A 129,499-nucleotide genomic window follows, 5' to 3' on the forward strand; every position below is an offset into this window, starting at 1 on the left:
TGCTATGATAACCTATGTCCATGAGGACCATGTGAATCAGATTTTTTAGATAGATTCAATTTAAAATATTCCATCCCCTTGTCCCCATAAACTTCAAACTATGCCAAAAATTAAACAGCATTTGGGCAAATACAACAAAATTACTTCATACATGCATTTAACTAAATATACTACAAAAAAAAAAAAAGACAAGAAAAATAACAATATAACAGATTTATCATTCTATGCTGTACATAGTGTGAGACGACAGGCACAAATCTGCCTTTCTCTTAAAGGGTTTTAGTTCCCATGGGCCTCCTAGGTGTGAGTGTACAAGCACACAGTAGGGATTCCAGCATATGGATGTACACTTGTTAACACTGTTACCGCAATGTCGTGAGTTAGAGCCGCCTGCCACAAATAGCCAATTCTTGAGACAGGGGTGAGGTGGGTAGCAAGAGCTTTATTAGATATACTGGTATATGGAGACAGAGGGGAATGATCTCCTCCTAAAGTCCTCTGTCTCAGCAGACTACCAATCAGTTCGGGTTTTTAAGGGAAAAGGGGCCATAAGTTTTAGGGACTTGTGGAATGTGCGCTCTCTTTCTTCCGTTTGGTTTCAGTGGTCGTATCTCAAACATGTTGATCTTTTCCTGCCTTTATCCCATCAGCTCAGGGGGTAGCTGGCGCCATCCTTCGTCTTATTTGACAGGCTTAGATCAATATCACTTGTTTTCTACAGTCTTAGAGGAAACGTTGGTTAACACTTAACCATTTGGGGAGTTAACATCAGGATCTTACTTGGAGGCTGGGATGGGCTAGAGGAGGGAAAGGAGAGAAAGAAGAAGCAAAAAAAAATTGGCTCAGGTACTGTTCAAGATATGGCTGAGCAGCCTGTTTCAACATGATGTTTTATGTTCTTTTAAAACACTATTGTTATTTTTTTTAACAGCTGTATAATATCCACCACTCAGATCATGTGGACAAAGAGGTCTGGGCAACGTTGTTCACTACCTCTTTATTTATAATAGCAAAAGACTAGGCTATCAGAAATGGATCAGTCATACCAATCAGGGTTTAATTGACATTAAGCATACATTTCAATGATTTTTTAAATAAATGTACTCACCCACATAAATACCATTCCAATCAAGATAGAGAACTTTTCCAACACCCCAGAATGTTCCCTGGTTGTCCCCTTCCAATCAATCCTCCCATAGACAACCAATGCTCAGATTTCTATCACCATAAGTTAGCTTTGCCATTCTTGAACTTCATGTAAATGGAATTATATAGTAAGTACTCTTTTTTTTTTTTTTTTTTACTCTTTAGTTTCAGACTTTTTTTTCCCCCTCAGTATAATGTTTTTGAGATTCATTCATGTTGTTGCATATTCCTTTTGGTTGTTGAGTAGGATTCCATTACATAAATACGTAACAACACATATATTCATTCTTTTGTCATGGACATTAGGATTATCTCCAGAATAAAGCTACTATGACCATTCAACAAGTATTTTTTGGGCAAAAAACTCTTGGGTAGCGGAAGGCCAAATACAAATTGAAAATAATAGGTTTTGATTCTTCCAGTTGAAAATAAGGGAAGAGGCTCCCCTCTTCCCCTGTTCTTTGAGAGCTCACTTTAGATAGCATGGTATTGCAAAGTCTTTCTCTGTCTCTTTGAAAAGTATGTAAAACAAGGACGTTTCCTCAAGGACCTGAGAGCCACATTTTTCCAAATGTAAGGAAGATCACACCCAACCCTCCCTGTTTCTTGAAATATTAGCATAACTTCAGATATCCTGCCATAAAAGTGAAAAAGAAAATTTTTTTTTTTTTTAAATCAGGGATTTTATCTTGAACATAGAAATGTAATGGATTGTATCTACTCAGCTATACAAAGGGTCAGATTCCTTCCTGTCTTTGCAATCTCTTTAGTGGATTGCCTGTGATGAGCCACATTATGGTGTACTGCTTATTCAATAATAAAACTTGTCTTTCTCTTCTACATTTGTAGAGAGGTTTTCTGGGTTAGAAGCAGATTTTGTTTTTAGTAATGTTTCCCTAACAGTAGACACCTAGAAGTGGAATTGCTGAGCGACATGTTTAATTTTATAAAAAGTGCCGAACTGTTTTCCGAAGTGGTTGCAGAGGCATAGGAAGGCTAGTTAGTGCCCGGGGGGCAATCTCTAAATTGCACCCCTTCCCCATTTCAAAATGAATAGATGTTGATTGTAGTGACAAATGCGTTTCCCGTCTTGTCTGGCTGCCTCAGTCAGGCACCTTTCATATTTGTGGCATCTTGGAATGTCATTCCATACCTGGTCTGGAGCCCCCCTGGACTTGCACGCAGGGGCAAGTGTTCCCCTCCTTGCTACGCCTCTGAGTGGTTGAGCCATTTTATGGTCCCACCAGCAGAGTGTAAGAACCAGTTGCTGCACAGACTCATGAAAACTTGGTATTAATCACTTTTTTTAATTTTTGCCATTCTAGAGGGTGTGTAAGGGGCCTTGGTGGTGCAATGGTTAAGCCCTTGGCTGCTAACCAAAAGGTTGGTGGATTGCATCCATCCAGTGGCTGCACAAGAGAAATAGCTGGTGACCTGCTTACAGCCTAGAGAACCTTATGGGGCAGTTCTACTCTATCACATGAGGTCCCTATGTGTCGAAAATTGATTTGATGGCACACAACAACAACAACAACAGAGGGTGTGCAGCGGAATCTTTCAGTGATTTTATTTGGCGTTTCCCTGATGGCTAACTATGTTAAGGCCTTTTTTCATGCTCTTATAGGCCATTCCTAGGCCATTCCTGCAGCTCTGGTGGCACAGGATTAAAAGCTCAGCTGCTAACCAAAAGGTCAGCAGTTTGAATCCACCAGGTGCTTCTTGGAAACCCTATGGTGCAGTTCTATTCCATTCTATAGGGTCACTGTGAGTTGGAATTGACTCCACGCCAAAGGGCTTCTTTGGCCATTCCCAGGTGAAGTGGAATAAATTAAGTTCAATAAAAAGGCAAAAAGGAAAAGTTTCCAACTTGTGCCCCAACACTTCTAACCAACTGGTTTAAAGGCCACATGCCTCCGGCAGATAGTTTTCCCACATCCTAAAGTTGAAAGGTATGGTAAACTTCCTGTTTCTCTCTTTCCTAATTTTTAGAAATGATTATGTAACTTCTACTGTTCAGAGTAACAACAGATACAGCTACAGTGTTGCCTAACAAAATAGAACCAGATTAGAGCAACCATTCACTCTTCCATGCCTTGCTGCCCACCACCGTATCAACGGGCACTTGAGAACAACTTCTAGGGTTTGTCCCATTATATAAGTTGCTGGGTGGGAACCCCAGGTTCTGCTCATTGCGACTCATCTCGGTCAAGAAACGTGAGACCAAGGTGGGAGAGTGGAAAAGCACCTTTATTTCATTGTGCAAGGAAAGGAAACAGTCAGAGCTGTTGCTGCCAAGACTACTCATCGAGAGTGAGGGGGAAGGTTACTTTTAAGGAGTTTACGAGGAGCAAGTCCATGTAAGTTACATCAGTGACATTCTTAATCACACTACCCAGGCGCAATGGGGTTTACATATAACTCCAAGCATCGCATGTTCAGAAAATGGCAGTTAAACTCCACCCAAAGGGGAGGAAGTTACTATGTATGGGGTCTAAAAGATCATCCTGAATGTCAACACGGTGCCTAAACTGGTTTCTGCCAATTTCCTCCAGTTTTGGGCAGCAGCTAATGAGAAGGGAACAAGGATTTTAATGTAAAGCTATTGGGTGTGCCAAGCAAGCTGCTTGAGACAGTGGAATTTTCCGCAGACTGGGGACCTTTGTCTTACGTGGACATTGTGAAAAGATTCTATTTAACAATATTTATAGAGCACAAGTAAAAGCTTTGTGTGATCCAAATATTGCCATATTCCAGATGTATTTCAGAGGCTGCCATCTTTTTTCGTAAGAACTTTAAGTCTGAGATTTTTTTCATGCATTTCTTGCATTTAATCAGCTGAAGATCCTCTGAATTCTTAAGAAAAATTTCAAATTTCTTCAAGGATACGGGCTTTGACTCAACTGACAGAAGGGAGGAAACTTTTCTCATAGAGAGGTTACAAAAATAGGAATGACTCTTAAACAGCTAATTCCAACGCATAGTGGCCCTATAGGACAGAATAGTACTGCCCCATAGAGTTTCCAAGAAGCACCTGGTGGATTCGAACTGCCAACCTTTTGTTTGGCAGTGGTAGCACTTAACCACTACACCACCAGGGTTTCTAATCTCTGGCTGAAAGGTAGACTTTTAATAGGAATCCCATGACTACGAAGTGACGAGGTTTTGAACAAACAAGAGCCTGAAAGCAGGACCCTGTGAGTCAGAGTGGGTTGTGGCATGTGATCAAACTTGTCACACAATCAAATTTGACACATGCCTCATCCAAATGGATGTTTTAAGAGCTATTGTTGGTCCTGGCCTGATTTAGGAAATAATATTGGAGTTACTATCCCCCGTTCTTGAGCATAGAGAATATGACCCAGCTGGACTCACAAGGACACATCGACTGGGCCCTGGGGTATAAAGGCAATAGCTAGGATAATCTTGGAATATATCTTTTAGGGAAACTTTCACATAAGCCAATCAAACAGAACACAAAAGATTCTGCAGTCTTATCTTTTTCTATTAGTGTTTAGTGAATGGAAAATTTGTTGGACCAGTGAAGACCGTCCTGACTGTCAGCTACTGAAACCTGCACCAATGATTATCAAGAAAGTCAATTCAAAATTGCCTTCACAGTCTCTAGGCAATCTGTGAAAAAGTGAAGCTTTCAAAGGTTTTGCCCTTTTGTAACGTTAATATATAATAATGGTTCTGTAATGTTCCTTAGACTTCGACAGACATGGCTGTGGCAGCATGCTTGTCCATTTTCCCATTCTTGCCTATTCTGTAATATTTCCCTGGACTCAGACAGACATGGTTGTGGCAGCTTGATTGTCCGTTTTCCCACTCTTGTCTATTCTATGCTATTTCCTTAGATTTGGGCAGACATTAGCTCTGGCAGCTTGCTTGTCCACTTCCCACTTTTGCCTTTTTGAATATATCCTGAATAAAACTTTACCTTTGCTTTACTAGCCTGAGTGATGTTTTTTCCCTACCATAGGCCACAAGAATGGTGTATGCTAAGTAAGGGCTGCATGTTCAGTTTGAATACAGGAATAAAAGGATATGTCTGACAGGAGCCAGAGTCACCACTAATCTGCAGCCAACGCCAAACAGGAGGGAGTGAGGTACTAACTTTTGCTGTTGGATGACATGGAGATGCTGATGTCACTTTTTTTTAAATAACTTTTTCCCAAAACTTTTAGAAGTTAATATGTGCATTACAGTAAACTGAAAAACCCAAAATGCAAAGAACACAAACATCATCCATAATCACAAAACCAAAATAACCCCACACCTACTACCATGGAGTCAATTCAGACTCATAGCGACCCAACAGGACAGAGTAGAACTGCCCCATAGGGCTTCGAAGTAGTACCTGGCAGATTCAAACTGCCGACCTTTTGGTTAGCAGCCGTTATCTCTCAACCACTGCACCACCAGGGCTCTAAGTAATTTATAATTTAAATGTATCCTTGTAGGTCCTATGGAGCCTTGGTGGCATGGTGGTTAAAAGCTTGACTGCTAACCAAAAGCTCCACGGTTCGAATCCGCCAGCTGCTCCTTAGAAACCCTACTCTGTCCTATAGGATCACTGTGAGTCAGAATCAACTCGACCGCAACAGGTTTGGGTTTTTGGTTTTTCTAGGTCCTCTGTATGTATTGTATGTATTTTTTGTTTTTTTGTGTATGTATTGTAAGGGTAATTAAACACCAATTGCTTGCTCACGGTGACCCTATGTTTGTCAGAGTAGACTGCATTCCATAGGGTTTTTAATAGCTGATTTTTCAGAAGTATACATCTAGGCCTTTTTTTTTTGAGGTACCTTTGTGTGCATTCAAACCTCCAGTGTTTTGGTTAACAGCCAGGTGCGTTAACCATTTCCACCACCCAGGGACTCATGTAAGGGTACATACAAATCAAAAAAGAGGAAAAATTAATTTTCCCTGGTGCAGAAAGGGAACCAGACAGCCCCTTCCTTTACTTACAGCATTTACTTTAGACAATTTGTAATTTTCTCTGCCTTTTTGAAATATATATAAATTTACTTAAAAAGCTAAATAAGCCTCTTGTCAGTTTTACAACTCAGGAATGTTTCCTCAAGGACCTGGGAGCCATGCCTTTGAAATGTAATCCTTAAGAAAGATAGCACTGCTGACTCCCAGTTTTTGTGGGAGGGTAGGAGGCTATATTTGGCCAGGCGCCTTGCTCAGACTTGCAAAACTACCTCTTGTCATAAAGATATGAGAAGTTTATTTTTCCTTTGGATAAAGCCAATTAGCTAACACAGATGGTCACCAAAATTACCAGGTAACACAGATGGTCACTCCAATTACCAGGTAAATTTAGGATGAACTATTTTGACAAATGGTGCTGTCAAGTGTTTTTACTTGAGGACTAGTTATTGTCTGGAGTCCTTCTGCTCAGCTGCTAACTGAAAGGTTGGTTGTCTGAGTCCACCCACAGATGCCTCTTGAAAACCCTATGGAGCACAGTTCTAGTCTGACACACATGGGGTTGCCATGAGTCGGGATTGACTCAATAGCAACTAGTGGTTTTAGTTATTGTGTATCTTGAAAACAATGGGTTGTACCTGTTTGGCTATATAAAAAATGTAAGCTTTCCTTCTCTCTTTTCAATCTCTTTAGAGTATTACCTGAGATACACATCACATTCTGGTTTAATGCTTGTTCAACAAAGAACTTTTCTTACTCTTGTACTTCTGTGTATAGGTTTTCTGGGTTGACAGGAAATTTTGTTTTAAATTATATTTCCCCAACAACATACATGCAACAAGGCATACATCTTATGTGATTGAGATCATATGGTACACATGTTTTTTCACACACCATGAATATTTACCAATTCAATGTCCCAAAACCATGAGCACTTTGGTAACAACAGGCCTCTAAACAAAGATACTGGGAGAGTTACAATTAAATATTGCAATCTCTTAACGCTCAACTTAAAATGCAACACAGAGCAATAGGGTACAATGAGTATAATGCTTCTATGAGCTACACCATTAAAATATTAGCGAGAAGTTATATTTTCATTGAATTATTTAACAATGTATTCCTACAATAGAGTCAGCAGAGATGCATAACACTTCGATGGTCATCATCAAAATGTAAACATGAATACACCTGCATACCTCCCTCCCCTTGCACTTCCTTCTGTCCCTCCACTGCCAACCTCATGAACAAGTCCTGATGTATACTACTCGGAGGTGGTTTAACAATTCCATGTCCAAGATGTTCCTTTTCTATTAATTATGACAAAACAAAATTTACAAATTAGTTAGTACACCAGCTCTACTTTTTATCATACATTGTCACCTCAAGACATGTAAAAGGTTTAAATGTTGTGAATATATAAAGAATGAACTTTGTCCAAATAGCACAGGTACGTCTCAAAAAGTGCATTCGGAGAATTATGGTTATAATCCAAAGCTGTCTTCTAGATCTGGAGTCACTAGCAAAGAGCCCTGTCCTTCATCCTTCTTCTCCTCCCACTTCCACCATTTCAATGCTGAGTACAGAAATACATCTATCTTGGCTGGATGAACACCTGAAACTATTTTCCTGAGATAATCTTTACACCTTAAACCAAAAATATCCCCTGAAGTCTTCTTAAAACCAAACAAGAGTTTAGCTTAACTAGTAAAAAACGTCTGCCTTGAGCATTATGGTCTCTTAAGAACTATCTATGTGGGATCAAATTGACAACAACAACTCAAAAGATTAGATAGGAAACCTAAAGGGCAGTGAGTTCATGTTAATGGAGGAGGAACAACTCAGAAAAGGAGGGTGAGAATGGCTGCACAATTTGAAGAATGTAATCAATGTCACTGAATTATATATCATGTAGAAACCGTTCAATTGGTATATGTTTTGCTTTGTATATTTTCAACAGTAACAATAACAAAATTAAAAAAAGAAGGAAAGAAATACATCTGGCTCTATGAGGCAGATTAACAAAGGCCACTCCCAGAAGACAATCCTTCCTATAAACTAACAAAAGAACATTTATAAAAAGGTCATTTTACCACTTCTATTTTTAACATGGAAACCCTGGTGGCATAGTGGTGAAGAGCTACAGCTGCTAACCAAAAGGTTGGCAGGTTGAATCCACCAGGCGCTCCCTGGAAACTCTATAGGGCAGTTCTGCTCTGTCCTATAGGGTCGCTATGAGTCAGAATCGACTTGACAGCATCAAGGTTTTACTTTTAACATACTTTGGCATTAGGACTCATTTGTCCTTTTATACACAACAATATTAACTAAAATACACACAGAGAACAATGGTTAGGACAATCTGAACTTGTCTAACAACTTATGGGCAAAGGGCCTTTTCCTCTGCACCTCCTTCCCTGACACCCCGCCACCAAGCGAAGAGTCAGTATACTGCTCCAAGATATCACGTTTAACAATTCCACTTCCAAAATGCAACCGTTCCTATGAAAAATAGGAAAAAAAAATATAAAGGGTGTTATTTCACATTCTCTACTTTTTACTTATTTGTGCATTTCAAAACATATAGAAAGACTTCTGTGTCCACTAAACACAGTAGCATTGAATAAACTGCACACATGTAACAAAGCCTATATTCTGGGGGGGAAAAAAACCCATTGCAGTCGAGTTGATTCCGACTCATAGCAACCCTATAGGTCAAAGCAGAAATTCCCCACAGGGTTTTCAAGGAGTGGCTGTTGGAATTGAACTGCCAACCTTTTGGTTAGCAGTGGTAACTGGCCATAGCTTTTGACCACTGCGTTACCAGGGATCCTATATTCTGAAAGTGTTTTCTAAATAGGAATATTCTAGCCTAGAATTCCTCTCCATCTCATGTCTAGCAACCCAGTGAACAAGTATAATAATCTGCAATGTTTAGGGGAGGGTTTTAAACAATTCCACTCTACAAGTCATCTTCAGAACACAGCCTTTCCAATTAATTTTAATGCAAAATATACAAAATATTTTAGTTTACTAACTCTACTTTCGTGACAACCTCTTTAACATCTAGGAGGACTGGATGTTGTAAATTGGGCCTCTATTGTATACACTATATACACAGCTGTGCAAGAGCTCCAAAATTGAGGCGCTTGGCTTAGTAAAAAGGGTGGCTTAGGCCAGAGCCCAGACTCCGTGTTAAATGAAAGGTTTAATTTCTTCTTCAAGAATGCAGCTTCTGACTTTCTGTAATTTTCCACCTTCTGAGTTTCTGTAATTTTCCACTATGCGCTGTGGAACAAGATTTCAACATGTAACTCAGGAAATGGCTTTCTATGTGGTTAGGAGATCTCGATGCAGGTGGCTTCAGCAGAAATCACACCATGTACCCTGTTTCCAGAAAGTTTGTGTTAAAACTTGCAGCTCCTTGCCAAAATTAAATGTTAACCAATTACATACAGAAAGGCCATCTATTTTAACATCCTAGTGGCTTTTCCAATAACTAATTTGCCTGCAACCAATCCAAATGACCCATATATATGCTTTGAACCAATCCCTCTCAAGTGCCTGCTTTGAATTATCCCACTTCCCTAAAATTATAAGCACCAATCAGAATATTGTACTATAGGGTCACTATGAGTCAGAATCAACTCGACAGCAATGGGTTTGGTTTTTTTTTTTTTAGTTCCTAATTTTACCATATAAATATGCCTGTCTCCCTTCAATTTCTCAGAGCGTTTGGTCTCACTTTGTGGAAATGAACATGTCCCTGGTTCAAACTGTTTTGAACCTTCAATAACATCTTTGCTTTTACTTTGGCAGAGTCTGTGTTCTTACTCTTCGACACAGCAAAGTAAAACAAAATGCACAAAATTACTGGAACTAATAGAAAGATTCGGATGAGTAGCAGGATACAAGATCAACATACAAAAATCAGTTGTATTCCTACAATCAATAAAGAGAACTTGGAAAAGGAAATCAGGAAAACTAGGCCATTTTTAACAGACTCGACGGCACTGGGTTTTTCGTTTGAAAAAAAAAAAAGTACTTAGGAATGAATCTAACCAGGGAATAAAAGACCTATACAAAGAAACCTACAAAACACTATTGCAAGAAACCAAAAGAAACCTACATAAATGAAAAGATATACCATGCTCATGGACAGGAAGACTCAACATTGTCAAAATGTCTGTTCTACTCAAAGTGATCTACGGATATAATGAATCCTGATCCAAATACTGAGAGCATTCTTTAGCAAGATGGAAAAACTAATCACCTACTTTATATGGAAAGGAAAGAGGCCCTGGATATGTAAAGCTTTATTGAAGAAAAAGAACAAAGTAGGAGGCCTCACACTACCTGATCTCAGGACCTACTACACAGCCATGGTTGTCGAAAAAGCCTGGTCTGGTACAACATCAGACACATAGACCAATGGAACAGAATTGAGGGAAAAAAAAGGAACCCAGATATAAATCCATCCACCTATTGTCAATTGATCTTTGACAGAGGACCAAAGTCCATTAAATGGAATTTAATAAATGGTGCTGGCAAAACTGAATGTCTATCTATCTATCTATCTATATATATATATATATAAAAGAAACAGGACGCATACTTCACACCATACATACAAACTAATTCAAAATGGATCAAAGACCTAAATATAAAACTATAAAGATCATGGAAGAAAAAACGGGAACAATGCTAGGGGCCCAAATACATGGCATTAACAGGATACAAACAATAACTAACAATACACAAACTCCAGAAGATAAACTAGATAACTGGGAGTGCCTAAAAATTAAACACTTATGCTCTTCAAAAGACTTCACCAAAAGAGTAAAATCAGAACTTATAGACTCAGAAAAAATTTTTGGCTATGACATCCAACAAGGGTCTAATCTCTTAAATCTATAGAATACTTGAACACCTCAACAACCAAAAGACATATAATCCAATTAAAAAAGTGAGCAAAGGATATAAACAAACACTTTGACAAAGAAGACATGCAGGTGGCTAACAGACACATAAGGAAATGCGCATGATCATTAGCAAAGAGAGACGCAAATTAAAACTACAATGAGATACCATCGCACCCCAACATTACTGACACTATTCAAAAACAACAAAAAACAAATGCTAGTGAGGTTGTAGGGAAATTGGAACTTTTATACGCTGCTGGTGGGAATGTAAAATGGTACAACCACTATGAAAAATGATATGGCGCCTCTTTAGAAAGCTAGAAATAGAAATACCATATGATCTAGCAGTCCCACTACTAGGAATATATCCTAGAGAAATAAGAGCCAACACGTGAATAGACATACGCACCCCCATGTTCATTGCAGCATTACTCAAAACAGCAAAAAGATGGAAACAATCTAAGTGCCCATCAACAGATAAATAAACAAATTATGGTACATATACACAATGGAATACTACACAAAGACAAAGAACAATGATGAATCCACAAAACACCTCACAACATGGATGAATCTGGAGGGCATCATGTTGAGTGAAATAAGTCAATCACAAAGGACAAATATTGTATGTTACCACTATTATAAAAACCCAAGAAAAGGTGTATACACTGAAAAAAATAATCTTTGATGATTACAAGGGAGGGGAAATCACTAACTAGATAGTAGACTAGTATTAACTTTGGTTAAGGAATGACAAAACACAATATAGGGGAAGTCAGCACAACTTGACAAAGGCAAAGTCATAGAAGCCTCCTAGACACATCCAAACACCTTGAGAGAACAAGTTACTGGAGTTAATGGCTGAAGAACATGATCTTGGGGGGCATCTAGGTCAATTGGCATAATACTTCATAAAGAAAATGTTATAATCCTATTTTGGTGAATAGCATCTGGGGTCTTAAAAGCTTGTGAGCAGCTATCAAAGATACATCTATTGGTCCCATCCTGTCCAGAGCAAAGGAGAATGAAAAAACCAGACACAAGGGAAACATTTAGTCCACAGGACTAATGGACCACATGAACAATAATAGCCTCCACTAGCCTGAGCTCAGAAGAAATAGATGGTGCCCAGCTACCACCACCAACTGCTCTGACAGGTATCACAACAGAGGGACAGAGCAGGAGAAACATGTAGAACAAAATTCAAATTCACACACACAAAAAAGACCAGATTTACTGGTCCAACATAGACTGGAGGAACCCCCAAGACTATGGCTTCCGGACACTCTGCTAGCTCAGAACTGAAGCCACTCCTGAAGTCTATCTTTCAGTCAAAGATGAGAAACCCTGGTGGCACGGTGGTTAAGTGCTACAGCTGCTAACCAAAAGGTCAGCAGTTGGAATCTACCAGGTGCTCCTTGGAAACTCTATGGGGCAGTTGTGCTCTGTCCTATAGAGTCACTATGAGTCTGAATCAACTAGACAGCAATGGGTTTGGTTTTTTGGATTTTTTTATAAAACAAACAATAACACATGTGAGGAACGTGCTTCTTAGTTCAATCAAGTATGCTAGACCAAATAGGCAACATCTGCCCAAAAGCAAAGACAAGGAGGCAGGAAGGGACGGGAAAATTGGATGAACAGACACTGGGAACCCAGAGTGCAAAGGCAAGTGGGGAGAGTGCTGACGCAATGTGGGGCTTGCAACCTACGTCACAAAACAATTTCCATACAAATTTTTGAATGAGAAACTAATTTGTGCTGTAACTTTTACCTAAAGCACACTAAAATAAAATAAAAAAGTAAAATGTGTGAATGTAAGAATTTATAAACCAAATGTGGTAAAGCCATACAGTGGAATATTATTTAGCTGCAAAGACAAAGAAGCTCTGATGTGTGCCACAACATGGATGTACCTACCTGGAAAACATTATGCTGAGCAAAATAAATCAGTCTCAAAATATCAAATACTGTATAACCTCACTTATGTGAAATAAGCAAATATACAGTACAATAAGTATAATACAATAAGGATACAAAGGTTATTAATGGTTACTAGGGAGGAAAGGAGGAGGAAAGGAGGGCTTTTTCTTTGGGGCGCATTGAGCTTATGTTAAGGGTGGTGGAATGTTTTGGAAAAGGATACCGATAAAGTTGTTAAAATACGAAAAGTGAAATTAGTGTCACTGAATTGTAAATGTGGAAGCTGTTGTATTGGCGAAATGTTTTGGTGGTACATTTTCATCACAATTTAAAAAAAGGCACGAATAGAAGTTTTTTGTATTATATACACAAGCTTTCTATAAACGACCAATAAATTTTCCCAATGTGTGGCAGGTACCTCCTCGTGGGGCTGCGTTATTCTACCGTTTTTCTTCCACTGTCAAGGTCTGACAGAACCAAGACCAACGGTCGCCTAACCCTCCCACCCTTCCACCTGTCGTTCATCCGGGGCTCCACTCACCTTCCAGGCTGATGAAGGCCTCTGTCTTGTCGGGCAACGTGGTGTCAAGTCCAACCGGGACAAAGCGGTCACTCGCTCCAGGTCCTGGATCTGTGTGGCTTTCGTTACCTGAAGCTGAGGTGGCCGAGCTCACACTTCCGGCCTTCCAGTGGCCGCCTTTGTTCTGGCTCTGCCAGGCCGGCTGCAGCAAGGTGCTGCCTCCTCCGGCAGCCAGGAGGGGGCGTCCTTGCCAGGTTGGGCTGGAAGACCTCGCAGCCGGCGGGCTGTGGCTCTGACGGACCTAGGTTACCATCGGAGGGAGAGAATTCACTGCGGGTCTCCGCAGGGCAGAGCCGCGGCACACCCTCCATCCAATCCCCAGCTCAGCTTCTAACCGCCAGAGCTTAGTGTCATTTTGTTTGTTTGTTCGTTCGTTTGTATCTGCAGCAAAGCTAACACAATAGGGCTGAAGTTGCTAGCACTAAAGTAACCCTGTGTTTCCACTCCACATATTCAAGTTACTCTGAATCCACAGCGTCTCAGTCATTGAACTGAGGAAACACTACATTGCAATCACTAAGAAGGCCTACGATTTTCTTTTTATTAAAATGATTCTTAATTCTCAGAGCAGTCTCTTTATCCCATGCGATCACAGCTTTGTCTTTTTTCTGTGAAGTTTGCCTTCAGTCTATTGTTTTAAAAAGGGTAGAGGTATACATCCTGGAAATGATAGGTCCCATGATGGTACTGTAGGACCATTCACCACCTTCCACTGAGCTAAGAAAGTTCTCCTTTCTTGGAATCGAGTTGGAATAGAGCTAAAGTAGCCTAGGTATGTCTTTTTGGGCAGGGATGTAAATGTAGAAGCGTTGGAGGTAGTCATCTTCTCTTGCTGGGTGGATGGAGAATGGCGCAGGACAAGGCAGTGTTTCATTTTGTTGTTCATGGGGTCACTATGAGTCAGAACAGACTGAAGGGCACCTAACAACATGGATGGAAAGGCAGAGAAAATTGGTCTACAGAAAGAACCAGAGATGGGAGGCAGAATCCTTATGGCTTTTCAATTCCATCTTCCTTTTGTCACCAAAGTCTGTCTATATTTCCGTTTTCAAAAATATCCTCCTCTTTTACCTGAGCTACTTTGGGTTCTTTTTGTTACTTCCAAAATATCCTGATAAATGTTTATCCTTTTTCCCAGAACAGCATCCCTTCTAGAGCAACTTTCCCCTGAGCCCACCATTTGGCAGTTGTCAAAATTTAATATACGCATACTCTTTAGCCCAGCACTTCTTTTATTTCTAGGTCTTTAACCAATAGAACTCGGAGGACAAAACTGAAAAGATATTCACTGCAATAATGTTTATAATAGCAGGGGTAGGGGGGCAGTTATCCTAGGTCTTTCAGTTGAAAATTGGTTAAAGTACTGTACATTAACACAATGGAGTACAGCGCCATTTTATAGAAGAATGAGCTAGTTCTCTGCTGACACGGAAAAAGCTTCAAGACATCATGTCTTGATTGATAAATGGTACAACAATAGGAGAGTAGAACGATCCCATTCATGTAGAAATCAGACCTCAAATTTGTGTGCACATATGTCTGTGTGTCTGTGTGTGTAAATATTTAGGAATAAGCCTGCAAAGTCATGCTAGGAGGCTTCACATGGGAAGGGTGGGACATTTCAATTTTTACAGTATAAAATATGCTACATAATTTGAGTTTCAAAAGCTGTATACAGATAATAATTGGGTACTTAAAAAAATAAAAAATCTTTTTAATGGATTTGTAGTAGTTTTAAAATTTGTCCACAAATTCCTGGATATGCCTCCCTTTAAGAGGTTAAACTTAATTCCTCTCCCCTTGAGCGTAAAATGTTTCAGGTTAACTTGTACATTTCCTGCCTCAGACTTGGATTCAGCTATTTCTCCAAGGAACCCTAGTTTCTTGGAATGGAAAATAATATTTAGAGACTATAATATGGACATTTGAGGAAGCCATTGTCATTAGATTGGTCATTGTTTCTTGGCTTTTTCAGTGGGGAGAGCTAGGAAATGTATATTTCTTCTGTTTTCAAAAGAGAAAATAGAACATGGGTTCAGAGTATACAAAAAAATTACTTGGATGAAGGTGCTTTCATTGTAGATGAATATTTAGTTCTCCTTTCTCTTTTTCCAATTTTTTACAGTTTACTTGCTAATGCCACATTATCAATTTTTTTTCCTTTTGGTGATGAAACCTCTATTTTAGTTGGAAAGAGACTATAAAACAGTGGTAGTAGTAATAGCATCGTCAGAACCTATTTAACTTAGGGGGGATAATTTGAATCAAGATCAGCCCAATCCCTGTGAGGTGGTCAGACATACCTACACTCTTCTACCTTTTTACCAATTCTGACACCAGCTGTCTCTCCCACAGAACTCTCTACTTCTCTTCTGGGTTCGATAATCTGTTGCAATGGCCACACAGAACTCAGATCGTATATATGGTTAAGTGGTTTATTAAGGAAGTAACAGGGTACAACTCAGGTTCAGGATCAACAGACTATAACTCAGGATCAGGATCAGGAAGCATGTACGCAAAGACTCCCTTCTTCAGCGCAAGACAGTTCTTTTAGCTCCTCTAGGCCATGCAGGCCTCCTCTCAGCTCCCTGAGGACAGGTTCCTCTTGGTCTCCTGAGGACAGACTCCTCTCGGACCTCTCAGGACACATTCCTTTCGGTCTGCTGAGGACAGGCTCCCCTTGGCCCTGCTGTCGGTCACCATTGACTGCTACTAGGACCCTTCCAGGCCTATCACTGTCTTCAGTGTTAGAGTCCTTGAACCGTGTTATAGCTATTTTAAGAGGTTCCTTACCTCTTCTCTCTCTCTGCTGCTTTCTCTTCTTTCTTCCTTCTGCTTCTTCCTGCTGCTTCTATTCCTGCTTCTCCCTGTCTGAAAAACTTCTGTCTGGTTGGCTGCATATATATACACAAATCCTTGTCAATGTCAAGGCACGGCCCTCCCACTAGGGTCACAAACTGTCTAATCCTCTCTGTGTAGGCCACAGACACTTCATTTGCATAGTAGGCTATAGTTACCGCATTTGCATAGTCTATTGACCAATCCCTGTGTCATGGATTGAATACATTCCCCCAAAATCTGTGTCAACCTGACTAGGCCGTGATTCCTAGTATTGTGTGGTTGTCCTCCATTTTGTAATCTGATGTAATTATCCTCTATTTTATGTCTTGTAAATCCTGACCTCTATGTGTTAATGAGGCAGGATTAGGTTATGTTAATGAAGATTGTTATGTTAATGAGGCAGGATTAGGGTGGGGTGCATCACCTTACTTAAGTTACCACCCTAACTCAGGTCAGAGCCCTGATCCAATGTAAAGGGAGTTTCCCTCAGGTGTGGCCTGAGTCACCTTTTATCTCATAAGAGGTAAAAGGGGAGAGAAGCAAGCAGAAAGGAGGGGCTTCAGTACAAACAAGAAAGAAGAGCTGGAAGCAGAGCACATCCTTTATACCCAGGGTCCCCGCATTGAGACACTTCTACACCTAGGGGAAAAGAGATACAAGGACCTTCACCCAGAGCCAACAGAAAGCGAAAGAGAGGGACCTCCTACTATCAAGAGAGAAGAGCTAGGAGCAGAGTACATACTTTGGACCCAGGGTCCCTGCACTAAGAACCTCTTAGACCCAGGGGAAGATTGATGCCAAAACACATAGAAAGTTCAAAGGAAAGCTGGGCCCACAGATGTTGAAAGGAGACAGGACCTTCCCCCAGAGCGAACAGAGAAAGAAAGTCTTCCGCTAGAGCTGGTACCCTGAATTTGGACTTTTTGCCTCCTAAACCGTGAGAGAATAAAATTTCTGTTTGTTAAAGACATCCAGTTGTGGTATTTCTGATATAGCAGCACTAGATAACTAAGACACCCTACAAGGTACATACAGGGCAGGCCACAGCTCAGGACCAGACAAAAAGTATCAAACCACAAGTTGTTTACAGCTTACTCAGAAAGGTCAATCAACCTGAACAAAAGTAAAAAATGCTCTGGGGTAGAAAACTAGGCAAAGAATTCCTCAGGGCTTAGAAAAATCTCTCAAGCTGTTTGTCCAAAAGACCAAGGTAAAAGACCACGTAGAGGAACTCATTCCACCACAGAGACAAGCAATAGTTAGCCTCTCTTCTAATATAATTACTTTTCTCTGAATCATTCAAAAATAATTGAGCTTTTGCATTACCAAAATTAGTATCCTATGGCACAATGGTTAAGAGCTCAGGCTGCTAACCAAAAGATTGGCAGTTTGAATCCACCAGCCACTCCTCGGAAACTCTATGAGGCAGTTCCACTGTGTCCTATAGGGTCACTATGAGTCAGAATAGATTTGACAGAAATGAATTGGTTTTGGGGTTTATTTTGATCTACGAATTTTTTTTTTAATAATATTTTTGAAACAGAAAAGAGAACAAAACAAAAGCATTTGATAATCCCAGCATTCAGATGATTAGTATTACTGTTTTAAATAAAAAATATAAATGCACATGATAAATACATTATACATGTCAAAGTATTAACTATTCATGGATTGGAAGATTCAATATTGTTATGATAGCAAGCCTCACTACATTTGGATCTCTTTGTGTTTACCCTTCTTGCAGTTCATTGAATTTCTTGGAAGGTAGATACATTAGTTTATTAAATTTGGGGAGTTTAGGGCCATTATTTCTTGAAATATTCTTTCTGCCCCTTTCTCTGTCTCTCTCTCTCCTCTCCTTCAGGGACTCCCATTATGCATATAATGGCATCCCACAGATCTTTCAGGATTTGTTCCTTTTTAAAAATTATTTTTCTTTCTGTTCCTCCTACTGGATAATTTCAATTGGTCTATCTTCAAGTCCACTAATTCTTTGTTCTGCCTGCTTAAATCTGATGTTGAAATCCTCTAGTGAATTTTTTATTTCAGGTATTGTACTTTTCAGTTCCAGAATTTCTGTTTGTTTCTTTTTTTATAGTTTCTGTACTTTATTGATATTTTCTATTTTTGAGACATAATTCTGGTTTCCTTTAGCTGGCTGTTCATGATTTCTTTAGCGCTTTGAGTATATTTAAGAAAGTTGATTTAAAGTCATTGTCTAATAAGTCCAATAGCTGTGTTTTCTTAAGGACAGTTTCTTCTGTCCCTTTTTGTTTCTTTGCATGCTACATAATTTTTTGTTGAAAACTAGACATTTTAATTATTATAATGTGGAAGCTCTGCTCAAGGAGCCCTGGTGCCTCAATGGTTAAGCACTCAGCTAACAACCAAAAGGACAGGGGTTCAAATCCACCACCTGCTCCATGGGAGAAAGATGTGGCAGTCTGCTTCTGTAAGATTTACAGCTTTGTAAACCCTATGGGGCAGTTCTTCTCTGTCCTATAGGGCCACTATGAATCAGAATCAACTCAGTGGAGGTGGGGTTGGTATTTTGATTTTTCAGTTTGGTGGCAAAAAATAGGAAGACCCTCAATAAGATGGATTGACACAGTGGCTGCAACAGTGGGCTCAAGTATAACAACAATTGTGAGGATGACACAGGACCAGGCAGTGTTTCCTTTTGTTGTACATAGAGTCACTATGAGTCAGAACTGACACAACAGTACCCAACAATAAAAACAACTCTGTTTAGACCAGGATTAATCCTTTACTTTAAGTAGTGAATCAATTTACTACAGTGTCAATTTTCCTTATATTTAACAGTTTCTAATTATACTTTTAAAAATTCTTCAAGATAATAGAACATTTATTCTACAATACAATATTGCATTTGTATTCAGGAATTATGTTATTGTCTGTACTTTTCCCCTAAATAAAATCCAGTTGTTCTATTTCAATGTAGGCTAGTGGAAATGATATGTAATATGTTGAAAAACTCTTTCAAAATGAATTGCTTCATTCACTTTCGTTGAATGAATTGTTCTTATTAAGCACCTAACATGAATCAGATAATATAAATAGGAATATATATTAATAGTGACAGCATGGTGGTAATGATTATATTAGTAATAATAGTTATAAACTTTTATTAAGCACTTACTATCAGGCAGGCACTCTTCCAAGTGCTTTACACACATTATTTTGCATAATATATAAAAGATGAGTCACTGTTCTCACAATGCTCATAATCAGTGGGAAGAGACAAATGAGAAATATAACACCATAAATAAGCATTACATTGTGGGTAAAACATAGAGAAAATTGATTTAAGTGTAAGTAGACATCAGCCGGAAACCCTGATGGCATAGTGGTTAAGTGCTACGGCTGCTTACCAAAGGGTTGGCAGTTCAAATCTGCCAGGCGCTCCTTGGAAACTCTACAGGGCAGTTCTACTCTGCCCTATAGGGTTGCTATGAGTCGGAATTGACTCGATGGCACTGGGTTTAGGTTTGGTTTTGGTTTTGGTTAGACATCAGCCAGGCAAAGACAGGGGTTTTCCAAGCAGTCAAAGCATCAAGCATATAGTCCCAAAGTTTTAAAGCACATGGTGCCTTCAAGAGAAGCTGAAGTTCAAAAGGCTATAAATGAGAATAGTGAACTAGAAAAAGGTTACTATTATAGAAAGTTATGACAAAGCGTTTTTGCACTCCACAATTGCTGTATTCCCAGGCTCTTCAAATGTCTTTTGAAAGTGATGCAATAAAGACAAGTATAAAATAAACTGTCTAACCCCAGAGTTGTTTTTGACTGTGTTGAGAACTATAATCCTGACTTCTTATGTTATAAAGTACATTGTGTCTGCTAAAACTCCGCAATAGATAAAGCAGTGAAAATTTATATGTGTTTTCCAGGTAGAAATGTTTATGATAGGTTAGAGAAAGGTAGACTAACCTGGCACTTGGTAGTGCCAATCTGGTAATCACACAAATAGCTCTTTAGACAAAAAAATAATAACCAGCATTTATTGAGTATCTACCAAAACCCAAACCATTGCCATCAAGTCGATTCTGACACATAGCAACTCTATTGGACAGAGAAGAACTTCCCTGTAGGGCTGTAATCTTTATGGAAACAGACTGTCAGATCTTTGTCCCGTGGAGCAACTGGTGGGTTTGAACCGCTGACCTTTGCTTAGCAGCCAAGCACTTTAACCGCTGTACCACCAAGGCCCCTCAACTAATTTAATCCATGCAATAATTCTAAGGGGTTACTTTTTATTATGTGTCATGCATTATTAGTAATTTTACAGATGAGGAAATTGAAGTCTATCAGTTAGGGTTCAATCAGGGGTGGATTAACCAGTAAGCAAGGTATGCACAGGATTAAATTAAACAAGGTACCAAAACCAAACCCACTGCCATCGAGTCGATTTTGACTCATAGTGACCCTATAATGCACAATTTCACATGGGTTTCACCACATCAAAACAGGAGAAATTGTGTACTACAGATTAGTAACTAAGCACAAATAAGCCTGTGGGTACCATGTTTATCTCGTAATCTGTCCATGGGTTCAATCGTGAAAATAGAAACCACTCTAGATAGTTCAAGCATAATGGTATAAATACAGACTATTAGGTGCTTACAAACCTTTGCAAGGGCTGGAGGAGCTACTGTCAGATTGGTTTTCATTTGTGCCACACTGCTTCTGTGGTACAGAGGATGAGAAATTTACTGCTTCCAGCTAGAAGCCAGGAAACGTCCAAAAGCTACTGTTGATCATCACAGCTGCCTTACATCACTGAGGCAGGGATTGGTGCCCCAGCACAAAACCCATAAAAATAACTTCTTTATCCCACCTTCCAAATCTCAGAGTTCATCCTACTTAGCAAAATGTACATGAACCCAGAGCACTGGAAGCAAGCGTGTCTGAAAACTATAGATCCCAGGATTCCAGCCCTAAGTTATGGAGAGGTTAGAAGGGTATAGGAATAAATGCTTGTATTAGTTTTCTATTGCTGCCATAACAAGTTATCACAAGTTCAGTGGCTTAAAACCACTCCCATTTATTATCTCACAGTTCTGTAAGTCAGAAGTCCAGCAGACTCAGCTGGGAACTCTGCTTAGTGTCTCACAAGGCTCAAATCAGTATATCAGCCAGGCTGGGCTCTTATCTGGAGGTTTTAGGGGAAGAATCTTCTTCCAGGCTACCTCAGGTTGTTGGTAGGATTTATTTCCTTCTCATAGTTTCAAAATGGCCCCCTCAATCTTTAAGCCTGCAATGGTGGGTTGAGTTTTTCTCAAGCTCCTTGATTCTTTGAATTACCTTTCTGCAGCATCTCTTGTACTTGCTTTGCTGTCTTTCAGGGTTCATGCAGTTATATTGGGCCCACTTGGGAAATCTAGGCTAATCACCGTACCTTAAAATCAGCTGATTACTCATCTTAATTATATCTACAAAGTCCGTTTTGCTGCGTAATATAACATAAACCACAAGAGGAATACTAAAGGGTGAAGATCACGGGGATCAAAATTCTGCCTAACAGGGGGTAGAAGAAAATGGCAAACAAACAAAAAAACCTATGCAACACAAAAGACTAAGAGACTTGCTCAGGGTCATTCATGTTACCTGAGGAGTGCATGTTACTCAGATTTATCAATATTAATAAAATAGCTACCACATATCAAATGTGTACTATAAGTCAAGAAATGTACAAGGTTCTATGTAGTTGTTACCCCAAGTATTTCTTAAAAAAAAATCAAGCAACACCATGTAGTGTTGTTGAAAGAAAAACTAACAGACGAGACAAATCAAAGTTAATAGGGTTTATTGAGGACCCCTAGTGGTGCAGTGGTTAAAGCGCTTGGCTGCTATCTGAAACATCTGAGATTCAAACCTACCAGCTGCTCTGTGGGAGAGAGATGTGGCAGTCTGCTCCTGTAAAGATTTACACCCTTGGAAGCCCTGCGGAACTATTCTACTCTCTGTCCTATAGGGTTGCTATGAGTCAGAATAGACTCAACAGAGGTAGGTTTGGTTTTTTAAATTGAGCAATAAGCTGTTCATGAACAGGAGGCATCCAAACTGAGAGTGATGAGGTGCTTGTTTAAGCAATTCCAGTACAGGGTTTTTAAAGGCAGGGATTTCCAGTAGGGAAGTTAAAATGATTGGGTCTTAGGTATTTCCTTAATTGAAGAGAGGGTTTATGAAGTGGAGTTCTTTCTGTCATTGGATTTATAGACATACTTGTTCATTAGTGATTGGTTGTATCTGGTGTGGTGAGTGAGAAACATTCTTCAATGTGAAGTTGTTTTTCTCAGTCGCCATGGTTAGAATATTTTCAAAAACTCCCTATTGTTCTCTACCTAGCGCAGATGGCCGTTGATTTTTTTTTTAATAGTTAACAGTATGTTACAAGAATTAACTTGAATAACACGGATAAATGTTTAGTACAATGCCTGGCATAAATAAGAACTGAAAAGTTCTATTATTGTTGTCAGCAATAAGATCGCTGCGATTCTGAGAGGTGACCTAACTTACCCAATACCAAGTGGCTCGTAAGTGACACAGCATGAGTTTCAACCCAAGTTTTCAAACTTGAAATGTGGAAATAAATGGAAAATAATATATGTTATGAACTCGACTAAGTGCCAAGTAAATACCTATTATTATAAAAATAACACACAAGACATCCTATTACTGTAAATAGACATTACATTTCTAAAGGTAATTTACTTAACTGAACTATGTTCACATTTCTTATGCGGTTCCAACTTACCTGCCTACCAGTCCTATCTACACATCACCTCTCTCTCAGCTCCTCTATATATTCGTTGCTGTTGTTAGCTGCCATTGAGTCAATTCTGATTCATAGCTACCATATGTACAACAGAATGAAATACTGCCTGGTCTTATGTCATCCTTACAATTGTTACTATGCTTGGGCCCATTGTTGCAGTCACTGTACCAATCCATCTTGTCAAGGGTCTCCCTCTTTTTCGATAACCCTCCACTTTAACAAGCATGATGTCCTTCTCCAGGGACTGGTCCCTCCTGATAACATGTCCAAAGTACATGAGATGATCTCGCTACCTTTGCTTCTAAGCAGCATTCTGGCTGTACTTTTTCCAAGACAGATTTGTTTGTTCTTCTGGCAGTCCATGGTGTTTTCAATATTCTTTACCAACACTGTAATTCAAAGGTATTAATCCTTCTTCGGTCTTCCTTATTCATTGTCCAGCTGTCAGGGGATAGCCCCAGCAAGGAAAGACCCTCTCTGTGTGTCCTGGCAGATAATGCGAAGAATTGACACGTAGCCCTTTCCAGATTCATGAGTTTATTCAGGGAAACTTACTGACACAGGTAAGCAGCTCCTCTCCAGTGGCAGCCAGCCAGCTGGAGCATTTTCTGTAACCACCTAGCAAGGGATACAAGCCTATATACCATTTTAGCTGGGACCAAGGCTCATTGTTTTTCTCCCATGCCCTTGGGCAGTCAGTGTTCCCAGGGATTTCAAGTCCAGGCCCAGATGTTTTCCTTCCTGTTGCTAAGGCATTCCTCTGCCTTGGCCACTGGCCCACTCATGCCATTCCCGGTGTTGTAGTCCATCCCAAATTCATCCCCAGCATTCTTCAGGGAAGAGCAAAGCTGATTCCATTAGGAGGGAATGCATATAGCTGAATAGCATTACCCTACACCAGCTTTCCATGCATATGAGGTGATTTAAAATACCATGGCTTGGGTCAGGTGCACCATAGTCCACAAAGTGACATCTTTGGTTTTTAATACTTTAAAGACATCTTTTATAGCAGATTTGCCCAATGCAATGGCTGTTTGATTTCTTCACTGCTGTTTCCATGGGCACTGAGTGTGCAACCAAGTAAAATGAAATCCTTGACAACTTCAATATTTCCTCTGTTTTTCATGATGGTGCTCTATATATACCCTTCAGGTATATTCAAAATGGTGTCTCACTGAAGGGTCTACCTTCCTGTATACAATGTAACACACAAGCTCCAGCCCAACTCCCCAGCCCCATAAAAAGCTCTCTGTGTACACCTCAGAATTTTGAGAGCATTTAGTGACTAAAATGGGTTGGTGGTTAATGCGGTGGTTCTAATTTTTTTTGTCTCAGGACCCCTTTATATTTTACTACTGGGAATTTCAAAGAGCTTTTGTTTATGTGAGATAAATCTATATCTAGCATTAGAAGTTAAAACTGAGACATTTAAAATATATATTTCATTAAAAATTACAAGAATAAATCCATTAATGTTCACATAATTTTGTGTGAAAACACCTATAATCCCCCCCCTCAAAAAATTGCATACAAAGATCAGCATTGTTTTATTTTTTCAAATTTCATTAGTGTCTGACTTAATAGAAGACAGCTGGGTTCTCACATCTGCTTCTGCTTTCAATCTGTGGAAATATCGCATGTCATTCCTGAGAGTACGAGAATGAAAAAGACAAATAACATCCTCCTATTGTTTTTTTTTTTTTATTGTTGTGAACCACCACTAGTCTGTCAGTTTGTCATACTGTAGTAGCTTGGGTGTTGTGATGCTGGAAGCTATGCCACTGGCATTTTAAATACCAGCAGGGTCACCCATGGTAGAGCAGTTACAGTAGAGCTTCCAGACTAAGACAGACTAGGAGGAAGAACCTGGCAATCTACTTTGGAAAAAATTGGCCAGTGAAAACCTTGTGAATACCAGCAGAATATTGTCTTCTTTGAGTGCCAGAAGATGAACCCCTCAGGCTGGAAGGCACTCAAAATACAATTGGGGAAGAGCTGCCTCCTCAAAATAGAGTCGACCTTAGGACCTGGATGGAGTAATGCCTTCCCTTTGGAACCTTCATTTGCTGATGTGGCACAACTCAAAATGAGAAGAAACAGCAGCAAATGTCCATTAGTAATTGGAATGTGGAATGTATGAAGTATGAATCAAGGAAAATTGGCAGTTGTCAACAATAACATGAGGTCAACGGAAAAAGATGATCCTCAACTAGGTGGATTGACACAGTGGCTGCAACAATTGGCTCAAACGTGATCATAAGGATGGCACAAGACCTGGTAGCCTTTTGTTCTGTTGTGCATAGGGGTTGCTATGAGTTGGAACCAACTCCATGGGTACCTAATAACATTAGTATAGACCTTGTGGACCACCAGGGGTCCATAGACCATACTTTGAGAGCACCGTTGGGTTGAAGTATGTTAAGTCTGTTAATGACTTACTTTTCTAAGTTTGTCTGGCCTTGTCTCATTTTCTTGTAGAAAAGTACAAGGCAGATAGCTGTACCACTCCTTGATGAAGAGGGGTTTATCTATCTGGTTGAGGGTTATATTTCCTGCACCTGGCACATAGAGAACTTAATAACTACCTGTTGAATGAACTCATGATAACCACCAAGAGGATGATTTTCTAGCAGCAGAGTAAGTCTCCTGGTATCTGATCCCCCTAGGGTGGCAGGTACTCGTGGCAAGTTTGGAAATCAAAAAACAGTTAACAAGGCAGGGACTATTCCTCTGGGTAGCAAAATTTAAGGGGTCGTCCAAAAACTAAGTAATGTAGATAAATATTTTAGTGCAATATTTTAAAAAGTCAAATCTTATACCATCACAGTAGTCAAAACAGCCTGGTACTGGTACAACAACAGGTACTTAGACCAAGGGAACAGAATTGAGAATCCAGACATAAATTCATCCACTTATGAGCAGTTGATATTTGATGAAGGCCCAAAGTCAGTTAAATGGGGAAAAGGCAGTCTTTTTAACAAATGGTACTGGCAGAACTGGATATCCATCTGCAAAAAAATGAAACAAGAGCCATACCTCACTCCATGCACAAAAACGAGCTCAGAATGGATCAAAGACCTAAATATAAAATCTAAAACGATAAAGATCATGGAAGAAAAACTAGGGACAACATTAGGAGCCCTAATACATGGCATAAATAGTATACAAAACATTACTAACAATGCAGAAGAGAAACTAGATAACTGGGAGCTCCTAAAAATCAAATACCTATGCTCATCCAAAGACTTCACCAAAAGAGTAAAAAGATTACCTACAGACTGGGAAAAAGTTTTTAGCTATGACATTTCCGATCAGCTCCTGATCTCTAAAATCTACATGATACTGCAGAAACTCAACTACAAAAAGACAAATAACCCAATTAAAATATGGGCAAAAGATATGAACAGACATTTCACTAAAGAAGACATTCAGGTAGGTAACAGATACACGAGGAAATGCTCAGGATCATTAGCCATTAGAGAAATGTAAATCAAAACTACAATGAGACTTCATCTCACTCCAACAAGGTTGGCATTAATCCAAAAAACACAAAATAATAATTGTTGGAGAGGCTGGGGAAAGACTGGAACCCTTATATACTGCTGGTGGGAAGGTAAAATGGTATAACCACTTTGGAAATTGATTTGGCATTTCCTTAAAAAACTAGAAATAGAATTACCATACAATCCAGCAACCCCACTCCTTGGAATATATCCTAGAGAAATAAGAGCATTTATACGAGCAGATATATGCATACCCATGTTTATTGCAGCACTGCTTACAATAGCAAAAAGATGGAAGCAACCAAGGTGCCCATCGACAGATGAATGGATAAAGAAATTATGGTATATTCCTACAATAGAAAACTACGCATTGATAAAGAACAGTGATGATTCTGTGAAACATTTCATAACATGGAGGAATCTGGAAGGCATTATGCTGAGTGAAATTAGTCAGTTGCAAAAGTACAAATACTGTATAAGACCACTATTATAATAAAAAAAAAAACTGGAGAAATAATTTAAACAGAGAAGAAAATATTCTTTGATGGTTATGAGAGTGGGGAGGGAGGGAGGGGGTATTCACTAATTAGATAACAGATAAGAACTATTTTAGGTGAAGTGAAAGACAACACACAATACAGGAGAGGTCAGCACAACTGGATTAAACCAAAAGCAAAGAAGTTTCCTGAATAAACTGAACTTTTCGAAGGCCGGCATAGCAGGGGCAGGGATTTGGGGACCACTGTTTCAGGGGACATCTAAGTCAATTGGCATAATAAAATCTACTAAGAAAACATTCTGCATTCCACTTTGGAGAGTGGCATCCGGGGTCTTAAATGTTACCAAGTGGCCATCTAAAATGCATCAATTGGTCTCAACCCACCTGGAGCAAAGGAGAATGAAGAACATCAAAAACACAAGGTAATTATGAGCCCAAGAGACAGAAAGGGCCACATAAACCAGAAACTACATCAGCCTGAGACCAGAAGAACTAGATGGTGTCCAGCTACAACTGATGACTGCCCTGACAGGGAACACAACAGAGGACCCCTGAGGGAACAGGAGAGTAGTGGAATGCAGACCCCAAATTCTCGTAAAAAGACCAGACTTAATGGTCTGACTGAGACTAGAAGCACCCCAGGGGTCATGCTCCCCAGACCTTCTGTTAGCCCAAAATACGAACCATTCCCAAAGCCAACTCTTCAGACAGGGATTGGACTGGACAGTGGGATAGAAAATGATACTGGTAAAGAATTAGCTTCTTGGATCAAGTAGACACATGAGACTGTATTGGCATCTCCTGTCTGAAGGGGAGATGAGAGGGCAGAAGGGGTCAGAAGCTGGCTGAATGGACTCTAAAGGAGAGAGTGCAGGAAAGGAGTGTGCTGTCTCACTAACAGGGAGAGCAATTAGGAGTATATAGCAAGGTGTATATAAATTTTTGTATGAGAGACTGACTTGATTTGTAAACTTCCCCTTAAAGCACAATTAAAAAAAAAAAAAAAAGGTCAAATCAGTAAACTATACCCCATGGGCCAGGCATTGCCTGTTTTTGTGAATAAAGTTTCATTAATAAATAATGATGTTCAAAAAAACTTTCCCAATCTTCGCAGGAGTCACTAAAAAGAAAAGCCTCCTCTCACACTTTTTGGCCGAGCAGAATCCTGCACCTAGCTAAAGCCCAACGGGCTGACGGGAAGAAGCGCACAGAGAGGAGAACAATCGGCTGCCCTCAGCCAACTTCCACTTCCCGGCATCCCTGCTCCCCGCCCACAACCACCTGACCATCTCTGATTGGCTAGGCTGCCGCATGTTCGCGCTGCCATTGGCCCAAAGTCAACGGGGGGGGGGCGAAGTCAGAATTACCTCGGCGAGTTGGCCCGGGCTGGTCATTGGAAGCGGCCGTGCAGCTCTTGGGAAGTTCGGCGAGGGAAGCTCGGTGGGTGGGCGGTTGTGGGGGCGCAGCGCCGTTCTAGGTACGTTGAAACTGAGAGTCCCGCGCGGGCGACGGTTGGCGGGGCGGCGGTTGCGCGGTCGCTTTGCGTCTCCCTGAAGGCCCGCCACAAAGGCTTGCCGAACGCCGCCTGAGCAGGGAGGTTGCGCCAGGGCTGACTGAAAAGGAGCCCGTGGAGTCCCTGGCGCTCCGACCTGGCCGGGAAGAAGCCCACAAGGGGCGTAGGGTCGTGTCTACACCTGCTTTCAGAGCAGGACGCGGGTGTAATGGGTGTGGTGGCTGCCCCACGTTGAGCGGATCCGCGCGGGAGTCGGGACTGCGGAGGGAAGTTGCCTCAGTGTTTTTTCTGGAAGAGTAAGTAAAAACCTTGGTTTTGTCATTACCTGCTTTTTGAAGGTAATGAAGAAAATTTAGCCTCCATTCTGTATCTTTTTTATTCAGTTTCCAAATTTACTTGAGCTATTTTAGTCATATTTATCTGTAGAAGCCAAGTGGCAGAACAAAGTTCCTGGTTTTCACCAAGTGGCGGGGAGGTTTTGACATGTATTGTTGTGAACTAGGATAATACAAGCTTCGTTGACGTATATTGTTGTAAAGTGTGATAATATAAATTTCTGACTAATATGCTAAAATTCCTTTTAATGAAAGAACTTGGAAGGCACAAACATTTAATGTCCACCTGTTGGGCTTACCAGTGTAGAGATGCTATAATTTAATGATGAAAGCCATGTACAGAACTGTTTCTTTATCGTAGTCCATTTTTGACTATGTAAGAAAACACACATTAAAGACACCCTTTTCCTTCTAATTGTTCCTCACCTTTTTTCTCCAATTTTGGCATGCAAGTTTAAGAATGTGTCTGACACAAAGGAAGAAGTAATTATTTCTGCTTTGTCTCTATGCTTAAAACCCTGCTATACTTTCTTAGAGAACTGACTTGCACATTTCCGTGTTACTGTGTCAAAGATGAAGTTTCTAACATTAGCCAACATGTGTTGCTTACTTTATGACATGCTAGTGTTTTTCTGCTCTAAAGACATGTATATATGGTTAAAATCTAGAAAAAGACAATTGTACTGCATAAAACACAGAAAAACTTGTCATCCACTTAGATTGTTATTCTGAATTGGAACTTAATACTGTTTTCATTATTTTGTAATATAAAATCACAAAGTCCATGTCAGTCCATCTCATTGAGGGTCTTCCTCTCTTTCACTGATCCCCTACTTTACTAAGCATGATGTTCTCCACGGACTGGTCCCTTCTGATAACATATCCACAGTATGTTAGACGAAGCCTTGTCATCCTTGCTTCTAAGGAGCATTCTAATCATAGCCTAGCTTCTAATCATGGCCAGTAAATGACCTGTGACCTAGTGACTATTAAACTGTCTCAAAACAGGTGGAGAAGAACATTCAAGATAATTTATATCACAGGAAATTTATTGAAAATGCAAAAATTTGAAGCATCTGAGGGAAGGACTAATTACACTAGATTCAAGTTTTGTGGAGTATGTCTTTCTTCTTTGGCTACTTCTTGTTCAGCTGCTCCTTGGAAACCCTATTGGGAAGCTCTTCTCTGTCCTATAGAGTAGCTATGAGTTCGTATTAACTAGACAGCAGTGGATTTTATGGGTCTTTCTTCTTTTAGCTTGTTTATCTCTCAATTCATTTTTTAAAGTGTTGAATCTGACCTTAATCAGATTAATCTACTTGACTGTCAGTCTGGTCTGCAGATTGATTGAGACCACATTCTAAGAGTAACCTCAGCCTCAACAGAAATGCATAAGCAGTGCCCTATTGGAAATTATTTGCTTGTTTTAAGAACTGCTCCTTCTAGGTACATCTTGAGTTTTCTTCTCAGATTACCTTATTGACTCTGTATAGGCCGTCCCTGGGTTACGAAGGAGATCCGTTCCTAACTGTGTCTTTAAGAATTTGTAGAATTGGAACAGGTCCATATGATTCTTATTTAGCCTTACAGTTGTGCGAGAAAAGGCTGAAAGCCTTTTCATTGGTTTAAAAGCTGCACATGCAACAAGTGAAGGTGATCGTGGTGAAGAATTTGTTAGTAGTGGTTGGTTCAGTCGTTTCAAAGTGAGGGCAAAGTTAAATAACATTAAAGGGCAAGTATGAGTCAAAAAAAAAAATTTTTTTTTTTTTTTTTTATGCGTTGTACGTAAGCCAAACGTTCATAACCCAGGGACTTAACTGTACTTCACCTCAGTCTTTAATTCTACCGTATTTCTGTGGTACTTAACATCTTGAATTCTGGAATAATACTATTTTACGATTGCTGCACATTTGTCTATGTGTACCACAGAGTTCAGTTATAGTGGATTGTACAGATTTATTAATTTGTTGTAAACATATTTTATGTATTGGATATTTGTTGAATAAAAATCTATAATTTTAAATGCACAATAAGTATTGTTGTTAGGTGCTGTTGAGTCAGTTTCGATTCATAGCGACCACATGTAAACAGAACAAAACACCACCCAATCCTATGCCATCCTCACACAATCATAGCTATGATTGAGCCCATCATTGCAGCCACTGTGTCAGTCCATCTCGTTGAGGAGCTTTCTCTTTTTCGCTGACTGTCTACTTTGCTGAGCATGATGTCCCTCTCCAGGGACTGGACCTTCCTGATAACATATCCAAAGCACTTGAGATGAAGTCTCGCCAGCCTCGCTTCTAAGGAACATTCTGGCTGTACTTCTTCCAAGACAGATTTGTTCATTCTTTTAGCAGTCCATGATATATTCCATATTCTTCGCCAACACCATAATTCAAAGATATCAGTCGTTCTTTGGTCTTCCTTACTCATAGTTCTCATTAACTTGAGTTTGATTATAATAAATACAAATTACAAAGAACCATTTTATTTTGTCTCATATTCTTATGTCTGAGACTTCACTAAATCTGGATTCATACATTTAAAATGCATTACTATAGTCTCAGGTAACTTCTTACCTATCTTCAGTTTTATTAATCTGAGTAGGACAGTGCAGTGCAATGGATCAATTTTATATGGCCTTTCTCGCCATGGTCTTGTAACTCTCACCAAATGATTGGGTGGGAATACGCAAATAAGGTGCTAGTGGCCCACCAAGGGGATTGGAAAATTTACTAATAATGCAAATAAGGTTAATGGCACCCCTGTGGGATGGGGCTATGCAAATAAGGCATATGGAACCCTAACAAGGGGATTGATTGGCTTTGTCATCACACTGGGCTTAAAATGAGACATCCCAGAGTTGGAAAGGGAGAATCTCACTACCACTAAGAAAGAAGAGCTAGGAGTGGATTGCATCATTTGGACTGGAGATCCCTGTGCTGAGACCCTCCTAGACCCAGGAGACAGAGCTGTAACAACAGTGACTGAGAGAGATGGTGAGAAGCAGTGGCAGAGAAATGGTGGCAGCAGAATTAGGAGACCAGCAGGAGATGGCACAGTGGGTTTTCTGGCCCATGGAGTGAGAAGGCTGAGCACCTTTGGTAAGGAGGCATGATGGAGGAGTGAGGTGCTGTTGGGGAGCTGGTGGAGCTAGGCTCATCTACCCACGGAGTGAGAGAGCAGAGTACCTTCATTCAGGAGGCTTGCTCGCTGAATGGGGTGCCACCAGGAACTTGTCAGTGGAGGTAGGCTTACCAATCCACAGAGCTAGAGAGCTGAACACCTTTGGGCTGAGGCTTACTGGTGAAATGGGATACCTCTCGGCACTTATCGGTGGAGCTAAAGAGCTTTTTAACACTTGCCTGAGTAGGGTAGAGCCAGGCTGGGCAAGCCTAAGACACCCCAGGGGATGAGGATTGAGAGCCTGGAGACAGGCCTGCTTGTAGGCACAGCTGAGAAGCTGTCCTGATTGAAGAACTGTATCCTGAGTTGTTTCTGATCATGAATTGGAACCTCTTCCTTAATAAACCCGGTAACTGTGAATGTGATCTGTGTGGCCGTTGCAACAAATTATCAAACCCATCAGAGAAATAGAGTGTTCTGTGGGCAGGATGGCTGGTGTCAGAATTGGTAAAAAGATTGAAGAGAGGAGATACGTCTGACCTCCATCTCATAGGAATCAGCCTTGGGCTGATGGTGATTCTCCTCTCCCTGAAGTTACAGGACCTCTGATGCCACCATGCCAGTTTTATAGTTGGTATCAGAAGTAGGATTCATTGTGTGGCTGCAGAACTCAGAAGCATAGGACATTGTAAAAAACAGAATGAAGGGGTGTGGGAAGTGAAACTTTTTGATTCTTACATGGTTATTTTGGTTGTTATCTGCAATGGCTGAAAGGAAAGAGATGTTATGCTGCAGCTGAGGGGAGAAAAGCTACATATGAAGTGGCTCAGGGCAAAATGCAGGCTAGGACAGAGTAGAACTGCCGTATAGGGTTTCCAAGGAGTGGCTGCTGATTCGAACTGTGGGCCTTTTGGTCAGCATTTGAGTTCTTAACAGTTGTGCCACCAGGGCTCCAAGATCCCTGTGTATAGGATATATAGGTCGAAAACCTGAGCCCCACCCAGGAAATTTGCATTTGAAAACACGTGCAGACTTACACAGAACTGCTAGGAGAGAAGGAAGTTTACATTTGAAGGAAGGACCTACAGAAAAAAAAAAAAAAAAGACTGTTTTGTGAATTTTGAGCAAGTGCTTTACCGTTGGATGCTTTGAACCTTTGCCCATCACGAGAATGCCCTTCCAGGACTGGAAGCTGGCGATTGGACAGCCTGGTTTCCTCGCTTCAGTGATCACCGGCATCTACTCAATGAGTGGAAGTGAGCGGGGGCAGAGAGTGGTACAGCAATGAAGAGAGAAGATGAGTTTGAACATGTTCTCTTGGTACCTGTTGACCTAGCCCACGGGTATTGGGGATGAGAAAGACAAAAAACTGGCTGGTTGAAAGTGTTGGGAGTTGTATGGATGCCTGAGCCTCTGGGTGGTGCCAGTCGGTCTAGCCCATGGGGTCTAGGAATGAGAGAGAGAGAAGGGGCTTACCAATCTGAAGTACAGAGAGGTGTGTGGATTCCTGAGCTTATGGCCGACACCCGTTGACATAGCCCACAGGAGCTAAGGGTGAGCTGATCAGAACCCTACCTAATGAAGAAGGAGACAGATGTTTGACACTGTGAGCTGGTGTAAATTGCTGCAATTCGATGGCTTCCTCTGGATTGCACTTTGCTCATAGACACAGATGCTCAGAGATCTATCTGAAACAAGATTCTTCAAATCAGGGAACATGCTTGTCTCCTTAGAGTAGTGGTTTGATTGTTGTTGTTATTGTTAGGTACCATTGAGTAGGTTCCAACTCATAGACACTCTACATACAACAAAACACTGCCCAGTCTCGTGCCATCCTCAGAGTTGTTGCAGTGTTTGAGCCCATCATTGCAGCTATTGTGTCAATCCAGTTGAGGGGCTTCCTCTTTTTCGCTGACCCTCTACTTTACCAAGTATGCTATCCTCCAGGGACTTGTTCCACCTGATACCGTGTCCAAAGTACGTGAGACAACATCTTGCTATCCTTGCTTCTAAAGAGCATTCTAGCTGTACTTCTTCCAAGACAGATCTGTTCATCTGGTAGTCCGTGGTATTTGCAATATTCTCCAACAGCGTAATTCAAAGGTATACGTTCTTCTTCGATCTTTCATATTCATTGTCCAGCTTTTGCATCCATATGAGGCAATTGAAAACACCATGGCTTGGGTCAGGCATACCTTAGTCCTTAAAGTGACATCTTTGCTTTTGAGCTCTTTAAAGTAGTCTTTTGCAGCAGATTCGCCCAATGCAGTATGTCATTTAATTTCTTGAATGCTGCTTCCATAGGTGTTGATTGTGAATCCAAGTACAATGAAATCCTTAACAACTTCAGTCTTTCTCTGTTTATCGCAATGTTGCTTATTGGTCCAGTTGTCAAGATTCTTGTTTTCTTTATGTTGAGGTGTAATACATACTGAAGGCTGTGGTCCTTGATCTTCATCAGGAAGTGCTTCAAGTCCTCTTCGCTTTCAGCAAGCAAGGTTGTATCATCTGCTTATCACAGGTTGTTAAATGAGTCTTCCTCTAATCTTGATGCCGCTTTCTTGTTCATATAATCTAGCTTCTCAGAGTATTTGAAAAAGTATGGTGAAAGGGTACAACCCTCACACACACCCTTCCTGATTTTATACCACACAGTGTCCCCTTCTGTTTGAACAACTGCCTCTTGGCCTGCATACAGATTTCTCATGAGCACAATTAAGTGTTTTTAGAATTCCCATTCTTTGCAATGTTATCCATAATTTGTTATGATCCACACAGTTGAATGTCTTTGCATAGTCAATAAAACACAGGTAAACAACTTTCTGGTATTCTCTGCTTTCAGCCAAGATCTGTCTAACATCGGCAAAGATATTCTTCGTTCCATGTTGCCTTCTGAATCTTACTTGAATTTCTGGCAGTTCCCTGTCGATGTACTGCTGCAACCGTTTTTTTAATAATCTTCACCAAAATTTTACTTGTATGTGATATTAATGATATTGTTTGATAACTTTCACATTTTGTTGAGTCACCTTTCTTTGGAATGGGCACAAATATGGATCTTTTCTAGTCAGATGGCCAGGTCTCAGTCTTCCATATTTCTTGGCATAGATGAATGAGCACCTGCAGTGCTGCATCCTTTTGTTGAAACATCTCAATGAATGTGACACCGTTCCTTTTAAATTTGTCATTTCTAGGAAAATTGACCATACAATTGTCCGATTAAAAACAGCCAATATCGGTCCATTTCAGCTCACTAATGGCACTGGGTTAATGCCTAGAATATCTGTTTATGTGTTCTGTTTCATTTTTGACAATGCCAGTCTTCCTAGACTCACAGTTTGTGCATTCCACATTCCTATTATTAATGGATGTTCGCAGCTGTTTCTTTTCATTTTGAATTGTGCCACATCAGAAAATGAAGGTCCCAAAACTTCACTCCATCCACATCATTAAGATCCACTTTGCTTTGAGGAGGCAGCTCTGCCCCAGTCTTCTTTTGGAGTGCCTTCCAACCTGAGGAGCTCATCTTTTGGCACTACATCAGACAAAGATCCACTGCAATTCATAAGGTTTTCACTGTCTAGTTTTTTGGGTTTTTTTTAGAAATAGAGTGCCAGTTCCTTCTTCCTAGTCCATCTTAGCCTGGAAGCTCTGCTGAAACCTGTCCACCATGAGTGACCCTGCTGTTATTTGAAATACTGATGGCATAGCTACCAGCATCACAGCAACATGACAGCCAGCACAGTACGAGAAACTGACATACAAGTGGTGTCTGGTTTGATATGAGTGGGCAGTGTAAACATTGGCTATCTAAAATGGGGGGAAATAAAGGCTTGACATGGCTGGCTTGCATGCTTTCACAAATGTACTTACACTCAAAATGATGAGCACAAGGGAGTATCCCCACTGAATTATTTCCTCTTTTTCTGTTGGATCTGGGCAAGAGAGTGTTGGGGAAGATGTTGATATGATTATATCATTAAGTTGTTAGTGTTGAATGTTAACGGCATTATGATTATTGAAACTGTAATTGTAGAAGCTAAGTGTGAAAGCATAGACTAAGGGGGAGGCACTGCTGAATTGAAGTATAGTGGCCAAAACTAAAGTCCCTTTAAGGTTTTGCTATGCTGATACCATGTGGAGCCCATAGTAAGAGAATAATCTTTTCTCAGTTAAATTTTATCAGAGGCCAGAAAGGGTGAAGATGAGATAACTTGTGGAGACCTGACCAGGTCAGATGGATACCTGCAGTAGACCTGAATGGCTGGTACCTGAGTAACCTCACCCTGAGGACACTTTGTCCTACTGAAGGACTAACTATTAATGACTGTTTTGGACTGGTAAAATGGCTGGGAGGGAGAAGCTACCCTCCAAGTATGAAAGAACCATGGCTAGAAAAGCCAGGGGGTGGTCTGCAGTGCAATGGATTGCTTTTATGTGGCCTTTCTCAACATGATCTTATAACTCCCATGAAATGATTGGGTGGGACTATGCAAATAAGGTGCTTGTGGCCCACCAAAGGGATTGGATAGTTTGCTAATAATGCAAATTAGGTATTTGTATCCTTGTGGGGGTTGGACCTTGCAAATAAGCTGTTTGAAACCAAAACGAGGGAATTGATTAGTTTTGCCATCCTGCCAGCCTTAAAATGAGTTATCCCAGCAGCAGATGGTAGGATCGCACTACTACTAAAAAGAAGAGGTAGGAATGGAGCATGTCCTTTGGACCCAGGATTCCTGTGCTGAGAACCTCCTAGACGCAGGAGACAGCTGTATGTATTGGAGACAGCGAGAGACGGTGGCAGCAGAACCAGGAAACAGGCAGGAGGCGGCATGGTGGGCTTCCTGGCCTAGTAAATATCAGAGGACTGAAATCATTCAGAGGATTTTCTCTGATTGGTCACAGTAAAGTAAGCTAACATTCAAAACAAAAATATAACTAGAAAATCTGCAGTTTCCTGGAGATTAATCAGTGTATTTCTAAATAATCCATGGATCCAAGAATAAATCACAATGGAAAATATAAAATATGTTGAACAAAATGATGTTTGAGATAAGATACATCAAAATTTTGGGGACTCAACTAAAGCAGGACTTAGAAGAAAATTTATAGCTTTAAATGCAAAGTTTTTGAAAAAGAAAGTTCTGAGAAGGAAAGATCTGAGCTTTTCAAGTTGAAATCAGAACACCAAGTCAAACCTGAAGAAAATATAATACTGGTAGAGAATATAATACTAGAAGAAAGTGATGAAATGGACACTATATGCGATAGAAAATCATCTAAACTAAAAGTAAGTGCTTTGAAAATACTGACAACATAAAGCTCTAGCAAGAATGATCAAGAAAAAGAAAAGACACAACAAATATCAAGGATGAAAAGTAGAATAACACTACAAATCTTGCAAATATTACAAATATAATAGAGAATGACCACGTGAGGTTTAATCCAGGAATAGACAAGGTTTAGTATTTTAGAAGACCAATAGATGTCATACACATTAATAGAAATGAGAATGGATATGTGATCATCTTAATAGATATGAAAAGGCATTTGGTGAAATTCAATACTCCTTCCTCAAATTCTTAGCTAGGAAAAAAAAAAAAAAAAAAGGGAAGTGTAATTCGTTAACCTGATGGAGTATCTACAAAAAACTATAGCAAACATTGTTTTTAATGATGAAATAGTGAAACCACCTGCCGTGCACAAGGTTGACAATGAGAAAAAGATGCCCACTAACACATCTATTCATATTGTATGTTGGTTCTAATTCAGTAAGGCAAGAAAAGAAATAAATGGAATCAGGATTGTAAAAAAATTCATGACATTATCTACATAGAAAATCCAAGATAGTCTACTATTTGCTATATTGAGTGGGTAAATTGAATGAATTAGTTACAGATGTGCTCAGTAAAAAACATTGTTATTTTTGTATTATAGCAACAGCTAGACAAATGAAATTTTAAACTGATACCACATAACAAAGCAATAATACCTAGGGCAGTAAAGGAATAGAGGAACAACAAGACATGACACATATAAGACAAAAAGTAAAATGGCAGACATGAAACTCAATTAAGTAATTGGCTTCAAGAATCTAATCAAAAGAGATTGTCAGAATGGAGGGAAAAAAAAAACGATTATAGCACCCTTTGCCATTGAGTCAATTCTGACTCATAGCGACCCTGTAGGATAGAGAGAACTGCCCCATAGGGTTTCCAAGGAGCGCCTGGTAAATTCGAACTGCTGACTTTTTGGTTAGCAGCCATAGCTCTTAACCGCTATGCCACCAGGGTTTCCAACTAAAGTCCAAAAAAACCAAACCCTCTGCGGTTGAGTTGATTCCGACTCGTGGTGACCCTTTAGAACAGAATAGAACTGCCCTATATGGTTTGCAAGAAGTGCCTGGTCAGATTTGACCTGCCGACTTTTTGGTTAGCAGCTATAGCTCTTAAGCACTATACCACCAAGGTTTTCATCCAGCTACAGTAGTCCGCCCTTATCTGCGGTTCTGCTTTCTGTGGTTTCAGTTATGTGTGGTCAACTACCATCTGAAAGTTGTAAATGGAAAATTCCAAAATAAACAATTCATAAGTTTTAAATTGCTTGTCCATTTGAGTAGTGTGATAAAATTGCACCATCTCGCTTGGTCAGCCTGGGATGGGAATCATCCTTTTGTGTAGCGTATCCATGCTGTATACACTTGGTTGTTGTAATGTGCCATCAGGTTGGTTCTGATTCGTAGTGACTCTGTGCACACCAGAACAAAATGCTGCCTGGTCCTGCTGCATCCTTACGATTGTTAACTATGCTTGAGCCTGTTGTTGCAGCCACTATGTCAGTCCATCTCATCAAGGGTCTTCCTCTTTTTTGCTGACCATCTGCTTTACCAAGCATGATGTCCTCTCCAGGGACTGGTCCCTCCTCATAACATGTCCAAAGTATGTGAGACGAAGTCTCTGGCTGTATTTCTTCCCAAACAGACTTGTTCGTTCTTCTGGCAGTCCATGGTATTTATATTCAGTATTCTTCGCCACCTACACAATTCAAAGGTATCAATTCTTCTTCGGTCCTCTTATTCATTGTCCTCTTATTCATTGTTGTTGTATGCAACAGCAATAACTGTACATGGTGTTTACACAAGACACTGTTTAAAGACACAAATAAATGGAAAGTAAAAGGATGGGAAAAGTCTTTCATGTAAATAGCAACCATGAGAAAGCTGGAGTGGCTGTATCGATATCAGACAAAATAGACTTTAAAACAAAAATGATATAAGATTCTATCCATCAGAAAGATATGTGTAAACGTATATGTACCTGATAACAGTGCACCAGTTTATATAAAGCAAACATTGAAAGAATTGATGTATTCAACAATAAGTGAAAAACACTATAAACCAGTTAGAGCTAAGAGACTGTAGAACACTGTACCCAACAACAGCAGAATAAACATTCTTTTCAGGAGTACATGGAACATTCTCCAAGATAGTGTGGTGCCGGGCCATTTAAAAAACCTTAGCAAATTTAAAAGGATTGAAATCACACAAAGTACATTTTCTTACCACAATATAATGAAATTAGAACTCAATACCAGAAAGAAATTTGGGAAATTCATAAATATGTGGAAATTAAACAACACATTTTCTTTTTTATTTATAAATAACCAGTGGGCCAAAGAAAAATTAGAAAATACTTTGAGACAAATGAGAATGAGGATTCAACACACCAAAACATGTTCAACTAAAACAATACTTAGGACATTTATAGTAAGTAAATGCCAATATTAATGAAGATCTCAAATTAGTAACCTAACTTTTCAGCTGAAGAAACTAGAGTATAAACTAAACTTATGCCGTCAAAAGAAAAAAACAAGATTATAGAGTGGAAAATAATAAAATAGAAAAACAGTGGAGAAAATCAATGAAACTAAGAGTTGGTTCTGTGGAAGGTCCACAAAATTGACCAAAAAGCTCATAAAAAATGACTCAAATTACTTAAATCAGGAATGGAAGAAGGGATGTTACTTCTGACCTTACAGAAATTAAAAGTATTACAAGGGGATAGTGTGGAACAATTCAGTTATATGCCAATAAGTTTGATAATTTAGGTGAAATAGACAAAATCCTAGAAGGACACAAACTACCAAATCTGACTCAAGAAGAATTAGGAATTCTGATCAGTCTTAAAACAAGTAAAGACATCGAATTAGTAGTCAAGAAACTACCCACAAAGAAAAGCTGAGGATTAGAGGCTTCATTGGTGAATTCTCCCAAACATTTAAAGATTAATAGCAATTCTTCGCAAACTCTTAGAAGAAACGGAAGAGGAGGAACACTTCCTAAATCATTTTATTATATCAGTATTAACCTGATATCAAAATCAAAGACATCACAACACAAAACAGACTGATATCTCTTATGAGTATAGATACAAAAATCTTAACAAAATACTAGCAAGCTGAATTTAGCCACCTTGAGAAAAGATTATATACCAGGACCAAGTAGGATTTATCTCAGAAATGTAAGGTTGATTTTCACATCTGAAAGTCTATTAATGCAATACACCATATCAATAAAGGGCAAAATCACATGATAATTTTAATAGGTGTCAAAAAAGGATTTTCTGACAAAATCCAACACCCTTGCATGATTAAAGCACTTGACAATGTAGTAGATGGAAACTTAATTAACAACATGAAGGACATCAATGAAAAATTTACAACTGATATACATAGTGCTGAAAGACTGTTTTCTGCCTAAATCAGGAACAAGATAGGGATGTTCACTCTCATCACTTCTGTTCAGCATTGTATTGCAGGTTCTAACAAGGGCAATTGGGCAAGAATATGAAATAAAAGACATCCAGATGGGAGAGGATGACATGATCTAGTAGATAAAAAATCTTGTATTTAAAAAACCTTAAGGAATCCACAAAACACTATTAGAGAGAAAAATAAGTTCAACAAAGTTGAAAGATACAAGATTAGTGTACAAAAATCAATTTTATTTCTGAACACTTGCAGTGAACACCCCAAAAATGAAATTAAGAAAACAATTTCATTTAAATTATCAAAAAATATAAAATCATACTTTGGAAGATATAAAATGTTGAAAGAAATTAAAGAATATCTAAATAAATGGAGAGATACTTCATGTTCGTGGATCTGAAGACTTGATATTATTAAGATAGCAGTATTCCCTGAATTGATCTACAGATTCAACACAATCCCTATCAAAATCTTAGTTGGCATCTTAGCAGAATTGGTAATCTGATCCTAAAATTCAAGGAGCCCACAGTAGTAAAAACAATCTTGAAAAAGGAGAACAAAGTTCAAGGATTCACACTTACTGATTTCAAAACTTAGTACAAAGCCACAGTAATCAAGAAGGTGTGGTACTCGTATAACCCTTTTGTGGATGAATTTTTTGTTTATAATTTTTTGGCGATGCCATGTTTATTCACTAATGGAATGGCTGTGGAGTCGTTGTTGATAGTTATTTAATCATTTGAATAAAGGGGGGGCCACCTGCAAGCAGTTGATGATCAGTACCGTGTTCCATAAAGCACATCACAAACGTGATACATATTGCTATCATGGCCCAGGAAGTGCATCACACTTCTAACAAGGGCAATTGGGCAAGAACATGAAATAAAAGACACCCAGAGGGGAAAGGATGACATGATCTTGTAGATAAAAAATCTTGTATGTAAAAAACCTTAACGTTTTTTACCAGGAAGTGCATCACACTTCCTGGTTACACTTGAGTCATAAAATACCTTATCAACTTTCCAGTGAGCACTTTACAAAAGATGTCGTCAGGGCAATGACTAAAGCAAGCGAGCCATATCAGCCCCATGTTCCATGAAACACATCACATACCCAGCACATATCAGTATTATGACCAAGGAGGTGCATCACAAGCTGTTTTCACCACAAAAATAATTCGTTTACTTGAATATTTCTGAACGCCGATAACTGTGCCTTCCCAGTAAGACAAAAGAAGTAGTAAACATACTTGCATGCTTTATCTCACTGTGCAGAAGCCAAAAGGCACAAAAATTTGACACAATCACTCCTCTGGGAAGCATCCCCTCAAACAAATGGCTGTCAACATTCAAATGTGGTGCAGACCAACTTGTTTTTTAGGCAGTTACACCACTATCCAGCACAATGCCCGGATGTACTAAAGTGACTCAAATGCCTAATAAATCTCCAGGGGGTGGAAAAAGTAGCTGGAACATATATGTGCCAGCACACATGAAAGGGATAAGGATAAACCTATAGGTTAATGGAATAGAATTGAGAATCCAGAAAAAAGCTCTCAGATTTATGGTCAATTGTATTTTGACAAGAATGTCAAAACAGTTTAATGGGGGAAGAATGGCCTGTTTAAAATGGTGCTATAACAACTGACAACTGGATGTCCACATCGAAAGAATGAAGTTCCCAGATGCACTGTTAACCCAGAACTAAAGCCATTCCCGAAGCCCTCTCTTCAGACCAAGATTAGACAGGACTGAAAAACAAAAAAATAATACACGTGAGGAATGTGCTGCTTAGTTCAATCAGATGTACGAGACTAAATAGGCAGCGTCTGTCCAAGGGCAGGATGAAAAAGTAGGAAGGGACAGGAACTGGTCGAAAGAACACAGGAAACTTGAAGGGGAGAGGGAGAGCATGCTGTCACATTGTAGGATTGCAACTAATGGCACAAAGGAATATGTGTATACGTTTTTGTATGAGAAATTGACTTGAGCTGTAAACTTTCACCTAAAACACAATTTTAAAAAAGAGGAAAAAAAAAAGATGATACCACTTGAAAAACGAAAGAATAAAGTTGTATCCCTACCTCACACTGTATACAAAAAGTAACTCAGAATTGATCAATGCCCTAAATAACAGTAAGAGCCAAAACTATGAAACTCTTAGAAGAAAACACAGAGGTAAATCTTCATGATCTTGGATTAAACAGTGATTTCTTAGATATGACACCAAAAGCAAAAGTGACAAAAATGTTAATTGGACTTCATCAAAATTGAAGACGATTTTCAAAGCATACCATCAAGAAGTTGAAAAAACCCTACAAATCACGTATCCAGCAAGAGACTTACACTCTTGCTGTTGAGTTGATTCCAACTTATAGCGACCTTAACTCTAGATTATATAAAGAACTCTTACAGCTCAGTAATCAAAAGGCAGATAAGCCAATATAAAAATGACCAAAGTATCTGAATTGACATTTGTTCAGAAAAGATGTACAAGTGGCCAATAAGCACATGAAAAAATGCTCAACATCATTAGCCATTAAAACCCGTTGCCATCGAGTCAATTCTGACTCATGTTAGCCATTAGGGGAATGCAAATCAAAACCGCAAGATACTTTGCACTAGTATGATTATAATTCAAAGAGATAACAAGTTTTGGTGAGGATGTGTTGAAATTGGAACCCCTCATACATTGCTGGTGCAAATGTAAAATTGGTTCAGCCACTTTAGAAAACCATCTGGTAGTTCTTTAAAAAGTCAAATATAGAGTTACCATATGGCTCAGCAAATTCCACTCCTAGTTTTATTTCCAAGAGAAATGAAAATGTGTATACAAAGATTTGTTCAGAAATGGTCATAGAAGCATCATTCATCATAGCCCAAAAGTGGAAAAAATGCAAATGTCCATCAACTGATTTAAAAATGTGCTATATCTAGATAGAACCCGTAGTTAAACCCTGGTGGTGTAGTGGTTAAGTGCTATGGCTGCCAACCAAAAGGCTGGGAGTTCGAATCTACTGGGCACTCCTTGGAAACACTATGGGCAGTTCTTCTCAGTCCTATAGGGTCGCTGTGAGTTGGAATCGATGGCAATGGATTTGGATTTTTTTTTATTTATATCCATATAGTGGAATATTAGTCAATATTAACAAAGAATGAAGTAATGATAGACATGCTACAACATTGATGAACCTTGAAAACATGCTAAGTAACAGAAGCTAGTCACAGAAAAAGGCAAATCTATATATCAACAGACAATAGATTGGTGGTTGTCTACAGCTTGATGGAGTGGGGAAAACGGGTTTGTGACTTCTAAAAGGTACTGAATTTGGGGGGGGAGGTGATGTGATGGTTGGGCAAGTCTGACTGTAATAAACACTTTTGATGATACTGTAAATGAAATTGTTAATTTCATTTTTTGATTTTTCATTGCGAGTGTACAATTTACATCGATGAGTTAGTTGTATGGTATGTGAATTAACGTATCTTAATAAAGCTGTTGTATGTTTAAAAAAAAGCGAGTTTTGTTTTTTAGTTTTGTTTTTGGTGTTTACAGACAGATTCTAAGATTTATACGGAAATGCGAAGGGCCAAAATAAGATACTCTTGAACAAGAAAATGGGAGGACTTGTTAGATGCTGTTGAGTCAACTTTGACTCATAGTGACCCCGTATGACAAAGTGTTCCATAGGGTTTTCCTTTTTTTTTGGCTGTTATCTTTACGAAAGCAGATGACTACGTCTTTCTCACATGGAGTTGTGGGTGGGTTTGAACCGGCGACCTTTCTGTTAGCAGCCCAGTGCTTAACTGCTGCACCACTGGGGCTCCTTGTATCACCAATAGAGCTCACTATTTTACCTATCACCATGAAGTGGGGGAGAATTTCTCAAACGGGAGACAAAGCATTAACCATAAAAGAAAAAAATTGATGAATTTGAAGGAGCAAAAACAAGCCACAAAGTGAGAGAAGATATCTGCAACTCCTACAGGAAAGGTTTGACAAAGGATTTTTATTCATAATAAGTTCTCTTAGAAAATAAATGAGAAAAAGGACAACCCGATTGGAAAAATAAACATGATGTAGCCAGAAATTGTGCAGACAAGGAAACACATAGCCAGTAAACATGTGAAAAGATGGTAGTGATTAGGAAGATGCAAATTAAGACAGATATAATTCTGTATCCAAGAGATTGCTAAAAATTACAGCTGGCAGTGCCAAGGGCTCAAGAGGATGTGGATCAGTGGTAACGCTTGCACATTGCCTGTAGGACTGTAAATTGGTGCCACTGGTTTGGAAAACAAGTTGACTCGCTTGAAAAGTTGAACATTTGCATACCTTTCTTGATAAGAAGAAATCAAATGGCGTATTGCTTTTGGCAAATCTGCAAAAGACAACTTTAAAATGTTCAGAAGCAAAGATGTCACCTTGAGGATTACATGCACCTGACCCATCCCATGGTATTTTTTTTTTTTCATGTATACGAAAGCTGGGGAATAAATAAGGAAGACCAAAGAAGAATTAATACCTTTGAATTATGGTGTTGGCAAAGAATATTGAATATACCATGGACTACCAGAAGAATGAACAAATCTGGCTTGGAAAAAATACAGCCAGAATGGTCCTTGGAAGTGAGGATAGTAAGACTTCATTCATCTCGCTTGCTTTGGACATGTTATCCGGAGGGATCAGGCCCTGGAGAAGGACATCATACTTGATAAAGTAGAGGATCAGTGAAAAAGAGGAAGACCCTCGACAAGATGAACTGACACAGTGGCTGCAACAGTAGGCTCAAACACAGCAACAATTGTGAGGATGGCACAGGACTGGCTGTGTTTGGCCCTGTAGTGCGTTGGATCGCTATGAGTCAAAACTGTAACCGAACAAGGGTTCTTGTCCTGTCCTATCAGCTGATTGAAATAAGACGGATGCCACACCACCAGTTACAAGGGAAATAGAAAGTGGAAATTTATTGTCTGCGCAGACAAGGAGCAACGCAGGGTCTAACGACCATAAGGCCACGTGCTCACTGTCTGAGGGGGTGGGTGAGCTTTTTATTTCCAGTGGCTTCTGGGGGTTGGGTTTGGTGCCTGGAACTGTCCGCCCAGAGCCTTCCCATGTGCACATTTGGAGGTCCAGGTGTTGAATCATGTCCGTGATGTTCAGGTCAAAGGACAGATTGAGGGCACAGCTCTTCAGGTCCAGCGCATGTGCCAAAATCTTGGTTTGCGCATGCGCAGGATTCTGGCACCAAATTCAAACTGTTGCTAGGGCCTCAGCGTGGTCAGGCCCAACTGCAGTTAGAAGCTGTGGCTTCAGGGGCTGTGAGGGGGGCGAGGAACGGCGGAGCCGGGGGGTAGGGGGCGAGTCTTGGTGGTGGCTTCAGAACCAACTCCAGGGTACTTGACCTGCCCACCAAACTCGCTTGAGAAATGTTGAGAGCTCATCTTGATACAAGAAGGTTGACAGCAGCAATATTAAGATAAAAGAAACCCTGGAAATAACCCAAATACCTTCATAAACGGCTGGATAAACAAAATTTTTTATACTGACCTAATGAATTATTATAACGCCCTGAAAGTGAGTGAATTGTTGCTGTACACAACTGCATGGAAGAATTTTTGTAAATAATAATGAGTGAAGAAAGGAAGTGTTAGAAAACTATAGTTTGCTTGGTGACAAGCAAAACTAAGCAGTATATTGTGGTTTACACATGGCATTTATATTAAAATTATACAAGAAGCAGTAGAATTACAGACTCAGTATTCAGTATACTGGTTACCTCAGGATGGGGAGGAAGAAGGGCAGGGGGTGTGGTATGGGGGAAACATAGGTAAATGCATACTGTTTGGTTGAATGGCTCAAAGATATTCAGTATATTGTTATACTGCATAGTTAACACATGTGACATGTTTTTTTTAATGCTTCAAACATAGAGGTAGATTTATCCCAAAGCTTAAGTTTCAGGACTTTTTAGTAGCTTGGGCCTTTTCCAAAGGCCTTGAGAAGGATTATTGCAGTGTGTTCACATGGTTGTATGTTTTTTGTAAGATTTAGAAAAGTAAGATATTTTAACTGCAGTCGTTTAAGACTGCTGTCTCTCTTCACCTTGATTTCTTGTTAACCTTGTGTCACCTGGTGGCGATAAACAGCCTTCAGGAATTTTGCAATTAGGGATATACTTAGTGTGGACTTAGTGGGATATATTTGTGGTTCACAATCACATCTGGGTGTAGGAAGTTATTGCCTATCATCCTGATTGTGATGGAAATATGGCCTCCAGTGCCTGATACCTGAAGTATGTGAGTAGTAGAGAAACCAAGATTTGAAATTTATGAAGCCATATGGTAGTCTGGAAATTTTTTTCCAATTATCTGATATATAAAATCATAAGTAGAGTATTTAGTTCTCCTGAATTTTCAGTCACAACAAAACTTCTCTTTTGTCAGAGGTATACTCAAAATCTCAATAACAGCATATTCAATTATATATTCACCATACATTTGTATTCTTTTTTGATAGGAATTCTGCCTTTGAACTACAATAAGAGTTTTTGTGTTTGTAGAGCATAAACCTATAGCAGTATCAGGAAGAACTATGTCTTTAGGTGAAGCTACTTAAGCATTTTGATTATCAATAAAAATAATCAAATGTTGACCAAATATTGATCATACATGCTAGAGGAAAGACTTGGTTTGTTGATTCCCTCTATGGGAAATATTATAAAATTGTATTGATGCAGAGGCAGTCAAATAATAGGTGGTCATATCAGAAAAATAGAATTATAAAGGTGTACCAGGCCCTTAATTAATGAATGTATTCTTTTTCTGGATTTTGTGGTGTTTATGAATACATGTCAGCTTTTTACAACTTGTAATTTTTTGTGATTCCTTATTCTAAATAAATATCTACTTCAATTTTCAGGTCTCATAAAACCTGGAACTTTTCCTGACCTAAAGATTTGATGAATATAGGAAAAGAAAGCTTCAAGTAAGAAAACAGATAATGAATAAATAGAAACACTACTTAGGCAGCTTTTGTTGGGTTATTTGTAACTTAAAAGGTCCTAGATTCTGTTTTGAATTTGAGGTTAAGAAATGCTGTGTAATTTGTTAGGTAACCATTTTATCATGTGTCAGTATAATTCATTTTGTTTGCTCATATTTTACCTTTGAGTACCTTGCACCCTGTCACTATTCCTTTCTTTTAAACCAGTTGCCTACCTATAAAACCAAAAGAACCAAAACTGATGCCGTAGAGTCAATTCCAACTCATAGCAACCCTTTGGAACAGAACAGAACTTCCATAGAGTTTCCAAGGAGCGGCAGGTGGACTTGAACTGCCAACCTTTTGGTTAGCAGCTGAGCTCTTAACCACTGCCCCACCAGGGCTCCTACCTACCTATAACAAAAAAAACCAAACTCATTGCCATCGTGTCGATTCCAACTCATAGTGACCCTGTTGTTCAGATCAAAAGTGATGGGAATACCAAAAAAAAAAAAACCTGATGCCATCACAGCAACCCTATCGCGATGTGGATACTGGTTAAATACTAAAATTTTTTTCTCTGCTAATAGATTTTTTAAATTATTAAAAATAGTTAAGAATTAAGTAGTATGCAGTCTAAATTGACTTTTTATTTGAACAGGCATCATGCCGTGTGTCTTAGTGCTTGTATTATACTTGTAACTATAGAGAATTTCTCCTGTAGTAAACGATTTTATTTTGGAAACCTGAATATTAGTAAGGCTTTAATAGGTGCCACTATTTGTTGAAAATAGAATGTTCTATACAGAATCTTTTTTTTTTTAATGAAGAAATATAATTTAATCTTTAGATTTTCTAAACTGTGGCTTGGAGAATTAAAAGTGAGTGATCATAATATAAGGTAATATAACAAAAAGTAGCCAGATAAATCCTCAGACTTAGTATCAGGGAAAATTTTACTAGTATAAATTTTCATCTCACATACTTTGGACATGTTATCAGGAGGGACCAATCCCTGGAGAAGGACATCATCCTTGGTAGAGTAGAAGGTCAGCGAAAAAGTGGAAGACCTTCAACAAGATGGATTGACACAGTGGTAATAACAATGGGCTTAAACATAACAATGGTGCAGGACCAGGCAGCGTTTTGCTCTGTTGTACATGGGGTCACTATGAGTCGGAACCAACTCGACGGCACCTAATAATGGCAACAACATAAATTTTAGATTTATAAAGTTTAGTTTTATAGAAAAATGTCAAATCATTTGTATATTTTTAGTGACACAGATGAAAATTTATGTAATTTTTTTCCAATAAAAGTGATTATCTAAATTTGAAGACAACATTATTTTAATATGGTAAATGAGTTAAATTTTGTTTACTGGAAAAAATATATTTAAATGATATCTTAAATTCTAGGATATGAAAGATGGCAAGTCCAGATAGAAGTAACCGGAAAATATTAAAAGCCAAAAAAACAATGCCTCCAAGTTGTCGGAAACAAGTAGAGCTCCTAAATAAATCAAAGAGTCTTGAAGCACTGAAAACAGCAACAGTTGGGAATAATGTGCCAAATGGTAATCAGAATTTAAGTACTGGTGTCATACAAAGCAAATGTACGCATTCTGAAAATGATGCCACCGCATTGGACTCTAGCAAAAATTCAGTATGGTCACAGAAAATTAAAGTAGCCCCTCAGAATTTAATAGAACCAGTAGAAAACATTGTTAATTCAGAAACAAAATTGGAATACATTGATGAAGAAGTTGTGGGCCCTTACAAAAAGCCAGGTAAAACAATATATTCTCTCAAGAAACTGTTCATAGAAGAGGCAAAAGATTCACAGAATACTTCTGAAAATTATTTTGAAAGTCAGGCAAATATAACAAGATCCATTTTTGAGCTACACATAGGGGATTGTGATCTAAAATCCATTTACTGTTCACCTAATGTATTGAGTGGTATAGTTCAAATACCAAAATATACAATAACCAGTACCTTGGATGATAAGGGAAGCGAAAACATGGTTTCATATTTAGAAACAAACTCCAAGTCAGAGTCCCATGATAAGAAGCAAAATAACAACAGTTTAAATTCAGACTCCTGTTTTGTGCCCATTGAGAAAACACCTAACTTGGTAAATTCACTAAGTTCCAGCAAATATGCTGCTGATGTTTTGAAAACTGAAGAATCTAGTAGAACTTGTCATTCCAGCATTTCAGATTGTGGAAGTACAGACTCAACGTGGCATTCATCTCTCGACATTGCCAGTAATAACAGTAAGTGTATACTTATGTATTTTGTGGGGAAATTAAAGTAGCCACTTTGCTCTGGGGTATTTTAAACTTTCAGCTATATAAACAGTATGATACAGAAAAGACTTATTTAAGTTTAATAGGTATATGCAAGATCATTAAGTGCGTTTTGTGCATTTTTTACTTAAAAGGATAATTGTTTGTTGAGGTTGGGGCCAGAAAACAGCCAAGGGCCAAGGCATATCCCTGAATGGAAAGAAGCTGTACTTTAGAGAAGGTTTAACAGGGAGGAGATTCTAATAAGAGTGAGCCCAGCAGGGAACTACATCCGAAGAGGAAAAACACTGTAAAGAATAAACCACCTAGCAGAACTTTATAAACTCTATGAGGACACTAGTAAATGCTGACAACTATTTCATAGTTTCTTGTTTCTCAGCCATTCTGGGAGGGAAGGAGCGGAGATATCCCCCATATCCAAAGGGAAGTGAATTCTGGCAAAGAAGGAATCCCTTTCCTTTGAGATTGCAAAAAATCAAATGGTTGTTTACGACAATTGTTAAGCTCCTTTGATCTACAGCTCTTCTTATTTGGAAATTTCGTTTATTAGATTAATAGGGAGGCTGTCTTCCTAAGGCTGGTTGAAAGACACAGTGACTTTTTGAAATTGGTGAACTCATTTATTTTCACAGAATTGACCTGTAAATGGTATCCCAACAATACGCTAAGAAATAATATATGCACATATACATACACATATATGTGTCTGTGTGTGTACATAGAGAAAGACACCAAGTGTTTACCAAATGGAATTCTGGAGTTGTAAAATATAACAGCAAAAGTAAATTTCATTGGAATTAGAATGTTTTTGTTGGTTAATGAAATATAAGAAAAAACTGATTTCATAGGATAAATTTTGTGTTCTCAGCTCAAGGCTACAGAATGATCATTTAACAAGATGAATTTAAAATTGAAAATAATATGATTGTCTATTAAAATAAATATAGGCCTATTTATAATTATAATGTAGGACCACTTAAAAAAAAATTTTTTTTTTGACCACTTAAGTAACTGTAAATAGAGGATTAAATGCTATATTTAGTTTTTGTTGGTGTATGTGTAAGAGTATCCGAGACGAGAATTCTTTTAAGATACTTTTTTAAGGACTAGTTTGTCACAGTGTTTTTACACAATTATATTTTCTTGAAAAAATGCTTTCAAACTAGGTGTATATAGCAAGGTGTATATAAATTTTTATATGAGACTGACATGATTTGTAAACTTTCACTTGAAGTGCAATAAATATTAAAAAAAAAAAAACTTTCATTTTCAGATTTTAGTTTTTCCATTTGCTTAGGGTCCTGAAATGAGAGAATTTCTGTTTCCTTCTTTGGAAGGAAAATTTATCTTTGATCTTTCCATTTTCCCAAGGCCATAATCAAAAGAAGAGGATGTTTTCAGAAAACAAAGAAAATGTTAAGCGCATGAAAATTTCAGAGCAAAATAATGAAAATATTAGTGTAGCTCTGGAAAAGCCAAGAACATTGCTGGAACAGGTAAAATTTTGGAGCTTAAGTTTATTTGCTATGGAAAATTTTCCTTTAGTGAAAAATGGTAAAAGTTAACTGATTTCTGTAGTGACAACATAGATGACTGTCACTTGACAATAAAGACTCCTGAAGTCCATTGGAAAATTTCTGCTGCATTAAGGTTTACCTGCCCTAATTTCAGTGCTCACACTGATAGACTTCATCATCTGACATTGTGCTTTACAGCATCATTAAGTACACGTTTTGCTCTTATTCTTGCCCCAGCTCATCTGATTGTACCATGTTCTGCATACATGTCTGTTCTAACTCTGAGATGAAGTGTAATGAGTTTCGATTCTAGTAGAATGGCTATAATCAGGGCCTGTTTGGGTGATCATGTTTTGCTACTTCATCACCACCAGAATGGCACCACTGAAAGTCATTATATGGTAGGGTACTGTCACTTAGCTGTAATGGACCAGAATTCCCCAATCTGAACTGTACTGCAGACTGCTTCAGAAACAAAAACACAACTGTTCTCTAAAATAGACTATTAGAATTATATCTTTATATATCATACAAATGTATATTCATCTAGAAACCTTTTTGAAAGGCTCAGGCAAAACCAGCTTAAAAAGCATACGTGTTTAAAAAGCAGGTGGATTTGTTTTGGAGTTCTGGGTGGCGCAAACGGCTAAGTACTTCATTACTAGCCAAAAGGTTGGGGGTTTGAACTCACCCAGAGGTGCCTTAGAAGACAGACCTGGTGATCTGCTTCTGAAAGGTTCCAACTTTGAAAACTCTGTGAAGCAGTTCTACTCTGCACGCATGGGGTTGCCATGAGTCAGAATCAACTAAATGGCAGCTAACAACAATGCCCCTGGAAGTTTCTCATCCTCTAGAAATAAGTCAGGTTTTAGGAACTTTCTTTTTCGCTATATGGGTAGCTTCTGACCTATGACAGACCACACTTGTGACCGTCCTTTTTTTTATATACCTTGTCATTAGTAATATGTTCTATATACAACATTGCAATGCATAATTTGCTGTTACCATTCTCAGATGTAATGTTTCCAACCCCCAAAGATAAATAAAGCTTGGATTTATAAAGATACTGGTAATAAAAGGCAATAATAATGAAAACAAACAAAAAAATGTGGTATTTGACATGTCAGAACCGACATACAATGGAGTCGTCATCAGAATGGAACCTGGTTGTAAGTCAGGGACTACCTGTACATCTGTATGTTTTCCTTTTTTGAATCCCAGTGGGAGAGGGCCTCCTGTTCTGACACTGTTCTTCCCTACAGAGAGGATCCTGGAACTGCTGAATCCTATCTTTTGAGGTCTCATAAGGACCTTGGCCTTACATATACTCAGTTAAATTACTGAAATGGAGGGTTTTTCCTCTAACATCCAATCTATTCTACACACCATCTTAGAAAGTTTGAGCAGATTGGTAATTGCCAGTCTTTTTCCAATATTTAGGCCAGTTTGGCTGCTGTCTGCAAATTGAAGCTAAGACTTCCATCTGATGACATAATGTTGCACACATTACCATCAGCAAGACATTTATGAGGTATTTGATGGAGGTTATTATGTCTTCTGTATGTAGAACATCACCACTGAATGCAAACAGTTGTCCACTTAACCAAGAGGAATCACCTCTTGGTGGGTATAATCCAAAATAATCAGGTTTAACAGTCTGCCTCCATCTGAATCACCAGGACTACTTGTTTAAATTATATATTCTTGACTCCATTAATAGTTGAAGACTATTGTTTTAGGCTTCTGTTTTTGGAAACTTACCTGGTAAGAGTCATTGGTAGTGCTTGTTAATTTAACATTTTTCGAGGCCCTTCCTGGAGATTCTTTTTGGGGCCTAGGAGTTTGTGATGTTAATATCTACCAAATGTGATCATCTTCACCAAGGAAGTTGAAATGCTTTATGATCTTAGCTTATAAACAAAACAGTATCTCCATATTCAAAATATTTAGATAAGTTTCTCCAAGATTAATATGGGTATGAACGTCACATATTGACCTCAGCCAGTGAACCAACAAGCATGCAGTGATCCATAAAAACCATGCATGGGTGATGAGTAATGGCCGAAGTAAAAATGGTATGTGTTTCTGAGCATTTATTTACATAATTTAAAAATTCATATATTTTAAGCACTCATTTCATCAAATATTTAAAAGTTGTACATGTCTAATAATTTTGAGAAATCGGTGGAGAAATATTAATGAATAATTACAGAAGACATCAAGTAAACTACAAGACCAACATGAGACTCTACACAGATGGACAGGCAGACAATGCTGAAGAGATAGAAATTGCAAATGAGAAGCAGCAGCCTTGGGAATAATAAAATCACTGAATATGACAAGTCATTCAGATGATGTCAATATAAAAGAGTTTAACATAGGACATATGTGTTCCAACTTCGAGCACTAAGAAGCAAGATATTAGGGGGGGATATAAATATTACTAGTACATAATCTAAATGTATGACAGAAAGCTTTCATTATTAAGAGACACTACCTATTATAAAAGTTGCTTACAGAAGGCTACACATTGAGCGGAAAACTTACACAAATTTAAGATTTTTACCAACTTCTATCTGAAATTGATCAAACATGCAGTCAGAATGCACTGATAATTACTGGTGATTGAAATACAAAAATTAGAAACAAGAAGGATCAGTAGTTGGAAAATATGGTCTTGGTGATAGAAAGGATGCCAGAGATCACATGACAGAATTCTGCAAGACGAACAACACCTTCATTGCAAGTACCTTTTTTCAATAACATAAAAGGCAACTATACATGTGGACCTCGCCAGATGGAATACACAGGAATCAAATCGGCTACATCTGTGGAAAGAGACGATGGAGAATCTCAATATCATCAGTCAGAACAAGGCCAGGGGCTAGCTGAGGAACAGACTATCAATTGTTCATATGCAAGTTTAAGTTGAAGCTGAAGAAAATTAGAGCAAGTACTCAAAAACCAAAATATGACCTTAAGTATACTGCATCTGAATTTAGGAACCATCTCAGAAATAGATTTGATGCATTGAACACCAATGACTGAAGACCTGGTAAGTTGTGGAATGACATCAAGGACATCGTACTTGAAGAAAGCAAGAGGTCCTTAGGAAGATAAGGAAAGAAAGTTAAGACCAAAACGGATGTCAGAAAAGACTCTGAAATTTGCTCTTGAACACAGAGTAGCTAAAGTGAATGGAAGAAATGGTGAAGCAGCAGAGCTAAACAGAAGATTTCAAAGGGCAGATCAAGAGACAAAGTGTAAAGTATTATAATGACATGTGCAGAGAACTGGAGATAGAAAACCAAAAGGGAAAAACACACTCAGCGTTTCTCATGCTGAAAGAACTGAAGAGAAAATTCAAGCCTCAAGTTACAATACTGAAGGATTCAATGGGGAAAATATTGAATGAGGCAGGAAGCATCAAAAGCAGATGGAAGGAATATAGAGTCACTGTACCAAAAAGAATTGGTTGACGGTCAACCATTTCAGGAGTAGCATATGATGAAGAACTGATGGTACCGAAGGAAAAGATTCAAGCTGTGCCGAAGGCATTGGCAAAAAACAAGGCTCCAGGAATTGACATAGATGTTTCAACAAACAGATGCAGTGGCAGTGGTGCCCATTTGTCTATGCTAAGAAATTTGGAAGACAGTTAACCTGGTCAGCTGACTGGAAGAGACCCATATTTGTGTCCATTCCAAAGAAAGGTGATCCAACAGAATGCAAATATTATCAAACAATATCATTACAATCAAAAGTTAAATTTGGCTGAAGATCATTCAAAAGCAGTTGCAGCAGTACATTGACAGGGAACTGCCAGAAATACAAGGAAAATTCAGAGCAGGATATAGAATGAAGGATATCATTGCTAATGTTAGATGGATCTTGGTTGAAAGCAGAGAATATCAGGAAGATGTTTACCCATGTTTTATTGAATATGCAAAGGCATTAGACTGTGGATCATAACAAATTAGGGATAACATTGCAAAGAATGGGAATTCCAGAACTCTTAATTTTGCTCATGAGGATCCTGTACATAGACCAAGAGGCAGTCGTTTGAACAGAACAAGGGAATACTATGTATTTTAAAGTCTGAAAAGGTGTACGTCAGGGTTGTAACCTTTCATCGTACTTGTTCAATCTGTATGCTGAGCAAATAATCCTAGAAGCTGGACTATATGAAGAAGAATTTAGCATCAGGATTGAAGGAAAACTCATTAACAATCTTCAGTATGCAAATGACATAACCTTGCTTGTTGAAAGTGAAGAGGACTCAAAGCACGTACTGATGAAGATCAAAGATGACATCCTTCAGTATGGATTGCACCTCAGCATAAAGAAAACAAAAATCCTCACAGGTGAACCAATAAGCAACATCCTGATAAATGGAGAAAAGATTGAAGTTGTCAAGCATTTCATTTTACTTGGATCCACAATCAACGTCCATAGAAGCAGCAGTCAAGAAATCAAACTTACGTATTGCATTGTGCAGATCTGCTGCAAAAGACCTCTTTAAAGTGCTAAAAAGCAAAAATGTTACTTTGAGGACTGGGTGCAGCTGACCCAAGCTGTGATATTTCAATTGCCTTATATGCATATAAAAGCTGGACAGTAAATAAGGAAGACTGAAAATGAGTTGAAGCTGTTGAATAATGGTGTTGGAAAAGAATATTGAATGTACCATGGATTGGCAGAAGAACAAACAAATCTGTCTTGGAGTTGATATAGCCAGAATGCTCCTTAGAAGCAAGGATGCCGAGAATTTGTCTCACGTACTTTAGACATGTTAGCAGGAGGGATCAGTCATCATGCTTGGTAAAGTAGAGGGTCAGCAAAAAAGAAGACCCTTAACAAGATGGATTGAAAAGGTGGCTGCAGCAATGGGCTCAGTGATTAAGCAATGGGCTTAACAATGATTGTGAGAATAGCACAGGACTGGGCAGTATTTTGTTCTGTTGTACCTAAGGTCTCTGTGGATCAGAACCGACTTGACGGTAGCTAGTAACAACACAACACCCATTAAGCAAAAAAGCTACAGCAAATGCTTCTGAATATATGGCTCTTTAAAAGAAAAAAAAAAAAAAACCAAACCCATTGCCGTTGAGTCGATTTCAACTCATAGCGACCGTTGGGGAGTAGAACTGTCCCATAGAGTTTTCAAAGAGCACCTGGTGGATTCGAACCGCTGACCTTTTGGTTAGCAGCTGTAGCACTTAACCAGTATGCCACCAGGGTTTCTGTATGGCTCATTAGAGCTGTTTGTATCAGTGGGCATTGAAATTAATTGTTCTTGTTAGTTGACGTTGAGTTGATTCCAATTCATGGCAACCCCATGTGTGCAATGTAGAACTGCTCCAAATGATTTTCAAGGCTGTGACCTTTCAGAAGCATATTGCCAGGCCTGTCTCCCAAAGTACTTCTGGGTAGGTTCAAACCACCGACCTTTTGGCTAGTAGTTGAGCACGTAACCATTTGCACCACCCAGGGACTCCTGAGATTCATTATGCTCTCTGACAGTGGGCCACTGTTTTTTTAAAAACAGTCATATGATGAAATGCATTAACATTTCATGTGATAGCTACTAAGATCTGCTCGGATAGCATGCATTAGGCCAGGTGACGTTAGTCACTTCATAATTCTGTTACTGTCTTTTTTATATTTTAACAGTAAGCAAGCCCTTCCTCTCCAGAATTATGCAAGTAATGATGATTGTCTTGTACAGTTATTTCCTTCATATCAATTCAATGTTTTCCATTTTATGGGCCCTCACATACTATCTTTTTATGTTCTTCTAAAAATTCTCTTAACATTGCTCATTCAACAGACGTTTATATTATGTCTACTATTTGTGGACAAGGAAAATGAAGTTCAGAGAGATTGTGATTTCCCAAAGGGAATATAGCTTATTAGTGGCAGAGTCAAAACTCAACCTTGTACAATTTGTCTCATAGCTACTCTACTACAGACCAACTTACCATTTTCACTGGGTTATAGTTTTCAGGTAACGAGCTCCTTTACATGGTATGCTTAGTTTCGCTTACAGTGTGGAAGTATAATTATAAAAAAAAAAACTAAAAATAGCACTATGAGAACAAACTTAATCTCTAATATGTTCATATTTTAAAATATTACATGTGTTCTGCTGAGTTAAATGTGCAGGTTTTAAAAGCTTAATGGTATGATAATATAAGTATGAATATTGACTGACATATTAATGATATTTTATGGGTTACAGTAAATCCAGAAGAGAGTAAAGCTATTTTTAAAAGTAGAAAATAAAATTACTTTTAAATATGAAATGTGAAGTGTGTTTTGATTTTTTTAAAATTCTAGGTCAGACATTTGATTCGACAGGAGATTCGTAGTATAAATTACAGAGTATTTGATAACAAACTGGAAGAGTTAAATGAACGCATTGGGAAGGCACAGTGCAGGAATAAGCATGAAGCAATAGCTGATGAACTCTTTGTAAGTTTCTAACTTTATTTGATTTCATTTGAGTCCTTTTAAAAGTAGAATTTAATGTAATGTATTACATATTGGGGAAGAAAACAATAAGGGCAGGCCCAGATCTGATTCCTAACTAAAAGCCTATATATATCATAGAATTTATTATATCTGAGCAACAGTGGCCTCTTTTGGAGCTTTCAGCATCCTTTGTCAACTGACAGGCTTAATAATACATGGGCAATTTTTAAAATAAATTCAGCATCTATCTAATTCAATATATTCTATATTCATATAATACTGTGGGCCCAAATAGGATGAGTTTTCTGTAAAAAAAAAAAAAAAAAAATGAGGGTCCACCTATGAGCATGTGCAACGTGTTTCAAGGTTGGTTTTTTTGTTGTTTTTTAAACTTTTCTATGGTTACTTGCTGATTGGTGTTTCTGCCAACATTAATTTTACCATGGACCAGTTAGGAGTTTGGTATTTTTATTGTTCGTTCTTGGATATCATGTTAGCATCAAACTTGATTTAAAAAATTTTGATGAGCTTATATAAAATTTCCCTATTTGGGTGGATGCCTAAAACTACTTTGGCAAATTGAAGCTTTCCCTTTACATCTGTCTGACATACTAGGTACTCCAGTTTTGTCTTTATTTGTTTTTCTTCTTTTAGGCAAAAATAGCAAAACTTCAAAGACGTATTAAAACAGTATTGTTATCTCAAAGGAATTGTTTGGAACCAAACATGTTATCCAGTAATGTAGACTATAAGGTTGGTATAAACACATAGGAATTTTTTTTCTTCTTAGATGTTTTAATAACATTTTAACTCACATTATAAATACAGTCATGCACCACATAACGTCCATTCAGGCAACGTCTGACCACATATACGTTCGTGGTCCCATAAGGTTATAATAAACCAAAAAAACCAAACACATTGCCCTGGAGTCGATTCTGACTCATAGCGACCCTATAGGTATAATAGAGTTCAGAAATCCTGATTGGAGAACGAGACGTAGTGGATATAACTGGACATAGTGAATGCAACAGCTTCCTGCACACAACACTATATATATCATGTCTCGTATACAAAGCGATTGCGCTGCTAAGCACATAATGGTACAGTACGTGTTATAACCTTTAATATGTATGTCTTGGTGGTCATAATAAATGCCTGTGTTACTGGCTTATGTATATACTGTACTGTACTTTTTATTGTTATTTTAATGTGAACTTTCCCTACTTATAAATAAAAAGTTTACCGTACAACAGCGTAAGCTTCGATTCGTAGGCAACAGCATCCAATCTGGTGTATTGCGCGTCTCTTAGTGTTGTAGCATTATCTTTTCTGTTTAATTTTCTTTCAAAAGTATTACCGAGAAGTGCTTCATGGCTCCCAAATGCACCAAAACCAGTGCTAGTGATAGCAGCAGCAAGAGGCAAAGGAGATGTATTGATTTGGAAGTGAAACAAAAGGTTATTAAACAACACGAAAGTGGAAAATCAATGAATGCTATTGCTCATGATTTAGGCAGGTTGCACTCGACAATCACGAGGATCCTCAAAAACAAAGAAAACTTTCTCAAAGCAGTTAAAGGATCAGCTCCACTGCAAGTTACAAGGCTAACGAAAATGTGAGAGGGACCTATATCAGATATGGAGAAATTGCTAATGATGTGGATTGAGGACCAAGCACAAAAGCAGATCCCTCAGCATGTTGAAGATCCCTGCTAAGGCACGAAGCTTGTTCCAGACACTTAAAAAGTAGGACCAGACTATGATATTGAGTTTAGTGCTAGCTCTGGGTGGTTCAGCTGCTTCAAACAATGTTTTTTGCTGCATAATGTGAAAGTGAGTGGTGAGTTTGAGAGTTCTTAATATGATAGGCTGTATGGGGTTTGGTTTGTTACTATGGGTTGTACATAAGTGGAACATTGCTAACCAGGGCATTGCCTACATATAATACAGTGTTTGCACAACGTCCAATTCACATAACATCCTATTTCACAGAATGTATTGTGAATGTTAAGTGATGCATGAGTATAGTTGGATTGTAAGAAACGAATATATTTCTAAGGTAAGGTTGAAGGTTTAAAAGAAAAGTTCATACTTAGAATGTTCCTGTGAATCTGACTCTGAAGGCACCTTGAGATAACCAGAAGTAAATACCACTTACATTTCTTTAGTGAAGTGAGTAGAGGATATTTGTGATTGCCTAGACAGCACCCCTCTGCCATTTTATTATGACATGTTTGAAACATACACATCAAAATGGAGGGAAATTTACAGTTAACACTGTATACTAAGCACCTAGATTCTACCATTAATATTTTACTGTATTTATTTTGTCATATCATGTCTATTCATCCCTCCATTCATTCCACTAACCCATCTTATTTTTGGTACCCATCAGAGTATGTTTTGAAACATACATTTACTCCTAAGTATTTAAGAATACATATCAGAATGGAAGAATTTTGCATTGTATGATTTTAAAAAAGCCTGGATTGCTTGGAACAGATGTTAAAGACTGCTAGTAAGGGCACAGAGGAAAGTGATGAGCATGGTAGAGAAAACCAATATCATCTTAGAAAATACCCAAAGTATTTTCTAAGTAAGTAGAGTTTAATATTTGTTTACATTTTTGTATAAAATTTAAATATAATGAAATGTAAAAAATTAAGTGTACAGTCAACTGAATTTTTTTCTTGTATCTTGGTACCAGATTTATGCTGGACTCAATAAATGAATTGAGAAGCATTCCCTCCTCTGTTTTCTGAAAGTTTATTTAAGATTGTTATTACTTAAATGATAGAATCCATTTCTGAAACCTATCCAGGATAGGTGCTTCCTCTATAGGACAGCTTTTACTTGTAAATTTGATTCCTCAATAGGTATGGGGCAATTCAGATTTTCTATTTCATCTTGTATCAGTTTTGTAAGTTATCTTTGTAAGGAGTTTATCCATTTTATCTAAGTTGTTGAACTAGTTGGCATAAGATTGTACATAAAATTCTCATATTTCCCTTTTAATATTTGTAGATCTATAGTGATGTGCTCTATTTCATCTCTGATATAGGTAATCTGTGTTTCCCTTTTTTCTTGATCAGTTTTCTGTAGTTTTTAAAATTTTATTAATTCCATCATTTGTTTCTTTTTTTTTTATTTCTACCTTTTATTATTTCCTTTCTTTTATTTACTTGAGTATAGTGTGTTCTTTTTCCAGCTTCTTAAGACAGGAAAAACTACTTCTTAACCTTCTAATAGAAAACATTTAAAGCTATAAGCTTTCCTCTAAGCATCACTTTAGTTATAGCTCATAATATTTGCCATTCTGTATTTTGTTTTTAGTCAGTTCAAAATAATTTCTAATTTTAGTGATTTTGTTCATTGGCCCTTGGATTATTTAGAAGGTAGTCCCCGACTTATGATGGGGTTCTGTTTCAACCACTCTGTCCAGTAAGTCAGTTCTGATGTAAGTGAAATACCTCTTTTTTTGTTTGTTTAGTTTTCATTGTTATTGTCTTTTATTATCAGTATCGTTATAAATCCAATCTTTACTTGCCTTTAGGGGTTGCAAATATTACATACAAACTTACAGCTTCAACATTGGCACGTCCTACTTCTCCAGTTAACGCACATTATGTAAGCCAAAAAAAAAAAAGATGAAGGTTGTAAGCATTTCATTGTAATTCGAATATGTTGTAAATTGGGGACTACTTGTATGTGTTTAATTTCCAAATATTTGGCACTTTCCTAGTATTTCATTTTTATTGATGTTGTTAGGTGCTGTCGAGTCTGTTCTGACTTACAGCGACCCTATGCACAACAGAAGAAACACTGCCCGGTCCTGCGCCATCCTTACAATCGTTGTTATGCATGAGCTCATTGTTGCAGCCACTGTGTTAATCCACCTCGTTGAGGGTCTTCCTCTTTTCTGCTGACCCTGTACTCTGCCAAGCATGATGTCCTTCTCCAGAGACTGATCCTTCCTGACAACATGTCCAAAGTATGTAAGATGCAGTCTTGCCATCCTTGCCTTTAAGGAGCATTCTGGTTGTACTTCTTCTGAGACAGATTTGTTCCTTCTTTTGGCAGTCCGTGGTATATTCAATATTCTTCACCAACACCACAATTCAAAGGCGTCAACTCTTCTTCAGTCTTCCTTATTCATTGTCCAGCTTCCACATGCGTATGATGCGATTGAAAATACCATGACTTGGGTCAGGTGCACCTTAGTGTCCAGGGTGACATCTTTGCCCTTCAACACTTTAAAGAGGTCCTTTGCAGCAGTTTTACCCAATGCAATGCGTCTTTTGATTTCTTGACTGCTGCTTCCATGGCTGTTGATTGTGGATCCAAGTAAAATGAAATCCTTGACAACTTCAATCTTTTCTCTGTTTATCATGATGTTGCTCATTGGTCCAGTTGTGAGGATTTTTGTTTTCTTTATGTTAAGGTGTAATCCATACTGAAGGCTGTGGTCTTTGATCTTCATTAGTAAGTGCTTCAAGTCCTCTTCACTTTAAGCAAAAAAGGTTGTGTCATCTATATAATGCAGGTTGTAAATGAGTCTTCCTCCAGTCCTGATGCCCCGTTCTTCACATAGTCCAGCTTCTCCTATTATTTGTTCAGCATACAGATTAAATAGGTATGGTGAAAGAATACAACCCTGACGCACACCTTTCCTGACTTTAAACCAATCAGTATCCCCTTGTTCTGTCCGAACAACTGCCTCTTGATCTATGTAAAGGCTCCTCATGAGCACAATTAAGTGTTCTGGAATTCCCATTCTTCGCAGTGTTATCCATAGTTTGTTATGATCCACACAGTCGAATGTCTTTGCAGAATCAATAAAATAAAGGTAAACATCTTTCTGGTATTCTCTGCTTTCAGCCAGGATCCATCTGACATCAGCAATGATATCCCTGGTTCCACGTCCTCTTCTGAATCCAGCCTGAATTTCTAGCAGTTCCCTGTCGATATACTGCTGCAGCCGGTTTTGAATGATCTTCAGCAGAATTTTGCTTGCGTGTGATATTAATGATATTGTTCTATAATTTCCACATTCGGTTGGATCACCTTTCTTGGGAATAGGCATAAATATGGATCTCTTCCAATCAGTTGGCCAGGAAGCTGTCTTCCATATTTCTTGGCATAGATGAGTGAGCACCTCCAGCGCTGCATCTGTTTGTTGAAACATCTCAATTGATATTCCATCAATTCCTGGAGACTTGTTTTTCACCAATGCCTTCAGAGCAGCTTGGACTTCTTCCTTCAATACCATCGGTTCCTGGTCATATGGCACCTCTTGAAATGGTTGAATATTGACTAATTCTTTTTGGTATAATGACTCTGTGTATTCCTTCCATCTTCTTTTGATGCTTCCTGCATCGTTTAATATTTTCCCCATGGAATCCTTCACTATTGCAACTCGAATTTTTATGGATACCTAATTTAATTTCACTTTAGGCAGGGAGAATATACTCTAAAATTTCAGTCTTGAAAGTTATTGACAATCATGGCCCCAGTATATGGTTTCTTTTGCCAGATATTCCATGTCCACTTGAAAAGAATGTTGGTTGTAATGTCTATAAATCTTAATTGTGTCAAGGTGGTTGCTAGTATTGTTCAAACTTCTGCAGCTTCGGTAGGCTGAATAATAGCCCCCAAAAGGTGCCCAAATCCTAATTCCAGGAACCTGTGAGTACATTACCTTACATGGTTTAAAATGGAAGTTGTAGTTGTAATTAAGTTAAGGACCTTCAGATGGGTTGGTTATCCTGGATTATCCAGGTGGGTTCAATGTAATCACCAAACCAAAAAACCAAACCTGTTGTCCTTGAGTCCATTCTGACACACGGCAACCCCACGTGTTACAGGATAGAACTGCTCCACAGGGTTTTTTCGGAGGTAATCTTTTCCAAGGTAAATCGTTAGGCTTTTCTTCTGCAGCACCACCGGTTGTGTTCTAATTGCCAACCTTTAGGTTAGTTGGGCACAAATTGTTTGTACCACTCAGGAACCTTAATGTAATCACAGAAGTCCTTATAAAAAAGAAGGCAAGAGGTCAAAAGGAGAAGAAAGAAGAGAATGGGACAATGGAAGCAGAGGTTGGAATGATGTTCCTTGAAGACGGAGGAAGGGATCCTGAGCCAAAGAAAGCAGGCAGCCTCCAGAAGCTGCAAAAGAAAAGGAAAGACTACAGCCCTGCTAGCCTTTTGATTTCAACCCATTGAAACTGCTTTCAGATTTCTGGCCTCTGGAACTGTGAGAAAATAAATTTCTGTTGTTTTAAGCTTCCCAGTTTGCAGTGATTTCTTCCTCTATCACCTAGGGAAATGAATACTAAATCTGATACCAGCAAGGGGGGAGCTGCTGTAACAAATGCCTAAAAATGTGGAAGTGGCTTTGGAATTGTGTGATGAGTAGAGGCTGGAAGAATTTTGAATTGTGTGATTGTAAAAAAGCCTAGACTGCTTGGAACAGATGTTAAAGACTGTTGGTGAGGGCACAGAAGGAAGTGATGAGCATAGTAGAGAAAACCAATGTCATCTTAGAATATACCCAAATCTTCATAAACAGACTGTTGTCCATTTACGGACAATAAATGCACTGCTGGTGAGGGCTCAGAAGGAAATTAGGAACGTGTTATTGGAAACTAGAGAAAAGAGAATTCTTGTTATATAGTGACTGAAAGCTTAACTAAATCGTGTCTTATGGTTTTATGGAAATTGGAACTTATAAGTGATGAACTTGAATATTTTCCAAGCAAAATATTGGAAGATTTGGCCTCGTTTATAGTAAAATGTGAGAGGAAAGTGATAGATTGAGAAACTGTTCAGCAAAAAGAAACCAGGACTGATGATTTGGGAAATTTTCAACCTAGTCAGATTGCAGAAGACTTTAAATTAGGGGGTTCACTGTTGGAAAAGCAGGCTCTGGAGAGAGTGTATAAACAACCTTTTGCTAGTGCGTAGAAGGATCAAAAAGCTACAGTATTCAGTCACTCATAGGGCTTTTGGAAGAGATTAGGTGTGTGGTTGTATTTTAGCAGGCAGTTATCGACCCTATCTTGTTTTAGTGTGTAAGTCCTGGCCCTCTTTTGTGATCTGTAGTTCCATTGACATTTTACTTTCAGAGCCCTTGCAATGTTATTCCGGTTGGCTTTACTTTTTAAATTTTTTTGAGAAAACCAAAATTTTACTGAATGTTAAGTTTAAATACTGTTTTTTGTTGTTGTTGTTGTTGTGCTTTAGGTGAAAATTTACAGTCTAAGATTCTCATACAAAAATCTCTACACACATTGTTAAAAAAAAAAAAAAAAAAACATTGTTATGTGACCCTAATTGCCATCCCTATAATGTGACAGCACACTCTCTCTTTCCACCCCAGATTTCGCATGTCCATTCAACCAGCTACTATCCTTTTCTGCCTTCTCATCTCACCTCTGGACAGGAGCTGCCCATTTAGTCTCATGTATCCGTTTCAACTAAGAAACACACTCTTCATGGGTATCATTTCTGTCTTACAGTCCAGTCTAATCTTTAAAGAGTTGGCTTCAGAAATGGTTTTAGTTCTGGGTTAACAGAGAGTCTGGGGCCCATGTTTTCCTGGAGTTCCTCCAGTCTTAGTCAAACCATTAAGTCTGGCTTTTTTACTAGAATTTGAGTTCTGCACCCACTTTTCTCCTGCTCCATCAGGGACTCTCTTTTGTGTTCCCTATCAGAGCAGTTATTGGTGGTAGCTGGACACCATCTAGTTCTGGTCTCAGGCTGATGGAGTCCCTGGTTTATGTGGCCCTTTCTGTCTCTTGGGCTCATATTTTCCTTGTGTCTTTGGTGTTCTTCATTCTCCTTTGCTCCAGGTGGTTTGAGGGCAAGTGATGCATCTTAGATGGCCACTCACTAGTTTTTAAGATCTTAGATGCCACTCACCAAAGTGGGATGGAGAACATTTCCTTAATAAACTTTCTTACACCAGTTGACCTAGATATCCCCTGAAACGCTGGTCCCCAGAAACCTCCCCCCACCTCCGCCACTACTATGTCCCTTGAAGTATTTGGTTGTGTTCAGGAAACTTCTTAGCTTTTGGTTTAGTCCAGTTGTGCTGACTTCCCTGCATTGTGTGTTGTCCTTCCCTTCACCTAAGAGAATTCTTGTCTACTATTTAGTTAGTGAACTCCCCTCTCCCTCCCTCCTTACCCTCGTAACCATCAAAGAATGTTTTCTTCTGTGTTTAAACCTTTTCTTGACTTCTTATAATAGCAGTGTCTCATACAGTGTTTGTCCTTTTGCGACTGACTAATTTCACTCAGCATTATGCCTTCCAGATTCATCCATGTTATGAGATATTTTGCGAATTCATCATTGTTCTTTATCATTGCATAGTATTCCATTGTGTGAATATACCATAATTTGTTTATCCATTCATCCATTGTTGGGCACCTAGGTTGTTTTCATCTTTTTGCTCTTGTGAACAGTGTTGCAGTGAAGATGTGTGTACATATATCTACTCATGTGATGGTTCTTATTTCTCGCAGATATATTCCAAGGAATGGGATTGCTGGATTGTGTGGTACTTCTATTTCTAGCTTTTTAAGAAAGTACCAAATCGATTTCCAAAGTGTACTGTTTTACATTCCTGCGAACAGTGTATAAGTGTTCCAGTCCCTCCACAACTTCTCCAACATTTATTATTTTGTGTTTTTTGGATTGCAACCTTGTTGGGGTGAAATGGTATCTCATTGTAGTTTTGATTTGCATTTCTGTAGTGGCTAATGATCCTAAGCATTTCCTCATGTATCTGCTATCTGTCTGAATGTCTTTTTTGGTGAAGTGCATGTTCATATCCTTTGTCCATTTTTTAATTGAGTTATTCTCTTTTCGTTGTTGAAGTTATGCAGTATCTTGTAGATTTTAGAGATTAGACCCTGATCTGATATGTTGAAGCCAAAAATTCTTTCCCATTCTGTAGGTTGTCCTTTTACTCTTTTGGTGAAGTTTTTTGATGAGCATAAGTGCTTGATTTTTAGGGGCTCCCAGTTATCTAGTTTCTCATCTGTTGTTTGTGCATTGTTAGTTATGTTTGTATTCTGTTTATGCCATGTATTAGAGCTCCTAGCACTGTCCCTATTTTTTCTTCCATGATATTTATCGTTTTAGATTTTTTTCTTTTTACTGTGGTTTAAGTGAAAGTTTACAAAAATTTATGTACACCTTGCTATACACTTCTGGTTGCTCTCCACCTAGTGAAATAGCACACTCCCCCACTCCACTCTGTGTTCCCATGTCCATTCAGCCAGCTTCTATTCCCCTCTGCCTTCTCATCCCCCCTCCAGACAGGAGCTGCCCACATAGTCTTGTGTGTCTACTTGAGTCAACAGGCTCACTCCTCATTGGTATCATTTGCTTTCTTATACTCCAGTCCAATCCCTGTCTGAAGAGTTGTCTTTGGGAATGGTTTCAGCCTTGGGCTAACAGAAGGTCTGGGAACCATGACCTCCGGGGCCCTTCTAGTCTCAGTCAAACGATTAGGTCTGATCTTTTTGTAAGAATTTGAGGTCTGCATCCCACTGTTCTCCTGCTCCAACAGGGATTCTCTGTTGTGTTCCCTGTCAGGGCAGTCATCTGTGGTAGTCAGGTACCATCTAGTTCTTCAGGTCTCAGGCTGATGTAGTCTCTGATTTGTGTGGCCCTTTCTGTCTCTGGGCCCGTAATTACCTTGTGTCTTTGGTGCTCTTCATTCTCCTTTGCTCCAGGTGGATTGAGACCAATTGATGCATCTTAGATGGCCACTTGCTAGCGTTTAAGATCCCAGATGCCCTTCTCCAAAGTGGGATGCAGAATGTTTTCTTAATAGATTTTATTATGCCAATTGACCTAAATGTCCCCTGAAACCATGGTCCCCAAACCCCGCCCCTGCTACTTTGGCCTCCAAACCGTTCGGTTTATTCAGGAAACTTCCTTGCTTTTGGTTTAGTCCAGTTGTGCTGACCTCTCCTGTATTGTGTGTTGTCTTTCCCTTCACCTAGTTCTTATCTACTGTCTGATTAGTGAACACTCCTCACCCTCCCTTCCTCCCCACTCTAGTAACCATTATAGTATATTTTCTTCTCTGTTTTAACTATTTCTTGAGTTCTTATAATAGTGGTCTCATACAATATTTGTCGTTTTAAAACAATATTTGTCGTTTTGCAGCTGACTAATTTCACTCAGCATAATGCCCCAGATTCATGCATGTTATGAAGTGTTTCACGGATTTGACATTGTTCTTTATTGTTGCGTAGTAGTCCATTGTGTGACTATACCATGATTTATTTATCCATTCATCCATTGATCGGCAGCTAGGTTGTTTCTATCTTTTTGGTGTTGTAAACAGTGCTGCAGTAAACATGGGTGTGCATATATCTATTAGTGTGATGGCTCTTATTTCTCTAGAATATATTCCAAGGAGTGGGATTGCTGGATTGTATGGTAGTTCTATTTCTAGCTTTTTAAAGAAGTGCCAAATCAATTTCCAAAGTGGTAGTACCGTTTTACATTCCCACCAGCAGTGTTTAAGTGTTCCAGTCTGTCCACGACCTCTCCAACATTTCTTATTTTATGTTTTTTGGATTAATGCCAGCCTTGTTGGGGTGAGATGGAATCTCATTGTACTTTTGATTTGCATTTCTCTCATGGCTAATGATTGTGAACATTTCCTCATGTATCTGTTAGCTGCCTGAACGTCTTCTTTGGTGAAGTGACTGTTCATATCCTTTGCTCATTTTTTAATTGGGTTATTTGTGTTTTTGTTGTTAAGTTTTTGCATTATCATGTAGATTTTAGAGATCAGACACTGATCAAAAATGTCATAGCTAAAACCTTTTTCCCAGTCTGTAGGTAATCTTTCTACTTTTTTGGTGGAGTCTTTGCGTGAGCGTAGAAACCCTGGGGGCATAGTGGTTAAGAACTACAGCTGCTAACCAAAAGTTGGCAGTTCAGATCTGCCAGGCACTCCTTTGAAACCCTATGGGGTAGTTGTATTCTGTCCCTTAGGGTCGCTATGAATCACAGTCTACTCAACAGCAGCGGGTTTGGTTTTTGGGTTTTTGGATGAGCATAGGTATTTGATTTTTAGGAGCTCCTAGTTATCTAGTTTCTCTTCTGGTGTTTGTGCATTGTTAGTAATGTTTTGTATACTGTATATGCTGTGTATTAGGGCCCCTAGCGTTGTCCCTATTTTTCTTCCATGATCTTTATTATTATAGATTTTACATTTAGGTCCTTGATCCATTTTGAGTTAGTTTTTGTGCATGGTGTGAGGTATGGGTCTTGTTTCATTTTTTGCAGATGGATATCCTGTTATGCCAGCACCATTTGTTAAAGAGACTGCCTTTTCCCCATTTAACTGACTTGGGGCCTTTGTCAAGTATCAGCTGCTCACAGGTGGATGAATTTACATCTGGATTCTCAATTCTGTTCTATTGGTCTATATATCTGTTATTGTACCAGTACCAGGCAGTTTGGACTAGTATGGTGGTATAATAGGTTCTAAAATCAGGTAGTACGAGGCCTCCCACTTTGTTCTTCAGTAATGCTTTACTTATTCATGGCCTCTTCCCTTTTCATATGAAGTTGGTGATTTGTTTCTCCATCTCACTAAAAAATGTCTTTGGACTTCGGATTGGGATTACATTGTATCTGTAGATTGCTTTGGGTAGAATTGTCATTTCCACAATGTTGAGTATTCCTATCCATGAGCAAGGTATGTTTTTCCACTTATATAGGTCTCTTTTGGTTTCTTGAAGTAGTGTCATGTACTTTTCTTTGTGTAGGTCTTTCATGTTTCTGGTTAGATTTGTTCGTAAGTGTTTTATTTTCTTGGGGGCTATTGTAAATGGTATTGATTTGGTGATTTCCTCTTCGAAGTTCTCTTTGTTGGTGTAGAGGAATCCAACTGATTTTTGTATGTTTGTCTTATATCCTGAAACTTCACTGAAATCTTCTATTAGTTTCAGTAGTTTTCTTGTGGATTCTTTGTGGTTTTCTGTGTATAAGATCATATCATCTGCAAATAGAGATACTTTTACTTCTTTCTTACCAATTTGTATGCCCTTTATTTCTTTTTGTTGCCTAATTGCTCTGGGTAGGACCTCCAGCACAATGTTGAGTAAGAGTGGTGATAAAAGCATTCTTGTCTGGTTTCCGTTCTCAAGGGGAATGCTTTCAGAGTCTCCCCATTTAGGATGATGTTGGTTGTTGGCTTTGTATAAATGCCCTTTATTATGTTGCGGGATTTCCTTTCTATTCCTATTTTGCTGAGAGTTTTTATCATGAATGGTGTTGAACTTTGTCAAATGCCTTTTCTGCATCTGTTAATAAGATCATGTGGTTTTTGTCTTTTATTATTGTGATGGATTACACTGATTGTTTTTCTAATGTTGAACTAACCCTACATAAAGTAGAGTTAATGTTAATGTTAATAAAAAAGTAGGGTTAATGTTGAACTAACCGTACATATCTGGTATGAATCCCACTTGGTCATGGTGAATTATTTTTTTAACACGTTGTTGAATTCTACTGGCTAGAATTTTGCTGAAGATTTTTGCGTCTCTGTTTATAAGGGATACTGGTCTGTAGTTTCCTTTTTTTGTTTTGTCTTTACCTTGTTTTGGTATCAGGCTTATGCTGGCTTCATAGAATGAGTTTGGGAGTATTCCTTCCTTTTCTATGCTCTGAAATACCTTTATTAGTAGTGGTGTTAACTGTTCTCTGAAAGTTTGGTAGAATTCTCCAGTTAAGCTGTCAGGGCCAGGGCTTTTTTTGTTGGCAGTCTTTAAATTACTTCTTCAGTCTCTTGTTATAGGTTTATTTGGTTTTTCTACCTCTATTTGTGTTAGTTTAGGTATGTAGTACGTTTCTAGAAATTTGTCCATTTCCTCTTGGATTTCAAATTTGTTGAAATACAATTTTTCGTAGTATTCTGTTAATGATTCTTTTAATTTCAGTTGGGTCTGTTGTAATACCACCCATCTCATTTCTTATTTGGGTTATTTGCTTCTTTTCCTGTTTTTCTTTTGTTAATTTGGCCAATGGTTTATTGATTTCGTTGATCTTTTCAAAAAAAACCCAGCTTTTGGTCTTGTTAACACTTTCAATTGTTTTTCTATTCTCTATTTGCTTAATTCTTCTTTGATTTTTATTGTTTTCTTTCTTCTGGTATCTGAGGGCCTCTTTTGCTTCTTTCTAGTTGTTTCAGTTTTAGGGTTAATGTTTTAATTTTGTTCCTTCTTTTCGTATGTATGCATTTATTGGCATAAATTGACCTCTGAGCACTGCTTTTTCTGTGTCCCAAAGGTTCTGGTAGAATGTGTTTTGATTCTCATTTGATTGTGTGAATTTCTTTATTCCATTCCTAATTTCTTCTCTAATGCAGTAGTTTTTGATCAAGGTGTTACTCAGTTTCCATGTATTTGATTTTTTTTTTTTCCTTGCTTTTTCTGTTATTGATTTTTACTTTCATGGCTTTATGGTCTGAGAAATTGCCTTGCAATATTTCTGTATTTTGGATTCTCTTAAGGCTTGCTTTGTGACCTAATACGTGGTGTATTCTGGAGAATGTTCAGTGTGTGTTGGAAAAGAAAGTATATTTGGCCACTGTTGGGTGGAATGTTCTGTATATGTCTATGAGATCAAGTTGGTTGATTGTGGCATTTAGATCTTCTGTGTCTTTACTGAGCTTCTTTCTGGAAGTTCTGTCTTTCACCCAAAGTGGTGTGTTGAAGTCTCCTACTATTATTGTGGAGCTGTCTATTTCTCTTTTTTGTGCGGTTAGAGTTTGTTTTATGTATTTTAGACCCTTGATGTTGGGTGCGTAAATATTTATTATGGTTATGTCCTCCCGATGTATTGACCCTTTAATCATTGTGTAGTGTCATTTCTTATCCTTTTTGGTGAATTTTGCTTTAAAGCCAGTTTTTCCAGAGGTTAACATTGCCACTTCTGTTCTTTTTTGATAGTTGTTTGCTTGATGTATTTTTTTCCATCCTTTGAGTTTTGTTTTGTTTGTGTCTTCGAGTCTAAAGTGTGTCTCTTGTAGGCAGCATGTAGACGGATTTTTTAATCCATCCTGCCACTCTCTGTCTCTTTATTGGTGCATTTAGTCCATTTACATTCATCGTAATTATTGATAGGTATGAGTTTAGTATTGTCATTTTGATGTATTTTTTTTGTGTGTCGTTGACAGCGTCTTTATTCCACCTGATTTCTGTGCTGTGTCATTTTTCTTTATATATTTTCTCTCCATCTTTTCTGTTGTTGTTGATTTTGTCTTTGCTGTCTTTACGGTTTTCTTGTTTTTTATTTTGATGGGTAGGATTGTTAGTTTCCTTTTTGGCTACCTTAATATTTAACCCTATTTTTTAAAAAGTTTAAACCAATCTTTTATTTCTTTATATCGCCTCGATTTCTTTACCATATGAAAGATCTATGACTACATTATTTAGTCCCTGTTTTTTGTTTTAATGTCATCTTTTACATATTGATGTTTCTTTTTCCCTAATTTCAGTGTTTTAGCTTTGATTTATTTTTGTGACTTCTCCATTGGTTGTTATCTGATCTTATTGATTTTCTAACCAGGGGACTCCCTTAAGTAGTTCTTGTAATTTTGGTTCGGTTTTTACAAATTCCCTAAACTTCTCTTTCTCTTTATCTGGAAATATCCTAATTTCACCATCATGTTTGAGAGACAGTTTTGCTAGTTATGTAATTCTTGTGTGGTGATTTTTTTTCTTCAAGGCTTTATATATGTCATCCCATTGCCTTCCTGTCTGCTCGCTTTCTGCTGAATAGTCAGAGCTTACTCTTATTGACTCTCCTTTGTAGATGACTTTTCGTTTATCCGTAGCAGCTCTTAAAATTCTGTCTTTATCTTTGGTTTTGGCAAGTATCATGGATTGAATTGTGTCCCCTCAAAAATGTGTGTATCAATTTGGCTGAGCCATGATTCCCAGTATTGTGTGATTTTCCTATTTGTTGTAAATCCTGCCTCTATGATGTTAATGAGGGAGAATGGGCAGCAGTTGTGTTAGTGAGGCAGGACTCAACCTACAGGATTGGATTGTGTCTTGAGATAATCTTTTGAGATATAAAAGAGAAAAGCGAGCAGAGTTTTGGGACACTTCATACCAACATGAAAGCAGTGCCAGGAGCAGAGCTTGTCCTTTGGGCCCAGGGTCTCTGCGTGGAGAAGCTCCTAGTCTCGGGGAAGATTGATGAGGAGGCCAACAGAAAAAGAAAGGCTTCCCCTGAAGCTGATGCCCTGAATTTGGACTTCTAGCCTACTTTACTGTGAAGAAATAAATTTCTCTTCGTTAAAGCCATCCACTTGTGGTATTTCTGTTATAGCAGCACTAGATGACTAAGACAGCAAGTTTGATTATATTATGTTTTGGTGACTTCGTTTTGGGATCTACTTTCTGTGGTGCTTGAAGAGCTTCTTGGATAGATATCTTCTCATCTTTCATGGTATCAGGGAAGTTTTCTGCCAAGAAACTTTCAACAGTTCTCTCTATATTTTCTGTTATCCCTTCCTGTTTTGGTACTCCAATCATTCATATGTTATTCCTTTTGATAGAGTCCCACATAATTCCTAGATTTTCTTTATTTTTTTTAAAGGCTTTTACCTGATTTTTCCTCAAATAAGTTGATGTCAAGTGCTTTATCTTCAGTCTCACTGATTCTAATTTCCATTTCCTCAATTATGCTCCTATGATTTTCTATTGAATTGTCTAATTCTGAAATTTTATCGTTAATCTTTTGGATTTCTCTTTGCTGTCTCTCTTTGGATTCTTGCAGCCTGTTAAATTTGTCATTATTGTCTTGTATAACCTTCTTATGTTCTTCTGTTGCTTTGTCTGTATTTTTCTTAGCTTGTTCTGCCTTTTGCTTGATCTCCTTCCTGATCTCTTGAAGAGTTCTATATATTAATCTTTTGAATTCTACCTCTGGTAATTCCAAGGAGTTATCTTCCTCTGAAACGTTTCTTAATTTTTTGTTTTGGTGGCTTGCTGAAGCCATCATTGTCTGCCTCTTTATATAGTTTGATATTGACTATTGTCTCCAAGCCATTAATAAGTTATTACATTTATTTATTTAATTTTTGCTTACTGTGTTCTAGCGTTTTGTTTTGATATGCCCAAATAGGCTGGTTGTATGAACTAGTTTGATGATTGGCATCTTTGAAAGTCTCACATCTCGTCTCCAGGTAGCTAGAGCTGTTACTAGGTATGTGAACTCAGGAGTCCGCTTACTTTTCTTGTGTGGATTCAGCTCAGGTGTCCAGGTCATCGGTCACCAAGTGTGTGGTGCAAGCTCTCACCTACAGTGCTAGATGGACAGGGCTGATTGGAGTAGGCACAGGTATCTGGCTGCAGTAGGGGTCATGCGCTGATCAAGGCAGGGACTGACTGCTACACTGCTGCCCCTGAGTATCTGGGTGGAAGGCGCGTCCCTGTTCCCTGTAGTGTGTAGGTAGGTAGGTTTTGCAGCTGGACCGTGGGCACCCAATACTGTTGGCTGTGATGACTGGGAGTCACCACTTATTCTTGGACCCCTGTTGTGGGGGCCTCAGTGGAGTGGGTGGGTCCACCAGTCCTCAGGCCATTGATGTGGGTAGGTGAGGACCCTCCTTAATGGGTGGGGTGGTGTCAAATGTCACAAATCTGCCACTCCCCCTTATAGCTGTTACAGATGAAAATAGGCTTCAGGTATATACCCTGTTGTACTGTGCTGATGAGGGCCTACACTTTTGAAATTGGCCCGCACAGGTCTATGCAGGGGTGAATGGCATTCAAAGTCCATGGACTCCTTATGTCTGTGCCTAGGCAAAGGGGCTGTGCCTGCCCTGAGTTCCCAGCTTAGGGGAGCTGGCAGATTTTTTTTTCATGTTTATTTGTTCCCTCTCCAAAGCCAGGAGAATGGCTCAGGGTGTGGGACAGATCCTAGTTCTGGCCCAGAAGTGCTGTCATCGCTGAAGCCAGACTAGGACTCACAACAGAGTGTGAAGGGGGCATGTAAATGGGAGAAAAATACTTCCTAAATGGAAGAAGGATTTTTTTGATCCACACAGTAGGTTAGATGCTTGTGCTTATCCTTTGCTGATTGAATGCAGCTTCTCCCTGGTTCTGGATGCTTGAGCAGATTCTTCGCTGCTTGATGATTGCTCCCGCTGTGGAAAATGTGTCCCCAGAGCTACTGCTTACCTCAGCCTGCTTGCACTAGCCAGTCCAGTCTGCAGGTTGCTGGTGCCAGACAGGTCAGGTCTGGCAAATCCTTGCAGCTTCTGAACTGTCTCTCCCTTCTCCTGCCGCTCAGTCCGACTCCTCCACTTTGTCTTTGATATTGTAACAGAAATACCACCAGTGGATGGCTTTAAGGAAGAAATTTATTTTCTCACAGTCTGGTAGGCTGGAAGTCCAAATTCAGGGCATCAGCTCCAGGGGAAGGCTTTCTCTCTGTCCACCTTCTCATCAATTTTCCTGCAGACTCGGAGCTTCCCTGTGCAGGGACCCTGGGTCCAAAGGACACGCTCTGTTCGTGGCACTGCTCTCTTAGTGGTATGAAGTCCCCCTCTCTGTCTGCTTCCCTTCCTTTTATCCCTCATAAGATGAAAGGTGGTTCAGGCCACACTCCAGGGAAACTCCCTTTACATTGTATCAGTTATGTGACCTTAGTAAGGTTGTTACAATTCCAGCCTAATCCTCTTTAACATAAAATTATAATCATAAAATGGAGGTCAACTACATGATACTGGGAAACATGTCCTAACCAAGTTGAAAGCATGTTTTGGGGGGGGACGCAGTCAATCCATGTCAGATGTTCAGGGCTCCCAAACTGTCATATGTAGTCAATTCATTGTTTTTGGGGGTCTTTGTTGTAAGAGGGACCACAAGAACCATCTGAGTACTCCACCATCTTGGCCGAGCCCTACATTTGTTTTTTGTTGTACTTTTAGATGAAGGTTTACAGAACAAACTAGCTTCTCATTAAACAGATAGTACACATATTGTCTTATGACATTGGTTGACAAACCTGAACATGTCAACACTCTTCCTTCTCGACCTTGGGTTCCCTATTACCAGGTTTCCCATCTCCTTCTGCCTTCTAGTCCTTGCCCCCGGGCTCCTGAGCCCCTTCAGTCTTGTTTTGTTTTATGGGCCTGTCTAATCTTTGGCTGAAGGGTGAACCTCAGTAGTAGCTTCATTACTGATCTAAAACGGTATCTGGGGGCCATACTCTTGACGTTTCTCCAGTCTCTGTCAGGCCAGTAAGTTTGGTCTTTTTTTGTGAGTAAGAATTTTGTTCTACATTTTTCTCCAGCTCTGTCCTGGTCCCTTTATTGTGATCCCTGTCAGTGCAGTTGGTAGTGGTAGCTGGGCATCATGTAGTTGTACTGGACTGAGTCTGGTGGAGGCTGTGGTAGTTGTGGTCCATTAGTCCTTTGGACTAATCTTTCCATTTTGTCTTTAGTTTTGTTCATTCTGCCTTGCTCCCAAAGGGGTGAGACTAGTGGAGTATCTTAGATGGCCACTCACAGCCTTTTAAGGCCCTAGACGCTACTCACCAAAGTAGAATGTATAACATTTTCTTTATAAACTGTGTTATGCCAGTTGAACTAGATGTTTACTGAGACTATGGCCCCCACAGCCCTCAGCCCAGTAATTTGGACCCTTAGAAAGTTTGGAGGTATCTATGGAGCATCCATGACCTTGTGGTTGGCATTATTTTCAGATCTCCAAGGCATCTCCTGCTCAATCCCTGCAGGTACTGCTTGGGCTGCTTCATGCTATTGGATGAGAATTCAGGAAGCCACTGTGCCAGGTACTGATGCTTCAGTAGTTCAGGCCCGCTGCTGCCCCAAGTATGGGACAGCGACCCCAATGACACTGTTACAGTGTTGGGTTGCACTGTTCTGGTTGTGGAATGGAGGACTGGTACCTAGTTGGGCTCTACTGAAGCAGCTGCTGCAGCAGATTAGGCTACCACTGGGGTGAATCAGGCCCAACCATTCTCCAGACATGGCGTGGGGGGTAGATCTCCTGCTAGGTCCTGCTGACACTACTGCTACAGCAGAGACGCCCCCAACCCCATTGTGGAGTTGGATATGGGTCTCTGGCCAGGCCTCACTGATGTTGCCTGGAATTGGGCCACCACTTCCCTAGGCTTGGTGCAGGGGATGGGTCCTTGGCTTCTCTGACATCCAATCCGGAATATTTGTGGAGTAAAAAGAAAATTCAGGGGACTCACTGTGGTGTCATTCCACAAGTCTTGAGGTCCTCGGCCAATCTTCCTTCTTTCTCTCTTTCCAAGTAATTTCTTGTTTATCTGTTGAATTATTTCTAGAGTATTTAGTTGTACTTAGAGGGAGGAGAAGAGAAAAATGAGTCTGTCACACCTAGTCCTGTAACTGAAATGATACCAAATCATTTTTTGCTTTCCGATGTTGTTTGAGCCTACTTCTACATATAAAGTATGTTTGCTTAATCTGATAACATTTCAGAGTTCTTTGTTTCTTTGCATTTTTGTTCGTGCTGTCCATTAGATAAGCTCTGGATTTGGATGATCTTTTCATCCTTTTGAAATGATTAATATACATATATATTTAAAATGCTATAAGTTCTCAACCGAAGCATGGATTCCAAATGTTCCGTTCCACTATTGGAAATAGAGTCAATCTTCATTACTCACGAATTTCTTACCTACTGATCAACCTACTCACTAAAATTTATTTGTAAACCCCAAATCAATACTTGTGGAGCTTTTGTGGTCATTCATGGACATGCCATAAAGGCAAATATAAATTAGAAGTAAGAAAGTAAAACAAAAAAGAGGCTTATTTCTTCCTGTTGAAAAAAGGAGAGAGACTCCCCTCCTCCTTTTCTTAGAACATGTACTTTAGGGAACTTGTAAGTTTTTTCTCCTCCTCTTTGAAATGGATGTAAATCTTTCTAAAGTCTAAATAAATAAGCCTCTTGCTAAGTTTACAACCTAGGAATGTTTCTTTAAGGACCTGGAAGCCATCTCTTTGAAATGTAATCAGTCAAGAGGATAGTACCCCAACCTCTCAATGTCCTGTTAGGATGGAAGTCTGATTTCATCTGGTACTCGGCCACAAGTTGCAAACCTACCTCTGGATATAAAGATACGAGAGAAATATTTTTTTCTTTCAATAAAGGCAGTTAGCAAACACAGGTGGCTATAGGGGAATTTAGGATGAACTATGTATGACAAATGGTGCTTTCAAGTTCTCTTACTTGAGGCCTCCCCACCCCCGCCCACTTGAGGACTAAAAAAAAAAAAGCCTAGTTATCATTTATATTGAAAACGTGTGAAAATGGGTTGCATCTGCTTGGCTGTATAAAAGGGTAGAATTTCTTTCTGTCTTTGCAGTCTCTTTAGTAGATTGCCTGTGGTGTGTATCACGTTCTGGTTTCAAAGCTTATTCAATAATAGAACTGATTTCTTTCCCTTCTACTTTTGTGGAGGGTTTGTCTGGATTGGCAGGAGATTTTGTTTTTAATTATGCTTTCTTAACAAAGCGCAGAGTGGCAAAATTTTGAGTCATCCAAAGCACATGTTGCCAGTTAAAGTCAAACAAGGCAGTGTTCTGCCTTCTTGTTTCAACTCTCATATTGTAAACAAGTGTCCTTTTTGTGGTATATTTAATGCTATGTTTTTCTCAATTTTGTGCTTTCTTTTGGTGATTTTGCTCTTTGAAATGGCCCCCAAGCATAGTGCTGAAGTGCTGTCTAGTATTTCTAAGTGCAAGAAGGCTGTGATAAACATTTTGGAGAAAATATGTGTTAGTTAGATCAGCTTCATTCAGGCATGAGCTACAGTGCTGTTGACGATGAGTCCAGTGTTAGTGAATCAATATTGTTGTTGTTAGGTGCCATCAAGTCAGTTCCGACTCAACGACTGTATGTATGGCAGAATGAAACACTGCCCGGTTCTGCACCATCCTTACAATCATTCCTATGTTTGAGCCCCTTGTTGTAGCCACTGTGTCAGTTCATCTCATTGAAAGTCTTCCTCTTTTTTGCTGACCCTCTACTTTACGAAGCACAATGTCCTCATCTAAGGACTGGTCCCTTGTGATAACACGTCCAAATTACATGAGACAAAGTCTTGACAACCTCGCTTCTAAGAAGCATTCTGCCAGTACTTCTTCCAAGACAGATTTGTTTATTCTTCTGGCAGTCCATGCTATGTTCAATATTCTTCACCAACACCATAAATGAAAGGCATCAATTCTTCTTTGGTCTTCCTTATTTATTGTCCAGCTTTCACATGCATGTGAAGTGATTGAAAATACCATGACATGGGTCAGGCACACCTTAGTCCTTTAAAAAAAAAATTCCATGACATCTTTGCTTTTTAACACTTTGAAGAGGTCTTTTGAAGCAGATTTGCCTAAATCAATACATTGTTTGATTTCTTGATGGCTGCTTCCATGGGTGTTGATTGTGGATCCAAGTAAAATGAACCCTTCACAGCTTCAACATTTTGTCCATTTATCATGATTTGCTTATTGGTCCAGTTGTAAGGATTTTTGTTTTCTTTATGTTGAGGTGTAATCCATACAGAAGGCTGTGTGTAGACTTTGATCTTCATCAGTAAGTGCTTCAAGTCCTCTTCACTTTCAGCAAGCAAGGTTGTGTCATCTGCATAACGAGGGTTGTTAATGAGTCTTCCTCCAATCCTGACACTACCTTCTTCTTCATATAGTTCAGCTTCTCGAATTATTTACTCAGCATACAGATTGAACAAGTATGATAAAAGGATACAAACAAGATGCACACCATTCCTGACTTTAAACCACACAGTATCCACTTGTTCTGTTCAAATGACTGCCTCTTGGTCTATGTATAGGTTCCTCATGAGCACAATTAAATGTTCTGAAATCCCATTCTTTGCAATGTTCTCTGTAGTTTGTTATGATCCACACAGTCGAATGCCTTTGCATAGTCAATAAAACACAGGTGAACATCTTTCTGGTGTTCTCTGCTTTCAGCCAAGATCCATCTGACATCAGCAATGATATTCCTCCTTCAACATCCTCTCCTAAATCGGGCTTGAATATCTGGCAGTTCTTGTCCATGTATTGCTGTAACAGTTTTTGAATTATCTTCAGCAAAATTTTACTTGCATGTGATACTAATGATATTGTTTGATAATTTCTGCATTTTATTGGATCACATTTCTTTGGATTGGGCACAAATATGGTTCTCTTCTAGTCGGTTGGCCAGATAGCTGTCTTCCAGATTTCTTGGCATAGATGAATGAGTGCTTCCAGCATTGGATCCGTTTATTGAAGCATCTCAATTAGTATTCTGTCAAATCCTGGAGCCATGTTTTTCACCAGTACCTTCAGTGCAGCTTGGACTTCTTCCTTCAGTACCATTGATTCTTGATCATATGCTTCCTCCTGAAATGGTTGAACATCAACCAATTCTTTTTGGTACGGTGGCTGTGTGTATTCCTTACATCCTCTTTTGAATGCTTCCTGCCTCCTTCAGTATTTTGCTCATAGAATCCTACAATATTGTAACTCGAGGTTTGAATTTTTTCTTCAGTTCTTTCAGCTTGAGGAATGTCAAGCGTGTTCTTCTCTTTTGGTTTTGTAACTCCAGGTCTTTGTACATTTCAATACAATACTTTGTCTTCTTGAGCCACTTTAAAATCTTCTGTTCTGGTAGCCCCCAAGAAGATAAGATACTTAGGAATAAATCTTACCAAGGATGTAAAAGACCTATACAAAGAAAACTACAAAGCTCTACTACAAGAAATTCAAAAGGACATACTTAAGTGGAAAAACATACCCTGCTCATGGATAGGAAGACTTAACATAGTAAAAATGTCTATTCTACCAAAAGCCATCTATACATTTAACGCACTTCCGATCCAAATTCCAATGTCATATTTTAAGGGGATAGAGAAACAAATCACCAATTTCATATGGAAGGGAAAGAAGCCCCGGATAAGCAAAGCATTACTGAAAAAGAAGAAGAAAGTGGGAGGCCTCACCTTACCTGACTTCAGAACCTATTATACAGCCACAGTAGTCTGGTACTGGTACAACAACAGACACACAGACCAATGGAACAGAATTGAGAACCCAGACATAGATCCATCCACGTATGAGCAGCTGATATTTGACAAAGGACCAGTGTCAATTAACTGGGGAAAAGATAGCCTTTTTAACAAATGGTGCTGGCATAACTGGATATCCATTTGCAAAAAAATGAAACAGGACCCATACCTCACACCATGCACAAAAACTAACTCCAAGTGGATCAAAGACCTAAACATAAAGACTAAAACGATAAAGATCATGGAAGAAAAAATTGGGACAACCCTAGGAGCCCTAATACAAGGTATAAACAGAATACAAAACATTACCAAAAATGATGAAGAGAAACCCGATAACTGGGAGCTCCTAAAAATCAAACACCTATGCTCATCTAAAGACTTCTCCAAAAGAGTAAAAAGACCACCTACAGATGGGGAAAGAATTTTCAGCTATGACATCTCCAACCAGCGCCTGACCTCTAAAATCTACATGATTCTGTCAAAACTCAACCACAAAAAGACAAACAACCCAATCAAGAAGTGGGCAAAGGATATGAACACACATTTCACTAAAGAAGATATTCAGGCAGCCAACAGATACATGAGAAAATGCTCTTGATCATTAGCCATTAGAGAAATGCAAATTAAAACTACGATGAGATTCCATCTCACACCAGCAAGGCTGGCATTAATCCAAAAAACACAAAATAATAAATGTTGGAGAGGCTGCGGAGAGATTGGAACTCTCTTACACTGCTGGTGGGAATGTAAAATGGTACAACCACTTTGGAAATCTCTCTGGCGTTATCTTAAACAGTTAGAAATAGAACTACCATACAACCCAGAAATCCCACTCCTAGGAATATACCCTAGAGATACAAGAGCCTTCATACAAACAGATATATGCACACCTATGTTTATTGCAGCTCAGTTTACAATAGCAAAAAGTTGGAAGCAACCAAGGTGTCCATCAACAGATGAATGGGTAAATAAATTGTGGTATATTCACACAATGGAATACTACGCATCGATAAAGAACAGTGACGAATCTCTGAAACATTTCATAACATGGAGGAACCTGGAAGGCATTATGCTGAGCGAAATTAGTCAGAGGCAAAAGGACAAATATTGTATAAGACCACTATTATAAGATCTTGAGAAATAGTAAACCTGAGAAGAACACATACTTTTGTGGTTACGAGGCGGGGAGGGAGGGAGGGTGGGAGAGGGTTTTTTATTGATTAATCAGTAGATAAGAACTGCTTTAGGTGAAGGGAAAGACAACACTCAATACATGGAAGGTCAGCTCAATTGGACTGGACCAAAAGCAAAGAAGTTTCCGGGATAAAATGAATGCTTCAAAGGTCAGCGGAGCAAGCGCGGGGGTCTGGGGAACATGGTTTGCAGGGACTTCTAAATCAATTGGCAAAATAATTCTATTATGAAATCATTCTGCATCCCACTTTGAAATGTGGCGTCTGGGGTCTTAAATGCTAACAAGCGGCCATCTAAGATGCAGCAATTGGTCTCAACCCACCTGGAGCAAAGGAAAATGAAGAACACCAAGGCCACACGACAACTAAGAGCCCAAGAGACAGAAAGGGCCACATGAACCAGAGACCTACATCATCCTGAGACCAGAAGAACTAGTTGGTGCCCGGCCACAATCGATGACTGCCCTGACAGGGAGCACAGCAGGAGACCCCTGAGGGAGCAGGAGATCAGTGGGATACAGACCCCAAATTCTCATAAAAAGACCAAACTTAATGGTCTGACTGAGACTGGAGGAATCCCGGCGGCCATGCTCCCCAGACCTTCTGTTGACACAGGACAGGAACCATCCCCGAAGACAACTCATCAGAAATGAAAGGGACTGGTCAGCGGGTGGGAGAGAGACGCTGATGAAGAGTGAGCTAATTATATCAGGTGGACACTTGAGATTGTGTTGGCAACTCTTGTCTGGAGGGGGGATGGGAGGATAGAGAGAGAGGGAAGCAGGCAAAATTGTCAAGAAAGGAGAGACTGAAAGGGCTGACTCAAGAGGGGGAGAGCAAGTGGGAGTAGGGAGTGAGATGTATGTAAACTTATATGTGACAGACTGATTGGATTTGTAAACGTTCACTTGAAGCTTAATAAAAGTTATTAAAAAAAAAAAATCTTCTGTTCTGCTCGTTTACTTCACTGTTTCTTCTATTTGCTTTAGCTCCTCTGTGTTCAAGAGCAAGTTTCAGAATCTCTTCAGATACCCATTTTGATCTTTTCTTTCTTTCCTGTCTTTTTAATGACCTTTTGCTTTCTTCACGTATGATGTCCCTGATATCATCTACAACTGGTCTGGTCTTCAGTCACTAGTGTTCAGTGTGTCAAACCTGTTCTTGCGATGGCCTCTAAATTCAGATGGGATATACTCAGGGTTGTACTTTGGCTCTTGTGGACTTGTTTTCATTTTCTTCAGGTTCAACTTGAAGTTGTATACGAGCAATTGTTAGTCTTGTGCAGTCGGCCTCTGACTTTGTTCTGACTGATGATATTGATCTTCTCCATTGTATCTTTCCACAGATATAGTCAATTTGATTCCGGTGTTTTCCATCTGGTGAGATCCACATGTGTAGTTGCCATTTGTGTTGTTGAAAAAATGTATTTCCTATGAATAGGTCATTGTTCTTGCAAAATTTTGTCATGTGGTCTCTTGGCGTCCTTTCTATCACCGAGACCATATTTTCCAATTACTGATCCTTCTTTGTTTTCAACTTTTGCATTCTAATCACCAGTAATTATCAATGCATTTTGAAATTGCATATTTGATCAATTTCAGATTACAGAAGTTGGTAAAAATCTTCACTTGCTTCATCTGTGACCTTAGTGGTTTGCAGGCAAATTTTAATAATGGTCGTATTAACTAGTCTTTCTTGTAGGCATATGGATGTTATCCTGTCACCGACAGCATTACATGGATGTTATCCTGTCACTGACAGCATTGAACTTCAGAAAAGATCTTGAAATGTTCTTTTTTACAATGAATGTGATGCTGTTCCTCTTCAATTTGTCATTCCTGAGATAGTAGACCATATAATTGTCTGATTCAAAATGGCCAATACCAGTCTATTTCAGCTCACCAGTGTCTAGGATATCTATCTTCAAATGTTCCATTTCATTTTTGACAGCTTCAAATTTTCCTAGGTTTGTAATTTGTACATTCCACATTTCAATTATTAACGGACGTTTGCAGCTGTTTCATGTTGTATGATGCCATATCAGCAAATGAAGGTCCCGAAAGCTTTATTCCATCCATGTCATTAAGGTGGACTCTACTTTGAGGAGGCAGCTCTTCTCCAGTCATATTTTGAGTGCTTTCCAACCTGATGGGCTCATCTTCAAGCACTATGTCAGACAGTGTTCTGTTGCTGTTAATAAGGTTTTCACTGGCCAATTTTTGGAGAAGTTGATGGCCAGACCCTTCTTCCTAGTTGTCTTAGCCTGGAAGCTCTGCTGAAACCGCCATGGATGACCCTGCTGATATTTGAAATATCAGTGGCATAGCTTCCAGCATCACAGCAACACGCAGGACACCATAATATGACAGCCTGACAGACGAGTGGTGGAGTGAATCAATGATATATATTAAATAAATTGTCTTTCAACAGAAAAGCACACATGACAAGGTTATGTATTGATCAGTGATGAATATGTTGTGACCAGAGACTTTAGTAAACTAATCCTGTATTTTCCCTAGAGCAGTGATTCTGTATCTGCTAACAGTGCTCATGGTGACTTTATAGAACACTATTCGAATGAGAATCAACTTTATAACAAAAGTAAAAAGTTTTTTTTTGTTAAAGACTAGTGCTTCTTAGTTTTTTAAATTAGTCTAAGAGAATGAAAGTGTTGTCTAAGGACTCAGTTTTATTAAGCTAAGTAGTCATTAAACCCAAAAACCAAACCCTTTGCCGGTGAGTCAGTTCAGACTCATAGGGACCCTATAGGACAGAGTAGAACTGCCACATCTTTCTCCCACGGCTCAACTGGTGAGTTCAAATTGCCAACATTTTGCTTAACAGTTGAAGGCCTAACCAGTGCGTCATCAGGGGTCCAACTGGTCATTAAAAAATATATATTCCTATTAATGCTGTTGTTTTTAGGCTCTATGGAGCTGATTTTTGCCTCATTGTGACCCCATGTGACAGAGTTGAACTGCCCTAGAGGGTTTTCTAGGCTGTAGTCTTTATGGAAGAAGATTGCCAGGTCTTTCTTCCGTTTAGTGGCTGGGTGGGTTCAAACTGCCAACCTTTTCCTATTGGTCAGCAGCCAAGCACTACCCGTTGTGCCACCAGGGCTCTTTACACCTTTTAATAGGGAATAGGTGTTTGTTTTTTTTTCTTTCTAGCCAACCTAGGAAGTTGACTTTTACCACCATTATTTTTATTTCTTTGGAGTTGTTTATTTTTTAAATTAATGTTGGTATTCAAACTGTGATCATAGTCATCACCATTGAAATACATATAATTTAAGATATATTTTGCAATATATATGCTAGGATATTTTCAGTGTGAAATTTTGCTTATTATTAATTGTATGTGAGAGAACACAATTGGTAGCCTTTTCTTCAACTTTCTTCACCCATTTTACAGGCTGCAAATTCTGATGCCTTGAATTTGGATAAGAATCAAGAGTCAGTTAACAGTCCAGATGAAAGAGTGACTTCTGCCAACTCTGAACATTCCAAGCCTTCAGAAAAAGGAAATGAAAAGATTAATTTATTACTGGATCATGTTGACTTAGTTTCTGAAAGGTAAGTGTTTCTACAAAAATGTATTAAAAAATGTTTAAACATATTCTCATAAGGAGCCCTGGTGGCACTGTGATTAAGAGTTCGGCTGCTAACCAAAAGGTCGGCAGTTCGAATCTGCCAACTATTCCTTGGAAACCTTATGGGGGTAGTTCTACTGTGTCCTATAGGGTCGTTATGCGTCAAAATCTACTCAGTGGCAATGGTTTTTTTTTGATATGCTCAGAAACGTACTCTCTTTTCTCAGTTAAACATAAAGTACCTTAAAGCTTTATATTCACGTGAACACTGTTTTGGCCATTATGAAGGAATGGAATTGCTTTTCCAAGGCTCTTGTCATTGTTGTTTTAACAGTACTAAAAATTTGAATTACCATATTTTTACACAAATAACATGCATGCATCTTCTACGTTTGTTTGCCAACTGTGCCCTATCCCCGAAGGTATTTTCATAAGCGTGCTATGCTAATTTTTTTAAAGCAACGTGTCTAAAAATTTGGCATTGTGGTGCTCACAAAAATACCTGTCGGGGTCAGTGTACGGTTGGCAAAGAAACTTAGAAGGTGTGTATTATTTGAGTAAAAATACAGTAGTGCCCAGGTTTTTCATTGCATTGCTTTCCGCCTTAGGTGTAGGTATTGCAGTGAAGAAATTTCAGCAGATCTTCAGTTTTATTCATGGAAAGATCAAGGCCCTAGAAAACAGTGGTGAAAAAAATTTTTTTACACAGCAAAGTAGGTAAAACTAGGAAAAAAAAAAAAGAAGTCCCTAAAATTAGTTCTCTGTCTAAAGTAGTATGATAACAAAATTAGAGTGAACACGTTAACTTATTTTTATAATTGAGTCACAGAGCAGCTGAGACATCCTGTCTCATTTCTGGTCTGCAAGATTTGGGGCTGTTTTAGGGAAGTCCCTTAGTTAAAGAAACATGATTGGTTAGTTTGTATTGGTTCGGTGTTCAAGGGGACACATTTTAATGTATTGTTTTCACTGGCGATTTTCAGCAGTTTTGAAGCTTTGTGATGTTGATTGTTTATAGTTGACATTCACTCCTTAAAGTACTCTATAGTTTAGTGTGTTCAATTATACCTCAATATTTGAAAAGAGAAAAAAATTATAAATAAGTGCATTAAAAGATGGCCATTGTTTCCATAACAGCACCCTTCCCGCCAAATAACAATGCACACTCAAGAATGCTGTAAAATGAGGGAGAGGCATCAATAGATCTACACTGCTTATAGCAGATTCTTGGTATTTGGGTATTTAACATGCAGCTTTGACTCTTCGAGAGAAATCCTAATGTTCCATCATATTGAGACTTGCGTTTAGTTTTGAGTCAGGAGGCTGCTATGGAGAAGGCATTTAGCTGGTGAAGATGGCAGCAGTCAGATTTCAGGAAGTCTTTGTTGTTAAACCACTTGCTCATGTATATGCTGAAGTTCATGAAGTAACAAAAGAGGAAAATACAATGCTAGTGATGGAAGTGAAAAAGTGAAGACAGGATTAAGATAGAACTTTCTAGACTAACATGTCAAATTTAGCAGTGGCCATGTCTGTAATTGGAAACCCTGGTTAAGTGCTATAGCTGCTAACCAAGAGGTTGGCAGTTCGAACCTGCCAGGTGCTCCTTGGAAACTCTGTGGGGCAGTTCTACTCTGTCTCACAGGGCTGCTATGAGTTCAAATTGACTCGACGGCAGTGGGTTTGGTTTGGTTTTGGGTTATGTCTGTGATGGAGCCCTGATGGTGCAGTGGTTAAGGGCTTGGCTGCTAACCGAGAGGTTGGCAGTTTGAATCCACCAGCTGCTTCTTGGAAAGTCTATGGGGCAGTTCTGTTCTGTCCTGTAGGGTCTCTATGAGTTGGAATCGACTCAATAGCAACATTTTTTTTTAATATATGTGATAGGAATTCCCAGATGGAACAAATAATTAAGCACTCAACTACTAGCTGAAAGGTTGATGGTTTGAACCCACCCAGAGGCCCTCTGGAGACAAGCCTGGCCATCTGCTTCCAAAAAGTCACAGCCCTGAAAGCCCAGAGGAGCAGTTCTACTCTGCTGATATGGGGTCATCATGAGTCGGAAATGACTCGCCGGTAACCAACAGCATATCTATGATATGAACAAATCTTTCTTATGGTCTATACTGGAGGAAGAACCTGTAATTTGTAAAGCTATTTTAGGCAGCAGTCTCAGCCCATGAACGTTAGAGTAGGTGTTATAAGTGTGTAACTTGGCCTTGGTGGCTTCAGTGAAGAGTATTAATAAAATATTTAAGGAAGAAATAACACTAGTTTTAAAGAGACTCTTCCAGAGAATACAAAAGAGTTCTTCAGTTCATTTTATTAGACTAACATAACCATGATACAAAAATCAATTAAAAATTTTTAAAAAATGGCAAATTACGGCCAACTTTTACCCATGAAATAGATGCAGATATCCTAAACAAGATACTAGTAAATCAAGTTCGTCATTGTTAGTTACTATCAGGTTGAGCCTGACTTGAGTACAACATGCTATAAAAGTTGATTTTGTCCCCAGGGTGCAAGGTTGATTTAACAGTAAAAAAAATTAATTAATGTAATTTGCCAAGAGAAAAATCATTATCAGGGCATGATAGATGCAATATTTGATAAAAATTAATCTGTTTTATGACTAAAAACAAATTTCTGGCAAACACAGCATAGGAGGTAGCTTCCTTAATCTGATAAAGAGCATGTACAAAAACCTAAAACAAACCTGATGGTGGAACATTGAGGTGTTCCCCTGAGATACGAAATAGGAGAAGGATACCTGCTGTCACCACCTTATATAACATTGTACTGGATGTCTTAGTTTAAAATAAGCATGTAAAAAATGCAAGAAAAATAAATAACAAAGGATTAGAAAAGAACAATATTGTAATTTTTCTTCTATGATTGGGATGTGTATATAGAAAATCCAGAAGAACAAACAGATAAATTATTAGAGTTCACAAGAGTTTAGCAAGAGATTTGAACTAAAATATATAGAAATCAGTTGTGTTCCTGTATATCAGATATAAACAATTAGGAAGTAAAATTTTGAAAAAGACACACACATACCAAGTACCTAGGAATATATTTAACAAGACATATAATACCTGAAGATAATTATAAAACTTTATTGAGATATATTAAAGAAGAATTATTTCAGTGGAGAGATGTACTATTTTTATGATTTGGACAATGCAGTATTATAAAATGTTTTCATTTCTGTTCAAATTTATATATTGAGTACAATTTCAGTCACTATCCTAGTATGTAATTTTATGGAACTTGTCAAGCTGATTTGATTTTTAAATATATGGGTAAATATAATGGGTTAAGAAGCCAAGATACCTTTGAAGTTAGAGAAACAAAATGGAAAGAATTTGCAATGAGATGTCAAGACATTATACAAAGCTACAATAATTAGGATAATGTGATATTGACAAGTGCTAGACAAACAGATGAGTGTGACAGAGAGCCCAGAAACAAATTCAAGTCCCTAGGTACATGTGATATGTGATGGAGATTATGTGGCAGATTATTTGGGAAGTGATTGACTTTTAATAAATGATGCTATCTTAATTCACTATTCATTTTGGGGGGAAATATGGAAGAAATTATACTCCTACGTCAGAGTATACACAAAAATCAATCTAATGTGGATTAAAAAACTGAATATCTAAAGAAAAACTATAAAGCTTTTAAAAGGTATGTAGGAGAATATCTTCATGAACTTACATAGGGAAGGATTTCTTAAGATATAAAATGCCCTTGCCATGTAAGAAAAATAGATAATTTTCACCACTTTAAAATAGAAACTTCTTTTCTCAAAAGGCACTTTAAAGATAGTGAGAAGACAGGCCATCGAGTGGGAGAAGATACTCGCAGCACATATAACCTGTAGAGGACTAGTACCCAGAATATATATAAAGAACTTCAACAGTAAAAGCCAGATAATACAAAAGGAAAATGGGCAAAAGACTTTTATATCCACTTGACAAAGAGGAATTCCAAATGGCCAATAAACATATGAAAAGGTGCTCATCTTCATTAGTAATCAGGGAAATGCAAATTAAAACCACAATGAGATACCATTACATATCAGGTAAGGAGAAATAAAACATTTAAAAATCTGACAATACCAGGTACTGATGAGGTTTTAAAATAATGAGAATTGTTTTTATTTAATATTTTTCTGTTGGGTGAGTAAATTGGTACAGTATTCTAGAAAACAGTTTGGCATTATCCAGAAATATTGAAGACGTGAATATCCTTTGATCCAGCAGTTCCATTCTAGCTAGAGACATGTACACATGTGTAATAAGATGTATGTTATAAGAGTTCTTTTTAGCTGCATCTTCCATAATACCCAAAAACTTGAAGGAAAAAAATGTCCATCTACAGTTGAAAAGAAAAATAAGTTGTGATAAATCCATACAATGAAATACTATAATTAAATAAAAACAAAAGAACTACACTCATATGCAACTATGAATTACTCTCACAAAAGTAGTATTGAAATTAAAAAGCATTCAAGTGAAGTTCACAAAGAGCCAAAAACAATGTTTATTAAGGGATATAGACCTAGATAGGACATCTAAAGAGAAAAACAAGGAAATTAATACACAAATGCAGTTTATAGGAGAGAATTATGATACAGGATAGAGGCACATGGGTTTCTGAAGTGCTAATAATTTAAAATATATTTACTTGAATGTAGCTACATGGGTTTTAGCTTTATAATTAAGTTTTGAGCTGTTCATGTAATTTAATTCAATTTGGAAATCTTTCAGTTAGGAAATTTAGACTATTTATATTTAATGTAATTTTACCAGTATATGTGGGTTCATAACTACACCATGTTACTACTTACTTTCTATTTGTCCCATTTATTTTATGATCTTTTTCCCGTCTCTATTTTAGCCTTTTTTTTTTTTTTTTTTGGTTTAATCTCTTTTTTTTTTTCCTGTCCCTAGTTACTTTGTTAGAGCCCTGGTGGTGAAGTGGTTAAGAGCTCGAGCGCTAACCAAAAGGTCAGCAGTTCGAATTCACCAGCCACTCCTTGGAAACCCTGTTGGGGCAGTTCTACTCTGTCCTGTGGGGTCACTATGAATTGGAATCGACTTGTTGGCACACAAAAACAGTTAACTCTGTTAGTTATACATCTTTTATTGTTCTTTTAGAAGTTATTCTAAAGGTTATGCGTGATATGTATCAGATTAAGGTTTGAGAAAAATGAGGTCACCCACGAAAGTCACCAATCACATGCCCTAACACAGTAGGGGGCAACATTTTATTTACCTAAAGACAGTGAGATTAGTTTTAATTGTGGGCATCTGTCCCTTATGGCCAGCAAGTCTCCTCTTGTGGCCAGTACGGAGCAAATATTTTACCCATGACCTTTTGTGTTGTGAAAGAAAAGACCCTGTTCTTCACTGTAGGGAACAAATACAAAAGTGGAGTTAGCCAGGTGCCGTATAGTGCCCACATATGAGCAAGAGGAAAAAAAAGTTATTGTGTGCCCAGAACAGAAAAAAGGGCTTCTCTGATAAACAGAAGGGGTTGGCAGAGAGAGAGAGAGAGAGACAACCAATTCCCAGTGTTCCTTATTAAAAATGTTCTGGGCCCAAGGCCTCTTCTTAGACAGCCCAAATAAGAGACGTAGTGAAAGACTATTCTCTTATCAGTATGGATTCTTGACTCATTACAGTCTAATCTGAATTACTACCTTTACCATTCTGCAGACAGTGCTTGACCTTAGAACACTTAAATTCCATTTATTGCTCCCCATCTTTTGTGTTTTCATGCATTTTAATTTTGTTTTAATAACAAGACAGTATTATCACTACTTTGTACAGTCCTTATTAATTTAGAATTATCTACATATTTAACCTTTTTGTTGCTCTTCATTTCTTCCTGTATTTCCATCTGGGATTTTTCCTTCTCTCTGTGGAGCTCATCTAATTGTTTCTTGTTTTAGGTCCTCTTAGGATGAATTCTGTCAGTTTTTATTTGTCTGGAAATAACTTTGTCTTTATTTTGAAGGACAGTTTTACTGGGTATGGGATTATAGTTTAGCAGTTATATTCCTTCAGCACTTTCAGTATGTCTTTGCATTGTCTTCTCACGTCTATAATTTCTGTTGAAAAGTCAGACATCAGTTTTATTGTTGCTTCTTTGAAGATAATGTCTGTATTACTCTAGCTGCTTTTAAAATATTCTATTTATTTTTAGTTTTTCATCAAGAAGCCATAAGATGCTAAGTGTGTGGGGGAGTTTTTTTTGGTTTTTTTGGTTTTTTTATCCTGACTAGGACTCATTCTTGAATTTGTGCCTTGATGACTTTCATCAGGTTTTAAAACTTCTTGGCCATTTATCAATTTAGATATTGCTTCTGCACCACTCTATCCCTTCTCCCCTTCTGGTACACCAATTATGTGCTTTTCTGTATAGTCCATCTTTTTTGCTCTCCATTCTTTGGTTTGAGTATTTTTTATTAACTTATTTACCAGCTCGTCAGTCCTGTCTTCAGTTGGATCCAGGAGCCCTGGTGGTCCAGCGGTTAAATGCTTGGCCGCTAACCGAAAGTTTGGCAGTTCGAACCCACCTGCCTCTCTATAAGAGAAAGGTGTAACAGCCTGCTTCCGTAAAGATTTACAGCCTTAGAAACCCTGTGAGCCGGTTCTACTCTATCCTGTAGTGTCACTATGAGTCGGAATTGACTCGATGGCAATGGCGTTAGTTTTTGGTTTTCAGTTTGATCCAACTTACTGTTAAACCCATTTATTGAATTCTTAATGTCAGTTTGCATATTGTTCAGCTCTCCCATTTCCATTTGATTCTTTTCTATAGATTCAAGCTCTTTGGTGAAATTCTTCATCATGTAATTCATGTGTTGAGCTTTTTAATCACTTTTAAGGTCCATTTCTAATAACTCTAGTACCTAGGTCACTTTGAGCTCTATTTCTATTTGCTGCTTTTTATCTTTGTCCTTTTCCTTAGTACGTCTGCTTATTTTTTGTTTGAATCCTAGACATTGTGTATTGAAAATTGTAGAGGCTTTGAATGATGTTACCTTCCTTCATAGTGAATTCACCAATTCTCTGGCAGGCAGCGGAGAGACCTGGTGTGTGTTGTGGTTTTAAAATATGTCCACAAATTCTTTGATACTCCATATTTTAAAAGTGGAACCTGATTTCCATCTTGGAGTATACTTAATAACTCACATCTAATAAATAGAATATGACAGAAGTGACAGTATGTGGTTAGGTCATAAAAGATACTATAGCTTGCTGTCTCTTAGATTGCTTGCTCTGAGGCAAGTTGACTGATGTCAGAAAGACACTCAAGCAACCTGTGCAGAGAGTCCCACTTGGTAAGGTGTCCTGCAAACAGCTATGTGAGTGAGCCATTTCAGAAGGAGATCTCCCAGCTCCAGTCAAACCAGTCAGATGACTGCAGCCCCTGCTAACGTCCTGGCTACAGCCTTACGAGAGACACTGCAACAGAACCCTCAAAGTACACTGCTTCGTACTTCTTAACTTCCTAGAAACTATGAGAAAATAATAAATGTTTATTTTTTCAAGCCATTATGTTTTGGGGTAAATTGTTACGTAAACCAAAATCTATTGCTGTTGAGTCGATTTCTATATGGAACTATATAGAACTGCCACATAGGGTTTCCAAGGCTGTGACATCTTTCTCCTGCGGAGTGGCCATTGGGTTTGAACTGCCAACTTTCAGGTTAGCAGCCAAATGCTTAACCACTGCTCCACCAGGGCTCCTGATAAATTGTTAACAATAGATAAATAATACAGCATTTCAATCCAGTCATGAATTGAGCAGGCTTGAGGCTGATTTTCAGGCTTTTTAAGACTCATTCTCTTCTGATTTACCACCAGTTCTGTGGTCTCTTCAAGAGTTTCACCTGAAATCTTTCTCTTTTTCTGATCTTGTATTCCAATTTTGTCTCCCAATACGAGTCTACTATGCTTCCAGCTACTTTATGCTTGGCTTCTTAATTCCTGATGGCTTAGTCGGCAAATACCTCGGGGGGAATGCTGTTGGCCAATGTCTAGCTCACTTTTCTATGTCCTTCTACCCTCTGGGATGTCGGTCCCTCAGGTCCTGGCTGCCACTACAGCTTTCTAATGTTTTCGAACGTGTATTTTTTTCTTTTATTTATTTAAAAAAAAAAATCATTTTAATAGCTTTTTAAATTGCTCGTGGATGGCGCTGTAATAGCTAGTCTACATATCAATTTATGTACATTTCCGTATGATTTTAAAGTTTTTTTATAATTTAAGAAATAAATCCTTTATGAAGGAAAAAAGAAATATGTAGCTTTCTTCTGTAATTATAACTCTAGAGAAAGCCAGCAGGTTTTATAGTTGTTTTTTCTGATGAGTAGTGTAGGTTGGATTTAGAAGTTGAAGCATTTTTCTCTTTAGAATGTGAAGAAAATGATAAAGGCAGGAACAGCTGAGCTGAAGAAGCTCATAGACGATAAGGCCTATGGACCAGAACACATACTTGATGAAGAAACTTGCTTAAATAAGAAGAAAATCCCTTTATGTGCAATAATTTCCAAAGATGAAAAAAAAAGTAAGCATCAAGGTCTTAGGCACCCAAGAATGGGTGTCGTCACCAGTGCTGATTGAACGAAGTATTGATAGTGCTAAGAAAATAAGTCTTGCATTCAATTTCATGTGAAGAAGTATTTACAAAGATACAAAGGAGGGAAAAGCAGTTATCAGCTGCAGTAATTTAAGAAATTTTCTACTCTTTTGCATGTGTTCCTTTCTAGTTGTGCTTTGTTAAAATTAATTTAATCTTAGTAATAAATTTATCCCTCTTTTACACCTGAGGAAATCAAGGCAGAGTTTCTAACCCTAAAACACTGAGCTAGTAAATGGTAGAACCAGGATTTAGACCCAACATCCTGTCTCCAGAAACCATGTTCTTAACTGCTACGTTATAACATTAGCGGGAAGAATTTATTTGATTATTTTAGACCCAGAAGTTTTTCTCCAAGGTAAAATGCAAATAGAAGTTAGGCTCATGAAAATTACCATGAAAATCATCATTGTCCTCAGTTTTTCCCCCCGATGTGGGTTATAATTAAAAAAAAAATTATTGGCAGTAGTCAGTGGAACAGTTTCATGAAAGTTATTTATCATTGGATGCTAGTGGAATTCCAATTAGACCACTCTTTAGTTTGCAGGTTTATAGATGGATTTTTCAGGATAAGCATGAATGTCTACACATACACACACACGCACACACACTCATATGCACACATGCAAGTAGTTAACAAATCATACCTACTGAAAACTACACAAATAATAAGTGTATAGCTTGATGAATTTTCCCAAACTGAACACATGACATAAATATCACCCAGAGCAAGAAGCAACACCAACAGCATCCACCAAAGCCTCCCTCATGCCTCACTCACAGTCATCAATCCCGTCTTTGCCACACCTACCTGAGTAACTTCTAACACCATAAATTGTTATTGCTTACTTTTCACCTTTGTATAATGGAATCATAATCCATGAATTCTTTTGAGCTATGCTTCTTTTGCCTAAAATTATGTATTATGAGATTCTTCCATGCTGTTGTTTAGCAACAGTTCATTCTTATTGCTATACGATATTCTGTTGTCTGAATATGCCACAATTTGTCCTTTCACAACTGCTGATGGGCATTAGTGTTGTTTTCAGATTGAAGAAATTATGACTAGAGCTAGACATTCTTGGTGAGTGTACACATATATTTCTGTTGGACAAATACCTGAAAATGAAATTGCTGCATCATAGAGTATGTGTATTTTCACTTTTAATAGACACTACAAAACATTTTACCAAAGAAGTTGTACCAAGTTATACTCCCACTAGAAGTGCATGAGATTTTTCAGTTTTTCCATATCCTTGCAAACGCTTGGTATTATCTGCCTTTCTCAGTTTAGCTTTCAGAGTGTGTTTATAGTTGTCTCACATTGTGGTATTAATTTGTATTTCCATCTCATAATGAAATTAAGCTCTTTTTCATGTGTTTGTTAGTCATTTGAATATCTTTTTTAATGAAGTCTTTTTAAGACTTTTGCTTATTTTCTTTTTGATTTGCCTGTTTTTTCTGATTGATACATAGGGGTTCTTTAAATGTTTTTGATGCAGATTCTTTGTCAGATAATATATGTTCACTGCAACTATCTTTTCCAACTCTATTAGTCTTTCTGCTTCTCCAAGGGTATGTTTATATGAACTAACCTTGATTTCTCATTTCTGATGAATGATCCTTCTGTTTAATTATTCTCTCCATCTTGCCTCCATTTTCTTAAAACTATTAATAGTTATTTTAATGCCCTTGTTTTATAACTCCAGTATCTGGATCACCTATGCATCTGTTTCTGTTGTTGTCAGTTTTCAGTCATTTGATTCAATATACTGGCATAATTGATAATTTCTGAAAAATTATTGAGGCTCTAAATATAGGTATCATTTCCTATAGACAAGTTTCACCCTTTCCTGTGCTTAGTAGATAGAATAGGATCTGATCACCTAATCTATTTAGGGAATGGTATAACTTGAGGTTTATTATAATTTTGGTAAAACTCCTCCTACCTCTAGTTTACTCTGGCACCTAAGATATAGCCCTCTGTGGATTTCAGCTGAAAATCTGGGGTGTTTACTAGGGCCCCTCCACCTTGGTAGGTTTCAAATCTTAATCCTTACTTCCTCAACCCAGTGAGACTGCCAGAAGTTCCATCCTGCTTTTCAAAGTTTTTCTGCTTACCTTCTTAGACTCCTAAATAGCATTTAATTTGAAGTACTTGAGCAACAAGCAAAGTACAGAAAACTGAATGAACATTTTGAGATTGATTAGGGATTTTGACTGTAGGGTAATAAACATCTGAAAGGAATTGCTTACAATTGTAGTTTAGTCATTAAATAAACACAGCTATAAGTCTCATTCCATTTATGATGAGAATTACTAGTAAAAATAAGTATACACAAAATAAACTTAGTAAATTTTGTTAGAGGCTAAAAATGGATGGAAGAATCAACTATTCTTGATAAAATTTAGATCTGAATGTTTTTAATTGGACTTAAAATAATGGTAATGTCAGAATCTATCACTGATAGATTTGATCTGGAAAAAATTATTGAATTGAAACTGTTTAAAAGTGTATAAGAAAAAAGTCGATTTCATAAAATAAAACTGTAGGAAATTTTTGATTCTGCTAATGAAGCACTAACTGCTCCAGGAATTGTTCTTTTGCTGTAAACAGCTAGAAAACCAGACTAAAAAAGAAAAAGAATTGTGTTCAGATATAGTTCAGCAGGCACCTCAGGACTATGATCCCTGTGAGAAGGGTGACAAATGAGATAGACCGACAATTGTCCAAGCATACAGCGTGGAGTCACTTTTCAAGTTTCAGAGCAGAGAGGGAGAGCCCAAACAAAGTCTGGTGGTCTTCTGAGTTGAGATACAAGATTGAGGAGCCTGATTTGGCTAGAATTTGTGGGACAGAACAGTGAAGAGAAGAAACTGCACAGAGATAGAGTTCTGGGTATCTACAGAAGAGACTGCTTGAATCCTTGAATGAATACAGGTCTGTGATGAAACTACATGAGGCTGAGAAAAGAACCATTGGAAAGAAGGAGCCAAATGGTTCCTGGAGGTCACAAAGGAATGGGAACATTTTGCATCCCCACTGGCTACAGTAAAGAGATCATGTGAGTAACAGGCAGAGTCCTGAGAAAGTTACTGCTTTAGTGGGGCTAAATCAATCTTGGACTAAAGCCTGCAGTGGACCTACCCCCCAAAAAGCCCCCAAAACTAACAAAAAACTAAAAAGCAAGACTCTATGAAATAAAACCAATTCTAAGTAATTTAACTGCATGCTAGAATAAAGTCCAACCCTCTCTGAAGGAATGAAATGACATTCATTACCCAACACATAAAATTTACAGTGTCTGACATTCAGTCAAAACTTACCAGGCATGCAGAGTATCAAAAAATGTGATTCATAGTGAGGAGAAAAATAAACTGATAAAAAAAAAAAAAAAAACTGATACAGACCTAGAAATAATATATTTGATGGACTGATTCAGACCTAGAAATAATATATTTGATGGACTTTTGCAGACAACATAAAAAAGCTATTATCACTATACTTCTCATATTCAACAATGTAAAAACATTGTGACTGTAATGAGGAGAGAAATGGAAGATAGAAAGATCCAAATGGAACTTCTAGAGATGAAAAAGACAATAACTAAAGTGAAAAGCACAGTGGACAGGATTAACAACAGAGTAGATAATTATTAATTTAAAAAACAGAATCAGTGAAATAGTGATGGAAACATTTCAAAATGAAGCACAGAGAGAAAAAAGTGGAAAAAGGAAATGAACAGCATTACAGACCTGTGTAAAATGTCAAGCAGTCTAGTATATATGTAGCTGGAGTCTCACAGGGAGCAGGACAAAAAAAATATTTAAAGCTAATTGTCTGAAATTTTTAAAAAGTTGATGAAAACTGTAAACCTGTAAAAAAAAAAAAAAAAAAGATGAACAAACCCCAAGCAGAAGAAACAAAACCACACAAAGCCCCATCATAAACAAATTGCCAAAATCAATGGTGAAAACATTATAAAAAAAGGAACAAGTATAAGAGTGGCAGCAGACATCTTGCTGTAAACCATGAAAGCTAGAAGACAATGGAGAGATACTTATAAAGAAAGAAAAATGAGAGCTGTCCATTCTCAAAATTCTCTACCCAGTAAAAAATACCTTTCAAAAGTGTAGAGAGAAACAGAACACTTTTTATACTAAAAAAATGTGAAAGAATATGTCATCAGCAGACCTACCCCACAAAAAAAATGTTAAAGGGAGTTTTTCAGGTAGAAGGAAAAATAATACCAGATGGAAATTTGGATCTATGCAAGGTAATGTCAAAAATTGTAAACATAAAAAAAAACATATGGGTAAATATTTCTGTTTTTATATCTTATATGGAGCCCTGGTGGCGCATTGGTCAAGAGTTTGGCTGCTAACCAAAAGGTTGGCATTTCAAATTCACCACCCACTCCTTGGAAACCCTATGGGGCAGTTCTGTCCTGTAGGGTTGATATGAGTTGAAATCAACTTGGCAGCAATGGGTTGTTGTTGTTTTTGTGTATACAGTATATATAAAAATGAGGGCTTCAAATCAGTTCATTTGGGTTCAAAGCCCTGCTGAGAATTAGCATTTCCATCCCAGATATACAGAATCAGAATCTACATTTTAAGAAGATTGCCAGGTGATGCTTATGTATATATAAGAATGATGGTATATATAAAAATCATGTACAAGAGGTAATTTAACTGCATATATAAGAAGACATGTATACACAACAATCATCAGGGGATCTTGTTAAAATGTAGACTGATTCAGTATATCTGGGGTGGAAATGCAAATTCATAGCAGGGGTTTTAACCAGAATGAACCAGTTCAAAGTCCTGGTTAAAAATCTAGTATTTCTCTATGTACTGGCCACAAACAATTGAAATTCAAGGCTTAAAATTAATACCATTTACAGTACCATAAAAGAACATCATATACTTATGGATAAATTTAAGAAAATATGTACAAGAGCTAACTTAAAACTAGGAAATATCGCTGAGGAAAATTAAAGGAGACCTAGATAAATGGTGAGACTATATCGTGTTTCATGAATCAGAAATTTCAGTGTATTAAGACCTCACATCAGAACCCCAAATTGTTCTATACATTTAATGCGATCTCAATCAAAATCCTAGCAGCTTTTTTTGTAGAGAGTAACAACCTGATTAAAAACTTAGGTAAAAATGTAAAACCTGGAAAGTAAAAACAATTCTATAAAAAAAGAACAAAGTCAAGGGACTTATACTACTTGACTTCAAGAGTAACTGTGAAGCTACAGTAATTAAGGCAATGGTCCATTAGTGTAAGGATAGACTTAAAATCAACGAAGAGTACACATGTACACAAAGTACAGATGTACTCAGTTGTTTTTGAACAAAGGTGCCAAGGTGATTTAGTAGGAAAAGATAGTCTTTTCAACAGGTGCTGCTGGAATAACTAGAGGGAAGCAGTGAACCTCAACTCTTACATCACTATATATATATGAAAATTACATTATCTCAAAGTGGCTCATACACCTAAATACAGAATATAAAAATGTAAGATATCTACCAAGAAATTGTGTGACTAAACTGTATAGAAAATTCATGTATTAATAAGATTTATCTCAAGATTTTCTTTACTAACATTCTGATTAAAATGCTTGGCAAACCCATAAAAGTGGAGTCAGGGTCAAAGTAGCAAGCAGAAGACGTCTTCTGGCTCAGGATATTCTATAACCATAATTAGCATCATTTATCATCATCACTGCCTCAGTGTAGCAAATTTGTGGTACTATAGTGATACAATGTAGAGTAGCAGCAGAGTTTATTTTTTAATAGCTTTATTTATAAAATTAGTCCTGTACCTGTAAGAATAAAGTGTCTTTAAAAAAAAAATGCCATGGAGTCAATTCAGACTCATAGCAACCCTGTAGGACAGAACAGAACCGCCCTATAGGTTTTCCAAGGCTGTAATCTTTATGGAAGCAGAGTGCCACATCTTTATCCTGCGGAGCACCTGATGGGTTCAAACCGCTGACCTTTCGGTTAGAAGCTGAGCACTTTACTACTGTACCACCAGGGATCCTTCAAAGTGTCTTAATGGTTTTTTTTCCCAGTTATACATTGTTTTATTTTTATAAAGGAAAGTGTATGTGCTAGAGTGATATGTTTCATATATTTTTGTGTATTATGTATTTGTATATTACTATATTTGGATTTGTAGGGTTTATATTTGGATTTATTGTGAATGCATCCTAATAAGTCTTAAGGGTCTATTATTAATGGATTCCCAAGAACTTTTGGTTATATAATTGGTAATACATGAGGGTTTCTTGGATATTTGGTTTTATTATTTCCATTTCCTCCCTTGTCTTAGGCTGGGCTCTCTAGAGGAGCAAAACCAATGAAGCATATATGTGTATATATATATATAGAGAGAGAGATTTATTTTAAGGAAATGGTTCACACAGTTGTGGAGGCTGGCAGATCCCAAATCCATGGGTCAGACATCAGGTTGGAGGCCTTTCCAGACTCACATAGTTGCAGAGGCTGACAAACCCAAAATCGTCGAATTGGGTGGCAGGCTGCTTGCTCACATGCCAAGAGCCAAGAGGTCAGAGGATGACGAGTCAGATGCAGGATCCAGAGAGAGCAAGCTTTCCCAGAGCATTCATATATATTGGATGCAGGCCATACTCCCAAGGAAACTCCCATTTCAACTGATTGGCTGTTCACATCAGATCACAAAATGGACGATGATTACATAGTATTTGCCAAACCATTGAGAATCATGGCCTAGCAAAGTTGACACATAACCTTAACCAACATATGCCCTTCAATTGTTCTATTAAAATATGTCAGTTATAAAATGTTGTCAGGAGAATTCTTTCCATTGATTGCATGTTGAAACCTGTTACTGCGTGTTTTAGTTTATTATTTTTATTTTTTATTATTTTAGTAACAATGATGATGTTATGTTGATTTCCGTGGAAAGCCCTAATTTGACAACTTCAATAGCATCGAATCCAACAGGTATCTTCAGTTGATTATAATATGATCTATCAAATTAGAAAGCCTCAAATCAGTGTTTGAAATAGAGAATCAAGTAATGTATTTTAAGAAAATAAACTTAATTCTACTTTTTAAAATGTTCTGATTTATTTCTGTATTGTTATGTGAATAATATAATTTAATATAACTGAAGATTCTTTTTATTCTCAGTTTATGATCTTTTGTTTCTTTACTGTTTAATGGCTTTACAAGTTATAAAGCTAGTTGATTTTTTTATGTACAGGCAGTCCCCAGGTTATGAATGCGCTCTGTTCCTGACTGTGTCTTTAAGTTGAATTTGTAGGTCAGTTTGAATAGGTGTATATGGTTCTTATTTAGCCTTGCATGTACTTTAGTGCAAGAAAAGGTTCCAAGCCTTTTCAGTGATTTGAAATCTGCACATGCAGCCAGTGAAGGGGATTGTGATGAACAATTTGTTGCGAGTAGGGATTGGTTTAATCTTTTCAAAGTGGGCAAATTTATACAACATTAAAGGGCGGCATGTATGAGTTGTCCATAAGTCAGATATTCATAACCTATGGACTGCCTGTATATTATTTTTGTTTTTTCAGGCCTTCTGTTGGTAGTAGTGGTAGTTTGTCTTTTTTTAAATCTATTAAGCTATGTTGTAGTCTATTTAAGATATAATGTTTTGACTGTTCTTTAGAATCTTTGATAACTTTTAACTTTTGCTTTTTTTTAATACTTTTTAAAATTTCTGTCTTGTCACACTTACGTAAACAACTTTAATCTTGGTTTTGCAATGATGCATTTCTTTTCTCTTAAAATAGCCATCTTTTTGGCTCATAATTTCTCAGCCAAAATTCCCCGTTTCCATTTGATTTTTCAGCATGTTAGAGTGTTTGCATCTTAATTTCAGAAAGTATTGCTTCCGCTCATGTAGCTACTTAATTTCCCCCAAGGTTTAGACTTAGGACTGTGAAGCCTAAATCTGTTACAGAGCATATTAGGCATTTATCAGAGGCTTCCTTTTTTTTTATTCCTACCGGTTCCAGGAAGACTGCTCCTCAGCCAACTCAAGCAGTCTGGTCTAATGATTGTTAATTTAAAAATGTATATATTTCCAATTTTCTCAAATGCTAATTAACTTCCAAATAGATTTTCAAAAGAGTTAATATAATTGTAAGTTGATAGAGAGAAAAGTATTTTTGAAAAATCTTTTGAACCAAAATTAGATTTTCATTTTCTAATGGGATCCTCAATCCTTGGAGTAGGTAAAGTCAATTGAGATATTTTTTATGGTTATATAATTTACAGTTACCATCGCCATCCTTATTGAGTTTCAGCATTCATTACAAAGTTCATAAATATTTAATAGTCTAACAAACTTATTAAATGTGTTTATATTTTAATCATTTTCTTTTAGATACTAGAAAAATTACATCAGGAAATTCTAACAATTCACCTGATGCTGAAGTGGATGTTATGGTGGGTAATAAATATTGTCTCTGAATATCCTTTGTTTGGCTATGTTAGTTCTGAGAACTTCCGTGTTCTATATGCTGGATCTCTTAGCTTTGTCATTCATTCCTTGGGAGATTCATTCTCTGGGAAATTAATGTCTGACTAGTTGCCAGCATAACCAGGTTCCAGTCGAACTTACATATTAAAAAGAAAACTGCTAATGATAAATATACTTCACAGCCATACTTTTTTACCAAATTAATTCATTTAGACTTTGCTCAGTTATATTCTCAGAAACCATACGGTATAAGAGCTTCTCTTTCATTACAGGGTTAAATTAAACCATAAGAAATATATGCAGTGTTCATTTTCAAGCCTCTAAATGGTAATTACAGATTATGTGTGTTTTGTTTTTTTAAAACCATTACTGCTATTGAGGCAAAACCTTATTTTTTTAACAATAACTTTTCAGGGTATAGAGAAGAAAAAACTTGATTCTGTAATTGATCTGACGAAAGAAGGCTTACCCAACTGCAACACAGGTAAAATTAAAAAAAATTTTTTTCTGAGAGAAGGAAGGGTAATAAATGAAAATATATTTGACCCATTTATGAAGTTTATTTCTGTGTGTGTGTGTGTGTAATTTTATCACATGTGTGGATTCATGTAACTGCCACCACAATCAACTTACAGAACAGTTCCATCACTACAAGGTCCCCCTTGCTACCTACCCTTTTATAGCCACACCTACCTCCTGCCCCCAGTTTCTAAACCATAGCAACACTATTCTGTTCCTTATACTTATGTTATTTTACCAGTGTTATATAAATGGGATCATACAGTATGTATCCTTCTGAGATTGTGTTTTTTCACTCAGCATAATTCCCTTGAGGACCATCTAAATTGTTCCATGTTCCTTTATATTGCTGGGTAGTATTCCTTGGTATGGATATACCATAGTTTGTTTAACGATTCTCCTGTTGAAGGACACCTGGGTGGTTTCCATTTTCTGAATATTATGAATTTCTTGTCTTGCCATCTTGTGGCACAACACATTCTTTCCTAACCATAACAATAGCAGCTGTGAGAGGATGCTTACAGGAATGGGAGCTGGGAAGTGACATGAAAATGGATAGGAAGAGTGACAGCAGTGCTATTTGCTCAGATTTAAGCAATAAGACGTGAAATGCAGTCTTCTGGGGCTGGAAATCAATTACAAAGTCATCTCTTAACAACTGCACTTAAATGTTTATGGTAGTCTTTTGACCAAACATTTGAATTTATTAGCTTTGGGAATTTGTGTATACTAGGATTTAGGATGTGACGTGTATCTCCAGTTCCTTCTCTTCTCTCAATTATGGACCCAAACAAAGATTGGAATCATTGGAACTTCCAGGGACCTCATGATGAGAGAAAAAAAAACAAAACCCTAAATTTCCACTTTCATGATGATGATTAGAAATATAAATTTGAAAAATGGATTAGGGTCCATGATGAAATAATCAGTTACTTTTTAATGATTCAGACCATTGAATTGTTTCTAAATTATATGATACTGTATTTGAGATACAGTAACATGAAAAGGAAGAACACAGAGCATTTAGTTCTTAATGAAATAAGTCATACCTCTAACTTTGGGGGCCTTGGTTTAAAATCTAGCAGTAGGAAAGATAGATCTTGCTAACTCATGATAATGGGAGTCCATTTCATAGAATGTCCAGTTTGGAGTAAGGGTGTAGTTAGAGCAAACCTGGACCTTTTTCCCTATCCCTAGGTATTATGGGTTGAATTGTATCTACCCAAAAAGATAGGTTGAAGTCCTAACCACTAGTACCTGTGAATGTGACCTTATTTGGAAATAGGATCTGTGTAAATATAATTAGTTAACATGAGGTCATGCTGCAGTAAGATAAGCCCTAATCCAGTACGATTGGTGGCCTTATCTGAAGGGACACAGAGAGAGACACACCGGAAAGAACGATATACGACAACTGAGGCAGAGATTGGAGTGATATATTGACAAGCCAAGTAATGCTAAGGATTGGTAGAAAATTACCAGAAGCTAGGAGAGAGGCATGAAACAGACCCTTTCTCAGAGCCCCCCAGAAGGAACCAACCTTGCCAACACCTTGATTTTATACTTCTAGCGTCCAGAACTGTGAGAGAATACGTGTCTGTTGTTTTAAGCCACCTAGTTGGTGGTGCTTTTTAATGACAGTCCTAGGAAACTAATACAGATTTTGGTACTGGGAAGTGGGGTGATATCGTAACAGATACCTAAAAATGTGGAAATAATTTTGGATTTGAGCAATGGGTGGAGGCTGGAAGAATTTTGAGGTACTTGATAGTAAAAGTCTAGATTGCCTTGAAGAGACTCTTGGTAGAATTATGGGCATCAGTGATTTTGATGAGTGGTCAGAAGTTTGGAAAGTTGCAGAGAAAACATCTATCATCTTAGTGAATACATATATTATCATGAACACAATGTTGCTAGAAATATGAACATGAAAGCTGCTTCTAGCGAGCACAGAAATGAGGAAACATGTTCCTCACATATTTGGAACATTGGAGGAAAAGTGATCCTTGTTATTAAGTAGCAGAGAACTTTCTGAATTATTTTCTACTCCTTTGTGGAAAGTAGAACTTATAAGTGATGAACTTGGATATTTAGCTGGGAAGATTTCCCTGCAAAGTGTTGAAGACACGGCATGATTTCTCTTTGTTGCTTATAGTAACATGTGAGAAGAGAGAGATAAATTGAGGAACTATTAAGCAAAAAGGAACCAGAACTTGAAGATTTGGAAAATCTCAGCCTGTCTGTACTGTAACAAAAAAATGAGAAAGCATGCTCTGGAGAGAGCTTCAAGGGTGTGGCTTGACAAATTTTTGCTAAAGAAATTATGTGTGAAATACATTGATCCAATCAACCATCTCAGCAGAAACACTGCTAGCTTGGATTGAAAAAGACAGAAATGGAACAAAAGAAGGAAAGCTTTTGGACTTCTGGGATTCTACCTACACGCAAGAAACAGGCTGACAGAGCTATTAGGGTATCCTTCAAGAAAAGGGAAAAATGACAGATGGCCTGGCCCCAGTGGAGCAATGTCACCACCTCCTCGGTTCTAGAGGTCGTGGCCACGTTTCAGGTCCAGAGGATGGGTCTGCCACCACTGAGGGCTCTGAGGGCAGAGCTACTGCCTTGGGTTGATAGGTTGAAGCCACTGTCAGAGGCTGGGAGGGCAGGGCCAGCATAGCCTTTAAGGGCTGATGGGTTCTCCAGGGGACCAGAGGCCAGGGCCATTGGGGCTTCTATGGGCCCAAAAGGCAGATTGTGGCATAGAAAATTATTCGTGGTCCTTGAAATCTTAATAGTATTTGCCCTGCTGTGTTTCAGACTTGCTTGGGAACTGTGGCCCTTTTTTCCTTCCAGTTTCCTTCCCTTTTGGAATGGGAATGTTTGTCCTATGCCTGTCCCACCATTGTACTTTGAGAGCAAATAACTTGTGTTCTAGATTTTGTGGGCCCACAGATGGAGAAGAATTTTGTTCCAGATGGACCATACCCAGAGTTTCCCATACCTGATTTGGAAGATGAGATTTGGAACTTTTGATTCTATTTAGGTGAGATTTTACACTTAGATTTAAGGTTGGAATGGATTAAGACTTTTGGAAGATGTTGGGATGGAGTGAATTTATTTTTCACATGGGAAAGGCATGAATTGGGGGAGGGCTAAGAGGAAATTGTTATGGGTTAGATGGTGTCCCTTAGAAAGATAAATTGAAGCCCTAACTCCTTGTTACGGATTGAATTGTGTCCCCCCAAAATATATGTTGTAAATCCTAACCTCTGCCCATGGTTATAACCCTATTTGTGAATGGGTTGTGTTGTGTTAATGAGGCAAGATGAGGTTATGTTAATGAAGTTTAGGTTGTGTTTGTTATGTTAATGAGGCAAGATTAGTGTATTTTGAGTCAATCTTTTGAGATATAATGAAGCAAGTGAGAGAGCAGAGATGGAGGAAGAGAGATGCCAAGCCACATAAAGATTGCCCAGGAATAGAAGCTCAGAAGAGACAAAGTCCTTCCTCTAGGGCTGACAGAGAAAGCCTTCCCCTAGAGCTGGTGCTCTGAGCTCAGATTTCTACCCTCCTAAACTGTGACAAAATGAATTTCTATTTGTTAAAGCCATCCACTTGTGGTATTTCTGTTATAGCAGTACTAGATAACTAAGAATTTGGTACTATGAGTGGGGTGTTGCTCTAACATATACCTAAAATGTGGAAGTTGTTTTGGAATTAGGTAATGATAGCGGCTGGAAGAGTTTTAAGGTGCCTAATGTAAAAGCCTAGATTGCCTTGAAGAGGCTATTGTTAGAATTATAGACATCAAAGGGAATTCTGGTGAGGGCTCAAAAGGAAGTCAGGAGAGCTATACAGACTGCATGTGTCATCTTAGAGAATACATATGGTGCCAGCAACAGAATGTTGACAGGAATGTGGATGTTAAATGTGCTTCGGGTGAGGCTTCAAAAGAAAATGATGAACACGTGATTGAACAATGGGGGAAGGATGATGCTTTTTATGCAGTGGCAAAGAACTTGTCTGAATTATGTTCAAATGTTTGATGGAAAATAGAACTTGTAAGTGAAGAACTTGGATATCTAGCCAATGAAACTTCTAAGCAAGATTTTAAAGCATCTGCGTGGTTTCTCCTTTCCCTTTATCATTAAATGTGAGAGGAAAGAGATGGTCTTAAAAATGAACTGTGCAAATAAAAACAGAGCTTAAAGATTTGGAAATTCTGTTGTCCATACTAAGGACACATGTCCTAGGATATTCACCAAGAATGTGGCTACACAAACTCTTGTTAAAGATATTAAGCCTGTGGCTGATGGATCTCACCAACTGCCACAGCAGAAAACCCATCAGCTTAGGCTGAAAGGGACAGAGAAAGAGATAATCTGCCTGCCTCTTGGAATTTGACGGGCAGGAAAACAGACCAACGGAGCTGTATCTGTTGTCCCTCCAAGAAAAGAAAAGGGCCATCCCTGGAACAGCTTGGAAATCAGCAGAACTGTTGGAAAATGCAAGGGAAGCAGAGCTGCCTAGGTCTCAAAGGGTGGTGCCATGGCCTCTGGGATTTCAAAGGGTGGGGCCATGGTCTCCTGGATCTCAAAGGGTGGGGCTACAGACTCCTGGTTTCAAAGAGTTGGATCTTCGCCAACTTGGAGTATGGGGCTGCCATTAAGGTGTGCCAGGGGCCTGGGGCTGCTGCCCAAAGCAGATGGGGTGGAGTTGTCATGTCCAAGGAGCAGAAGAATAAGGCCTGCTGGGGCCGAGGGAATGGGGTCACCTTTCAGATGGACTAGGAGAATGGGGGCGCCCAAAGCCAAGAGAGCAGAGTTGCCCTCCCAGTGGGCCTGGAAGGTGAGGCTGAAGCCCAGGGCTAAGGGGCCTCCACCCAGAATCCAGAGAGCATGGCCAACACCCAGAGTCTGGAGGGTGGAGCCATTGTCCTGATAATCTCAGAAAACAAAGGATTATTTTCAAGCCTTGAGAAAGCTAATGTAAATTGTTCTGCTAGGTTTTGGACTTCTTGGTGCATGTTATCCCTTCTTTTCCTCTAATTTTGCCCATTTGTAATGGAAATGTCTACCTTGTGCCCACTCCACCATTGTACTTCGGAAACAGATAACCTGTAGTCTAGATTTCACAGGTTCACAGATGAAGAGGAATTTTGCCCCAGGATGGAAACCAAAAAACCAAACCCACTAACCTAAAATCTTACCCATATTTTATTTAGTTCATTCAGAAGATGAGATTTTGGACTTGGAGTTGATTTAAGACTTTTGGGATGATGTGATGGGATGAATGTGTTCTATATGTGGCAAGGACATGAATTTTTGGGGACCAAAGAGTGGAATATTATGGGTTGAATTGTGCCCCCCAAAAATATGTGTTATAAATCCTAATCTCTGCCTGTGGTTGTAATCCCATTTGTGAATTGGTTGTGTTTTGTTAATGAGGTAGGATTAGGTTATGTTAATAAAGATTAGGTTAAATTTGTTATGTTAATGAGGCAGGATTAGGGTATATTTTGAGTCAATCTCTTTTGAGATATAAAAGAGATTAAAGAAGCAAGCAAGAGAGCAGAGATGGAGGAAGAGAAATGCCAAGCCACACAAAAATTGCCCAGGAGCAGAAACTCGGAAGAAACAAGGACCTTCCCCCAGAACCGACAGAGGCAGAAAGCCTTCCCCTAGAGCTAGCTCCCTGAATTCAGACATCTAGCCTCCTAAACAGTGAGAAAATAAATTTATGTTAGTTAAAGCCACCCACTTGTGGTATTTCTGTTATAACAGCACTGGATAACTGAGACACCCTTGGTCCCTATGAATGTGACCTTATTTGGTCATAGAGCCTTTACAGATATACTAAGTGAGGTCATACTGGTTAGAGTAGTGTAGGCTCTAATCCAATATGACTGGTGTCCTTGGAAGAAGAGACACAGAGACACACAGGAAAGAATGCTGTGTGAATATGGAGGCAGAGATTGGAATGATGCATCTACAAGCCAAGGAATGCCAAGGACTGTAGGAAAACACTGGAAGCTAGTAGGGAGGCATGGAACAGACCCTTCCTCAGAGCCCCTCACAATGAACCAACCTTGCCGATAGCTTGATTTCAGACTTCTAGCCTCCAGAACTATGAGAGAATAGCTTTCTGTTGTTGTTGGGTTTTGTTTTTTCACTCTGCAATTTTTCCAGCTGTTAATTCTTTTTTTCCTTCTTCACATTTTTTAGATTGTGGTGACAATATACACAACAAAACATTCGCCAATTCAACAGATTCTACATGTATGTTTCAGTGACATTGATGACATTCTTCATGTTGTGCAACCATTATCGTTATCCTTTTCCAAATTACTCCACCACCATTAACATAAATTCAGTGCCCTGTAAGCAAAAACTCCCCCTCCCTTCAACCCTTGGTAAGCACTAATAATCTTTGGTTTCTATACCTGCTTATTTGATATAAGTGAAATCATATATTATTTGTCTTTTTGGGACTGGCTTGTTCTGTTCTGCATAATATTTTCAAGGTTCATCCATGCTGTAGCATGCATCAGGGTTTTATTTGTTTTTATGGCTGAGTGATATTCCATTGTATGATATACCACATTTTGTTCATCCATTCCTCTGCTGATGGACATTTCAGTTGTTTCCACCTTTTGACTGTTGTGAAAAATGCTGCAATGAACTTTGGTGTACAGGTTTCTATTTGCATTCCGCCTTTCATGTCTGCTGAGTATGTACCTGGGGTTGGGGTTGCTGGGTAATATGGTAGTTCTATGTTCAACATTTTAAGGAGCTGCCAAACTGTTTGCCACAGTGACTACACCATTTTACATTCCCATCAGCAATGGATGAGGGTTCCAGTTCCCCCACAACCTTACCAACACCTGTTGTTTTTCATTTTTTTGATCTTTGCCATTCTAATGGTGGTGAGGTGGTTAAGTTGTTGGTTTATTTTTATTGTGCTAAAATATACACAATATAAAATTTGCCATTTTTAACCATTGTCAAGCATACAATCCAGTGGCATTAATCACTACATAAATGTGCAACCATCACCAACCACTATTTGTTTCAAAATACTTTTTCATCTCCCTAAAAAGGAACTGTATACCCGTTAAACACAACTCTGTTACCCTCCTCCCCCAGCTTTGCTTTGTGTAGGATCATGTTTTCAAGGATCATCCACATTGTAGCATATATTAGAACTTTATTCTTTCATATGGTGCATAATATTCCACTGTATATCCATATATTTGTTGGTCCATTCATCTGCTGAGGAACACTTGGATTGTGTCTACATTTTGGCTACTGTGAATAACACTGTAATGAATATTGGTGAATAAGTATCTGTTTGTGTCCTGCTTTCAAGTCTTTTGGGCACATACCCAGGAGTAGAATTGCTGAATCTTGTGGTAATTCTAGATTTAACTTTTAAGGCACTGGCAAACTGTTTTCCACAGCATCTGCATCATTTTACATTCTCACCAGCAATGAACGAGGGTTTCAATTTCTCCACATCCTTGCCACACTTGTTATTTTTGTTTTGTTTTGTTTTTTAATAGTCATTCTAGTGGGTGTAGGATGGTATGTCATTGTGGTTTTGATTTGCATTTACCTAATGACTAATGATTTTGAGCATCTTTTCATGTGCTTTTTGGCCATTTGCAATCTTTAATCTGTTCCATCTGTGTAGTTTTGTTATTCCAAGAATGTTATGTAAGTGAGATTATACAGTATGTAACCATTTGGGATAAGTTTTTCACTCAGAATAATTTCCATAAGATTGATCCAAGTTGCTGCATGTATCAATAATTTGTTCCCTTTTGTTGCTGACTAGTAAGTATTCCATGGTGTGGATGTACCACATTTTGTTTAACCATTCATCCATTGAAGGGCATGTGAATTATTTCCAGTTTTGACTATTATGAATCTCTATTCTTTCCTTCCTGTGGGTTATGTGAACTTTTTTTTTTTTTTTTAGGATTCTATCTTGATTTATCTATGGTGTTTTTGTATCTCTTTGTGTAGTATTTTCTTAATGGTTGGTGTTAGTATAACAGGATGTACATGTGACTTGTCACAGTCTACTGATGTCAGCATTTTACCACTTTTACACTTTTGTTCCCTGAAGTGTATATAGAGACCATGAATATTTTCAGCCTCTGGAGATTATCGGGAAGCTGTTGTACTACTGATAGAGTATGCTGCCGCAAGGCAGGGGCCCTTATGACTGTTTGAAACTGAAGAAACGAGCATGTGCCACAAGTTATTATTTTTACAGGGTTTTGTACGAGGTGTCTGAATTTTTGGTAGGAAAAATAGAAATTTTGAAAATTTTTATTTGTTACACATTTGTTCCAGTATACCCTGGTGGGGACTCTGGGGCAGAATTAATAGTACATCGTATGTAGAAAGGAACACTGAGGGTAGGCTTGTGAGAGGGAACTAGAAGAGAAAATCCATACTACCTACTAAAAATTTAGACACACTCAATAATTCAGTGTGCTTCCATTAATGAAAACACATGGTCAACACAAAATTCAAAGCAGAAAATAATTGAGTCACCAAAGCGTTAAGTGAAGTGTGGAAACCTTGCTTCCATTTGGGTCCCTTTACTTTCCACTCTTAGATATCATTACGTTGAGTATCAGGGGGTGGTATAATTTTTTTGTCAATAATCAAATATTTATAAAACTTACAAGGAGAAGGAAAGTCTATCATATATACCCATATTTCTCCTCTTTCTGTCCATTCTTCCTTTTTCATGCTCCTAGGATTTCTTTTATCATTTTCTTTCGTTTGAAAAACTTTCTGTAGTCATTCTTTAAATATAGCAGTGTAGGTCTACTAAAGACAAATTCTTTTAGTTTCCCTCATCTGAGAATGTCTTTATCTCCCCCTTTATTCCTGAATGATAGTTTCACCAGATATAGAATTTATGGTTTACAGCGTTTTTTTTTTTTTGTTCTACACATGAAAAATGTCATGCCACTTCTGTCCTCCATAGTTTCAGATGAGAAATCTGCTGTAACTCAAAATGGTGTTCCCCTGTAGGTAAGTATGTCATTTCTGCTCTGGTGACTTTCAAAGATTTCTTCTTTGTCTTTCATTTTAAGAAGTTTAATTATGATGTGTGGTGGCTTGGATTTCGTTAGGCTTATCTTATCGAGGCTTCTTAAATCTGTATGTGTATGTCTTTCACCAAATTTGGGACATTTTCAGCTATTGTTTCTTTGAATATTCTTTTAGTCCCAATTTTTCTCCTTTCCTTTTGGGATTCCAGTTATATGAATGTTGCATATTTTGTTATTGTCATGCAGCTCCCTGGGGATGTCTTTTTTATTTAATTCATTTTCTGTTGTTCAGATGAGGTAAATTCTATTGATCTGTCCTCAGGTTCACTGATTTTGTCCTCTGTCACTTCCACTCTGCCATACCTAGGATTGTAATACTTAAGCCAGAAAGTTTTTGTATTCCTTTTATTGTATTTCTGAGTTCTATAACTTCCATTTCTTTGGTGAAATTTTGATTTTTTTTTTAAATTTGTTTCAAGACAATTTGTAATGCTTGTTGAAGCATTTTTATGATGGCTGCTTTAAAATCCTTATCAGATAATCCCAACATTTGATTCAGATTGGTGTCAGCATCCATTGATTGTCTTTTCTCATTTAAGTTGTGGTTTTCCTGGCTCTTGGTATGACAGGTGATTTTCTAATGTCTTCTGGACATTTTATCTATTATGTTAGAAGATTCTAAGTCCTGTTTCAGTCTGTTCTTTTAATAGCAATCATCATGTTTAGGTTAGTTTTATGGGTTGTAGTTCCAATGACAATTTAGTTTTCAAAACCTTTCCCATGCTCTTTTGGTCTGCTTGGTTTATCTGACGCTGCTGGGGTTCCCACTGATCTCTGTTGGTGCTATCTGAGAAGGAAGAAGGAGCTTCTCAAGGACAGGCCACCTCATGCCTCTAGAGTTTGCAACCCAAGGGGACAAAGGCTACTTCCCAGATCTGGTGCTGTTTGTGGCAGGATCCCTTGCCAGTTTTTCTCCTCTCCCTACTGCCTGCTGTGGAGAAGAGTTTCAGGCTTAGTGAGAAAGGAAAGTGCTTCCCAGGGTGGGCACTTGTAGCAGGATCCCCTTGCTGTTGCTGCTCATCTGCCCTGTGTCTTTTGATGGGGGAAGAGAGTCTCAAGCCTGGCGTGGAAGGAGAGTGCTTACCCTGGGGCCCGGCGTGGAAGTAGAGTGCTTACCCTGGGGCCCGGCGTGGAAGGAGAGTGCTTACCCTGGGCCCCGGCGTGGAAGGAGAGTGCTTACCCTGGGGCCCGGCGTGGAAGGAGAGTGCTTACCCTGGGGCCCGGCGTGGAAGGAGAGTGCTTACCCTGGGGCCCGGCGTGGAAGGAGAGTGCTTACCCTGGGGCCCGGCGTGGAAGGAGAGTGCTTACCCTGGGGCCCGGCGTGGAAGGAGAGTGCTTACCCTGGGGCCCGGCGTGGAAGGAGAGTGCTTACCCTGGGGCCCGGTGTGGAAGGAGAGTGCTTACCTTGGCTATTTATTTTCAGCAGGGTATTCAGTTGGTCTCTTTTGCCAGTGCTCATCTGGTATTGTCTGTGGAACTACTCTTCAGTCTGTGGGAGAAATAAGCCTACCTGGGCCTGCTATTAGGTTGAGGGTTGGGAAACTCTAGGCCTAGGTCACCTTCTGTTGTGTGGGTGGGGGGTATAAAATGCCCTTTTGCTATGTTGTTCCTCTAGTCCTGAGTTCCCCAAACAGTCCACCTTCCTCATTTCACCTTCCAGAATTTTCCTTGGGTTGCCTCTTGCAGTATTTCCAGCCTTTATAGTTGTACTCAGTGCGGGGAGGGGCGGCAGGGAGAACAAGTCCATCGAGAAATGAATGAATAAATAAATTTTGGCATATCCATACAACTGAATACTACTCAACAATAAGAATGAGTGAAATATTGGTATATGCAACAACATGGATGAATCTCAGTAGTATGCTGGGCAAAACAATTGTACAGACTGTATGATTTTGTTTATGTAGAACACTGCAAAAGGTAAATCTAATCTTAGTGACAACAGATCCCTGGTTTTATGGAACCAGAGGTGAGATGGGAATTGACTGAGAAGGGATACTAAAGAACTTCTGGAGGTGAAAGAAATATTTGATTTTGTTGATAGTTTCTTAGGTGTATAGATTCATGAAATCACAAAGATCTGTATGCTTAAAATGGGTACTTTATGTAAATTGTATCTCTGTAAAGTTCATGTAGGAAATACAAACTTTTAAAATCGTTTTTAGTGATATAAATATTTCTCTGGATAAGTGAGTATGTCCACACAGGCAAATAATGTAGCAAAGAACCTGGGAAGTCAAACACCAAAGGCTTAATAATCTCTGGGAGGGTGGGAATTTGTTTTTTTTATAAGTACTGCTCCCCCCCAACCTTTCTATAGTATGCATATTTGATTTAGCGTTGTGCAAATTAAATATAATAACCCCCACACTCCTTCATGGTCCATGGTAGGACCATAGTCCATTACAGTTTATCACCCACTTTTCCCAGCTCTCTCAGGTTCTTTGGTAGTATACTTGTACCACTGAAAGAATTTACTGCCCTCCAGTGGGGACTTGCATAACAGCAAAAGGCAAAAGAAATGTTAGTTAAAGCAAAATAGCTGGGGTTTGCAAGTAAGGTAGTGCAACCAGGAAGTGTGACTTTATAAAAATTTAGTCTCTTTTGGCTTTTGTACCCTCTATAAGCCTTGTAAACATATTTGTGGTTTCCTGTTTGATAGTTAGGAGCTTTGGTGGCTCAGTGGTTATGAGCGCTCGGCTGCTCACTGCAAGGTTGGCGGTTTAAACCTACCAGCTGCTCTGCGGGAGAAAGATGTGGCAATCTGCTTCTGTAAAGATTACAGCCTTGGAAACTCTATGGGGCAGTTCTACTCTGTCCTCTAGGGTCACTATGAGTTGGAATTGACTTGACAACAACGGGCAGGTGTGATCGTTAAGGAGCCCTGCTGGGTTTGGTTTTGTTTTGTTTTATGTGTGTCATATTTGGAAAACCAGAGGTTCCTCATGTAACCTAATGGAAGGCGCCACAAAAACCATCAGCAACCCAGATCCAGTGGTAAAGACAGGTGACCGCTAATTATGGGGTTCGAGAACCTTAATTTTTTTAACCAGGTAGTACCAGATAATATTTCTCAAAATCCATATTACCACCAAAAATTTAAACACATTCCGTGACTCAGCATGCTTCCATTAATGAAAATGCATGGTATCCAAAAAAAAAAATCAAAGAAGAAAATAATTGAACCCCGAAATGGTTAAATTTAATTTAAAACCAGAGGCCACAGTTTTCACCTAGCAGTTTAATGAAGAAGCTTAAAATAATGGGGAACTGTGCTGTCGCTTTGAGAATACAAAGCACTAAAGTAGCTGTCACACATTTTTATACAGGTAAGGATAAAAGACAGAGAATATTTATAAGACATTGACATTGGTGACACTGAAGATATAAGCTATTAACCAGGTTGGAATGAAAGTCCTGTTTTTTGTTGTTTTTTTTTTTTTCCTCCTGTCAGAAAGTTGGGATTCTGTCTGTCTTAGCCTGTTTTAATTTACCAAGGGCTTTTTTTTTTTTTATTATTATTGACTTATTACCTTGAAAGAAGGAATGTTAGTTATGGGAAATTATATTTGTTAGAATATGTTTTTTTGTAGAAAACTGTTCACTTGAAAATTTAAAGGAGGTTGGTTGTATCACCTCTTGTCTGATGATGAGCCTTCAGATTATGATTTCACTGAACTAGTTCTGATAGATTCCACCAGTATAAAAAGGCTACAGACCTTCTTAGAATTAAAAGCATAAAGTCATTACCTCTTTGAAAAAAAGTCTTTTATGTTCTGCTGTGTATATTCTCAAAAAAAATAAAATTTTAAGAAAGATCTTTCTTTACTAGTAAAGTGACTAATAGATTAACATTGAAACACAGTGCAGAATTTTGATTATCCTTGTCAGTCAAAAGAAAAAAAAAATGATAAACATTTCATTTCAGGAGACCATAATGTATATTAGACACACTGGGCACACAGTGGACTTAAAATTATATTTACTATGTTCAAACTTCTACTTTCCAAATACAGTTTAAACTACTTGCTAATGGGGACCCCCTTTTCTTACCATTTCCTATATATACTCTTTCCAGTTGTTTTCAAACCATTCTCAACTTGGTATGCACCCTCTTTTTTCCCTTCCGCCCATATTTTTTGTCTTCCCCATCTCCTTTCTTCCTTTCTCCTTCCTTTCCTTTCTGTCCCTTCCTCCCCTCCCTTGCCCAGCGTAATATACACTTAAAATGGGTGCATTTTACTCTGTGTAAATTATATCTCTGTAAAGTTCATTTAAAACAAGCTTTTAAAATCATTTTTATAATATAAATATTTACAAGGATAAATATGTGTCCACATGTGCATATATCACAGCGAAGAATCTGTTGTTTTGCGAACACAAAGCACCGAAGTATCCATTGCACAGTTATAAAGACAAAAATATTTGCAAGACATTGACATTGGAAAAAACTTCACCCAATCCATAATTTATACCTAATTCTCTCCAGGTTAACACAAACCTTATCGGTATAGATTTATTTAGCTCCAGCCTACATGACTTTTACTTCGAATTCCCAAGATTTGTGTGTATCACTTTTCACACATGATTAAAAACAGCTCTGTGTTTGTGGCTACTACTTGTCAGCCTAACAGAACAGAACTCACCTTTGAAACCACTGACCAGGGATCCCCCTCCCTTGTGTAGTAGCACCTCGTTCCTAAAGGCGTAATGACTGAGAGTTTTCTCTGATAGGGAAATTTTTGTCACATTAAATAAGGAAAATTCTCTATATTTGGAACTTTTGGGTCTTGAGTATTTATCAGAATGTATCTTCACATTTCACAATTTGGTAATTTCAGTTCACATTTTATTACCACCCGAGACATAAACTATTCCTTGCTTAAAGAGGCTATGAAATGGATTGTTGCAGAAAAATTTTACTTCTTAAAACCTTGTATTCACAGAAAATCCAGTCTCCTCTGTGGAGTCACCTTCGAAAGCTGTTTTAAACTCAAAAGAGACAACTCCAGTGGCACAAATTGCAGCCCAGGTACTTCTATGAGATGTTCTGTAAGGGAAATTCATTCCAGTGTTATTCTTGAAGAAACATTTGGGTCACGGTTCAGCTTAGAAGGCACTTTAATATGCTTTCAAAATGTGCTATTGTGAGTCTGCCCATTCACACAATTAAAGGAATTCAGTTGAATTTTCCAGAAACTTAAAAAAAAAAAGTAAAAGCAGAAAAACTATTTTTTGCCTGAAAAATTAGAAAAGAATTCTGTTTTAAGGGTAATGGCCATTGTTGATGAAGGTGTAAGGAAATGAGTACCCTCGTACACTGTCACTTGTCATGTCAATTACCACATTTTGGGAACACTATTTGGAAATGAGATGGAATATTTTCCCAGAATGCCTGGGACCTCACCCATTCTAAATTTGGGATATTCCAGAGCGTAGAAATCTTAACTGCAGAAGAAGCTCATGCTTAAAAAGACTGGATCCAGTCTCCTTTTTTTTTTTTTTTTTTAAGAATTTGTTGAGGTGAAATTCACGTAACATGAAATTAACCACTTTAAAGTGAACAACTCATTGACAGTTTGTACATTCACATGGTTGTGCAACCACCACCTCTATCTAGTTCCAAAATATTTCCTTCACTCCAAAGTAAAGCCCCATACCCATTAAGCAGTTTCTTCCCACTCTCTTCCCTCCCCCCAACCCTTGGCAACACCCCCATGTGCATTCTCACTCTATGGATTTATCTCTACCTGATATTTCATGTAATGTAGTTATACAATATGTGTGTCTAGCTTCTTTCACTTAGCATAATGATTTGAAGGTGCACCCACATTGTAGCATGTGTCAGTACTTCGTTCCTTTTCATGCTGAATAACATTCCAGCATTTGTATATACCACAGGGTTTATTCATTCATCCATTAATCAACATTTGGTTTGTTTCCATTTTTGACTATTGTCAGTAATGTTACTATGAACATGCATGTGCAGGAATGAGTACCTGTTTTCAGTTCTTTTGGGTATATACCTAGGAGTGGAATTAAAGGAATCACATGTATGGTAGTTCTATATTTAACTTTGTGAGGAATCCCCAAACTGTTTTCCACAGCAGCTAAACCATATTTTGCATTCCTACACCAGTTTCTCCACATCCTTGTCAACATTTTTTTTTAATATATTTTTTATTATAGCCACCTTGTACATGTGAAGTGGTACCTCATTGTGGTTTTGATTTACATCTCCCAAACCACTAATGAGGAGCCCTGGTGGCGCAGTGGTTAAAAAGTTGGCTACTAACCAAAAGGTCGGCAGTTTAAATCCACCAGCTGCTCCTTGAAAACCTTATGGGGCAGTTCTACTCTGTCCTGTAGGGTCGCTATGAGTCAAAATCAACTCAACGGCAATGGCTTTGATTTTTTTGGTAACCACTAATGAAGGAGCCCTGGTGGTGCAGTGGTTAAAGCACTTGGCTGCTAACCAAAAGGTCGGTGATTTGACCCATCAGTAGCTATGTGGGAAAAAGATGTGGCAGTCTGCTTCCATAAAGATTACAGCCTTAGAAGGCCTAGGGGGGCAGTTCTACCCTGTCCTATAGGGTCTTTATGAGTCAGAATCTAACTGACGGCACCCAACAACAAAACCACTAATGACATTGAGCATCTTTTAATGTGTCTGTTGGCCATTTATATTTCTTCTTTGTAGACCTCACATATTCCTGAAGCATCCTTGTGTTCTTATTATTTGATAATTGGATTGAGGATTGAGAAATATATATTTGTACAACTGCAATTGACCATATTAAAATAGTCAATACCCACCAAACCAGCTCGCTAAACTCTTCTACAAATGTGTTTTTAGGTTCCAGAGTCCTTTGAGCACCTGCCACCTCTCCCAGAACCACCACCACTACTACCTGAGCTGGTAGACAAAATTCGAGACACACTTCCTCCCCAGAAGCCTGAGCTCAAAGTAAAACGGGTGCTGAAACCCAAGGGCATTGCCCTTACTTGGAATATTACCAAAATCAATCCCAAGTGTGCTCCTGTGGAAAGCTATCACCTCTTCCTCTGCCACGAAAGCCCTAATAATAAGCTGATTTGGAAGAAAATTGGAGAAATTAAAGCTTTACCACTCCCTATGGCCTGTACTTTATCTCAATTTTTATCCTCTAACAAATACTATTTTACTGTCCAATCAAAAGATATTTTTGGGCGATATGGACCTTTTTGTGATATAAAATCTATCCCTGGGTTTTCTGAAAACCTTACCTAAAAGAAAAGCCTCCAATAGTTATAACTGTAATATATATATATATATTTTCATATTTGAGTTGTTTGTTTTAATGTTACTCTAACATTTTTTTTCTAACATTATTTGCAATTTTAAAGGACCAGTTGAGATTGTGAACCCTTTGCATAGGGACAGTCCTCTTTCATATGTTCTAAGTGGCCTATCCTATAATTGCATGACTTTCTGATTCAGTAAGAACTTCCAGTGGTTATGTTTCAGTACATATGCTATCATGGACCCATGTTGCTAGGCTGTGTTGGGAACAACAGTTTTGATGACTATGGAGTTGCTGCTTGTATCAGAAGCCCTAGGGTACAGGTAGCCGCTATTTCCTCTTTTGAACAATTAGCTTTTGGTGATCTGCCCGTGATCTGTAGAACTACAGGAAAAACCAGAGGCCATATTATCCCTGGGATGTATTCCCACCAAGGCTTTACGAAAATAAATATCTTCTCATTTTGTGTTCAAATTCTAAATGTGCTATCGGTTTGTGTCTTTCCCAACACCCCCCCCCCCTTTTCTTTTTCCTTTTGGCTATATTAGTCATTTGAGGAAATAGCCTGGAGGTTTTCCTACCTCTTAGGTTCCAGAGTCCTAAATCTGTTTGTAGTCTGTATACTGTGTATAATAAAATGTGTTAAACATAGTGTGCTGTGTACACAAAATGTACAGTATCTCTTATAAAAGCATTATCCAACCCACTATTTTAGTTGAGGAAAATGGAGTTATCCACCTTAGATTTAAGGCTTTAGTTTGCTGATTCCCTAATGTGACCTTTTGCTCATTTGCTGGCTGCCATCAGTACTCAGCACTGCTATCAGCATAACACTAAGAGGCTCTAATGGCCCAGTCTCTTGTGCAGCCCTCTATCTGAGGGAACACTGATTGAGGCCATGGCCAGAACAAATAGCCCAAGAAATTCTAAATATGTGAGTAAGTCAGGTTTGATAAGTTCATGTCAGGGCCCAATAGAGACAAACTGTAGATAGCTAACACTGGAACACTGAAAAAAACAAAAATAACCCTAACAGTGTGAATGAGAGTCTGTTTGAGAGAGGGGCATTCTTTCCTGTTACATAGTAAAGGTTCAGGCCTCAGGAGGCTCTGAGATTAAAAAAATAGGAAGGGAAGAAAGAAAAAATTGAATAAAATATGAAGAGTGAATGGTTTTCTATGGCATTTTGTGAATGCTTCAACATCTTCTGTAATAAAACTTATGTTTTCAGTCCTCCATGCTTTTACCTTCTAAAACATTATGATGGAAAGAGCCAGATTCTGAACTGAAACTCATGAGATCACGCTGTCCTCTGTGAATTCCCATTACAAGCTGAGGGCAGTGGGGGCCTCCCTCAGCACAGAACAAGGAATTCACTCTGGGCATGGATTTTACCCTAGGATTGAGTTAGACTAGACCATCACTCATTAAGCAAACTCAGTGGCTTGGTGCCATACATACGATTTGGGTGCCTGTCATCAAAGCAAATCCCCCCCCCTCCCCCGCCACACCTGCAGATCATCTGAAATATTGATAGGTGCATAAGAGTTTTCAGTATAACAGGACAAGGGAGGCGTCTTAAAGGTGGTGGCTCAAAAAGCCTTGTTCGTTGCCTGTTGAAGGGACAGGGGCAAGATTCTCAACTGTTACTTATCAGTGACACTGGAAGAGAGCTAGTCTAAGGACAAGAAAGGTCCGGTCCTGCCAAATAGTACAATTATATTATGGCGAGCTAACACTCCCACATTACCCTCTGAAGCACTTCATGTATTTATATTGTTTGTTGCCATTGAGTTAGCTCTGACTCTTGATGACCTTATGTATAACAGGATGAAACATTGCCTTGTCTTGTGCCATCTTCTTGATTGCTGGTATGTTTGAGTCCATCATTGAGTCTATTGTGTCAGTCCATCTGATTGAGAGTTTCTCTTGTTTTTGTTGGCCTGCTACTTTGTAAACATGATGTCCTTTTATAGCAATTGGTCTTTCCTGATATGTCCAAAGTAAATGAGTCAAAGTCTTGCCATCCTTGCTTCTAAGAAAAATTCTGCTTGTATGTCTTCTAAGACTGACTTGTTCATTTTCTTGGCAGTCCATAGTATATATTCAATATTCTCCAACATCACAATTCAAATGCGTCAATTCTTCAGTCTTCCTTTTTTATGTTTTAGTGTACACACCAGATCGATGCTGTGATAGAAATTAAAACAAAATTTTTGTTGAAGGAATAATTTCATTTCAAAAAATTGAGAAACATGGCATTCAAAAAGACTGCAGTACGTGTTTCTGCCTTGCAGGTAGAACACCAGGGTATTTAACAGGCAGAGTAAACAAAGGCAGATGGTTTCACATCAGAGAGGATACAGGAGAAGGAAAGAGAAACTTACAAGGAACTGTCAAACTACAAATTTCTTAAGGTCAACTTATAGCCTAACACCATCTTATGCCTGATACAGTTTGACTAAGGCAATATTTTTAAGGTGAAATGTATAAACATTCTTGATGTGGGGGGTTAGTGATGGATTGCAGGCTGAGGCAAACTAATGGGAACCTTGAAATGTAAAATCAACCATTAGTTAGGAAAGAGTGAAGATTAAATCAGCTCTAAATCTGAAGCCTTTTGAAATGTAAACATTGCCCATCCAGCTAAGGGGGAGTAAGTTAGGGCCTAGGCATTCACTGGGTCAATTCCCTGAAAATGGTTAAGTTAGCAAGTTTATCTACACAAGTTAAAGCTCAAATCTCTGCACTCTGTGTTGTAGTCTTTGACTTTTATCATTAAGTGCTTCGAGTTGTCTTCATTTTTGGCAAGCAAGATTATGTCATCTACCTCCAATCCTGATGCCATGTTTTTCCTTATATAGCCTGGCTTCTCAGATTATTTGTTCATCGTACATCGTATTGAGTAAGTAAGGTGAAGGATACGACCCTGTCACACACCTTTTCCAGTTTTGAACCACTTAGCATCTCCTTGTTCTGTTCTAATGACTGCCTCTTGATCTATGAACAGGTTCTGCATGAACACAATTAAGTGTTCTGGGATTCTCATTGTTCACAATGTTATCCATAATTTGTTCTGACCCGCACAGTCAATAAAATACAGGTAAACATCATTCTGGTATTCTCTGCTTTTAGCCAAAATCCATCTGACAACAGCAGTGATATCCTTTGTTCCACATTCTCTTCTGAATCCAGCTTGAATTTCTGGCAGCTCCTTGTCATTTGCCGTGCTGTGGTGGCTTACATGTTGCTATGATTCTGGAAGCTATGCCACCAGTATTGCAAACACCAGCAAGATCACCCATGGTGGACAGATTTCAGCAGAGCTTCCAGACTAAGACTAGGAAGAAAGGCCTGGCAATCTATGTCAGAAAATTAGCTAATGAAAACCCTATGGATCACAACAGAACGTACTTTCAGTGGGAAACTTTTATGGTTCCATTAAGCAACAGAACCAAACTCTGATGAGCTAAATTGAATATATTGACAAAAGGTATAGTGTGGTTAATGGAATCATTAGGAAGTCTGGAGACTCCAAGTTGGAGGCTTGGACAATAGGCATGAAAAATGGGGTATTTTGTGACAACTCCATTAAGTTTCCAACGTGAGACTGTTTATGCAATCCATAGTCTATCACATAATGATAAAACAAAAACCAAACCCGTTGCTTCTGAGTTGATTCTGACTCATAGCGACCCTATAGGACAGAGTAGAACTGCCCCCATAGGGTTTCCAAGGAGCGCCTGGTGGATTCAAACTGCCGAACTTTTGATTACCAGCCGTAGTCCTTAACCACTATACCACCAGGGTTTCCTCACATAATGATACATTAGGCATTTTATGCCCCCCTTTAAAGGCAGTGAAACAGACCCAGGGACATTAGAAGGTTCCCCAAGGTCAGAGACCCAGCTAAAAGTGAAGTCAGGATGCAAACCTGGCACCCTGGTTCCTGGGTTCATGCTTTTAAATACCACGCTATACTACCTCTTAGGAAACCTGACAGGCATTGCTGGTACCTATAACAGGAAAAATTCACTTCTCCCCCTCTTTCTCTGTAGTCTCTCCTCCCCTCTTCTCCACTCTCCACCCTCCGACCTTATTTAACTGGTTCTGCTGCTTGAGGCTAGGAATCCTCATAGATACAGAGCCATTGTAAGGAATAAATGAGATAAAGTAAAATACCCAGAACAAAGTAAGTCCTCAGTAAATGGTAGAAAGCACAAATAAATATAAAACTTTTTGCTAGGGGATGAGAAACTAGAAATACCTTGTTTCCAGGGTAACTGCTAATTTACTGGGGCAAGAGGGTCAACAGGAGATGGTGTAGCATTCAGAGGTGGCCGTGGAGATAGAAGCAAATTTTTTGTAAAAACTCTAATACGTGAAGACGTTTGCAGTGTAAAATTATAAAGCCACACTAAAAATGTCAATGTCACAAATTTTACTCCTACAAGATGTGAATGAGCAGTTTGGGTAGATGGCCACCAGATGGCAATAGTGCTTCCTCACATTTCTGAAATTGAAATTAAACGTGTTTTTATCCTTTTCAGTGTTGAAACCAGCTGATTTTTACAGTATTACTAAATAATATTTAAACTACAGTTCCAGTGTAGCAAGTCTTTTAGCGAATATCTAGGTATAATGTGGTTACTTCTCATTTGACTTTGATTTTTAATGTGCTGGAATTGCCTTAGAACTCAGTAGACTTTCTAAATTTAGAGCCAAGAGCTCTTCGCTGGCTGTGTTCTTGATTCCGAGCTTCAGCTCTCCTTATAAACAAAAGCCCTTGCAGGTGGATTTTATCATCAGGCAAAAGGGAACCTCCTCTCTTCGTCCATTCTTTCATCCTTTGGTCGAATTGGAATTGAATGAGGTTGATTAAAAACAATTAGCTTAAACTGAAAATCCAACATAAGTGGGGAAGACTCAAATCTAAATGAGACTAGAAGCAGTTTAGTCTGTGTTGTCAATAACAGGATTAAGTTGAATGTAGCAAAATGAATCACACAGAAACGGGACTCACATATCTTCCCTACCCCACCCCTTTCCCTCTCCCTGTGAAAAATAAAAATAGGACAAAGGTTTCCAGAGCATTACAACAGTATGTAGACATAGATTAAGAGAGAGAACCCTGAGAGTTGTCAAGTGGACCAGAACTTAAGCAGCAGAAGGGAACTTATTGAAAGGACATAGGGTAGCCGCACAACCGTGGTGTAGGCTAGAGAAGGCTCAGAAGTGGGCAAACAGAGAATCAAAGGAGCAGAGGCTGATGGGTAACTTGACAGGATGAAGCTCCTGGAGGGAATAAACTCCAACTGGTTTTGCATCCTTACATCATCATTCCCTTTAGGAGCCTAGGAGAGAGAGTTGATTGGTCTGGTTTGGGTCACATGCCACAAGACACATGCATTAATTGATCTACCCATCAGACTGCTCACAGATAGATAACTCTCCAAAAGGAATTTGGAGTGTTGTTACCAAAGGAGGGGGACTGGATACTAGCCAGGCAAAAAAGCAATGAAAATCCGCTTCAGTGTAATTACTGTGTATTTTGAGAATCTGTAGACCATGAATAGCATGTGAGATTTCCCTTCTTTTATCATTTTTGGTTGGACTGTATGACTATATTGAAGCCAGTTCATTGTATTTTCAAACCACCTCTGAGATGACAGCTAACAGAGAAAAGTCCAGCTAGTTTTGTTCATGTTATTGTTAATTTAGGCACTTTGGCCTTGTTTACAGGGTTTATCGCACCTCAAAGTATTCCCAATTGCAACCCACTGACTACCTTCAGTCCAAGTCCCTGGAGGTCTTGTTAAAATGGCAGATTCCAGGGCTCCATCCCTTAAGGCTGTGATTCAACAAGTCTGGGGTGTGACGCCCCCTCTCCCCCCCTCAAAAAAAACAAACCTTTTGCCATTGAGTCGATTCCGACTCATAGTAACCTTACAGGACAGAGTAGAACTGTCCCACAGGGTTTTCAGGGAGTGGTTGGTGGACTTGAACTGCCAACCTTTTGGTTAGCAGCCGTAGCTCTTAACCTCTGTGCCACCAATCTGTATTTACAACATGCCCTCTAGGGGATCCTGAGGCAGAGAGTCAGTGGACCACACTTAAAGAATCTTTTTCTTCTGTCAGTAAATTATAAAGATTTTTTAAAATAAAATAAGACTGAAATACAGGTTAACTTGAAGTCATTTGAGCTGCTGGCAGAATCTGGCCAGTGGCCATTTACCCATCCTGCCTGCTGGCTGGCTGCTTGTTTTGGTGGAAAACAAGCTGAGCAGACAGAGGCTGGAACCTGGAAGCTGAGTCATCATCAGTCCTTTAATAGGTACTCTGGTTACTGTATCAACCTCCTCATGGGGTATGGAGGTGGGACCCTCCCAGCCACACCTTGCTCATGAGTGAAGGCAGCTCTTTGGGATTGCATGTCTTCAGTTCATACTCAGTGTCCTATGTCGCTGCTTGGAGCTCTCGGCAACCTGTCTCTCCCATTAATCCCTTAGGAAAAGCTTCAGCTCCAGCAGCTTGCTCCATATGCTGACTCCAACCTTTCCTATTCTTCCTGGCTTCTCTCCACCCGGAAAGTCCACCCGTCAGTAGGACTCAGATTCAGCCCTGCTCTTACCAGCCATCCGTGAACATCCACTTGATGCCAACTAATTGGATTCCATCCCGAGTTACAACATGGCGTGGAGATGGGTTCTCAGCCCTGGCTAACATTAGCATCGCCTGGAAGATGTTAACAACTCTTGAAGCCCAGGTGGCTCTGTGGACCCATTTAAATTGCAATCTCTGTGGGATCCAGCATCAGAAGCTTCCCAGGTGATTCCAGTGTGCAGCTGAGGCTGAAAACCCAGGATTTAGAGTCAGAAAAATCTAAGTTCAAGCCTTAGGTGACCTTGGTCGGAGGACTTGACAATAATAAAAGAACAATAGCCCTCAAGCAGCATATCTCTTTTGTCCTAGTGAGATATTTCCTCAAGATCTGGATCTCACGCCTTATTCTGAGGGAGTCTGGGGGCTTCCAGGGTCCCATTTTTTCAAGACAAAAGCCAAGCCAAGAGAAAAAACAGGTTTTGGGGAAACGCTATCCGAAGCACAGCTAAGAGGTTGGAGGGTTGATGATGTGGCAGGAGGCAGCCTGGTGGTCTCCTTTGGTCCCCCCATTATTAACTCCCCCCGCTATGTCAGAGTGAGAGTGTGGGACCATCTCTGGCTGGGCTTTGATCTCTCTAGCGGTGCCCTTCTCAGGATAAGTCCATACCCCCTGTTCCACCATTCCTTTCTGACATGGTAGCAGCATGCTATGGCAATTTCACATCTCTTCCTGCCAAAAACCCAAAAACTGTTATTTAAGGTAACACTGTGCTAAGGTCAAGTAACACCTCTCTTTCTTCGAGTGTGTCCAGCCCCTGGTGAAATTACACTATTGTTCTTCTACAAACACAGAAAGGTGATTTCTTCCTGGTTCCTCTGGTCTTTGTTTGTTCTAGCTGATGACACATACTGAGCAAATGTGCAGTTTAAGCTTTGGGGCTGGGAACATCCTGTACTGTCCTCCTGTGTGTTCAGAGAGATGCCAAGGGTGGTAGTGGGGTAGACTGTCCTTGGCTTTGCGCTGTTTCTCTCTGAATGGATGTGAGTTGCCACTGTCTGAGTAGGTTAGCCACCTTCCCTGGCAATTTTGAACAGCCACCTCATAGCCACTGTCATTATGGTTGCCAATCACCATATTTCCTAGTATATAGAACCCTACAGCAGTGATTCTCAACCAGAGCAACTCCCTGCCCCTGCAAGGAATATACGGGCATGTCTAGAGACATTTTTGGTTGTCACAACTCGGGGGGAAGGGAAAGACTACTGGCAACTAGTGGGCAAAGCTCAGACATGCTGTTAAACATCTTATAGTACACAGGACAGCTTCCCTCCACAAAGAATTATCCATCCCAAAATGTCAATAGTACTGGGATTAAGAAACCCAGACCTATAGGTAAATAACGTGAAGCTCTTATGGGCAAAATTTTTGGAAGAAGGCATTCACGAGTACTTTTCATAGTACATCTGTACTTCAAAGTGGTTTTGTACTGAAGATATATTATTTTGCTCCTTTAAGTATAGTAACAACCTTTCATCTATCAGTTGGTTGTACTGTGGTGGCTTGTGTGTTACTGTGATGCTGGAAGCAGCGTGATCACCCATGGTGGACAGGTTTCAGAGGAACTTCCAGACTAAGACAGGCTAGGAAGAAGGATCTGGCAATCTACTTCTAAAAAAAATTGGCCAGTGAAAACCTTATGAATAGCAGTGGAACATCGTCTGATTCAATGCTAGAAGATGAGCGCCTAAGGTTGGAAGGCACTGAAAGTATGACTGGAGAAGGGCTGCCTCCTCAAAGTAGAGTTGACCTTAATGACATGGATGGAGTCAAGTTTTCAGGACCTTCATTTGCTGATGTGGCACGACTCAAAATGAGAAGAAACAGTTGCAAACATCCATTAATAATTGCAACATAGGATGTATGAAGTATGAATCTAGGAAAATTGGAAGTTATCAGAAATGAAATGAAACGTGAAGACTGATATCCTAGGTATTAGTGAGCTTAAATGGCCTGGTATTAGGTATTTTGAATCAGAAAATCATATGGTCTACTATGCTGGAAATGATAAACTGAAGAGGAATGGCATTGAATTCATTGTTAAAAAGAATATTTCAAGATTCCATCCTGAAGTACAATGCTGGCAGTGGTAGGATAACATCCATACCCCTATAAGGAAGAACAATTAATATGACTATTATTCAAATTTATGAACCAACCGTTAGGGCCAAAGATGAAGAAATTGAAGATTTTACCAACTTCTGCAATCTGAAATTGATCAAACATGCCATCAAGATGCATTGGTAATTGCTGGTGATAGAAATTTGAAAGTTGGAAATAGAAGAATAATCAGTAATTGGTGATAGAAATGATGCAGGAGAGCACATGGTAGAATTTAGCAAGACCAACAACTTATTCACTGGAAATACCTTTTTTCAACAACGTAAACAGTGACTATACATTTGGACTTTGCCAGATGAAATACACAGGAATCAAATCAATGACATTTGTGGAAAGAGACGATAGAGAAGCTCAGTTATCATCAGTCAGAACAAACCATGGGCCGACTGCAGAACAGACCCATCAATTGCCCATATGTAAGTTCAGATTGAAGCTGAAGAAAATTAAAAACAAGTCCACGGGAGCCAAAGTACTACCCTGAGTATATCGCACCTTAATTTGGAGATCATCTCGAGAATGGTTTTGACA

The 129,499-nt window shown here is 38.6% G+C and overlaps 1 protein-coding gene across 1 annotated transcript; it reads left to right on the forward strand.

The window, feature by feature from the left end:
• The first annotated feature begins 28,553 nt into the window (after positions 1 to 28,553).
• Positions 28,554 to 121,584, forward strand: ATF7IP2 (activating transcription factor 7 interacting protein 2). The gene is made up of 12 exons (XM_023557383.2): positions 28,554 to 28,960; positions 47,816 to 47,881; positions 49,297 to 50,156; positions 51,561 to 51,685; positions 58,046 to 58,180; positions 58,835 to 58,933; positions 85,907 to 86,067; positions 101,680 to 101,753; positions 103,159 to 103,220; positions 103,669 to 103,738; positions 117,853 to 117,938; positions 119,763 to 121,584. The coding sequence occupies exons 3-12, from the start codon at positions 49,307 to 49,309 to the stop codon at positions 120,174 to 120,176; spliced, it is 2,076 nt and encodes a 691-aa protein (XP_023413151.2). The 5' UTR covers positions 28,554 to 28,960; positions 47,816 to 47,881; positions 49,297 to 49,306; the 3' UTR covers positions 120,177 to 121,584.
• Positions 121,585 to 129,499: the final 7,915 nt, after the last annotated feature.

The sequence above is a fragment of the Loxodonta africana genome, chromosome 12 (assembly GCF_030014295.1).
Source record: "Loxodonta africana isolate mLoxAfr1 chromosome 12, mLoxAfr1.hap2, whole genome shotgun sequence".
Classification (NCBI taxonomy): domain Eukaryota; kingdom Metazoa; phylum Chordata; class Mammalia; order Proboscidea; family Elephantidae; genus Loxodonta; species Loxodonta africana.

Bases quoted from the DNA above. Each gene is read 5' to 3' on its own strand.
- ATF7IP2 (XM_023557383.2), top strand. From the start codon at position 49,307: ATGGCAAGTCCAGATAGAAGTAACCGGAAAATATTAAAAGCCAAAAAA. The intron at 51,686-58,045 runs GTAAAATTTTGG...TTAAAATTCTAG, and splicing joins CAAGAACATTGCTGGAACAG to GTCAGACATTTGATTCGACA. The intron at 103,221-103,668 runs GTGGGTAATAAA...ATAACTTTTCAG, and splicing joins ATGCTGAAGTGGATGTTATG to GGTATAGAGAAGAAAAAACT.